General features: G+C 40.4%; 5 protein-coding genes across 12 annotated transcripts in view; 2 read left to right on the forward strand and 3 right to left on the reverse strand.

Moving 5' to 3' along the window:
- Window positions 1-4,145: 4,145 nt before the first annotated feature.
- LOC108441954 (lens epithelial protein) lies at window positions 4,146-6,440 on the reverse strand. 2 transcript variants are annotated; one of them, XR_001858997.2, is made up of 2 exons: window positions 5,744-6,440; window positions 4,146-4,366 (listed from the first exon to the last, which is right to left on the reverse strand). XR_001858997.2 is itself a non-coding variant. In XM_017721750.2 (2 exons), the coding sequence occupies exon 1, from the start codon at window positions 6,155-6,157 to the stop codon at window positions 5,966-5,968; it is 192 nt and encodes a 63-aa protein (XP_017577239.1). In that variant the 5' UTR covers window positions 6,158-6,440; the 3' UTR covers window positions 4,146-4,366; window positions 5,943-5,965. The 2 variants fall into 2 exon arrangements, 1 of the variants encoding a protein (XP_017577239.1); XM_017721750.2 differs by having other exon boundaries at window positions 5,943-6,440.
- A 4,298-nt stretch (window positions 6,441-10,738) lies between these two features.
- shc1 (SHC (Src homology 2 domain containing) transforming protein 1) lies at window positions 10,739-78,127 on the reverse strand. Of its 4 annotated transcripts, XM_037536931.1 has the most exons (14): window positions 77,904-78,127; window positions 47,646-47,690; window positions 33,567-33,731; window positions 30,298-30,368; window positions 26,925-26,988; window positions 23,130-23,249; window positions 19,559-19,612; window positions 19,183-19,234; window positions 17,926-18,052; window positions 16,672-16,831; window positions 16,520-16,577; window positions 16,229-16,342; window positions 15,897-16,132; window positions 10,739-12,474 (listed from the first exon to the last, which is right to left on the reverse strand). In XM_037536931.1, exons 2-14 carry the CDS (start codon window positions 47,655-47,657, stop codon window positions 12,346-12,348), a joined length of 1,362 nt encoding a protein of 453 aa, XP_037392828.1. In that variant the 5' UTR covers window positions 47,658-47,690; window positions 77,904-78,127; the 3' UTR covers window positions 10,739-12,345. The 4 variants fall into 4 exon arrangements, with proteins under 4 accessions (XP_037392828.1, XP_037392829.1, XP_017577231.1 ...); XM_037536932.1 differs by lacking the exon at window positions 47,646-47,690; XM_017721742.2 differs by lacking the exons at window positions 47,646-47,690; window positions 77,904-78,127 and having other exon boundaries at window positions 33,567-39,120.
- A 3,229-nt stretch (window positions 78,128-81,356) lies between these two features.
- On the forward strand, window positions 81,357-101,229 carry flad1 (flavin adenine dinucleotide synthetase 1). 3 transcript variants are annotated; one of them, XM_017724477.2, is made up of 9 exons: window positions 81,357-81,524; window positions 81,605-81,686; window positions 82,861-83,071; window positions 83,877-84,636; window positions 86,233-86,380; window positions 91,006-91,104; window positions 91,484-91,673; window positions 99,249-99,322; window positions 100,820-101,229. In XM_017724477.2, the coding sequence occupies exons 3-9, from the start codon at window positions 82,913-82,915 to the stop codon at window positions 100,953-100,955; spliced, it is 1,566 nt and encodes a 521-aa protein (XP_017579966.1). In that variant the 5' UTR covers window positions 81,357-81,524; window positions 81,605-81,686; window positions 82,861-82,912; the 3' UTR covers window positions 100,956-101,229. The 3 variants fall into 3 exon arrangements, with proteins under 3 accessions (XP_017579966.1, XP_017579967.1, XP_017579968.1); XM_017724478.2 differs by having other exon boundaries at window positions 81,614-81,686; XM_017724479.2 differs by lacking the exon at window positions 81,605-81,686 and having other exon boundaries at window positions 81,357-81,549.
- A 17,232-nt stretch (window positions 101,230-118,461) lies between these two features.
- LOC108429913 lies at window positions 118,462-122,348 on the forward strand. Its single transcript, XM_017701988.1, has 2 exons — window positions 118,462-118,528; window positions 120,105-122,348. Exons 1-2 carry the CDS (start codon window positions 118,516-118,518, stop codon window positions 122,042-122,044), a joined length of 1,953 nt encoding a protein of 650 aa, XP_017557477.1. The 5' UTR covers window positions 118,462-118,515; the 3' UTR covers window positions 122,045-122,348.
- A 12,092-nt stretch (window positions 122,349-134,440) lies between these two features.
- Window positions 134,441-144,179, reverse strand: part of si:dkey-246i14.3 (ephrin-A4) — a 108,813-nt gene continuing 99,074 nt past the window's right edge. For both annotated transcript variants that reach the window (XM_017702009.2, XM_017702008.2), the window contains 2 exons: window positions 139,979-140,011; window positions 134,441-137,387 (listed from right to left, as the gene is read on the reverse strand). In XM_017702009.2, the coding sequence (XP_017557498.1) occupies window positions 137,293-137,387; window positions 139,979-140,011 (128 nt within the window). In that variant the 3' untranslated portion in view covers window positions 134,441-137,292. The remainder of the gene's footprint in view (window positions 137,388-139,978; window positions 140,012-144,179) is intronic.

Genomic DNA, 144,179 nt, shown 5'->3' on the forward strand with positions numbered 1-144,179 from the left:
GTCTAGGGCAGACCTGATTAGAGCACAGGTGCAGGAAGTTGCAGAAAAAGCTATAGCCAATCAGATTGCAGGATCCAGCTCAACAAAGTAGAGTGCAAGAAACCGGCAGCCAATAAGAGAGCAGGATACTCGCAGCCAATCAGATCAAAGATTATTTACATATATCAAGACTGGTGCGAAATTGGAAAAAGATTATTTAGAAATTAATTATGATTTTCTTTTGGAACATAAAACCATACAAACTTCATACGTGAACTACGAGGAAAAAGTGAATGTTTAGTAGTTAGTGAACTTTATTGTCAGTGCAATATAAAAGGCTACACTGTCAAAAACCAGCATGTATATAATAATGTGCAGCAAGTTATTATACATTATGTTTACCATCATAGCAGGTGACAAAGAACCTAGCAAGTCAAGTGTGAGAGTGAGCAGACGAGTAACCCACCTCACAGCGAATGGCAAGTCCATACACAGATGAATGCAAATAAACCATGTTGGTGGTTAAAGTCAATGTATCATCCAAGTGATCTTCAATTTCATCGACCTAAATCCACATTCTCATTCTCCATATGCAGAAAAATCATTTTAATGAATTACATGAAGTGAGTACATCGCTGCTGTTGGAAGAAAACCTCAGATCAGTTATTGACATAATATGAAAATGCCTGTTGGCCTTTATATTGTATGTAAATTTCATGATGAATGGACCAAAAGAAATGACCCAAAATCACCTGGAAAATATTCTGGTTCCAATGACTTACATTAATAGTAAAGTAGGTTTTTGTCTGACAGCAGTGATGCATTAAAACGCCTCCTGAAGCATCACTGCATGTACAATCAGAGAAGACAGACAAGCAGGGAACTATATTTTACATTCTGTGTTATGTTTGTGTTTATATGTTCTCACTGTTTTGCATTTTGTACTTGAAATAAAGGAAATCATGGAGTAGAAAACTGCACAAATGTAAATCAGCTGTCACTGGATACGGGAGTATTAGGTCTTCTTTGTGATTGGCTTAGTTCATCAATAGGCGACATCAGATGTAACAACCTTATAAGTAATCAACTGTCTCATTTCCCCAAACTCATGTTCTCTCCATTCCTTCTGTGCCTCTTCTCTCCACAGTTCCTCCACTTTCTTCTGGGGTTGGAGAGGAGCAGTAGGAAGGGAGGAGGAGGACCGAAGCAGTACAGAAGTTTCTGGATGCAGCCCTGCCCTGGCACTGCTGGAAAAGACTGCCCGGCCCTGTTGCCAAGATGGCTGCTGAGTGGACAGACTTTGCTATAAGCACAGCTCGAGGGCTCTGCTATCCAATCAGAATGCAGGACGCTGGCCACAAATCGGAGAGCAGGATTCAGCAAGCCAGTCAGAATGCAGGATACTGGAATCCAATCAGAGATCAGAATATTTGCAGCCAATAAGAAAGCAGGGCTCAGATATTCAGACCGTAATCATTCCTTATAACTTCAATGTGAACAGACAGGCTGAACTGCTGTAAAGTGAACAAGAAAGAGTTCTACTCATAATTTCATGTACCCCGGCTGAATTAGTAACTTTTTTTATATGACTGATCATACAAAACTCATAGTGCTCAAATAAACTTACACTATATTTCCAAAGGTATTCACTCACCCATCCAAATCAATGAATTCAGGTGTTCCAATCACTTCTATGACCACAGGTGTATAAAACCAAGCACTTAGGCCTGCAGACTGCTTCTACAGACATTTGTGAAAGAATGGATCCCTCTCAGGAGTTCAGTGAATTCCTGCATGGTACTGTGATAGGATGCCACCTGTGCAACAAGTCTAGTAATGAATTTCCTCAGTACTAAATATTCCACTGTCAACTGTCAGTGGTGTTATAACAAAGTGGCTGCATTGTGCCACGTGTAAAGTTTGGTGGAGGGGGGATTATGGTGTGGGGTTGTTTTTCAGGAGTTGGGTTAGTTCCAGTGAAAGGAACTCTTAATGCTTCAGCAGACCAAGAGATTTTGGACAATTTCATGCTCCCAAATTTGTGGGAAGAGTTTGGGGATGGCCCCTTCCTGTTCCAACATGACTGTGCACCAGTGCGTAAAGCAAGCTCCATAAAGACGTGGGTGAGTTTGGTGTGGAAGAACTTGACTGGCCTGCAACCCGATAAAATACCTTTGGGATGAATTAGAGCAGAGACTGTGAGTCAGGCCTTCTCGTCCAACATCAGAGTCTGACCTCACAAATGCGCTTTTGGAAGAATGGTCACCTTGTGGAACGCCTTCCCAGAAGAGGTGAAGCTGTTATAGCTGCAAAGGGTGGGTCGACACCATATTAAACCCTGTGGATTAAGAATGGGATCTCAACCAAGTTCGTGTGTGTGTGAAGGCAGACGAGAGAATACTTTTGGCAATATAGTGCATTTAGCATCACTGGTAGACATGGTGAGCCCTGGTTCCATTCACCACCATTATGAATAAATCAGTTTTTCTAGTGAAACGTTTCACATCAGAACATTCTGAGTGACTTTGCTTACATCTCAATAACTGCATTGGGCATACATTGAGAAAATCAGTGGAGTGCCCCTTCAGGTCATCTTTAACTGACTCGCTTATTTGGTTTCGGACACTGTGTGACCCACTGTTCTCTATAACTCTATTCAAACGTACAGACCAAGATCGAGCCTAAAGAGAGCTGCTGCTACTGGTTATTTCAAGGTTTGGCAACATGCTGCTGTTTTACTGCCCTGTTGCGGCTCCACAGCAGAATCAGATGTTTAAGTATAAATAATATAAGCAAAATAAAGCTCTGCTGATCGTTCTAACACAGTTTTAACAATAAGTTGTCTTAGCTGGAGTTAACACATAACTGCTAATTCACCCTGAGTCCTGATCACCATAGCAACAACAAGTCTTGCCAGGCTAGTAGGTACGAAAAGGCAAAGAGAAAGGTTTAAGACAAACATCGATAATTTGAAGACGGACTTATTTAGTTTTATAATCCGTCCACCTGGTTTCCTGATCTGTTTTATCTGCAACCAGAAACTGTCAAACACTAAAAAGTCGTGAAGCTGAAGTCCACCCTGAAAGGCATAGCAGTTACATGCTGGAGCCTCAGGCAACATTTGAGGTGGACCGGAAATATTTGAACAAGACGCTGGAGAATGAGAAGCGACTTCAGCCTCACAAACAGTCAAATGTTGAGAGACATTTTACAAGAAACTATTCTACGTTTGAGGAAAAGTTTCCTGCCCGAGATGCGAGAAAAGCGGCTTTAGCTGAGCTGAAGCTTAAAGCAGAGCAAAGAAAGTCCGCTTTCATTTATATTTTTTAGCCTGTATTAATACATTAACACATACTGAGTCTTATGTACAGCCTCGATGGTAAAATGGACATAAAATGCGGTTTATATCTAGTGTTTTTTCATTTTTATATTAAACAAAATATTCAGTCATTTTTAAAGAATAAATCTGAATTGTACTAAAATCAGTGGTTTATACTCGGTTAATATAAACACAAATAGGGACATTTAAGAATTTACATGGAGTCAGTTCCTGAAGAATCAATTGAATCAAATGAAGTTCAGAGATTTGACTCCCAATATTTCTCTCCTGTATTCTTTCTCCAGATCTCTCCTCTCGTCCATTTTGAAAAATCAGTGGCATTCCTGTAAGTGGACATGGAGATGGTTGGTGTAAAAGTGGAGGAGGCAGTGGATAGGGAAAGATGGAGGCAGATGATCCGCTGTGGCGACCCCTAAAGGGAGCAGCCGAAAGAAGATTAAGAGTGACATTCCTGTAAGTGGAACTAGTTACTTGGTACTCAAAATCTGCTGTGAAGCAAACAGAAAACTGGACAAAAGGACAGAAATTCGGAGTGTGAGGATGAAATATTTGAACAGTCTTAGTGAAAACTGATCAGTAAGCAGTCTTGAGTATTATTCTTTTTTTGTGTGCATATTAGACACTGCGACTGTCTGTGTCTGTCTGTCTGTCTGCCCTGCGATGGACTGGTGACCTGTCCAGGGTGTATCCTGCCTTCCGCCCGATGACTGCTGGGATAGGCTCCCCATGACCCTGACGGAGAAGCGGCTTAGAAAATGGATGGATGGATATTAGACACTGCGTAAAGCACAATGTGAAGCCATGCCAGTTTTAAAGTGTTGCCTTTATTATTTGAACCCAAGCATCAGGTTGAGCTACATTACGTATGTGCATTGTTTTGATGCACTACGCTGAATTTCAGTTTCACTGCAGGTCGTTTGGCTTTTCGCCCTCAGGGACCAGTGCTCTGTGTCTTGGCTCAGGGCCCTTTGGAATCATGGACATGCCGAGGCCTTTATCCTTACTGCATCTGCTGTCCAGCTCTTCTACTTCAAAACGTCATGGACACTGAAAAGTAGAAGCAGAAGCCAAATTTCTACACACAGGTCAGAATTTACAACTCTCAGCGCTCATTTTCAGATGAGTGTTTTTTGGCTCATCAGTCAAACTGTCTCACCTGTACTTGTGCGCCATCTAGTGGAACAGACACTAACAGGCACTTATTTTGTTTAAAAGGCAATTGCACCCAAATCCTAGGATGACCAGAACACCCTGATAGCACAAGCTATTCTGCCTAGAAGCCAAAATAAAGCCACAATATGGGATTCCAGAACAAAAGAAAATAACTTAATGTAAAAGTGTTATTTTGAATGTAAATATATTTTATGCAAACATTGGTATCATTCAGTATTATTGTATGTACTGATATATATGAAACAATACACATACACATTGTTTGCTGTCTGAAGAAAAACAGCTCCAAAACAGTAACTTTACAGGAGAGGACAAAACGTCCTTAACCTTTAATGAAAGGCAATGTAAACAGATTTTATTGAAAGTGTCATCATATTTGAAGAGGAATTCCACTGATCTACCAAAAGTCATTCAGACTATTTTAATGGTACACTGTAGAGTAACTTGGTGACTCTGGTGAGATTTCTATAGTCATGAATGGAACCTGGAGTCACAATGTCTACAACACAAATATAGCCATTTTATTTACTGTCCAAAACCACCAGTGAACCTACACGTGTCTCTGGGCTTTATACGCAACATAAAATAGTGGTAATTTTTTTTTCTACAGGGGCTATTTAGCCTTTTAATGCCCTGCATGCCTCTTTTCACCATGTATAGATTTTTTTTTTAAAGTGTGCTTCAGGCCAAACGTTTCTCTGAAAACTAGCGCAATTGTTCAGGCATCAGGCTGCGTGTTTGTAACTGTTCCACTGTTTCTGGAATGAAAGACATTAAGTGCTACTAACGTGGACAATTCTGATTCCAGTTTCTCTAGAACAGAGCATTTCACATCAAACTACTCTGAAGTGCTTCATTTCTGATTAAATGCATTGTAAGAAATCAGTGGAATTCCTGTTTTAAGGCTAGTGCGCCACGACTGGCATCTACATTCCTATGTACTTCTAGGGAGCACGACTAGGTTCATTCATTTCTAGCTCACTTTCTAGCAACAGTGCTTGGTGAATTATGATTATACTCCTCCACGCTGTCCTGATTGAATAGTAAATAAAGAAATGTGGCTGTTCCTGATTGTAGCGTTAAAGCTTTCCATTGCATGTTAAAGATCTCACATTTCAGATGGTTCATTTGCAACTGAAGCTACTCGGCTTGATTGGGATTCCACTTTGTCTTAATTGTGGTTCATTATTTGAGTAGATTTTTTTGTTTGAGTGGATTTGAGTGGGATGCTCATTTTGGTGCTTTACTTACCTCCAACAGCAGGCTCCTCAGCGCACCATCAGGCTCCAAAGCCAAAAGGCAAACAGCATACAAAGTGAGACATCCCTCCATTTCTCATATCTCCAATCATAGGTACCCCAGGGTGGGGAAACCCTGAACGATTCAGAGGGCCCAGGGATTACAGATGCCATTTTCAACTAATACTACTGTAATAACTTCTCCAGCTTACCCCGCCCTGCTGCCTCTCGTGCCTCAGTCCAGGATCTCCTTGATGCACCAGCAGCAAAGCAAAAAGTAGAGGCACTCTTTCAGAGACTGGATGACCCCGTAGGCGATGTTCCCTCCCAGCAGGTTCTTGCCCCGTCCAAAGCCGAGAGCGGCGTCCCTCAGGTTCTGCCCCAGTGAGGAGGGCATGGCCTGGGGCAGGGGCCGCTGCGGGTGCATTTCAAAGAAGCGGGAGAAGAAAGGCCAGAGGAAGTGGGAGTGGGGAGCACGGGAACCCGCGTGTTGCTGCGTGGTGAAGTTCTCCAGCGTTTCTCCAAGTATTCAAACCTCACTTCCTTTTGAGGTAAAGGGGCTTATGGAGCCCAGAACAGTTGATCCCAACCCTCTACAGCGGCTGTGGTGATCTGTGTGCGCAGTCCCCTTGCCCCTCTGGCCCTCTTGCTCTCTCTCTCTGCTTGTATAGGTTATTTTAGGCTCTGGAACATACCAGCTTGGCAACCCACTTCCGACCATCATGCGTCCATTCTACTGTACAAACCTCAACACCTTTAATCTCCTCTTTGTCCGCATCAAATTCCTGCTTTGTTTCAGGAAAGATCCTGAACGCTTCTGTCAAAACATTGCCCTCCAAATGCATACCCAACTGTTCATTCTGTCCCCTCTGGAACTAGCACCTTTTGTTCTAACGTGGGTTAGGAAGCCACATGTAGGGTCAGTGGATCTTCTGTTGCGTCAATGTGAAAGCAAAGGCCTGCTTGTAAACTGATTTAAAAGCAAAGAATGTGTGCTGTATACATACGAAAACAGCATGCCTATGGACGCAGTTATGAGTGGTAGGCTAACAGATGTACTTTTCATCAAAATCAAGGGTCACCCAAGGCCTCTCAACTGACCGTCTCAGATATGCTTAATACTTTTTTTTGTCGGCTAAGATCATTTTTTTGCCTAAAATGAAGCAGAAAAAGGTGAACTACGCTGGTTTGTTAATAGGTTTGTTCTCTGGTTGTACCAAAAGGGAAACGGAGATCAGCAGGTCACTCATATCACAATGCTTTTGCCATTTAAGGGTTATTATTAAAGAGATATATTTTTGATTAATTTTCTGTTATGTCATGTTAAATAGTGCTCACTTCATCCGTCACACCAGTGTGACGATTTTTGCACATACAAAATCCACATTACATTTTTTTTTTCAAAAGCCCTTTCTGCATTTTCTCTCACAACCTTGTCTCACTACAATATCCAGCATGCATTGCTCAAAAGCATCATAAAAACCTTGGAGAGTCCACAAACCTGTAGAGGCTAAAAATATAAACAAGTATTCAACCGAATGCACTTCTTTTTTCAAAAGCTCCTCCCACCTTCAAGATGCACCATCACAGATTTAGTCTTTCAACCGAAAAATCTCCCTCTCTTTATTATTGGGGTGTTACTGTCGGACAAAAGTAGCCACAGTTACAAAGGATGTAGTGGTGGTTACGTTTTTTATTTTGGCCAAAGTGCCTCTACACCTCTAAACCTGCAGATTAGGGTTCAAACCCTGCTCAGGCAAGAGCATCACACTCTAACCAATAAGGGTCCCTGGGATAGACTCCTAACGCTACTTTCTCCTACCTCTGCACCACCATTAAACTGTTAGACACTCTGGATAAGACCTACTGGCCACAATGACATCATTACCTGAAAGTATTACACAAATACAAGAAATCAGAGGAAGCGCTTTTCCTGAAATACGGTGATTTGAAGTGGATTTACTCTAAAAGAAGCACCGGCACATCTGACAGGGTAAACGTTGTCCACTCGTTATGGTCTGATCAGTAAGAGGAAAGCACAGATCAAACCCACAGCTGGCAGTCAAACCAATAAAATGCTCAACATCTGAAACAGATGATAATACGTATTTATATATATGCAATCTATAGTTCCAGATACATATGTAAACATATATTTTTTTTTTCTCCCCAAAGAACATTAAAAGGAATATTAAAACAAATCTAAAGTAAAAATGCAACATAAAAATCAACACTTGTGCAGGTAAAGAGAATTAAACCTTTGGTTTAGAAAATGCATACAACTACAGCCATAACACCAAAAAACCCCAAAACAACCTTCCCTTAAAAAAAAAAAAAAAAACCCAAAAACAAACAAAAAAAAAACCACAATCACGAGAACACAAAGAGTTTAGAGGATCCCATGCAACAGAGGGCTGTTGTGAAGTATGAAAATGATCAAAATTTGCTAATGAGCCAGTAAAGCTGAGCAGGCCGGATCATTCCAGGCTTTTCAAGCACGCACACACACGCACACGCACACGCACACACACACACACACACACACACACACACACACAACCATGCAAAGGTCAGAGACCACCTTTCATTGATTTAATTTACAACCAAAACGGCCATCATGCGACTCCCTTTTCCAGATGACGTGTCTGAGAGGACTAAACAAATCGAGGAAAGAAACTGCTGATGTTCTCAGAACAAGGGACTGAACACTTCAGAGTCCAGATGTCAGCAACACTGATTTTAGATTGCACGCATCCTGAGAATCCAAAAATGCTAAACCAACTTCTAAGACTGAACTTTTGAGGTGTGGAAAAAATATCCCTGCAGATTTGTATAAAATACTGAAAAAGGTTCGGTTTACTTGCTGAGACTTTTCTGTTCAATATATATTTTCTTTCTTCCTGAATAAAAGGGAATAAAATGAAGTGCTCTCTGTCTTTTGCACACTACTGTGTGTGTTTATATATATATATATATATATATATATATATATATATATATATATAAATAAACACACACACACACACACACACACACACACACACACACACACACACACACACACACACACACACACACACATATATACACACACACACACATGCCCACTTGTGTAAAATACAAAACCACTGGAGTAAAGAAAATCATCATTTTGAAGATCTAAAAACGTACACAGCTAATTACGTACGTCACACTGAGCCACAGATAGAGCCGGCCTGCTCTCCACATCACTGCTGATGGTCTGATACTGTACAAACTTACAAACTGAATACAATTCAGTTAGACCATTTAGGCGAGTGTAATCCAGACTATCTACAACTCTCACATTTGTACACCGTCTTTTAGCCGCTCAGGGAGAAAATCATGATGGAGCCACGACCATTAAGTTTACTGTTCGTCAATGTCGTAACAAAACCGTGTAAAATCATAACCTCCAATATGGTAAATTTATAGGAGAAGGAGAAAATAAACTGGCATGGGCTTTCAATTGATAACACTTTACTGAAGAGCAGCGTTTATAAGGCGACAGGACTCCTCCATAAGCGTTTCATGACAGATGACAAACCTACAGACACTTATGAAGTCTTATTCCAGCATATGTCAGCTGTCATACTTGCCGTTAACAAAGGCAGGCAATTGCTGGAGGCAAAATGAGAGAACATGCATGTTTTGTCCCCAAGCCCATTATTTTCCTATTAAGCAGTTCATTGAATGCATGATGTAACATTATTCTACAATACCTCCTGTTGTGAACCCTGAAATAATTTTACTGCTTTAAGATATTGAAAAGTATATAACTCTTCTGTGAATTCTGATCTCCTCAAAACGACGACAGGACTTTTAATTGTGGCATGCTTTTAAGAAAGAGCAGGTGGAGTATTTTACCAAAGAAGACCCCAAGTGACCATCATGGTGCAATGCCATGGCCAATAGCCCTTTTCCAAATATTGGAAAAATTGAGTTTTTGAGTTACGGCTGGTTCAGAAAGCCGTGGGCTTCATTATATAATCTATAATCATGTTTATTTATTTGAAAATACTTATATGGGTGTCCATCTAGACTTTTCAGTAGTGCTAGTAACTTTAAAATATGATAAATATTAACAAATGTGTGGCTGCGCTACCTGACATTTTCTGGGTTATAAAACGGATTATCCTGACTTGAAAGAAAAAAGTGAAACATATCAATAAATTATGTTTAAAAGATAAATGAGCAATAAGTCTTATCTGTCACTGACCCTTAACATGTTTGATTTTTTTAAGTAAGCCAAAATAGTCGTGACAGATGGTTTATTTGTGATGTAGCTTCATGAATGTTGCCTGTCAGCAAAGTGTTCTTACTGTATGTTAATGTAAGGTCATTGGATGATTTTTATTAAACAACTCACTGCTAAACGTTCATGCAATATTCATGCAAAGGGCAGCTGGTGTTTTCAAATGGAGCCAAAACGATCATAATAACAAAAACAAAAATAATGGCGTTACAGGGTCGTCTATTGGAGTGGTAGACTTAGGTGAAGCTTTTAAGGAATTAAGTTTGTAAAAGATAAAAAAAACCCACCACTAACATCTGAAATTCATCCATGATTTCCTTCCAAAAGTCTGGACACCAAGAAAGACTGTACTCAATCACAGCAACATTCATAACCAAACTGTCTGACCGCATCCAAACATACAGGCCACGATGGGCCTTCCACGTAGATACGGTCGCAGACTAGATGAACATCTTGATACGTGCACATTTGCGCCATATGTACATATTCTTAGAAATCGGTTGGCCGTTTCTATACAAATAGAAACAGTATCACAAGTGAGCATCTTGATTCATAGCAATCTGAATGGTAAAAAAAAAATAGCTTCATTAAGTCACAGATCAGCACTAAAACAGGAGCACGACTGAACAGCAGGCTTAAGAGAATGTGCAAGAAGACTAGGAATTGCCATCACCTAAAACCTGGACTAAGCATGACTAAGCTTGTGTTGTATTTTTGCAGTGGCATTTTTGGCAATTTTTTATTTCCCCCCCCCCGTTTCTTTTTTTTTTTCCTTCTTCTTCAAAACACAAGACTACTGAGATCTACCAGTGTGGCTGTGTTGAGTAAAAAGGCACAATTCATACAGGAACAGAAAACCGTGAAAAAAAGCAAAGGAAGGAGAAACTCTGTGTCCTTTCACCACTCTTGTGTGGCGTTCGTAAAAACTGCATATTGTAGGCGACCTCGCCCGAAATGACCACAATCCCCGGAATTCACTTGGAGTGTCTGTTCCTTTCCCAGACGAGTATACTATAGTGTGAAGGCGCTCGACGTTTTATAGACTCTTAATGCTACTCTGCTTCAGATGTGTGCATTATATTCGAACATAACGTCATTTGTATGAGCATCATTGCACGCTTCCATCTTCTTAAGCAGTCCAGACTCCAGCACACATGGAGACAAGATTGTCGATGCAAACTGAAAAATAAAACGATCCACAGAAAAAAAGAAAACAAATTTACAGAAATATACAGTAAGAGAACATATGCGACAAGAATAAAGCCGGTTGATGACGTCAGGTCGCTCTAAAAGATGACATCACGATAGAATGCGAATTCCCCTTTTAGGTGACATTATAGAGAAGCCGGATTTAGTTTTTTTTCCCCCTTTTTGAGTCATAATGCTTGGCGCAACTGCATATACAGTCGTTTTCCCTCTGGTCTCCTGAGATCAGCCGAGCTGTGAGGTGATGGACGTCCGTTGTGTTTCTTTTAGTCATGTTCCTCCTCCAGGGCCGGGGAAACTGTTATGAGTCTATGAAGAGGCTACTTCAGCTTCTGTTTATTCCATCTGCAACATCACCTGACATTAACTTCCTTTTCACATCAAGGGCTGCGAAGTTCAGGGAGTGTTTCTAATATTCCCAAAAGGGAGTTTGGAAAAGGGACCACTAGAGGAACTGATAGAACAGATGAATGGTATGCCAGTAGGAATTCTGTAGGCTGCGCAGAGTGATCTGTTGAATAAGGAGGCTGAAGGAGTTTCAATTACCCATCCAAAATCCCAAGAATGAGTATGCCTGTCTAACTGGGATCTAGCCTTGGTTGAACAAGATCAGAGAAAAATTCACCAAGTCACTGGATGCGAAGTCTCAATCTTTGGAGTGCTACACAGGGACAGTTCTGTTCACCTGAGTCATATAACATGACTCCAAGAATGCCCAGGCTTGCTGCTGTGCTAACAGCTGCACTTCAGTCCTAACTCAGGACAATGTTGACGACACATTAAATTCTACACCAGTTTTGTTGGCTTTTTTTTTTTTTTTTTGGCTTTTTTTTCTCCATTGGAATCTTGCATTTTCTTAAAGCCTGATTCAATTGGTGTGAACCTCTGTTGGTCCTTGAGTACAATGACTGCATCACTTTAAAGTCTCATTATAGATTGAGGACAAAGTACAAAGCTCAGTGTTCCATTTTTTTCCTTTGAGGCAATTATTTGCTCACCCTCCCTGTAAGAAAGCCATTCTCTGGAAGAGTTTGCGTTAAAAGTGTCAGAGAAGGAAAAGGAAGGAGTCATCTCTGCAGACAGAATGCCAGAAGAATGGGGCGTGTCGGACACTTGAAGGGGCATGACTCTCCCCTTTAGGCTCTGCGCTCCACCGGCTGCTGTAGACACACCTCGCTTCCTGCAGAGACAATTGGCAGGCGGTTGTCCATGTGGTAACTGATCAGGTGACTGACGCTCTCGAAGCGGTGGTCTTTGGTACGCACCTACAGACAGAGACAAGAAGGAAAGCGAGACAGAAAGAGAAAAGAACAAGATTAAATGTCAGTGCACATACAGGGTGGTAACCAACATCAATGAAGTCAATGAGTGGTCAGCAGTGTCAATTAAGGAAAAACACAAAGCGCCATTTACCAAAAAAAAAAAAAAAAAAAAAAAAAAAAGAGAAGTGCGCTATAATCAGGGATGCACATAACTGGTACGCAGGTACGCATGCGCGACAAAAATTAGCAACGCGTACTGCCACTTGGGTCACTACCGCGCTCTTGCGTACTGACGATCCCTCCTGAAATATTTCACATGACTGCTCAAGTCGCCAGTGTACATCGGTAAATGTTGGTAATTATAGTCAAACATGTCTAAGAAGAAACAGACAACAGTAAGCAGCTTCTTTGGAGTTTCGCCCCCAACTAAGAAACAGCAACTGGAGCCAGAGCCGAAGAAAAGACTTTTTTCGGAGAAGTGGCTGCAAGAAGTGCCGTGGCTTGAGGCTAATGATGAGCGAACAGAAATGTGGTGCAAGATTTGCCGTGCCCATCCACAGCTAGCAGACAAAACAGGTGCATTTTATAAAGGGTCGAAGAATTTCAATCATCCGTTATTTAACAAACACGAAAAGAGCAAGGAACATGCCACTGTGGCGCAAGCCATTGCTAATAAACAAGCTAGCCGAGAAGACATAGCAAGTCGTCCACTTAGCAGATGGCGAGACAAGCTTACTGATCAACAAAGGCAAGCCCTTTTTAACGTTTTTCTCCTTGCTTTCCATAAAGCGAAACACACCCGTCCCATGTCGTCATTTGCGGAGGATATTCCGTTGCTGAAGCGGCTAGGAGTTAATGTTGGGACTGCTTATCATTCACGTGAAGGGGGCACAAGGATTATGCAGAGCATAGCGCATACCATCAGCAGGGAGCTACGAGCAAAGTTGCAGGCTGCTCAGTTTTGGGGACTGCTTTTTGACGGGTCCGAAGACATCACAAAAACTGAGCAGGAAATCGTGTACATTGTGTCAGTATCCACCAATGGAGAGTTTTCGTCAGACTTTCTCGGATTGGTCGAATTGGGTGCCGACCGCACCGCACAGGCAATAACAGACGGGCTTGTAAAACTTTTTCAGGACGCATGCTTGGACGACTGGAGAACAAAGTTGGTCGCTGTGTGCACAGACGGCGCAGCTGTTAACGTCGGGGTGTACAACGGCGTTGTGCCAAAACTAAAGGGACTAGTTGCGATTGGAGACAATCTTGTGCACATTCTGTGCACTGCACACACGCTGGAGAATTGCGCAAAATCAGCTGACCGCAAGGTTCCGTACTGCAACACCTTCAATCAGTCTGTGGTCAGGCTGCTGCAGTTTTATTTACAGAAAGGTGGTGCGAAAAAAACGGCTGCATTGCAGAAGCTATGTGAAGAAAATGGGATCTCCTTTGTGAAATTGGGAAAGTTTCATAATATTAGGTGGTCTGCATGGCGGCACGAAGTACTGTTAAAAATATCAAGACTATTGCCAGCCATTAAAATGCAATTGGCTACAAGTGATAACCCTGACTTGCAGCATATCTGCACAGAGCGTTTTCAATGCTTTCTAACACACATGGTTGACATTGGCAACATTTTGAAGACCACATCAATCAGATTTCAGAAAGAAAAGCTGACCATAGGGGAATGTAAGGACGAACTCATGGTGGCCATTGGGCAATTCAAACTTATGCTTGATGCTGGAGACCATAGTGCACAGACTGTTTCTAATGCTGAGGCTGACATAGACAAGACAGACTTACTCAGTGCGTTAATTGAAGAGTTTGAAACTAGATATGACTCCCTTAAGTCATGTGATCACTTCTTAGTATTTGACCCTTCAACCTGGCCTCAGGAAATGCAAGGCCTCCACAGTTTTGGAAACACAACAATTTGCAACATTCTCCAAAAATACGAGGCCATCTTGCAGCTCAATAAAGACATCACTCTGACAGAATGGATGCGCTTAAAGCAGGCAGCAAAACGGCTGGGAGCATCTTCTGTGTATGACCTAGTCCAAATAGTAAATAATCCAAGTAACCCGGATGCTTACTCCAACATCAAAGAGCTGGTTAAGCTGTCTCTTGCACTGCCTTTGAGCAGTGCAGCTTGTGAGAGAGGTTTTTCACATCTTAACATAATCAAAAACAAATACAGATCCCGCCTGTCACATGCTCGTCTCTCAGCCCATATGCACATCCACCTGTCAAAGGAGACCACAGAGACATTTAACCCAAAGCCAGCTGTTGACCTGTGGATGGAGACAGCCAACCGGAGGCTCAACCAAGGGCAAGGAAGTACATCTATAGCAGCAGCATCATCTGAGGAGGACAATGGGGGCGACAGTGCGGTGGATAGTGAGGAGGACTTTTAAGACTTATCACGGATGAGGTGAGTACCAAACACTATTTGCTGGTACTCACATGAGTAACTCACTAAAAAAGTTATGTGCACCCCTGGCTATAATGTTCTATGACAAGAGGTTCTCAACCTTGTTCACCCCAAGGCCCACCTGTTTATAAATGTAAAGCATAGTGACCCAAAGAAAAACTAAAATCAGCTTTTTTTTTAGAAAATAGTTTTAAACAAAACAAAACAAAAATAAAGAGTGCTTCATGGCCCACTGGTGGTCTGTAGCCCACAGGTTGAGAAACCCTGCTCTATGATAAAAAAAATAAATAAATAAAAAAAAATATATATATATATTTTTTTTTTCCCCCACCAACTTGCAATGCACCAAGGAAGCACCAGGGCAATATTGCTTGTTTTGTTGAGCTACATAAGGCAAAATTACTTGTCTGCAGAACTAGGGACACTCAAGTGGCATGTTGACTGACTGGACACTCAAATTGGAATCACCCATAACTGACTTGCAACTCGACTCAAACTCTACAACGAGGACCAAAATAAAAGACAAAACTAATTCAATTAGGACCACCAACTTGCACTCGCTCAAAAGGCTCTAGACTTGACCCAGGCTTGCATGAAGTAACTTCTGAATGTCTCTGCTTGAATTCCGAAAGGTGATAATAAAAATAAAAAGAAATGGTTGAAGATGGTTGTTCAATTTGTCAATTAATGGAATAACATAACAGAATCACTAATTCCCAATGATTAGTTGCTGACGTTAATTATTAAAAAACTTGCTTTTTGTTGTTGTTGATTATGAGCCAAAAGAAGGAAGACCCAGAATGTCCAGCTTGTCAGAGACATGTGATTTAACATGAAAGCAATAGTCTAACACGTCTTTTGTGAGGTGATGAGCTGAAACTAATGCTCGTTTCTACAGTTGGTCAACCAAACTTCAAATTGTGGAACAGTTCATTCTACCGTTAAACCAACCACCATCTCAGCAATAACCCCTTGCCCCTATCCTCCCCTTTCTTACCACTCCTTCTGGATCCACCAACAACAGGTGCTTGGGCTGGCCACCTTGCTGCCCCGTGAGCACGTACTGCCCCGGCGTCGTGCCAGACTCCCGAACCAAGAAGTCTCCGTCTTTGCTCAGCAACCTCTCTGCATGCTTGCGGCTCAGGGGGCCATGGAACCAGGGCTCATTCTGCAGCTGCTCCGCCAGAGGGGGTGCCACTGTTGCCGGTACCCCAAGAGCATCATCAAATGGCTCTGCAGAGACAGGAAATATTTACCGTTCATACTGACCACTGAACTCAATGCTCCTATACATTTAAGAGAAAATGGAACGGGAAATGTTACACTCACTCATGTCAAAAGCATCTCTGTGAGCATTGCCATTGGCTGAAGCCACTGAGGGGCGGGGTTTATCGACATTAACGTAGGAGGGATCGTCAAACAGGCCACCTTCCTTTACCCCGACTGAGAAAGGAAGGAGTACAAGAAAAAGAGAAAGGTAGAGTTCTTCAACAAGTACCATTGACAGTGATATTCAGAGCATTTAGAAGCCACTGGTCAGTAATAGTGGCATAAAAACGCTGAATCGCTATGAAAAATGACCAAGAGCATAAAGAGAGAAATATTACACATGAGACTGACCTGGTAGTGGAGGCAGAGGCTGCTTATGGATATCATTCATTCCAGGCTGTCCATAAGGCTGAAAACACACACAAACAACATGAGCTCACACTTACACACATGAACACACATACAGACACACAGAGAGCATGGGTCAAGTCAAAGGGTCTCACCAGCGTGGCTCCTGTGCTGTGTCCAGGACGTGTCCTCATGTCCACCAGGCCTCCCGGGGGAGGCTGTTTCCCGGGGAAGTTATTATAGTACGGAACATCTGGGGGTTGGGCCAAGTCCTCTTCCTCTTCCTCCCATGCTGACCCGTCAAACGGGGCCATCCTGAGAGAGACAGAGAGGCTGTTTGTGAACCCATCAGATCAAAATCACCAACACCCCCTTAAAAACAAAAACTTGAAGGGCACTAATACTGTTACCACTACTAATACGTCTAAGGCTTTTTTAACAGTAAGAGCTATTACTCATAAATATGAAAATTATTTTATAATACCATCAACAGAATTATGCTATTACCCAGTGAATCTTATTTATTAAACCATATAATTTATAATTCTTCAAAATGTATTCCTTTTCTATTTATGTAATTCAATTATATCAACCATTTATTAATAACAACAGTAATGCTAGAATTATTATTGCATAAGTTAAACAATTCTATATAAATAATATTTTTTCTAAGTAAAATGAACCAATAATAATGAAGCACTGTTATTTTTTAAATAATAATGACAATGATTAGCTAATAAAAAATATATTTATAATGATATGATCATGTAATTACATAATTAAATTGCAATACACATTTTAATTTGCCAAACATTAATTACCAACAATAATATAATTATGAAACAATATAATATAAATAAAAACATTTAACATTATATTAATCATTTGAAACCAACAATGCTACTACATTTACATTTCTACTACTACTACTGCTACTAACGATAATGACAAGCAATAATATTTATGATAATACTCATGCTATTACACAATAATTAGTTATTGTAGTATATAATGTTCATTTTTTAATAATATCTCATTTAATTATGACAACCATTTAACAATAAATATAAGAATAATAAAAATAATAATACTAATATGAATATGAATAATATGCCATAATTATAGCTATTACTTAAAATACATATAATATTTAAATATAATAATAATAATAATAATGTTTTATTATTTATATTCTTGTGTTTTATTGTTTAATGATAATAATAGGTGTAATTATATATGTATTATGTATAAATATATATAACACTTCAATGATAATAATAATAATAATAATAATAAGCAAATAGATGCCCTGTAGATATTTAAGTATTCTCACCATTCATTATTTTCATAAAGAGACAACAACATGCAAAGCTGAGAGCACAATGATCCCTCACTCTCAGACTCCTCACCTGTCATGGGGGGTGACGAGTTTAGGTGGGTTCTTCAGATACTGTTTAAAGCGCAGCTCGAAAGCCTGGCCGATGGTACTGATCACCTCCTGAGCCAAACCCTCTGAACACTCCAGGATGTGACACGCTGACACAAAGGAAGTTAATGCAGGTCACAGCAGGAGCAAACATCTACGGCATTATTACAGAAGCCTTTTCTTCAAATCCAGGTTATTTAGAAGCAATAAAGTAAATAAAGCAGTATGAATGGGAATAAATCTACTTGGCATTTAATTGCATTGCATTAAGTTCACACTATGATCCATATGCATGGAGTGCAGTGAGCAAATTAATGAAGTATCTTGAGTTTTAGTGCAAATATATGGCACTAAAAGGGCCTGTAATTCCAATACAGGAATAATAATAATAATAATAATAATAATAATAATAAAACTTTAGCATTTATCAGTAAAGATTAGACTGGCTGCTGATAGAACGCAGGTTTTTTTTATATCGCACCTTTTTGTACACAGAGGTAACAAAGTGCTTTACATACAAATGGACACACAATACATTAAAAACTACATTTAACCCTTTAAATGGCCAGGCCCTGCCAACAAGCCCATGTTTTATTATACACTTCTAAAATCAAGGAATAGCTCAGCCAGTTTGCACCGAAGTCCCTGTATTTACTCAATAAAACGGCTTAGAATGTAATAAGCATAAATCAAATCAATTTGGCTATAATGATTAAAAAAAAGGAAAGCAGAAAAAAATGCAAGGCTCCCTATAAAACAGAATCAGTGGGTTTTGAATCGTGATTTAAACAACGCTAGAGAAGGCAAATCTAAGACCTTCTGGGAGCTGGTTTCAGCTGTGAGAGGCAAAATAGATGAAAGCTGTCTCCTTGTGTTTAGCGCAAACTCTCAGTACCACGGCCAGCTGACCAGTTCCTGAGGATCTAAGGTTGGCAACTTTGAAATGAATACTTGGCTCAACACTTTAGAAGTAGATATGACAAGCTATCTTGCTGTAATCCTGGTTAAAATTCCAGCAGAAACATTCTGACTAAGCTTTAACTAATTCATAATCCTAGTAAAAAAAGTGAAATATTTCAGTTTGCTGGAGATGAAAACATGGATAAGCTCCTCTTGGTCTGGTTTTGATATGAAACTCTCCTAATAAAATGTAAAACCTGTACTATGACAGTAGGCAGAACTCCTGTAGTCAAGTATTAAAGAACTACACTTCACTGCTAGAGCAGTTCAGAGACCTTACCTCTCTGGTTGACAGGGTCTTTGGCTACGTAGGCTACATATTCCGCTGTATCCTAAAGAGGAGGGGGAGAGAGAGAGAGGGAGAAAAAGGAGTAAGAGGGGAGAGGCATCCGTGCATGGGGAGATCAAAGGAAATCGAAGGAAACTGTAGCTAAAATGGTAGAAGGCCAGAGTTAAAAGAAAGGAAAGTAGAGTCTTCTAGTCACGACAGGCAATCTAATCACTAGGAGAGACAAACTACAGGTGAAAGGGAAGATATGAAGAGATGAGGTCAGAGCGCTGAACAGGAGAGAAGCAAAGATGGAAGAACCGAGAGAAAAAGTACAAAAAAAAAAAAAAAAAAAAAAAAGGACAAGAACGAGGGATGTGGGACTCACTGGATCTCCTCCTGACGCAAAAGAGATGGACTGCATGTGATGGTTGGCAATAATCTGTAGGGACAGAAAAAGATGGAGACAAATGGAGAAGACGAACATGTGGCGAGTTGAGCAATGCAAGATGAACAAACAAAAAACACAACAGAGAGTGTACACAGGAAGTATGTGGTCAAAAAGTACAGAACAGGGCAGCGGTCAGATCAGCTCTGACACTTCTGTTTACAGTTAACGCAGTAGTCCGGCCAAAAATGACATTTCCACGTGGTTGATTGGTCAAGGCGTGTTCAGTGTCTATAGTTGAGTTGAGAGGCAAAAGGTGCCTCTCTCACCACTTGCATTAAGTGACTCGCCTCAGACATTAAAAAGAGGAGACATTTCACAGTTTGAAAAAAAACGAATGGGAGAGCATGTAATGCTCAACATGGCATCTGCTTACAGGGAACGTCCTGCCCCTACTAATGAAAAGAGCCATCTGGCTTGCAGTTGAAGCTGCACACGAGAAAAGCCCTCCTTCATTGTGGAGACGCATGTGGCCAGAATTTTTCAGTTGTAAATATACTTCTGAAATGCTAATGAGGCTTTCAGATCAGGCTTATATGTCCCTTCCCTTTCAAAGGGACAGAAGCCAGAGAGGCCATACTGAAGAAACCGCCTATTGTTTGTCTTTAGTTACGATCCGAGGTCAAGATAAGACTTTTCAAAAATTTGTGTTATGCTATCTCATGTTAAGAAATCTACTTGATCAAGGTCAATTATCAGCTCTGATGTTGGTTGTTTTGTTAGTAGACTATAATCATGCAGCTGAAACATAAATACTTAATCAAAATAACACTAAAATGTAAGTTAGCTAAATGACCATTACAGATGGAAAAAAAAAGAAGGTTGAAATAAAACTACAAGTGCGATAAACTGGAAGTTATGAAAACTGTAACAGTGCCCCCTGATGTTTATCAGAGCAGGAGTGCTCCTCGGTTTCAGTTTCCATTTCCCAAATGCTTTAACACACATTCAACTGTGCTCCTCATTATATTATTCACCACCACTGCTGCCATATTTTATCTGATGAGTTTTAAAGAGCATCATTAGATGAAGGTAATGAGAGGGAACAGTTGAGTTATATATGTGTGTGTGTGTATGTGTGTGTGTGTGTATGTATGTATGTATGTACAAAAATTGGGAAACTGCTGTTTGGCAATAAAAATAAATGTCAAGTCATTATGGAAGTTATAGTGAACTTCTTATGCCACCTGTCACAGTTGCAGCATTCAGCCTTGCTGGTGTACAGTTAGAGACTGTAGCCCACCTGTTGATGCATAGTTTGTTAGCTGTCCTCTACCACATTATGAATCAACGGTCAGTTTCTGACCACAGAGCTGCACTTGGCTGGATATTTGGGACCACTCTCAGTGATTCCACATGTAAAAAAAGCCAGCAATCACCCACTGGTCAAGAGTAGGACTGCAACTACCAAATATTTATTCATCTATGAATAATCTAACATTAAGCTGAATATTTGAATATTTGGTAAGAATAAGAAACCCTTAAAACGTTGTACTTCAGTAACTGATCATAAAATATGTTCTTATTGTGGCTGTCATTTTATTTATTTAGTTTAATCCTAATCTAATTTAAAATTTTTAATTCGATTTTTTCAACCATCCTAATTTAATATAATGTTTTTTTTCTCTTTTAAATCCATTGTTTTAATCATATTTTAACAATCTTTAGTAATTTCTATTCTTGTTTTTAAACAATTTTCTCATTTGTGAAGCACTTTAAATGACAACAGTGTATAAGTGTGCTCATACATACACTTATAAGGTGCTTATAAATAAACTGGTCTTGCCCTGTCTTGTTAATATTATTTTATTATCATTATTATTAAAAATGTAGAAATTATTTATCAATTATTTTTCCTATTATTATTTTACACTATTGTAAAATTTCATTTTTTATTCAGCTCTTTAATAAACCTTAACATAAATACGGCATAAAAGGTCATAAAAAGATTATTTCCAGGAAATTCATGTATTTATTACTATTTTAACAGCATACTGCATTAAAATGCTTAGCTAGAAATCCTGTCCAATCTAGCAACCTTAACTCCGCAGCCGCGAAGGAAAGCAGAGGAAACAGTGTCTTTTTATCCATCTCAAAAGTTTTTGTGAACTCTTGGCAGTGAATGGATGATTGATGAAGGGTTTTCAAAGCTCACTGTTGAACGTTGGCTTCATTGCCTGATGTAGGGTAAATAATATTCCTACACCTCTGGACAGCTGTTTTATTTATTCTCAGTAATAGCCAGCAATACAGAGCGGTGGAAACTTATTTGGACTGAATCTAGACTTTAAACTGATTTGTGAGTCTCTCACAAGTTGTGTCAAACCGTAATCTCCATGTGCAGTGCTGGCAACTGTGTGCTACACAGTGACAAGCCAGCATTTGTTTAGATAAACGCGTTTCGGCGCAGATTCATAAAAGTCTAAAATGTCTTTTCCATTATCTAATATTTTATCACATTTATCAAATATTACTGAAAATTTCTTGCAACCTTAGTCAACAGTGGACCTGCAGTCCAAAACTGACCAATTATATGAGGTAAAAAGGTGGTTCTTCCAGGGTTCTTTAGTAAAAAAAAAGTTCTATAAAGAACAATAAACTCTCAATAAACCCTTTGTATGATTAAAGAGTTCACTGCATCATGAAAGGCTTCTTTAGATTGATGGAGAAGGATTATTCAGGGTTCTATATCATACCAAAAAGGGTTCTTCTGTTATGACAAACTTGACATCGTAACAATAGAAGAACCCTTTTTGGTGCTATATGGTAACCTTTTAAAAAAAGTTCTATATAGAACCATCACCAACACATTCTCCATCAATCTGAAGAATCACTTCACAATGCAAAAAACACAAAGCAAGCAAAGTGTTCCTTGAGTGTTCATGGTTCTATATAGTACCTTTTTTTTCCACTAAAGGGCCCCTTAGGGAATCTTTTTTTTTTTTGCTAATAAATTGTGCATGAAAACAGATGGGCTTCCGCAGGGGTCACTGATCTTACCTGTGAAGGGCTGCTGTGGCTGCATTTTTTTCTTCTGCTTGCCTGAAATGACTGCAGTGCCCCTTTGGGGGTAAGACAGGTGACCGCTGGGGCACAGCCTGCGATTGTACACCCATATAGTGGAGCCATAAGGTAAATGGAGCTCAGGAAGTGGACAGTGAGTGGAAGTACAAGGCAAATGTTTCTCACAGTAAGTGGCAAGTGCATGACTAGAATGTAATCATTTTAATTTTTGAAGCTCCACAAACAGAAGCTCACCAGCCCAGTGTTGTGTGACTGGTTGACCAAAAGCGTAGGGGTCACAGCTATGGGAAATACAAGCTTCTCAGTGGAAAGAAAATTCAAGTCATGTGCACTTGAATGTTTAAATTCCATACTGGAAGCTTGTAATTCTGCTACTTGGGTGTTACACAGAACCAGACTAGTTGTTAGTAGGACTTGACCCTGGACATTTGGGCCCAACTCTGGTATGAGCAGGTGCTGTGATACATCTGTATGAGTGTTGCCTGACCTGTTTGCAATCGGTTGCCAGTAGGTTTAGGCTGCTAGTCGACACAGTGAGGCTGATTGTCATTCCAGCAAACTGAAGGTTACTCTTTCCTAAGATAGAGGAGAGACAACGAGAAGAGGGCTGGGGGGGGTTGGATAGAGAGATAGATAGAGAGAGGGAGAGAGAGAGATTTAATTAGATACAGCAATTCATCATGTTGCAGTTGGAACAGCAACTTTTTTGCAGGGTTCAACATTTAGCAGTTCCCGACTGCCGAGAGCAAACCAATAAATACTTTGTGAAGACAACAGGTTTTAAAATCTGGTTTTTCAGCCATAGAGTACTTTCAGCAGTGAAACACATACTTGAAGCTGCCTTATTTTGCTTTATATGCAAACAGTCATGTCCTTTGATTGCAAAAAATGGCATAATCCAGTTGTGCACTGTTTGTTGGTAATAGTTTATTGCACGAGGCACGATTAAAAATGTCAACATAGTTCCTACACCTTATTGCACCGTTTGCAACATCAGTTCTGTCGGCACTTTTCTGCATATTGCTGTTGTCGGAAGAAACCCTCATCTCTCCATTTTGGACGTTTTTCGTTTTTAGACATAATTTGAAAATGCCTGTTACCCTTTACATTGTATGTAAATTTCATGATGAATGGATTAAAAGTAATAACCCAAAATAACTTGGAAACTAAGTCTTCTCCTGTAATTAAAAGAGTGAGACTATATATTGTCAGTGTCGGATATGCTTGAAATTCCTTTAAAAAAAAACTCCATGTCTCTGTTCATTAAGTGTTGGTAGTCTCTTCACCTTCACATTAACTCAAAAATGATTCATCTTTGCTGGTCTAAAGAGACTATCCGTCCGAATATGTGGATATCGCAACAATGGTTACTATGATATGGTCTCCCTTGAACAGAATGACTAAGATGAACCAGCTACAATATTTGCCTGAGAGGCAATTAAATCGAGCCCATTAGATGAAGGCCAACAAAACTCCGCCTATTCTTGCGTTTCACGTGATATCACACTGTATAGCTGCTGCCATTCTGAGGACCGAAATCGTGGGGGGGGGGGACGTCTGCTCTGCACGATGCCTTTAATTTACTGTGCTTTTTCCCTGAAAGATGTGACAGAAGCCGTGAACGACAAGAGACTACACAGACCTTTAATTCAGTGTTTTCAAACCCCAGGCTTGGAGCCCCTGCACTGTATACTGTAGTGTTTCTCTCTGCTGTTCACACCTCGTTCAGCTCAAGAAGGGATTAATTAGCTAATAATATCAGGTATTTTAACCAGGGAAACCACAGTTATGCAGTGCAGTGGTTGCAGGGCTGGAGCTGAACTCTGCACTAACTGCACTAGCAAACTTACAAAATCACGTCTGTCCGACGCACAACATTCAGTCTTATATTTAACGTTTATGTTCCTAATTCAAATGTCATTTATATCTCCAGAAACAGAGAAGTTATACCGGCTGTTTGCAGCTCCATTAGGGGGATGGCTGTTTATCTCTCGGCTGTTAACATTAGCGAAAGTTAATCTGAGTTAATTAGCTGATGTTGCCTTACCTACGATGACAAAGAGGTTTTTCTGCTCTTTATGCAGCACCACAGGATCCTCTACCCACCCTAACGTGAAGAGTAAACGGGCTTCTGTGCTTTTAAATGCCTTGAGAGACTCTCCAGAGTAGTGAGAAGGAAAGAGTCAGCAAACACAAATTTTGTAGCTTTGCACCAGTTTAAGTGGGACCAGGAGTTTGGGGGGAAACTGTATAAGGATCAGACTATTTTATCCATGAGCAGGATTACCGTAATGGTATAGAAGTAAAACAATTTCTTTCCTTTCACATCCAACACACTAGGCTTTGATGTTCAGACATCCCGGATAACCTCCATTACCTGTGTCAGGTGTGTTAGATTAGGGTCGGAGCTAAACTCCAGGGAGGTCGATCTCAGGGACCAGGATTGAGCGCCCCTGATATGCACTGTTTGGACTACACTAATATATGCTTTTGAGCCACTTGCCTGAAAGGACAAGTTGGGAGTAAAAGTTCATGTTGAACCCCCAAATAAACTGATGTTTCTACGATCAAAGGGAATTGTCCTAAACACATCCAAACAAACAAACATGTATACAAAGAAAAAAGAAGAACAAGAACAAGAAAAAGAAAAAACAGAACTGCTGCCTAGATCACAATCACTCTCCTGCTCTCACATTCTTGGTCAAACTGACCTTATCTGCACCCGAACCTTACAAAAATGTAGAGGGGCGAGTGCCATAAATGTACAACCACAAATACACACCCCAAGAACAAACTCCAAACACAGAGAAGGAAACGAGTACTATAATCAGACTGTTGGCCTCTTGCGGCAAAACTGCCACACCTACCAACAAAAGGCCAAACACCCGTCTGACCACACCAACCATTACGGAATACCATAGAGCTTGTTTGTCTGTGTGTGTGCGCGTGTGTGCGCGCGTGTGTGAGCGAGTGAGTGAGAGTGAGGGGGAGAGAGAGAGAGAGAGAGAGAGAGAGAGAGAGAGAGAGAGAGAGAGAGAGAGAGAGAGAGAGAGAGAGAGAGAGAGAGAGAGGGAGAGAGAGAGCGAGGGAGAGAGGGAGAGAGAGAGAAGAGAGAGAGAAGAGAGAGAGAAGAGAGAGAGAGAAGAGAGAGAGAGAGAGAGACAGAAGAGAGAGAGAAGAGAGAGAAGAGAGAGAGAGAGAGAGAGAAGAGAGAGAAGAGAGAGAAGAGAGAGAGAGAGAGAGAGAGAGAGAGAGAGAGAGAGAGAGAGAGAAAGAGAGAGAGAGAAAGAAAGAGAGAGAGAGAGAGAGAGAGAGAGAGAGAGAGAGAGAGAGAGAGAGAGAGAGAGAGAATTAACTGGGATGAAATACTGATAAGGTTGGGTGATACAGCCGAAATCTAATTTGTTCACACACCAATTATTTTATGTATTGCCTAATGCTCAATTTCATGTCTGAACAGTACTTAGAATACTGAATTAAATAACTAATTTTGGTGTAATATACAAAAACGCAAGATTGTATGCAAAAGTTTGAACACCCCATTTTTTTTTTTTGCTTTCCTAATAATAATTTAAGTTTAGTTTTTCTTCATTTCAGTTTAAAATAGCGGGAAAAAAATCAAACATATATAAAATATAAAATGTTCGTCTAGTCCGAGCTCCCTCACGACAAAAAGACAAGAAATTCTGTGATAAACTGATGTTCCCTTTGTGATGCTCTCCGTTTTAGAAATCTCTTAAGATTTTAAACGTCGTGTAGTGTTTGTCCAGCCTAACAGACGACCAGCAAGAGCCGGTTTTGCTCATTTCTTCCTACTTGTGCTGTTTTTAGTTCTGCTTCAGTGGTGTAGCAAACTAAGGGCATTGGACTGAGGGCTGTCAATCATGTATACTCATTAGAATACAAGGGTATGCCCAGGCAGTTCTCAGATAGGTCTGATAAATGATTTTTAAGCCCTGTTTTGTTCAAATGTATTTATTTATTCTCTTCCATTCAAACTCTCCTGAATGTTTTATAAAACACTTCATTTTAGTATCACATTTTTACTATTTTACATTCTGATCTTCAGAATTTTAAGTGACGATACTGTGGAGCAGCACTGTGTGTAAGAGCGTCTCTGTGAGCATGTGGGTGGTTCTGAACTGAATGTGCTGTGGGATTCCAGCGTGCACTGCTGTAGTCCCACACGCAGATGATGCACACTTTGGCTGCTGGATCAGCACAGGGGAGAGAAGTGAATGGTGATTAAATGCTGAGTGAATATCAGTTTAGTGTTAAATACCTTCCTCCTGCGTTGAGCTCCTTTGGCACCTGGTACTGCCTCACACACCACTGATATGGCCTCCCTGTAACATTCAGAATGAAGCGTTAACACACATACTGTCAGGAAAGTGATACGTGTGTTTGTACACGTGTCTGTGCTAATCAGACCGCTAGATATGGATTTCAATCATGCTGCGTATTCTGTATTCCCAGATTTCACACTCCTGCAAGACATTACATTAGATTACACACACACACACACACACACACACACACACACACACACACACACACACACACACACACACACACAGTATGATCTCCCAATTGTAAAATCTCTCTCTCAACATGGGACCATAAATGTACACAGCTCAAAAAAAAAATAAAGGGAACACTCAAAAACCACATCCTAGATCTGAATGAATGAAATATTCTCATTGAATACTTTGTTCTGTACAAAGTTGAATGTGCTGACAACAAAATCACACAAAAATCATCAATGGAAATCAAATTTATTAACCAATGGAGGCCTGGATTTGGAGTCCCACACAAAATTAAAGTGGAAAAACACACTACAGGCTGATCCAACTTTGATGTAATGTCCTTAAAACAAGTCAAAATGAGGCTCGGTATTGTGTGTGGCCTCCACGTGCCTGTATGACCTCCCTACAACGCCTGTGCATGCTCCTGATGAGGTGGCGGATGGTCTCCTGAGGCATCTCCTCCCAGACCTGGACTAAAGCATCCGCCAACTCCTGGACAGTCTGTGGTGCAACGTGGTGTTGGTGGATGGAGCGAGACATGATGTCCCAGATGTGCTCAATCGGATTCAGGTCTGGGGAACGGGCGGCCCAGTCCATAGCTTCAATGCCTTCATCTTGCAGGAACTGCTGACACACTCCAGCCACATGAGGTCTAGCATTGTCCTGCATTAGGAGGAACCCAGGGCCAACCGCACCAGCATATAGTCTCACAAGTTGTCTGAGGATCTCATCTCGGGACCTAATGGCAGTCAGGCTACCTCTGGCGAGCACATGGAGGGCTGTGCGGCCCTCCAAAGAAATGCCACCCCACACCATTACTGACCCACTGCCAAACCAGTCATGCTGAAGGATGTTGCAGGCAGCAGATCGCTCTCCACGGCGTCTCCAGACTCTGTCACGTCTGTCACATGTGCTCAGTGTGAACCTGCTTTCATCTGTGAAGAGCACAGGGTGCCAGTGGAGAATTTGCCAATCCTGGTGTTCTCTGGCAAATGCCAAGCGTCCTGCACGGTGTTGGGCTGTGAGCACAACCCCATTCTGTGGACGTCAGGCCCTCATACCATCCTCATGGAGTCGGTTTCTCATGCTACCACGAGTGTGAAAGCACCACCAACATTCAAAAGTGACCAAAACATCAGCCAGAAAGCAGAAAGGTACTGAGAAGTGTTCTGTGGTCCCCACCTGCAGAACCACTCCTTTATTAAGTGTGTCTTGCTAATTCCCAATAATTTCCACCTGTTGTCTGTTCCATTTGCACAACAGCTGTGAAATTGATTGTCAATCAGTGCTGCTTCCTAAGTGGACAGTTTGATTTCACAGAAGTTTGATTTACTTGGAGTTATATAGTGTTGTTTAAGTGTTCCCTTTATTTTTTTGAGCTGTGTATTTGAAAATAGGTTTACTCAGAAGGTACACAGTGCTTTGCCAAACAGAGACCACCCTTCATTCAGCCTTAACAACTAAATACAATACTACATTTAGCAGTATTTATTCTGTCCACTTTTACCTTTATTACCACTCTATGCTTTCAGTTCCTCAAAAAAATCAGAAGGGATATTAAATTTCCATCTTAGAAGTTGGTTTAGCATTTTCTGCTTCTCACAATCTAAATAGTCCCAAATACATTCAGTAATGTTGGGGTCTGAACTCTGGGGTGGTCAGTCCATTGTTCTGAGAACACCAGTAGCCTTTTCTTTTGCAGGTTTCCTTTTCTCATTGAGGTCTTCTTGACAGCCACACACCCTTTCAAACCCATAGTGCTGAGTTGCATTATCACAGGTGAGGTTTTTGCAGAGCTGAAATGAAAGTGGAGCTTGATTTTTATCTCAAATGTAAAAGCTTTCAGTGCTGTTTACCTGATGGGGCAGTTTTGGTGCCTGCCAAGCCTTACAGGGTTCAAGATATTTTGAACTGCTTTTTCACTTATTTGAATTTGACTTTCCACTTCCTTATTGATTATCCTGTATCTAATATCCTCAGATGTTCCAAAAATGGAAAAACTTGTACTTAGTGATCGTTTTGACTGGATATTAAATAAACAAAATGCAGGCTCTGACCACTGCACAGTACTGTGTGTATATATACACAGTACTGTGTAAAAGTCTTAATCTATGTAAATCACTACTGTGTAATAGTCTTAGTCTATGGGAAATCACTACTTATTCTATTAATGTTATTTGTATTTATTACAATATTAGTATTTTCTGAGCAAATAAAGCCTTACTGCCCAGATAAATAATATCCTGAGGTGCCTGAAATGTATACACAACGTTGTAGATCATTCTAAAAAATTAGATTTTGCTTGTGACGAATTGAACCTTATTTAAATAAAATGAAAACAATTAAGGCATGGAGTCACTTAACTCAAAGAGACTGTAGTCCAAATCCAAGTTAGCTAAAAGCTGACTTTGAACCAATTTGAACCAATGATCCATATATATTTAAACTTACTATGATATTACACACTATAAAGACATACAATTAGCACTCTAACACAGTGCTAAACAAAAAGGAGAAGCCACAGAGATTCCAAAGGCTTCCAGGGGCTTCTATAATAAGAGTATGTGGTGTGTGTGGCAGCAAGGCAGGCTGATGGCATTAAAGCGCCTCTTCTCTCGCCTCTCCCTTTCTCACACACACACACACACACACTATAACACTTCCGTCCCGTGGAGAAAATGGCCATTACACAAATGCCTAACTTGCAGTTGCTCCAGATCATTGGCATCACAACCCACACATGCACACACACACTCGCATGCACATAACGGGGGATGGACAGAAAGAGAGAAGATTCTCCCGCCCTCTCTCTCTTGCTCTTTTAGGCACGCTCCCTCCCCCCCCACAATCACTGACCACAACATGAGAGGAGGGGCATATGACAGAAGAGAGCGAGAGATAGAGAGATTAATAATTAATCATAGCAGAGTCTTTTAACCCACCACTGAGAGAGAGAGAGAGAGAGAGAGAGAGAGAGAGAGAGAGAGAGAGAGAGAGAGAGAGAGAGAGAGAGAGAGAGAGAGAGAGAGAGAGAGAAAGTGCCTGTGTGGTGATACACATGTAATGAATGCAAAGCTTTTGGCAGGAACATAAATGGGCATGAATGTGTGAATGAGTGCTGGGCTTTACCTGGTAACCTGAGTTCTGGTGTTGAAGTCCAGTGCTCTCATTGACTGCAGGACCTCCACACAGCCCATGTACTGCAGAGAGAGAACAAACGAGGAAATGTGTTAGCCCAAGCCACTTCCTGCATTACACACCAACCACCAACCCAAGAGAAACAGAATTTCCTGTCAAACTCTTTGTTATGCAAAATGAGTCTTTCTGTGGAACCACCTGGACACGACACTGAAAGAATGCAAAGAAAGGCTGAAATACAATATCACCATTCAGCAGCCTGGTGCTGGTCGTGAACCTATAACATAACTATAGCAAGTGATTTTACAGTGAGATTACATTCGCACAACGTTGCATTTTCCCATTTAGGTCCACTAACAATGACACCTAAGACTAAAGACGAACATAAGACGTGGTTTTCTAAACTTAAGGAAAATCAAATGTTGACCCTGTTTGAAGCAGAAGTCTGATACCCAACCTCAGCCTGATGGGGCCCAATAAAACATTGGGTTATGGGCCGAGTTCAGACCATTTTTCGTGTGCACCAATGGATATTTTTGTGCAGCCCATTTTGCGAAACTCTCATGCACGTCCTCTCTTTTCCTCTCTCATAGTATTCAAAATAGTTTGAGTCGTCAGAAACTTGTAAATGCGAGTCAGGTTCAAGCTTCAATCTCATACCCATGCAGACCTCTAGTTGGAATGGGTCACTGGAAGTACAATTCGTGTAAAATTCACATGGAAAACTCAGGCACCAATTCCCTAGGCTGATTTCCTGTACATGGATTCAGCCCAGCTGGTTTCCTGGACATGAATTCAGCCCAGTCTTAAATGAAAGTGTAAGGTCAACGGTGATTCACCACTGAAAATCATTTGTGGTGTAGTCATCTTCTGGCTCTGAGAGACCAGCCTTGTGTCTAACCAGGCAGGCATGTAAGGCTACATTACCACTGCAGGAAAAAGTGGTTCAAATCTGATCTTTTTCCTTCATGTGTGTCCAGGATTTGGCTTTTATGTGGCTGAACATGATCTACCGTTCTTCTTCTAGTTCATTTTCCACCTTGGGAGACAGCTGGAACTCTCAAAATAACCGCGATTAGCAATTAAATAGTCTTTTTGGCCATTTTATGCCACTTGTAGGCGTATAATCGGGTTATTAAGATACCTTGTTTTTCTAGTTAGCTTATCGTAATAGTTAATGTGAAATGATAGACCACATTGTTCTGTGAGCACAAACTTGCAAACATGTCTAAACACGCATACGCCTATGAGTATGAATGGATGCATCAGCTATCTTAATGTAGCTTAATGCTAGTTGTGCTGACATGAAAGTATGCAGTGCACCCGTTGTTGTTTACATTCTAGTCTACTGCTTGGTCATGTGTTTGGTGATTATATCTGTACCTGGACAGGTAAAGAAAGCAGGTACCATTAGGTCCTGTTGGCACCAGTCTCGAAGAGGATCCAAAATCTATAAAATTGGAACAGTTCCAGTTGTCTAGTACCGAACATTCTGGCACTTTCTGCAGCTGAAAAACTAAACTAAATGCCATCAGAAACCAAACATCACAGAAAATGCTGGTAATAAGGTGCTCTGTGGTAAAGTTGACTGATATCAACAGGTTCCATGGCTGTTGAAACATCTTCCAGAAGCACCATTTTCAAAAGTCTAAGCAGCCAGAATGGTTAAACCTTAGGTTTTAAACCTTTCTCAGCAGGTACTGTTGGGACTGGGCATGAGGTTGAGATGGAGCATCACATAGCAAATGTCCACTATATCTCCAGACGGAGCTCAGGAACTCCAATCCAAAGGCTTGCGCTAAAGCTGGAGTCAAGGTTTAGAGGTCAAACTTCCTTGTCTACATAAAATTAGGAGACATGCCTGGACTCAATCAAATGCCGCAGGCACTGCAGAACTGTGGTGCAAAGAGGTTCTGGTATAATGTTGTGTTTCCTGAATTATCAGGAACACTTTTATGTTGTATGGGAATTTGGAGACGCATTAAATCCCAAATGCATTTCAGGATATTGACCAATGTTCAGATGCAAGGCGTGCATTCATGCTGAAAACATTATCCTTTTCCAGAATAATGAAACAAGTCTTATTTGCTTCACAACAGCTGCCTGTACATGATGAATCAGAGATACAGTCACAGTGGCTTTGCAGAAAACACAGTACAGGGAATTATACCACATTATGATATCATATGTGGAATGTGGTAAGACAGCAGAGACAGAGAGTGTTGATACAGATTTGGAGAGTGACTGCTAGGCTTCATCATCATTGAGAAGTTTACTACACTGCTTATTATATAAGCCAATTATTTTGATTAATCCAGCACTAGTTGCCTCACCTCAATTACCTTCCATCTGCTTCCTGTGATACAGTCATACTTTATGGCCCACTATGGCTCGTCTACATTATGGTTAAATTATTAACAACATTATGAAAATTAGTTGATTATCAACAGTGTGAGGACCAGAACAGAGGTTAGTATTATAAACAGGGTTAAGGCCATCTCATACCAGACACGGGTAGTGGGCAATATAGACAAATTGATATCACAGGAAAATTAAAATTTCTGGCCGTTTTGAAATATATTATGGTATAAACATGGGAAGGGAGAAAAGAAGCACAGACATTACTCATGATCTCCTACAGTGGGAGGTGATTGAGAGAGCACTGCTTTAGAAACATCTGTGGCTTAGCCACTAATGTTAGCACGGATGCTGAAAGTTTATTCCTCCCAATTTATATATGGTCAAGTGTAGAAAAGACTTTGACCTTTAGGTTAAGGGATGTGGTTAAGGTTTGGTTTAGAGCACATATTTCACACTCCAGCTCTTCTGGGTGACAGCAATGCACTCTTCAATGTTCTCTCTTATTAAACACACCTAATTTAACTAATCAGATAATTAGCATGGCTTTCATAAACTGAATTCAGAGCGGTAGGGAAAACGGCAATCCTTAGCAGAGCTGTAGCCGGGAAGGAACCCAGTTTGACACACCTGTTTTAGAAAAGCTGTGAGTTAAAGACAGCATTAATTTAAGGGTTTACTGCTCCACTCCAGACCCACTGTTGCACACAGTATTCCCTGCTGGTCAGCTACATGTTGGACCAGGAAATGCAAGAAATAGTGCAGGGAAGTGGGTCCCCATCACTGGAGTACACTGCAAGGGTACTCCAGGACCAGGACTGGGAACCACTGACACAATCCCAATGCTAATCTTCACATTCTCACAGACAGAAAACAACTCTGGCTTAAAAGTTATGCCTTACCCTGACGGTGTAGGAGACCCCAGTCGTGCTGACCACGCTGTCTGAGTGCAGCCATCCTCGGGTGGGCTTGTTGACGAAGGAGCCGTGGCGCGTCCACTCATCTCCACCCAGCTGGCCCCCTTCCACCCGGGCCCTGCGCGATGCCCCACCCAGCCGGTTCATATCCTGTGGGGGGCGAGGAGGGGGAGAGGGAGCAGTTAGAGAGGGAAGAGGAGGATCAGAAGAGGTGGCAAAGGCATCCTGCATCTCACGGTCCCCGGTGTCCTGCTCAGACCGGTTGGCGGCCTTCAGACCGGGCAGCAGAGTGGCTGACATTCCCAGCCGCAGGGACCCCATCCTGGGGAAAAAAGAGCACAGCGTGGTGGGGCTGTTCTCCACCGCCCGCGGAGAAGAGGCGGGCGGGAGGATGGGGGCGAGGGAAGAGGAGGAGAGAGAAGAAGAGATGCCCGGAGGAGTGAGGGGGGTGAGAGGAGCAGAGGAAGGGAGAGACTGATTGGAGACCGTCTCGTCCGTTGAGCTAAAAGAGTCGCTCCTGAATGGAGCGTATTTCGTTTTGGGGACGAGCTCCATTTTGATGTGTCCATCAAGCTGAAATGAATATGCTTTATATACTCTTATGGTCTCTCCAAGTGTCTCTTTCAAAAAAGTCACAAACCGGTCTTCTTTTTTCTGTTCCACTCCTCTGGCTCTCTCCGTCTACTGATCCCTTCATCGTTAGACCGGAGAGATGATAGTGCAGTGACAGCTCGGTTCATGAGCATCAGAGGAAAGCAAAAAAGTTGAGACAGCGGAGAGAGAGAGGAAGAGAGAGAGAGCAAGAGTGAGAGTGTAAAAGAAAATGGAATCTCTTGTTAAATTCCAGATCATACAGACTTTGACATTAGCGTGTTGTCACACAGTGTACTTTAATGGCTGTGTGAGGTTGCTTGCATCAGATCTTAACCTGCATAGAGATAACTGTGGTTAACACCTTATGTTAGCATCATTAAAGAGCACCATATGCTCTACTCAAATATCTCAGAATGATTGTCGTCTAAGTACCTGTTTGTCGGTATGTATTATTTGCCTTAAAAAGTTCATGTCACCGAGAGACAAAGCACAATGAAATCTTTGATATTTAGAGCTTGTATGTGTGTTTCCGTTTGCGTGTGCTGGACTCCACTCTAGTAGTTCTTGTCCGACAGCGTCCCATAAAAAGCCTATTAGCTGCAGCTGAGACTAAGAGAAGAGGCTTCCAGCGGACAGACAGATCAATATAGAAAGGAGAGGGAAAGAGAGAGAAAATGGATGGAGAGCACTGAACCAGTGGACGCTGATCACTTAACGAAAAACAGAGCTGCTCTACTGAGGGAGGATTAGATGAAACATCAGCCTCCACACGACAAGAACATGGATCAGTAGGACCTGATCACAAAACTACACAGATGACTAAATACTAAATTGTCTTGATGCAACCTTAAGAGCTTAAGTCCAAGCTGTCCTAGTCATGAGCAGATACAGTCGGAAAGGAAAAACAGGCCCAGATCAAGACCGCAGAAAGCACCAAGTCTGATCTGGACCAAACTCACTCAGCCGACTTTTTCCCTTTTCTTGCACTGTAATCATGCCTTCTCCCTTCTCTTTCACTCCCTTTCTTTCTTCCTCCAAATGATTCTGGGTCCCCTGTCCTCCAGCTGTATCCTCTCCCTCTCTTTCTCCTCCTCCTCCTCCCTCCTCTTCCAAATCACCTCCGGCTGAGCTTCCCTCCCTCCTTCGGCGCTCTGTCCCTTGCCTCGATCGCCCTCTCTATCCCGCCTCTCCTGGAATCCGTCCCTAAGCCTCCAGACAGTGTACTGGGCCCTGTTCCTTCTCTCCTCCTCCTCCCGCTCCCGCTCCCTCTCCCTCTCCCGTTCTCTCTCGATCACGCTCGCTCTCTTCTTCCAGATGATCTCTCTCTCCCCCGCTCCCCCTCCCACGTCTTCTCTCCCGTTCTCCAGGCTGCCTCTTTGTCCGTTCTTCCTCTCAGTTCACTTTCCTGATCGCTCCTTGGCGTTCTTTCAGATAAGGAACTCAGAATCAACAGCTAGGGAATAACCAAATACTAACTGCTAACTGTCCAACTGTAACAAACCTTAAGAGTACATCAGTAGGTTGTTAACACAAATACACATGCATATAGAAATGTGGTAAATCTAGAAAAAAGGTGAACTGAGCCCTGAAAAGGTTCTGTTAACGGTCTAGAAATAAGGTGAAAATGTGCCTATAGAAAAGATGTAACTTTGAGCACCATTAGAGGAACTTCTTGCCTAGTTGGTTTTAAGTTGAATAAGTGAGGCCCAGAGATAATCTTGCACAATGAGAACTAGGCCAAATAGTGTCATGCGCTGTAATAACATTTTAGAGTGATAAACAGACCAACTCTATAACGACTGTGTTCCCACGGGAATGACAAACATTGGCTTGTCAGCCTAACGATAATGAGACCTGATTGGCCCCATCTGAAGTTCCACCCTCAGAGATCTCAAACGAGAGAGACTCATTAGAGGCTGACTGGAAAATCAATCACTCCCTCATTACTCTAAATGACACCTTGAACCCGAGGAACAGTCCCATCAGATGAAGCAGGTCTTAATAAATCAGTTTCCTGAGAGAAAAGCTACCCCCAAAAGCAGCTTGACTTGTCCATTACTTGAGCATTGACAAAGCTTTATCCAGAGAAGAAACAGTCTTTAACTGCAAACGGTTCTGAACAGTCTAGAACGGCGCTCCCAGAGAACAGTCTTAGCAGTATGATCAAATCCAACCACATATATTACCATAATCTCGAAAGCACTTTCAGTCACTGTAACAGTATCCACACTTCGGAACTCTGTTGGCAGGAGGACAGACTCACTCGTTCGACCCTCGTCCTCAGAGGCTTCCGCTGCATATTTGTTTTTTCCGTCAGCACAGAGAAGTGTTGAGCAGCTGCTTTAATCATCAGATAAATCAACGAGATGTTAATCAGACTGCTCTCACACAGCACCGATGGCTATACTCGGAAAACTCAGAGCAAAGCCAATTAGCAAAGTAATAAACGTGACAGGCAGTCATAGCAGAGACCCATCACGTCCACTGCTGTACAGACATAAGATGTACACCCTTTTACACTAGGGCAGATCTCAAAAGCTGCTATGAAGCGTAATAAAGTTTAACAGCTCCTTGATAAGTAGTGTCTTTTCAGTGCAGCTCCGACGAGGTCTGGTAAGTGCAATAGATAAAATACACCAGTGAGTATAAGGACATGGCACAGAATATGAACCAGTGAAGTAGTTCTGGAGTGTGAGCTGTACCTGCATGCCGTCCACTTAAGAAATGACAAGTGCAATCAAAAGGCATTCAAACATCAGCGACAAACAGTTCTCAGAGTTGCGACTAATGCATCATGGCACACATAGAGCACAGTGTTCGGGAAATAACAGTGCAAAAGGGGTAGAAAACCCAACGAGAACATTACAAAACACTTAGTAACAGTACGGCGAACCAAGCCTTGAGCACAGTCAAACCGTGACAGCTCAGATGTAGCACCTGTTCATCAAGAATATGGCAGAATCCCTGTTTGGATAGGATGGTTCGTTCCAGGATGTCGTGCGAGTTAATTAGCTCACTGTGGCTGCCGTTTGACTATGAACATGGAGTTCCAGTATACATGCTGTCAAACCAAAGGCAAGTAAGAGGTAACAAGTATCTGTATAAAATGTTACTCAAAGAATGCAAGTGAAATGTTCCAGAATTATGGATGGAATAACATCTGTTGGACGGGATCACTGGCAAACAAGCAGTTTACAGGTCTGTTTCAGGCCTGTGGACGTTCAGTTAATAAGCAGCCAAGTTTGTTAATCTACACAAACCTCTGCTAGAATGTTTGCTGTGACATGAAAAATAGCACGGTATGGCTGGCACTCCACAGAGGAGGCAAACCCTGAGTTTAACTACACATCCTGAACCTATCAAGCATACACATCACAGAATCTGTATGTGATGATCTCAGACAAAAAGACATTTCTCTATGACGATTGATGATCCAGTGGGACAGATGATGTGAAAGTAAATCCTGACAGTGAATAAGCTGTGCTCATTTGGTCAGTATAGTCCTTTTAATTGCCAGAGATGACAGACGTGAACTGGTAAACTGTACAAAGCATATAAAGATTGTAGACAGAAAAAAAGAGAAGAAAAAGAGCACCTTGAAACCTGGCTTGGCTTGAAGGCTCTTACCTAAGTTGCGTGAAGGGAGAGCGACCTCGAAAGTTAAATTTATGACAAGTTACGAAACGTAGAAAAAAGTAGAACTTCGTGGTAGCCGGGTTGTTGCCATGGCGATAGACTGCGGAGCAGAATCCTGCCAGACGGAATCTTGAAGGAACCCAAACAAAAGGCAATGAGTTCCACCAACACAAAACCTGTTGGCTCTACTCTTGGCCAATCAGAATGAGCTTAGAGACTTTGACTTGTTAATGGAACAAAGGCTCAGTGAGAGTCTTGCTGAGAATCAATAGTCTGCTGATCCTGCCGCCACGAGACAGCAAAGTTCTGCTATCGCCTCCACTGCCATAAAGCTAATCAATGTTGACATCTCAACGAGGACAGCGTCACTGTATAGAAGCAAAGATACAAAGATTCACTCCTATACAAAGCATTGTTATCGCACCAGGCCAATGAGGAAATAAAATATTGCTCAAGACCTTGCAGATACACATGCACGCTTCCGGATAAAAACAAATCATTTGAAAAAAGGACTTCTGCCAAGAGCACCCGTCCTATTCGCAACGCCAAAGAAAGTCTCTGAGAACAGATTTCATTAATTAACCCACAAAGTTTGCATATGAGGAACCTGATTGTTTTCTGCATATACAACTATTAAATGACACCTATAAAAACTCAGTGTGATTCCTGGTCAGACAACAGAACATTTGACATCTGTGTTTCCTCACTTTAGTTCTAATCACTTCTGACGGTTGAGAAAAAAGTAAAGGCAAAATGTCAGTCCATCAGTCTGTCAATCAAAACAAAGACAAATACAAAAAGACTGCATGATTATCTTCAGCAACGTGGTAAAAAGGTCTCCCTTGCTCATATTAGTATTAAATTTGAATAGAGCCATTAAGCTCCTCGTCTCGCTCCATCTCTCTCTCTCTTCCTCGATCTCTCGCTCAGTCCCCTCCCTTGGAGAGGAAAAACGTGGTCTCGCTTTTATCCATTGACTGGATAAAATTACAAAGTCATGGTCAGGTTCTGCTTCCTCTCTCGTTCACGTGCGGATCCCTGCTCTTCCCTCTCTGTCCTCTGGAACACTGGGACGAACGGCCCGGGCGAACTGCCTTTGTTCTGCTCTCCTACCCCCGCGCGCTCTCTCATCCTCCTCTTCTCTCCACCTCCGTCTGCATTTGAGGAGCGAGCAGTGCAGCCAACTGTCCTCTATACTCTACGCCTCCCTGTCTAGCGCCGTCTCTCTCTCTCTCTCTCTACCCCTCTCCCTGTGCACGTTCACACGCTGATGCTGCTGCCGATTCCTGTTTCCACCTCCCTGCCTCTCTCTCCTCCCCCCTTTTCCCTCTCTCAATGTCTCCTTGCAGCGGCAGTCATTTATGCATTTCTAATAAGGCTGCACAACACAGGCAAACTGTCCTCACATCTTGTGATTTTATTTCGAAACAATGACTGCGATATACCTTGCAATATATTGAAATACACTGGCGAACCCCTGATACGAGTTGAAGATGTACTTTATCATGTAGCACAGCATCATATGCCTTACACTCATCGATTTGTCAGTATTAATGTTTTTCGGTTTTTAATTCGTCAACGTAGAATAGCTTGCAAACTCTTCATACAACCATTTGGAATCTGTGGTGCCAACCAATCATGACTGCTAGTGTGGCCACTGATCTAGGCTAACAAATACCACCAAGCTAGCATTAGCATAAGCATCAGTGTCCATTATTTGGCGCAGTCGCCGAAGAAAATCGGAAACAATAAAGCAGCTTCTACTCACCACAGAACGAACATCAGGTACAAATGTACTCTTTCAAGAGAGTCAAACTGGGGTAAGGTGTTTAGACAGTGAGCTACCTTGCTTCAGCTTCAGCTTTAAGCTTGTCATCCTCCTATCTGACTAACTGCTTCTGTCGTTTGAGTATACAATTCAGTCCATAGTGATTAGATTTGCAGTTACTACAGATATTTAGCTTTCTATCAGTCATGTTAACTGAACCCCAAAGTAGTGATACTTCTTCAAAAGCCCCACCCCCCAAGACATGTCAACAGAAATGGGTTAAACCAGAAAATCTCACTGAGAGACTTTTGTGCCACTGCAGTAGGTGATTTATCATGGTTTGTACAAGTTGAACTTTTTCTTCAAGAAGCACTTCTCAAATTGGTCTCCAGGGTCCCCAATGGTCCATATATTTCTCAACTCCTGTGTGATGCAAGTTAGATTGGAGCTACGTTGAGAAGTACTGTCTTTTCACGCGATAAAACTACATAAATGCAGTAATAACAAAAGGATACCAGTAGCTCTGATTTACAGATGTGCTCAAGCAGCCCACTCTCTCTTTCCCTCTCTCTAATGCACATACTCATAAGGGGGGGGCAGGAGAAAGTGGAGTAGATGGATGTTGCTGTTGAAGGCTTGATGGAACAAATTGACGGATAGAAAGGAAGAATGTGAACCTTCCTCCCTTGGTAGCCTTAGAGCTGGAAGGACAAAGGAAGGTAGAGAATGAGTTCATTCCTGTTTCCTTCCTCTCATTTTTACATTTCCTGCTCTCTGGTTTTTCCCTGTCCTCTAAACTCCTCTTCCGGCACCTTGACATCACATGCCGGCAACTTAACAAAAACATGATGGTCATTTCCTTGACCTGAGGCAAAAAGTATCATTTGGTGCATTATGAAACAATTCCAAGGTTAAGTGAAGGACCTCAATCTGGGAGACTATCCACACACACATAGTCCTTGGAAAATACCATGGATGCTCCATATCAGATTAGCCAGATGCCAACGTCAGTCGGTTTAAATAAGTGACCTAAATATTGGATGTGCTGACAACAAAGCTGCACCGAACTACAACTCCCAGAGTGCACCAAGTGGAAGTCTTTTCACAGAGGACAGGGGAACGCGCTCATGGCGGCCAGTTTGGAGCAGCGGGATGTCATGTCAGGTTTCATTCGGCTCTCTTACCCAGTCATTCAGGCGTGCTGAAATGTCAGTCAAGAGTGCCAAGAGGGAAACAAAACAGTGAGACTAAATGCAGTTGCATCATGGTCCCTTGCTTCAGGGCATGAACCCAGCAGAGAGAGAATGAAAGGAGAGGGGGAGACAGAGAGAGAGGGAAAGAAAACACAGGCTATGATCAGACAGAACAATCTTAGTCACCAAATTAAAGACAGAACATAAACATTAACCTCACATATAATACAGAACACACACTATGGCCTAGGAAACCAACAGGAAGAAGGTGCCATAGAAGAACCACTTTTGGTTTCCTGAAGAACCACGTTTAAAAAAGGACCGGCTAGAGTGGTCACGATTGGTAGACACCACAGGGACTCCCAACTGTCGTATGAAGTATTTGCATAACGCATACTAGCTACTGAGAAACATATTGTAAACATGCCTGTTAAAAGGTTTAAAAGAACCTTTAAGGTTCTACGTCAATTTGAGAGCTCTTTCTAGAACATAAACTATGTGGAGGTTTTATGCTTTAAAAAAAATAATTCACTATATTTAGAGCTGGGCGACTTGGCCAAAAATGTTATCACGATAAACAAAATTCATATTGTTCCATATCGATATATAATTGCGATAAATGTCAAATCATGATTTCTTTCAAGTCTAACAGCTGGTTTTTTGCTCCTGGGTGATTAATTGCTGTTTTAAACCATCCTTTGTGGTCAGAACATGACAAACACTGATCAAACAGTGGAGCTGTTCTTATCAGCTGGAAAAGCACGGCCGCAGTTTTTGTGTCATAATTTAAGAAATAAAATAGATTATTTTTAGCTGTCTGATGACGAGCGCTCAGCTATCCCGTTACAAATGCTAAACAAGTGGCCAACAACGGTGCTAAACTGTTTAGTTTCTCAACATCAACAACTTAGTACGAACAGCGAACATTAGCTGGCTCAGTACGTCAGTGATGGATCACACCGCGTTACTGGCATCAGTCCTACCACATCCATGTCAGAGCATATCACAGTATTCAAATACCAGCTAGCAGACGACTGGATTTCTCCAGTCGAGTTTGAGGGGCGCACCACAATATATCAACACCAGACAAACAGAGTCCTCCTTTTAGGTATGTTGACACTGAAATCAGCGCTTTTGTGACCTGTTTGATCTGCAGTATCTTCAATTTGCCATGTTGTGCGAGTGACAGAGCGCTGTTTCAAGTTAGCCAGCTGCTAAAAACAGCTAGCCTGTAAAGATCGCTTTCTCCCACTCTCCAATGCCTCACAGCTTCCTCAGTTTACCTTCGTTTAAATCAGGGCTGTAACTGACAAGAACCCACTTCTTTTTTTTCACTTTCGTGGCTTGGGAATGCACTAATACTAAAATATGACTTTTTGACGGCGCAGCAGTTATGAGGATTGTGATCCTGATTTAATGCTGCTAAAGCTTCTTAGGACATACGGAAAGAGGAGAGTTCACTGTAGGACAGCACAGTTACGCCACTTATCTCGTTACTCACGCTTGGTCACAGAAGAACAGATCGCTGTTCGCTCTACTCAAAAGGGAACATATAACTCCACATTTAGACGTTGCTAAAGTATATTTAGTGACCCTTTTTGACATATCGCCCCCTGCCTCTCTAATCATATTGCCTCGGAAGTGTGCCCTCTCCTGGTGACAGCAGAGTAGTGTCGCTTTCCTTGCAGAAGAGAACGCCACCAGGGCTTTCACGGAGCGTGCAATTGTGAGAATGGTGTATTATATTGAACATTTATCAAACCTTTCTGATCACTCTATAATTATATTCTGATAATTATCATTATTGTTTTATCACCCAGCCCTAACTATACTATATTATATATTGAGAACTTTGAACAAACGAAAGATAACCAGTAGTGCCATAATTAAAAAGTACTAGAGTTTAGAATACTAGGGTGTTGGCATATACTGACAAACCGATTCAATTTATGATACTGGGTTCATGATTCCACATTCTCGCCATATTTTGAACAAAATGTGAATGAAGAAACATGATGACTGTAATAGGCCCAGAGCTGGTGGGGCAGGAGCAGTGCAACTCTGGTCCTGGAAGATCGCCTGTCCTGCACTTTTTAGTGTTTTGCCTGCAAGTGGGTGGGTGAAGTGGGTGGTTGAGATCAACTGGTTTAGGGATCCAAAAGAGGTTCCTCTATGGTTCTTCTACCCTTTCTGGCACCTTTATTTTAAGAGTGTAGAAAAGGAAGATGCCTTAGAAGAAGAACAACATACAACAACATACAACAACAACAACAACAAACAACATAACATACAGAAGACAATATTATATTCAACACTGACCTCTAAAGAATCTCCAAAAACCTAAAAGAGCTTCTATGTTAAACAATGTAATCACAAACAACCCACAGATTTGCAGGCCTTTAAGCACTGGGAATTGAGTTCTACTGCCTCTATTCATGCTAAAAAAAAAAATCAGTCCCATAAATCGTTGGTGGCTAAGGAACTCTGAGGATTCTCAGATTCTCACATGGAAAGACAGGAAAGTCTTGATTAGCACCAGGCAGTCGAGCATTTGCATAGTTCCTCTGCCTTGACCACGCCGCATGGTTGGTAGCCCACATAAAGACTGGAGTAAGAGGCCTTCTGATCCTTGGAAAAGGCAGATCCAATCACTGGCCATGCTGGTTGATGTGCCATAGGCAAGAAATTTGGCTAGGACTGAGAAGAAGAAAGGAAAAGGAACTGGGGAAAAGATTCTCTGAACCCACACCAAATTGGAAAAGCACCCCATCAAAACCACAGCCAGACAGTGTAGGACCAAGAACTAGATATTAGACTGATGAGCCAAGGGCTAATAAAAGAACACATCCATGTATCAAAGGGAGAAGATAAGAAAAAGACAGATAGGGAATGAGGACGCACACGCATGCATCCACGTGCTGACGCTTCAGACGGCTTCCCTCCACCTGGTGCATGCAGGAGTGTGTGTCTGGGCATTGAGGCTGATGGTTGCTGTGGTGTAATCTAATAGGGCGCAGGCCGTGGTGTGCATGAGATGGCTTATGAAGCCCAACTCTAACAGGAACTGATTCAAAGGAGCCAAGAGCCGCACTTTATGATAAATTGTAGTCCACGATGACCTACATTCTCAACTCCCCACAGAAACTTAGCATGTGCAATGTGCAGATGTATGTGTGGTGTTTCAGAGAAGAGTCCAAATGTGCTGACGTGCAGAAAAAGGTATTTGCTCTCTGGCGGCACGGGAGGCCGTTGCTGGCTCTCCCCTGGTGACCTATTTTTGGCTAATTCTACGAGACTTGCTGATGCTCTTTTGCACAATGAAATTTGTTCGCTTAAATTATGAATAGTGAGCAAACAGAAAAAGCACTCCTTCGTTTAGAGCGAAGACACTGATTTCGCTCTGAATCGAAAGGGTCAGAAGCATTTTTGCATTTATTTTCCCCCTTAAATCAACTGACCCGTTATACCGTTATGTGAAGAAGCACGTATCAGCAGTCCAATTTCTCGGTCTACTTCTCGTCTGCAAACAATGAAAAATAAGGGAGATTTATATGCAGAATTTGGATCCTTTGGTCCAGACCAAAGCAGGAAATTATGTTCTTGTTCGCAGAATTTATGACTTACATTAGCAACAATAACTGGTAAAACTGGTATATCCAACCAACTTTTTGTATCATATTCTGACTTGACTGAGCTTGTGATCTCCTACACTATCAGAAATAAAGGTGAAAAACTGTCACTGGGGCAGTTCGCCTCTTGTCACTGGGGGTGGTACACTCAAGGGTACACCTCAGTACCTTCAGCCAGGGAACATAATTCCACAAACCCCGTCTCATCTCCAGGGTTATTTTATTGTTCTGTTTTAAAATATTAAGCTATGAAAAAGGTATAAATATGTACTTTTCAACTGGGAAAAACATAATTAAAGGTACACAACTAGATCTTAAAACCACGGTTGTATCTTTGAGGGAACATTTACACTGTTGATGAACGAAAAATTTACCTGCACAGCACCTTTATTTCTAACAGTGTATTGCAGGAAGCCATAATATTCTACAGTAATAAGCCACAAGAGCATTATTAGGGGTTTCTTACAAGACCAAGAGGACTAAAAATCAATATCTTTGGTCTGTTGTACATCAAACTGAGCCAGGGTTTGCTGAGAAGTGGACTCTTACCAGCTGCTTCTTAATAGGCTACAACACCATGGCAATTAATGCTGCACACTAAAACTGATCCATAGCTGCTTAATTGCAGGATTTTTAATCATAAACATCTCTCTGACCGATTAGAACGAGCTTCTGATCAATCACGGATGGAGGTGGAACTCTCTGGTCACTTTTTCTTTCTTTCTGATGTTTGTGTGTCAATCATGTTGCTATTTTAGCAGAGGAAGCCATAAATACTGCGGATGAAAAGCAATCTGTGCGCTAATGAGCACCAACATGGTGGCAGTTGAGACAGCGTTGCATTTTTACTAGGTTTATTTTATTTAGGCAAATGTCTTCTGTGCTTGGGACGTAAGCTGCTCGACTCCTTATGATTCATGTGAATGGCTGGTCATCATAAACGTTACGCTTTCATGTAATGTTTAATGCTTAAGGATTAAGCGTAGCTTGAGTATCTAAACCTGGATTAATTTTGCCTTCATGAAATCAGTTTCTCGCAATTCCGTTTTTTAGGTTTTAATATGATGAAATTTTAACGGAATGGCTGCACTTTTCCCAGCAAATCACACTAGCAAGGGACTCATTTTAACTGAATTAAACCTGCCAAATTTGAGCACAACCTAAAAGTCTATAGAACATCACACACCAAATGTGACGTGAGTAACGATCCATAATTGTGGAATATATTCAAACGCTAATTTTGTGGGTTGGGGTGTGGTTTCAAAAGAAGCGTACAAGTGGGCAGAATGCCTCCAACTGCACAAAGATATATTTGCTGATCACTAAATGGGGAAACCGTGATACTCGGCGAGCTACTTTGCATTGTGAAACAGTGAATTGAGCATGAAGAGGTTCCTCCCTCATTCAGGAGCTGAAACCGAAGTGCTTTCACACACGGGTCAGATGGTTGTAAACCAGCATAAGCTGCTTTTTGCAATGCAATATCCAGAGACAACACAGGCCGGTCTAGTGAGTTTATCTCGCCTGCAGAACAGAACATGAATAAATTACTGTTGCATTTTTGCTGATTTTGCTGATTTTTGCTGTTTGAAAATATCAAACCAACATTCACATAAATCATAGCTAGTGGTTACGATCTTAGACTAAAGTCATTATGTTATACAGTTTCTTTATCATTACAAAAATAACGACTTACATCTTAGTTACATAATTACTTATTTACATTTACGTTGAATTAAAATTCTATACTGAGTTTTTCCGTGTTTAGTCAATGTCAACAAAACGTAACTGACATTTTTTTCCTAGTGCGGGCACAAAAGAACTACTTTATAAGTGATTCAAATCACAATAAAACATCTGTTCCGCGTAAACACAGCTAAGCTACGGATTAAACACGGAATCCACACTTCTGGCATGTTTCAATGAGGTGCGTCACATTTCATGTGAAAAGCACATTAAGTAACCTGTTACAATTATTACATGGCGGCAATTATTTGAACTGACTGCAATTACCTTAGCTTTCACAATCACACGTTTACCTAAACAAACTGAACGTAGTGCTTGTTTACTCTAAGGGTTGAGGAAAGTAAAAGAAAGAAGAAAATCTATTTATTAAGACAGATCATTGGTTGGAGTTGGTGCTATAACACCTTTAGATGGCAGCTGCCAGTAAGGTTTATTTGAACTCGCGCTGTTTCTGTCACAGGTCAGCAGCCCCTAATACTGCATTCAAGCGGTGTTGGAAATTGGGCAATACCTGTTTTTCTACTTGTAAACTTGAACAGTCTACCACGTCCTATTTACACATGGGAAACTTGGGGATTCTAGGAATGATGCACGACTTCAACCTTTCACTTCTACTGTTAAAATGATGACCTTGGTGGTGAATGGAGAAAGAAATACACCTGATACACACCTCTACATGATCTATGTGTTGGAACCACCGGTGGTTCCAAAACGCACTTCATCATATTCTTTACTTCATAACTCATATTTCATAAGCTTCATTTTAAAAGGTGGGTTTCATACTAGAACTGTAACTGTCTTCCTTCCAGCCAAACAGATGGGTGATGTAAGCTTAGAAAGTTTTAACTTTTGTTCAAAATTTTTTTGTCTACTGAAAGCTGACCCATTTTTCCCATAAATCTGAGCTATAGACTGGATCTCAGATGGCGTCTCTTCAGGGATCTACTCTGTAAAAATTTATTTAAAAAAATAACACAAAGAGCATCTAATATTTTTGGCTCTCAGCAGTAAGTTGTAAGCATAAAGCGATGCGTGATCATAAAACACATTTTCTTTTAATTTGAAGGGAACTTTTAAATATATAAATGAATAAATAAATAAAATACAAATCTGCATTTGTTTCATGCAGTTACTGTCTGCTTTTCCGATCTCCAGCCATAACTGTGACTAAGCGTTATCATGTATTAAGCTCACAATAAATATGTCTTGATTAGCTTCAAAAAGTTGGGTTAGATAAACATGATAGACTGAGCTGGTGCACATATAAAACAAAACGGGCGCATACCAGCACGAGGCAGCAATGTTCTCCCCGGCTGGCTGGCTGCGTGGTTGGGTGAAGTCAGCCGTTGGGCTGCTCCGCTCGAGGAAACCGAGCATAAGAGTGCAGCGTAACAGTAAACCAGGTCCAGGAGTTAGTAAGACAGGATCAGCCTCTATGCCTCAGGAGATGTGTGTGTGGGTGTCTGTGTGGGTCTGTGTGCATGCGTCAAAAGCTTACCACATACTCCATTGGACAACACTCTGCTTGTGTGTACCTGTTTCCCTAGAAACACCACAAAGTGCACACAAACTTGAATTAGCATTTACACAGACAATCACACATGTAGAAAACCGTCCAAACAAATGCTTCTGACCAACAGCAGCCAGACTGAGGTTGATATTTCATTAACATGCACCTATGAAGACACTTCATTACTGCAATAGCTTACCCACGTTACCCTAGTCTGTTTTACACATGGACGCTTTTCACGTAGTAAACAAAGCATCGCCGTCTCCGCCCACTACAGTCCAGCCTGCTATCAGTCAGAAATCAAGGTACAAAGTAACAACTCGGGTTGTAACCACGCCAAGAGTGAACCTCACCTAGGGCAACTTAACCTGGGAACTGCAAAAGGTATCTTGGTTGAGATGATGATCACCTCAAGACTTCATTAATAAAGACCTGAACGGTTAATTCAAGTCATTTTAGATTAAGTCCCCAAAAGAAAACAAGTGCAGTTTCAGCCAAATTCGAGTCCTCAGCTGCTGTGTAAGCAGAACTGTGTCAGTTTGTTGAGCCATTCCTCGCTCCAGCACCTGTGTGAAAAACAGCCTCACATGACAAAAGGCTTGGACTCACGTGTTTCTAACCAGCTACGGAGCACATGAAAAACCCACTGTTGTATCTGTTAGAAATACGTCTACTGGCCTCCTATAACGAGTCCACAATAATCTTTACAACAGTGGTGGCAAAGTCCAGTCCTGGAGCGTCGGAGTCCTGCACGGTTTGGTGGTTTTCCTACTCAACACCCAAAGGGGGGGGGGGGGGGGGGGGGGGGGGGGGTCAAAACTGACCCGATAGGCTTTGATTTCTGAAACCTTAATAAAAACAATTAATTTTTTCCACATTCCACATATTTCTCAAAACTCTTGTTTGTGAGCCTCACATAATTTTCATATTTTCAAACACAAAACACAAAAACAAAACAAAAAAATTTGTATTGCTACCCCAAGTCACACCTGCAGCGGCACACTGCATCAAAATGTTGGTGACGCGAAGTGGGCGGAGTCAGCGACACAAAGTTTAGCAGAGTTTAAATTAATGCTCAGTTCCTATTGCCAATTACCAATAAGAACTAAGCATTGAGCAGCGAAGTAAGTGCTTCATCTCCGCCGCTGTGAAACAGTACGCTCCATTTTTGGTTCCTAGATAACTGTTCCTACTCAAGATGGATTAATGGTGCTAACGGTGCTTTTGCCACAAACAGACAGTAACCACCAAAGACCAAGTACTGTTTTCCTAACAGACTGACTGCACAGACACAGGGATTAAATGAAAATAAGCACACAAGTGATTTCTCACCAGGATTATTATTTGTAGTGGTTTCTGCTTAGTGTTTGGCACCAGTGGTCAGGTGGAGTTCAGAAATTCCCACAGGCAAAATGCCCACATCGGCATCAAAAATGGTTGTGAGTGTCAAAAATGTATTTTTATACAACTTCTAATCTTTACAAAAGGGTCAATTCTATTATAAAGTATTGAATCCTAGATTGATTTTTTTAATCATGATTTTAATCATGATTTTTGATCTAAAACAGTTCATAATCACTTGATGGGCCTCTTCCATCCATCTCATTACACGTATCTACATTTCAGAACTTCACACATCAGATGTCACGGCCAATGCTCAACTGTCAACTTATAGTAACTGATAAACTACTGTTTATGCAACGGTGCAGGAAAAGTTTTCTTCACAAAGACTATTTTTTAACGTTTAAGATAAACGAATAGATTTTGAAATGAAGACATTAAGATATTCTAAATCAGCCAGGTAGCAGACAACTAGAACTAATACTCAGTTAACTAGCCAATTCTGACAGTTGTTTCTACTGTATGTCTGTCAGATCTGTTACTGAGAGTGCAATTAATGGACAGAGAGAACAATCAAACAAACAAATAAATAAATAAATACATTAAAAAATCTGGACTAAAAGAATCCCACTTCTGATAAGTTGGGAGGAAGTTTTGAAAAACTACAGGCATCGTTTTTAAGTGCCATGGTAAAGCTGGCCTAATATTATGATTATGCCACCCAACCCTATCAGTTAACTAATCGACTGTATCAACTCATCGCTGCAGCCCGAAGGTACGCGTGAGAGACAGATTGACGGAGAAGTGGTCGTGCTCAGGCACACCATGGAATGAGAGGAATGGCCAGACAGGAGGGGGGGGTTGGGGAATTTGTGCCCCGGCTTGCCTGCATTTCTGTATCACATGTGTAGAAAGAGCAAGGAACTCATGTTCCAGCCTGCGAGCCTCATCAGAACGTTAATACAAGCGGCCCAAAATAGGGCAATTTCAACAGTCCGTTACCAACAGCAACACTTCTGGAACACTTTGTGCCCCTCAGGCAAGAGAGTATTCTTTCAGACAGCCTAGCGCACCATCAGACGCAGGCCACAGATCCAGACGTAAAGGGATGCAGCTTTTCTGTGAGTCTGCTCACACCAGACCATACATGTGGGTGCAGAAGTGGTTAATATATCATGATTTGATCAAAATTCTGACCCTAGCTTTGAACAGCAACATGAAAACTCGCACGGGTTCCTTCTTCTTTTAAATCTGATGCAGGTCTGACATATCACAGCGTGATAAGCTGGGGATGCACAGTTTATGAGAGAGAGATCTGCCTGCAACTTTTCTCTACTTTGTGCTATAATGCCAGCTTAACCACACGCCTCTTCCTCTTCTGCTTCTTTAAGTTTAGCTTAAATACCTGGAACTGAAAATTAATGTTATAGTTTGAAACCTCACCTTGCCTCAATGTGACTGGCTGCAGTAAAACAAAACCCAGCTTAAGTGACCGTATTACTGTAGAGCAGCTTAAACCTGGAACCTTTAGAGAGAAAAACTGATCTACAATCGATAAACCGGATCAGAAAAGAGTCACAAATAATATTAAATAATATGTCCTTTAACTGTTAAAACAGTTACAATATGGCCTTTAAAAGTTTATATTAGAGTAAATTTCCTCCTGTCTCTGCTGTGAGTGACTTACTGCAGTACTATCTATACAGCTATATGATAAGTTGAATTATGTTATATTATATTTTCCAATGGCATCTAAATCTCACCTCAAATACATATATTTCTTTGTACATCACCTGCAGTCTGAAGATTTACCATGCAAATTGCTGCGAACCTGCCCCAGATGACGATTGTGAATGCAGCTTGCAAGAACATCTATTAAAATGGTTAAAGTGCCAAAGATTAAGTGGTTTTTCATTAAAACAGTCTATATAAACAAAAACGGGATAGAAAGAGGATAAAAGCTGCAGAGGACTGTGCGAATTGGTTTGAAGAGGTGGTAAAATCACTAACTGCAATATTTCAAGTAGCAAAACTTCTGCCAGTTATTTTATCACCAGGCCTACTGCACACTACAGACAAAACACTGGTATTGTGATTAAATTACTACGTATCTCAATTGCAATATGCAATTTATAGGGGCCAAAGCACCATTTAACCTGCGTTCACATCAGCAGGTGACAGTGCACCTTTATAACACAACTTTGGTGAAGTAAATGTGAGGTTGGACAATATGGCAAAAATCTAATATGGCATTTTTATTGTAATATTTACAGTATGCTCATTATTATTGTTATTATTATTTTTTTTTTACATTGGAACTGACAAAAAGTCCCAGCAGTGCCACATTTAAATTGAAACTGATTTTGTTCTGTTGTATGTCAGTTAACTGGTGATACTGTAATAGTTTTCATATATTAGCATTTCAATTTTGACTATGTGTGTGGATTACATGAATTCCTTGATTCACCAGTCACCCACACAAACACTCATCTGGAATGGTGACCGGTCACAATGCTGTGATTAGTTGGAGGCCTACTGCAGCCTTCTGTGAGATCAATAACAATCAACAATGACAGTGTTCAGCCCTAGTTTGAGCCCACTGTTACATTTTCAGTGCCTTGCAAAGTAACAGGACAAATCAGAGGACTAGTCCTACATGATAAACCACAAAGTCTGTTATATTCTGTGTGTAATTATATATATACACACACACACACACACACACACACACACACACACACACACACACACAAGCGCAGTGGGTCACCAATAGCAAGAAGAGCCAGGTTCGATTCCCCGGTTCCTTTCTGTGAGGTGTTTGCATGCTCTGCTTTCCAAAGGCTGTCAGGTATATTAGAGATGCTAAGTTGTGCCATGATGTGAACATGTATGTCTGAGCATCTACCCTGTCATGGACTGGCAGTCTGTCCAGGTTGTTTCCTGCTTTCTACCCAATGACCGCTGGGATAGGCTAAAGCACCGAGGAGAAGCAGCTTAGACATTGTGTGGACGTGATGCCAATTTTCAGATACATATTGTCATCATTGTTTGTTTCCTTTAAAATGGTCTCATGCTTCAACATCAAACTGCCACTTATTCATCAAAGTTGAGCAAAACAAACAAACAAACAAACAAACAAACAAAAAAGACCCAACAGATTTGACCACCTGTTTAAAACATGAAAGTGGAGATTAGCTTCAGTGCATGAAATCAAGTGCCAGCCTACCGCCTCTCGGTAGGGAGCCAATAAAACAAGAGCACTCGGTGGCTCGTGAGCCAATGGCTGTGCTTGTAGGTGGAGTTTGAAGTTGAGTAGTGAGCGCAATGCTCCTCCTAGTGACCAAAATTTGTAACAGCATAAAAATTATGACAGGAAAAAATAAAATGTGACAAACAAAACTTGATTAAGCAGTAGAATGATGATAGCCATTCCTGCATTAGCTGTTTTGTGTTTTTATTTTTTCGGTCAGCCGTATAAAACAAAAGCACACTGGAATATGTCTTTAAAAAGAACATGGAAAAGTTGCAGCATTTGTTTATAGTAATGCCCATGTAAAGTAACCTAGACTGACGTGCACAATTTTTCAGTATTACTGTTATTTTCTGTTTTAGCTCTTACTATTGTACAACAGCTCTAGTTAGTAAAGCATTTTTTTCAGGTCTAAACTATTACTCTCAAATTTATACGCATTCCTACCAGACGTGAATTTGACTGTTCAGATAAGCCAGAGATTAAACTGATCAATAACTGATGAATAACAAATCTGTGTGCACTTATTATCCTTAACCATACGCAACTTTGATTAATAAGGGCCAATATATGTACTGTAAGATTACCAACGTACACAGTGCACGGATCCCATGTTGAAACTCAAACTTTTAAAAATAGCCCTGTGTGGTTCCACACTCCAGGCTCCCTGGCAGCCTGAGGTGCCCTGTGTGTCTCAGCCCTGCTTTGACTGGGAGTGGAAGGACATCCAGCATAGCCTTCATTCTTTTGTGCAGTCTATAATAACAGGGTTTAGGCCGAGGTGGTCTGCACTACGCACCATCTGTGTGGATGGAATTCAAGACGTCACATTCATCACGCATTCACCCGAGAGTAGGCATCTGAGCCAGTGAAGGGGAGCTAAATGCAAATCTGCAGAATCCACGAAGGTGGGAGGTGAGCTTTCGTGCTTTGGCAACTGTTCTCTGAACAGGCCTACACTGTGTCCCACAGTTTTGGAACGGAAAGTTTCTTCTAGTTCAATAAACCTTCAGCCCTAAGCTGTCACACTTGGTGAGTGATGAGGCTGGATGTAGTTGCGAGTAGGTTTTATGAAGAAAAAAGAAAAAAAAAACCTAGAACAGAGAATGATAGCAAATAATACACTACAACACTTTTGACCAGGAAGCACAGATAGCAAAGCAACCGCACCCAGCAACAAACTTGGACTATATTCTTAAAAATGATGGTGCTTCAAGAGTTCTTTAGTAAAGAAAATGGTATTATATTATTATATTATGCTGAAGTGCAAACCCGAGCATCAGAATGGGGAAGAAAGATGATTTAAGTGACTTTGAACATGGCGCGGTTGTTGGTGCCAGATTTTCTTTACTAAACCTTAAAGAACAATCTTTTTTTGCATGTAGACGCCCAAGGACTAAAACAAAGGGGTAGATATAATCAGACACAACGGGGAACACTTAGAGGAAAGAGGCAGAATGGAAGACACACAGGTGGGAATCCTAACAGGGAAGGTGGGGAAAAGGGCGGGGCAACATGAGCAAAGGTGTAAACAATATTAAAACTAGGCAACTGAGCTCACCTATCAGAGTACAGTGGGTGGGTGGGTGTACATCTATCAGAGTACAGTGGGTGGGTGGGTGTACATCTATCAGAGTACAGTGGGTGGGTGTACACCTATCAGAGTACAGTGGGTGGGTGGGTGTACACCTATCAGAGTACAGTGGGTGGGTGGGTGTACACCTATCAGAGTACAGTGGGTGGGTGGGTGTACACCTATCAGTACAGTGGGTGGGTGGGTGGGTGTATACCTATCAAGAGTACAGTGGGTAGGTGGGTGTACACCTATCAGAGTACAGTGGGTGGGAGGGTGTTCACCTATCAGAGTACAGTGGGTGGGTGTATACCCATCAGAGTACAATGGGTGGGTGGGTGGGTGTATACCCATCAGAGTACAATGGGTGGGTGGGTGGGTGGGTGTACACCCATCAGAGTACAATGGGTGGGTGGGTGGGTGGGTGTACACCTATCAGAGTACAGTGGGTGGGTGTACACCTATCAGAGTACAGTGGGTGGGTGTATACCTATCAGAGTACAATGGGTGGGTGGCTGTACACCTATCAGAGTACAATGGGTGGGTGGGTGTACATCAATCAGAGTACAGTGGGTGGGTGTATACCTATCAGAGTACAGTGGGTGGGTGGGTGTACACCTATCAGGGTACAGTGGGCAGGAACATGTGTCAGGCTCCAGTCCTCTTGGGCCAAAACACTGCAGACTTCAGCACACTGCCTCATTAAGCACACCTTATTCAGCTCTTCAGCTAATAAGCAAGGCCTTCACGAACTGAATTCAGAGAGTTAAAAGAAGGTAACTGCTAATCTCCACAGCACTTTAGTCCAGGAGGTTCCCAGTTTGACATGTCTGTTCTAGGGGGCTGTGATGATTTGTGGGATTTATTTCAGCAAACTCTATCAACTGGACAAACTACTGCCTAATTAAACGGTTAAGACGTCAGAGTTTGATGTGAAATGCTCTGCTCTAGAAAAACTTACACATACAGTAATGGTGATGGGAACCAGACATCTGAAGACTTCTAAAACCTGCCTTATACAAAGCTACTGCATGGTTATGAATACGCTGATACCGGAGACATTTGTTCCATTTTTTTTCCAGACAGACCACAAATTTGAATAGTGAATAACATGGCTTTGTTTGCATTGTAGACATCATGAGCCCTGGTTCCATTCACCACCACTGCAAAGAAACCTGAGCCAGTACGTTTCTGTCCAAAGCACCATTTCACATCCAAGCTCACCGACTTTGTTTACATCTCAACAACTGAGTTATGTAGAAACAGGGCTGGGCTACATGACAAAATTGATCATTATCTTCATCAATAACATCATAATATGTCCCAATTCTCTTTTCTGAGCACATTGTGGATCTTCAGTACTTAAAAACTACTTACCTACTGCATGTTAGATTACTAATACACCATCATTAGTCCTGCTCAACTGGATTTAAATCCAATACAAACAAGTGAATTCACGGTTTTTGGTGACAGCTTTTTGAGACAGCAGTAAAAATAAATATTATATTTATGGAAAAACAAACAAACAATTGTTTATTGGAGGGCTAAATAAATCTGAGCAGTTTACAATTGGAGAGCGACTTCTAGCACAGAAAATACTGAAAATCTAATTAACTCTTGACCACAGAATCACAAGCCATAAGAATCTTGAAAATACATGTATTGAAACACCCCTAGCTGTAAGATATGGCATAGCCATCAACATTAAAAGTACAGTTTAGTCAGGAATTTTTCTGCATTTATACATTTTTCCTGAACTTGGATGCAGGGGATTGGCCAAAAGAACTGCTTATTTAATTATTCCAAAAAAACTGCTTACTTCTGTCCGTTTTCATAGACAACATGTTTATAGATACAGCAAAAATGTATCGATATTTTTCATGCTGTGCTTAATGATATTTTTGTTTTTTGAGATTTATTAAGATGGAACAAAAAATCGAGACTGTATTGTCATTAATAAAAAAATATATAATAGTAGCAATAGTAGAAATAATAATAATAATACACCTATAATTAAAGCCAATTAAACAGGCCTCTCTTTGTAAAGAATTGGTCTATAAGTACTGATAATACCCACAGTGTGTTCAGAGAAGTGTGTTGTAACATAATTTATCACAATAACTATACACGTTTCGTCATACTGTCCACCCCTAAGCAAGCCTATTTGAGATTACCGACAACTCGACACAGTTTGAGGCAGGTGTGCAGTCTCCATGATGCTACTTAGCAAAGTATAAGCTTCCATTACTGAACAGCATCATTTGCCTCATAGCTCCAGTGCAAAGCTAAATAAGGAAACCTCAGACAGCACATCTTGGCTGACTGACTACATTCTGGGCAACGGGTGGCTGTAAATTTGATTTTCCATTTTCGGGCATCCACTCATAACAATGGAGGCAATCTCCTCAGTACCTGCAGTCGGCTCTGCAGCTGAATGTTATCACAGACTCCTGCCACTCCTGTGGAAAATAGTGACGCCCTTATTGAGCGCTGACAGACCACGGAACTGTAAATGATTAACGTGTTCTAACTGCTGCGTCTTTTCTCATGACAATGCAGGCATTTCCACCCGTACGTGAGAAGCTACTAGAACAGCATCGTCAAGCTGTTGCACTTCAAACAGTCTGGGGTTTTAAAATGTGGCTACAGGTTTCTCTTTTGCCTTTGTGGTTTCTCGCTGCAATGAAGCTTCTATCAGGAAAGAAAAACCTCTATTGTTCACAGGGGAAGGTGCTGGGTGTTCTGGTCCAAACTCGACATTTCTGACTGAATTGAACTCACGCTAACGCAACCAATGTTTCTAAGCACTTCAGCATGTTTACTGTGCAGAGCAACACTGATCAGGCATGACATTATGACCAACTCCTTCTTTCTACACCCATTGTCCATTTTATCAGCTCCACTTACTCTATAGCTGCACTTTGTAGTTCTACAGTTACAGACTGTAGTCCATCTGTTTCTCTGATACTTTGTTAGCCCCCTTTTACCCTGTTCTTCAGTGGTCAGGACCCCCATGGACCCTCACAGAGCAGGTATTATTTAGGTGATGGACCATTCTCAGCACTGCAGTAACACTGATGCGGTGGTGGTGGTGGTGTGTTAGTGTGTTAAGCTGGTATGAGTGGACAAACACAGCAGTGCTGCTCTGTGAGGGTCCATGGGGGTCCTGACCACTGAAGAACAGGGTAAAAGGGGGCTACAAAGATGTCCACCACCTGATTTAACCTTCGGTATTGATTAGCCAAACCAGCTGCTGGTTGGTAACTCAATACTGACCTGCTTCCAAAAAAAATTTCCCATGATCTACAGTGGCCTGTGGAGGTCCCTCTCTGAAGCTAGCTAACCTTACGTTGTGATGGCTCTCCAACCAGACCTCATTTGAACTCCAGCACCAAGAGCTGATCACACAAACTACAACACCAGGGTGCCACCTTATGTTGTTAGCTAAGTAGCCAATTATGTACCACTGAGTTAACAGGTGGAGGTTTAACAGGTGAGTCTAACTAGCTCAATTCCTCAAGCGAGTTGTTTCTTAAACCAAGATCTCAAATAATGTGTGGAAACTACTACCCCGCTATGGTGAGTTAGGAGCCAGTCAACGCTGATGTAGCCAGCCAATATGGGACCCTCCTAATCCCCCCCCAATTTCACACACTGCGTACAACACTATGTTCACAAAGCAAAGCACGAATGAACTTCCCAAGCAATTCAACTCTTTCATTAATACGTAACCTATTTCCATAATAGCTGGAAAACATGGTCAGGCTTAACAATTGTGAATGGGCTTTCTGAGTACTGTTAACTTCAGGCAGCTGGAGTCAGCAGGAGATGGCAAACTAGCTTTCAGGCATCATTATCTGCAGTAACGTAACACTACATAGGTTAGAATGTAGCACTGCTTTACCCGACTAGCGCAGTGTAAAAAAGTTTATGCATCTGTGAAAGCGGTTTAATTCTGATGTTCACAGCTTATCCTAACCAACCAGCGTTCGCTCAGCAGCCTCACTCATCCGAAATGACGAGTCATGCAATATTATGGCTTTATTAGTACCGTTTCACATTAAGGCCCAATCCCATTTCACCCCAGCCCCTACCACTTGGCCCTTAGCCCTCTCTTTTGTGCTTTGACATCTAGGGTAGGGTGTCCCGATTTTTGTTGAGGTAGGGGGTCAGGGCGAAGTGTTAGGGCTACATGGCCTCCAAACAGAGGTTTTTCAGAGACTCACTCCAAACAGTCTTATGAGGAAAAAAGAAAAAACGGCTGCCTGAGCGTCCAAAGAAACTCACAAATGTGAGGATTTTCTCCGTAAAAAAATATAATCACTGTATGATCTTGGTTTAATGTCGTTTTAATGTATTATGGTCATTTTCTTCATAACAAGCATAAAACAATCGCTAGTATTATGTTAATGCCTCGGTAGCTAGCTAGCTAACTTTTCCGTTCCACCTTAAGTAGTCCAGCAGTTCTGACACCTGAAGCGCCAGAATGTAACTGCTGCACCAATTAAGGTGTAACAGAAAAATTCAAACAAGAAGCTGGTGAATAGCTCACTTCAGCTTCACATCAACAAAGAATTAGTGGTGGGTGATAATGAATAATTGCCCTCCCCGAAAGCATATGATGCCCTTAATGTAACTAAAGCCCAGCGGTCGAGGAGCTGAACTTTACCCATCTCTGCTATCACTGAAATCGGGCTGAGTCACCTATAGTGCAGCACTAGTAGCCGTCAATAAAGCAGTGTTTCTATTTTTTTAATGTTTCGTAGAGCAAAATTTCAACCAACAAGGATTCGGGGTAAAAAGAAGAAATGGGATTTGGCCCATACTACTTTTACAAAAGTTAGACACTTAGACTCGGATTATTAATAAAGTCATAAACATCTTAAAACCATTAATAAACAGTAACACGTATATAAAAAGGACGACCTGTTATATCTGATGAATTTCTGATGTAGCAGATTTCAACTTTATGCAAATGAGCACAGCCGCTGCACTGCATTTACCCAATGAGGCAACGGTAGAGAAAGAGCAACTGGACGCGTGCCGTAAAACTGACCGACAGGCAACACAAAACAAGATATAAATGTGGGCTCACTATTTGGCAAGCATCAGGTCATCACTACCCTTTTTTGTTTGTGTTAGTACTGCTTATTAATGACTTTTAATACGTTCATGATCTAATTAATGATTAATAAACCATCTTTAACCTTTTTAAACCATTCAAAAGTCTTTATTCAGATAACCAGATGGGAATTTAATTCTGATGCTTACTTACTTTAGCCAACTTAAAACAGGACGTGACGTACTGAGTAGGAAATGCCAGCAGCCCCTTCACTTCTGAATCCTGTACAAAACATTGACTCCCGGGAAGTTTTTGTGAGCTGTAAAGACAAATGTTCCGCTTTGCTGGCCACGCTGGGTCACTGTGAACATCAGTTACTTCGCAGGAACTGTACTAGATCTTGTGCAGATAAACTGCAGCGACAATTTTATTTCAACTCTGACTTCATACTCAACAGTTCATTACAACTAAATTCCCACGTTAAACGTCATGAGCGAAATGTGTTTTTGTTTCGTTGGCGTCATCAACGAGTCAACAAATCAGCCACAGCTTATTTAGGAAACCATATCTTGCCATCTTGCTAGCAATAGTTACCCATGTCACATTTCTTGCTCCGTTTCTTGGCATCAGTATTTTTGAAGAACAACATGCTTTCTGGCCCATAGCGGCAGTATCCTGTCCCTGAGGGCTAGACGGCAGGGCAGTGAAGGGGCGTAGGGGAGTGTCCACACCAGACTGACAGGAGGTCCATGTGAACACAAACAAAGATTCTGTCCCAGAACTTCAAATGGTGAGGTATTTGGTAAAATTATGTAGGGCTGACCAATTTGGGGAACATACACAATTTTCAAAGGTCCAGGCCTGTTTGTTTTTGGCCAAAAAGACCAGCATATCCACCTTTTCGGCTTCAGGCTTTAACAGTGAACTGCCAGACAGCTGGACTGAACAATCTGCTAATTGTGTTTTTGCTGACCAACATTGTGAGAGCAAATTAACCCTGCGATTATTTTCTACAATTTAAGGTCCAGGCTTGTTTTTTTTGGTCAAGAAGATCAGCATATCCACCTTTTCTGGCTTGAGACTTGAACGCTGAACTACCAGACAGTAGAGCTGAATAATCTAGCAGAAATATATAAATGTGATTTTTTTTTCCCGACCAATCTTGCATCTACGGTTTTCACAGAGATTACTTTCTATACTACAGGCCTGTTTGACTGGCCAGGAAGACCAGCATATCCACTTTTTTCTGCTCCAGGTGGAACACTGAACTGGCATATGGTAGGGCTGTATGATTTGGGGAAAACATCCAATTGTGATTTTTCAGACCATTACTGCAACTGCCATTTAAACTGCGACTGTTCTCTATAAATAAAGGTCCAGGCCTGGTTTTCTGGCCAATAAGAACAGCAGACAAATTTTTTTGACTTCATATTTGAACACTGAACTGCAAGAAGATTAGGGAAAATATTTAATTGCAAATTTTCTGACCAATATTTTAATTTTACTTTCTACACAACAGGCTACACTGGACATAGTGTTCCAGGCTGCCATGTAGCTGTAGCTGTGTTGTCATATATACGAAGCAAATTGGTGTTTGGTTGCTTCTGATTGGTCGGACTCATCTACAGGCAGATCTTGAGCTCTGGGGTATTGAATTCAGTTTTCCATCTTAAAACTTCTACCTCAAAAACTGTTCTACATATACAACCAGCAAAAAGTTTGTCTGTTTTTACTCATTATTTAGTGTTTTTCTGCACACATTTACTCTTATTACAACTTTCCCACATTACTGTATATTCCAACATTCATCTTTCCAGCTCTAACACACAGACACTGACTCAGTTATTTCACATCATGGCAACTCAGCATGATGTGATAAACGAATGGGAAAATACTTGAGTGCATGTGTTTATCCTTTTTGTAAGTGGACAGTAGATTAACATTCAGTCTCTTAGAGCACAAACATGTGAGCTTTCTATTTTAGGCCCCCCCTCCTCCTTCCTAGCACAGCCACATTATGTCCCACTAAAATACAGTCTTGTTCCCTCCGTTAGACTCTCACACACTCACACGCTCCCTCTCGAGCAGAGAACGAACCTCAGAGCTCAGTAACCCTGTTTCCTGCCTGTTTTTAAGCCAAAAATGTCTTCTCGGAATGATTTAGCTGAATGTTTGGCCTTCGACTGAGCTGTGAAACGTCCGGAACATTCGGTCAGTGTAATAAAATATTGTACTGCTGAAATAGTAAATCCTTAAAAGGGAATTCTGTCCCAAAACTAGCACTTAATATTATTTGCCATGTTGCGTAACACTCTGTAGCCTCGTCTGTTTGACAGAATTCACAATTATGTATGCTTTGTTTGTTTTCTCACTGCAATACCCAGCATTCATTACACAAAGTACGACAATTTGGAAATCCTGATGATTAGCGTAGCCTCTGATGTAGTAGGTAACCCTAACCCTCTACTATCCACCCCAAAGCAGCTCCCACCTTCAAAATACATCATCAAAACGGGGTTTTCCTTTTCTTTTAAATGGAAAATCTCACTCTGAAGACCGCTGAAGCACCGCTACGGGAGGTGAACAGGAACTCTAAGTTAAATTCTGTTAATGAAATAAAAAATGTAATCCAAGGGTTTGCATTTCTAAGTTTCTACAAAGCATGGGTTTTAAACGGTGCAAAAAAATGAAACGACGAAAATGAAAAGGTTGGATTATTCTGCTTCAACAGTACAATCACTTTCGCGAATCTGAAATAATGGCACCTTTAGGAATGTGATGACTAAACGTCCAGCTAAGTGTTGGTTTCGACTGGCTCTGATGATGTTATGTGGCACAAATGTCACCAGTAAGTAATTCATGTTCCCAGCAGACTCACAGTTTACCAGCCTTAGATGTCGCAAGACTGAACCTCTGTAGTGTAATGATTGGCAAGGGTTTGAATAAAAAAGAACACACTAAAGTAATTCTTCAACGGCTCTAACTGCAGCCTTTTAAAACATGCAGTCTTTCGAGGTTTCAGGAAACAGGCTTGAAACGTCAAGTTCGTTTTGTTATCTTTCCATCTCCCTTTCCCCATTCTGAGATACTCACTGTGCTAAGTGATGATGATAAACATAACGATTGAGGTACACACATGGCCGACAACTGAGGTGAATGTGGTTATTGTAACTGGAATAATACTGATTTTTTTAAATGAATTTGGCTTCACAAAGGCAATTGAGGGTGGGCTGCAGGACTTTAAGGATGGGCTGCTAAATCCTTGTCCAAGGATTAAGCTTAAACTTGAAATACATCAAGTTTTTTTTTTTTTAAGAAATCTTGATACACTAAACTTTAAACCAAGTATTTAAAAAAATAATATGTAAAACAGTCATCCCAGTTACTCCCATTACTTTAAACTCCGATTTAAACTCAGATGGTTAAATTTACAGATAGGGTTAAAATAATCTCTCGCTCCGTCTCGCTTTCACAGTAGAACTGTTTATTTAAAGCACGTCAGACAGCCTGCCTGTATCTCACAGGCTCACTCGCTGATGGTTAACCATTCTCCCCACGAGGGTTAGCTAGCAGCACTCAAGCAGTTCTTGTGCGCATCACTCAAACAGATCAAGATAAACACACCAGCAGAATCTCACTAATGTGTGTACATTTTGCTAACAGGCTAAAAGGCTACTCTACTAATATTTAGTGTTAGGCTTTAGATTTGAGTAATTATTGAGCTTTTGCTGTAAAATGTACAGAATAACATAAAGAACACTTGTATGTAAGATTAACAACAGGTGTTGTATATATTTTAAGCAGTCTTTTCAGGCTTTGGCTTAAAAGGCCCCCGTGATGCAGAGTCTCTGGGTCTAAAAGCGGTAGACGTCTGGATTCCCCTTTTGCTTGTGAGAGCTGTTTTTGATGTAGCCCTATGCTAAAGCTTATGCTATCAATAAAAATGAAAAGTAGATTATAGATCATGATAAATGTGATGTTTTTGAACACAGCCAAATCCCTTGTGGCACAATCAAAATTTCTGGCAGTTTTTAATTACAGATTAAGGCTTTAATGGCAGATTTGTTAATCCACATTTAAAAGTGGTGCCACACAACTCAATCTAAAATAAAACTGAGCTCCAAACTCTTGAATTCTAACTGAATTCTTGTTGATGAACCGACCTTTTCTTTTTGAACGTTTTCACGATTCACAGGTTTTGAGCTAGAACCACAAAACTTTACAGGATCGTCAAGCCTACAAGTAAATAGTGTGCTTGTGGTTTAAAAAAAAAAAAAAAATGACAGAAACTTAGGAAATTTCACATTTAATTGCCACAAATCATGTCAAAAAGAACACCTCGTACACTAGCACACATAGATACACACACTAGCAACCACCTGGGATACCATATCAATGTTTTAGCAACAACCTGCCACGCCAAAGCAAAGGCCTAGCAACACCTCACCAATCATCTGGGATAACTGTGCAGGCCTAGCAAAACCTTAGCAACCACCTGGGATGCCATAATAATAGCTTAGCAACACCTTAGCAACCACCTGTGATAACAGTGTAGGCCTAGCAACACCTACCCAATCATCTGAGACAACAGTTCAGGTCTAGCTACACCTTAGCAACCACCTGGGATACCATAATAATAGCCTGGCAACACCTTATCAATCACCTAAGATAACATGCTTACAGAATGGAGTAGACAGCCAATCAGCAGCCTAGGTTTAGGAACACGCTTGTGTGTTGGCTCACTGATACTAAGCCTGCCTAGTGAAATTTCATATGAATGTCAGACATGTTTTTTGATACTTGGTAGTATTGAAGTAACACCACAAAGTTACTGATTTTCAATACCCAGTGCCCAACAAACCCAAGGTCAGCACCTAAACTAAGTTCACCATTTTGCTTTTCCATCACTTTTGTTGCTCCTTTTCTTTTCTCCAAGTTGAAGTTCGCCTCTCACAGATCACGTGCCCATCGTTTATCATTTTTCTAATCAGGCTTGCCTGCAGTTGGTGACTTGGATCTCAAGCGTGAGACGAAGTGCGAGATATGGTGCAAAACCTACTAACAGTCATGCCTTCAGCGTCGCGCAAGACTGCCTCAGTCTCACTTACTCTTCAGACGTGTGGGAACACACCCACGGCAGAAAACATCAGAACTCATGACCCGGTCCTGCGCAAGGACCGCAAATCAGCCATGATTAGGCCAAAAACTGAATTTACACACCGCAGTAAACCAGCCACGGCATGCCTGGCGTCTGAAGTTTGCTTCTTTAGTTTTGCAGTGGTGCTCCAAAACGAACGTAGCTAACAAGTAGTAGAAGCCGATTAGCATGTCTTGCCTCAAACCACAACAAGCTGTTAATAAATCTCAAATAGATATTAATTATGTGGTTTCTATATGCAAATGAACAAGAGTATAAACAAGGTTCATGGTTCAGTATAGCGGCTACTACTGGGTTTAGCTTTTAGCCTTTTTTGGCAGCTTCTTTTGTTGGACACTTGCTTTCAATTTTTTAGAAATCTGCAGGGATGCTGTTCCAAACTCAGTCTCAGAAGTTGGTTGCATTTTCTGCTTCTTACAATCCAAGTAACCTCAGACACATTCAATGACGTCTGGAGTCTGGGGTGGTCTGTCCATTGTTCTGAGAACACCAACTTCTTTGTTTGATTTCTTCTTTTTTTGTCTACTTCCTTTCTCAGTAAGGGCGTCTTGACAGCTACACAACCTTTCAGACCCATAATGCCGAGTTCTTGTCAAAGTGGAAGGATGGACAGAAAGGCCTGTGCGTTTTTTCAGATCTAAAGCAACAGTTGAGCTCAATTTTCTCCTCTGTGTCAAACATGAAAGCTGTATATGCTGTTGGTATATCGCTGTTTATATGCGTTTCGGTGGTCTACCAGGTCTTGCATCTTTGTTACGAGACCGGTCTCTCTCATACTATCAAGACTCTATATTTTAATATTTTTCCAAAGCTCCAGTTTTTTTTTAACCGTCTACGGCACACATTGAGAGCAATTAAAATACATATTCAATTCACTTTTCTGCATGACAACGCTCTTTGATTTATTTTATTAACTCAAAAACAAAGAAATAGGAATAATGTGTGCAGGGGTCCTTTTGGAGCATGTTGCCTAGAGGTCACGTTCTGTAACAATGGGAAGAAATGGTATATATCCATGTTCCTTGAAATGTTGAGACCTGGCTTGCGACTGGCTAAATTCATTCTATTGTCACACAACGTTGCTTCTAGTAAACAAAAATATTTCTAATAATTCTCATTAAAAAAAATTATACTGAATGGTTAAAAAAAAGAAGTTTAAATGTTTACAATATGTATGACCAAATACATGCTTTTTACTGACTTATTCAAGCTCTTCTCTTTACAGTTAACCCTATGACTGTCTTCAAATATGTATAATATTATATTATTACAATTAGTTTGTTGCCCTGTAGCACCATCACGCAATAGAGGGTTAACTCCCATTAACAGTTTGGCCAAACCACTGCTGTGAAAAAGGTCCTCACATCCTCAGAGAGGAAAGGAGGTCATCTTGCACTCCTGGCCCTGGACTGACCTCTAGGAGAGGTCATTTTAAGAGCCTTTGTGCATACGTAGCTCAGCTTGGACATCGTCTATCTGGAGTGATGTGACTGAACTCGATGTGTTGCTGTATATTTTAACCGTATAGATTTATGTCAGGTTAAACGAAAGTTAAATAAAGGCCCAAACCTTCTCAACCCAAGGCTGACACAGGAAGAACCGATAAAGCCGCATTACCCAGCATATCGAAAGGTTAGACAGGAACAGCGCTTTGATCTGTTTTCGCGTGTACCGCTCACAAAAGCCAGACAAGCCATTGCCAAAGAATGGGTTTGCACCTTTCTATGCGTGGGGGCCAAAATTCAAGCACAATGCAGCTATAGGGGAAGACTTAACAGGAAATGCCTCACCACCACCTATTCTGCAGTACAACAGGACTAATCAAGGCGTTCGAAAGACAGGAAGAGCAAAGAAAAAAAAGAACAAGAGAGCCTGTATGTGTTTGACGTAGTTGCACCGCACGGTATGCAACTAATTGCATAGCCAGTGTTTTTAATGGCCAGTGTTTCTTTACTTGTATCTGACCACATTATCAGCTTATGAGCTTTGCGTTGTTGCAGGATAAATTAAGCCCCCGTCCTGTGGGCCAGAAGTTAATGACTCACACAAATAAACAGTCCCTCATTGCTCTCAACTTAATTAAAGATATAATTAAGTTTTACTTTGAAAAATCTACTGATATTCCTGATATTAGCTAACTTCATGTGCATATTTGTTGAGTACACTTTTTATCCCAACGAGATCACTTGTGATTAAAGGTGAGTGACATTTCTAACTTGCTGCATCTGTAGGCGTAACTGTAGCCCACACACGTCTACAGCTCTAGACAGCGGACAACACTGTTTGTAAATGCAGAGACAGGATTTTGCGGCAATGACCCATCTTAATACTTGTGCCCACATGCAGCAGATGTACAGGCAAAAATTTAAAGGAATAAATGGTGCGGAAACATAACGGATGCAGACGCCTCCAGGAGAACCGCATGATAATCTGTCACACCACGAGGCCTCAAATTTGGATCAGGATGACAGGAGGAAAAAAATCTGTGATTTTAGGCTTGCGCTTACACTTGTAGCTTGGATCCCTCAGAACAAGTGATACACCGAGTGTGTTTACATGCACTCAATAATCGAATCATATCTGGATTTCTGCAGTTGTCTGTCATGCAAACAGCATACTCCCCATTCCTTAGACACGGCAAAACACAGCGCTAAATCCAAATGCACGCTTGACGAAATAAAGGATTTAAATATTCTTCGTCTTCTAGATGATGTACGTTCATATTTTCAGGTAAACTGGTGCAATGTTTTTTTTAAAAAAGGCCGCAGCACAAAGTCTGAGGTTTGCATTACGTCTACATCACATCTTCTTCTGCGGGTTTATTGGCTGGTTGCAAAGCAGAAATCCAATTATTGCCTGACCTGGTCTGGATGTAGACCTGGAGTTTCCCCATTATCTGCCTACCCAAGTGCATGTAAATGTGTTGACTGGATTGCTGATAAAAGCTGATTTTCTGCAGTTATCAGATTATTAAGTGCATGTAAACACACTCACTGTTGCATTTTAGTTCTAAATACTTAACAAAGAACCAAAAATGAGTAAAGGGCCCGATTTTAAGGCGTACAATACTGGGATACTGTCCACCAAACTTACTGTTCTAAATTCTGCCTGTTCCACTGTTTTTATTTATGTTTTGTGATATTAGAGCATTAAGCCAGCCTTGTGTTACCACAGTTTGGCCTCAAGTGGCTTACTGCTTTTACAAAACCTTGGCACCATAATACATGATTCACGTGTGCAATCAAATATATATTGAGCACTTTGCCATAACTTCAAATGTGCCTGAGAAATAGTGAAACTGTCACCCTTCACCATATTCGCCACAAGTGGGTGAGGCCGTGTGTCGTGCACAGCAAAACAGGCCTGAATGCTTGTCCCCTACAGTAAAGGGGGCGTCGAGTGGCTCTGCTAGGCTGCAAGGGGCATTTTGCTGGCATGGTTTGGGTGCACTTGATGCCTTAGAGCATCAAACCTGGTGAATGTCCAGTTATACCAAAGTTCTTGCCTAAAAAAGGTCCAGACAAACAAACAAATGAATATTTAAACATATTTAAATATTTAAAGATGTTTAACCATTGATGGTTAGTCTAAGCAACTACTTTTATAATCTAAAGAGTGCTTTAAAACGGTATGGCCACTGGCTACTATTGTTAAAACAGCTAGAAAATATATAAATACAATAAACAATAAAGGCTGCACTAAATAAGCATTTCATGCTCTTGTGCTGTCAGGGAACGGCCGAGCACCCTGTGGAGCTTTCATGGTGAGCTCTGTGTTTTGTTGGTAGGTTAATCTGAAGTGGCTATTTCACAGTGGAGCTTAATATTTCCACGTTTGACCAGTGCCACAAACTCTGAACTTGGGCTCGGGATCTCTCTTCTCTTATTTTTTAGAAAAAGCTGTTTCAACAAGTCGCTTTACCACTCAGACCAGAAATAGAAATAGGAGGAAATGGCAAATCATCCATGTGACTGATGACCTGACGATGCCACCACGCAAAGGGCACGAGGTCACTGAATGCTACATCACTCGCATATGGCCTTCGCGGTCACATCTCGAAGTAGCTGAACGTCTACGGGAAATTTTATTCAGCGCTCTCCAACAACAATCATCAAAAACACCAACTAAAGGAATATCTTTACTGAGAACGGTGCTGCAGTACGGTTCTGGATGCCAAGTTGTACTGAAGCTGGGATGGCGGCCCATGGTGGTTTCTGTAAGCCACGGTCTACCTGAGTTACAAGCTTTTTAAATATAATTAATAGATCTAATGGACTTTTAATCTTGTAAGCATCTGTGAAAGTCTGATTTTATGACTACAACATTTCAGTAATCCAGACTATTAATAGAGAGAAATGATAGTTTCACAGTTAAATTAAACTTTACACAGTATTTTAACAGAGTTCTTCACAATCATGTCCTATGCAGACAGCTGAAAGTGCATTGGCCTGTGATCTTTAACCTACAGTATATTAACTTAGGCTTAATGCACTACTTACAAGTATTTTTCTTAAATTATTTAAGTCCTACACTTATCATTTTCTTTCGATTTTATGTACTAAAATGCAGATCTAGATAAGAAGGATCAAAAAGCTTCATACTTAAAAACTGTTTCATCAGCAAAGAAAATGGTTCTATACAGAACCAGAAGGGTTCTTTTGTTTCCCCATGCTATGTGAAACGGAATGGGTTTGTGAAAGGTGCTATATAAATGTAACATTATTATTATTATTATTATTATTCTTTGCATCATAAAAGTGCTCTTCAAATGAATGGCCACTGTGCTGTAGATGGTTCCATATAGAGCCTCTCTGTAAAGGATTATATACAGCACCAAAAAGGGTTCTTTTATCTAATATAACAAGCCAGACATCATAACAACAGAAGCATGCAAAGAACCCTACAATCATGGAAAGAGTTCTTTGACCATTCATGGCTCTATATGGAACCATTTTCCTTAATAAAGAAGCCATTCGGTCATTTTTAGGTGTGTACATAAAAAAATACTCCCAAAACTACGCCTGAGACACACCACTGCAGGATTGTTGATTCCCATTTCCAGTTACCTCTTCCTCTCCTAAGGTTTGTGGTGAGGCCATAATCTAAACAACGCGCAGTATGCCTACACTATATGACGTTAGATGAGCTCCCTCCATGGCCAAAGTTTCAGGACCTGACCGGAGACCCATCCTGCTTTGGAGAAAGTTCCCATTTTACACAAATACAGATATAAACGCTCAAGTTAATGTTCATCCAAAGTAATCTCTGCAGTCCTCAACATGTCGAAATGGGATCCCTGAGGTTTTCGAACTGTGGAGACATAAGCATAGGCTCACCACCTACAGTTTACAGCCAAATAAGAAATAAGCTGGTGTTTATTTCTGCTGTGGAAGGGCTGCAGGCTGCCAGACCTCACTGTAGGCTTTACTTCTAGTCCACAGTGACAACCTGCGATTGCTCAGACACATTAATGGCTGTGTACAGCCTTAAGATTGGCCAAGCTCTTGAATGAACCGTCATGGTGGGGGTGATTATTGTAGGGGCGATAGTATAGTGTGCATGACACGTCTGTGCTAAAATACATTCCTACTAACCCTTTCAACTGCTTGAGACCACTGGTGGTTCCAAAATGCACCTCATATTCTTCATAACTCTCATATTTCATAAGCTACATTCAAAAGCTGGGGGTCATATGAGGCTGTAACTGTCTTCTTCCCAGTCAAGTAGATGGGTGATGTAATTTTTAAACTTTATAATAAAAGAAGCTGAAAATTCACCCATTTTTCCACATATCTGGGCTATAAGCTATAAACAGATGGCCTCTCTTCAGTGATCTGCTTATTTGTTCTAAATTAATACAAAGAGCATCTAAGATTTTTGGCATTTTTAGCAAATTGCAATGTGTAGATCATAAAACACATTTTCTGTTCATTTGAGGGGAGATTTTACAAAAAAATAAATAAAATAAAAAATTACATTTATTTCACACAGTTATCGAATAATTTGCCTTACGACTTGGTCAAGAAAACTCGGATGGAAAAAACAAAATATACCCTGATGAATAAGATTAAGTAAGACTGAAGATTAAGTATTAAGCATTGCTTAATACAACTTTAGGACTGATATGCTTAATATAAAGTGTGTTTTAATCTCTGCCCAGTGCAGGTTATAAGCCCACTGTACACCAAATACTGGATTCATAATAGTGTTTTAGGAATGACTAAATGCAACTGATCTGTAGGCTTTTTAAATCTGGCACCTATTAATGGAGTAATGGAATAACAAGCTGTGATTGCAAAGAACAGTCATTTATTATACCTTAAGTCTGGGTCGGTAACGGAGCCCTTCTAAGCTACTTTACCATTGCATGGTACCAGACTGACTTGACTACTCGCCTTTTTTGGCAAGTCTGGTATCGGGTACTATTTTTGGTAACTCCGAAAATCGAGGTTCCAAGCAAGCTGAGCAGATATCCAAAAAGAGGCATCGGCCTCTTCTGAACAAAATTTGCCCCTTCACATCACAGTGGTTTCATCTGGCATCGCTATGATGACCAGCTATATTGACAGAGTACTATATCCTATATACTACAGTGGACAGTGGAGAACAGAGGAGCTTGTACCAAAAGCGAGTCGAGCCGGTACCACGCAGTGGAAAAGCGGCTTTATTCGGGTAACCATGTTAATTCGGGAAATGGTAAAACCTTTCACGCTGGACATTTTGAGAGGGTTCCTAATACTGAAGGAGACACTGTGATAAGATGCAAGCTGAAGCTTAGTCTTTGTCAAAAAATAGAAAATTATCCTTCAGGGCGGTGGGGGGGGGGGGGGTTCTGATAGCATCTCAGCACAAAGATGATTCTTAAACAGCAGAGTCAGCTTCACACTCAAAACTCTCTCTCCAGTTACAATGACCTTAGCCTCTTTTGGAAAACCCAGCCTTCTAGATTATATAGTTATATGGTTCATTTGGCTATGAAATTGTCATTAAAATGAGTTTTATTGTCAGCCGGTGCTTTTACCACAGTAAGAGGCCTCAGGCAGAGTAACTGAACTTACATTAAGAAGAATTTTAGCACTAACTAATTGTTACCACTTGCAAAAACTGGGATCAAAGTTTAACTGGAATTGAAGGTGCAATTTTTAGTTTTTTGGACTTTCACAAGGCCGGGGCAAATGAATTATAGGGGAAGGACCAAAGCTCAAAAATAAACTCATCAGCTAATTATTAAATGGGCCTACTCTACCTTTCCTGGCTGAATTGGACGTATTGCAGAAAGGTAAACGCCACAGTAAACTTCCGGGGGCTGAAAGCGGAGACCCCCTGCACTGTGGAGATGACCAGAAGCTGGGGGCAAACTTTAAGGGGCCGTGTGAGTGAATAATGCTTTAGTCATGCTACAGCTGAAACAGACCCCCGTGAAAAAAGATTCGGTGACATTCCAGCGTAAGTGGACGGAATGTGTTAGAGGTCGACGCAGGACTTCTGAGGCACTTTAACGACAGCTAGAAAAACATTCAAGTTGGAGTGGAGAGGACAGATGAGTTGCCAGATAGTGCTGTAGTCATGTTCTCATAAAATGCACTTAAATACGTTTATGGTGGTCATTATTACTCAAGTAAGCAGGACTACTTTGTTAAAACAACAAATGATTAAAATGGACTTTTAATGAATTGGCTGTCATTGATATGTAATAATATAATGTAATATATAATGGATATTTTAAATTAAGTAGAGCATTTTGGAAACTGTAATGGCTCTTTGTTATTGTTCAGTTAAGTTTTATTGTTTAAAACTGTTTGATCACCAGTAATTTAGCAGTAGATGTAGCACCCGTAACGCTTTATATGACTGATGTTATTTAGATTTTTGTTTCTTCTATTTTTCCTCATTCGCCACACTTCACTGTTTCAAGTCATTAAACAAAATTACATATAAAACAACAACAGAAAGTTTTTGAATCATTAAATGTATTGAAGAAGAAAAAAAACATTACCAGCATCAACCGGCCCCTCTGTGAAACAACAATTACCCCTTAAGTTACTTAATTAACCAACTGACCAAAAATAGCTGCTAAATGGAATCAATTAAACTAGACACAGCCAGGCTTGATTAATGCCAACACTGCTGAGGCTACAGAATCACTCAAGTAGAACCTAGCAGTATTGTAGGCTAAAAGAAGTCAACAGGCAGTATGCTATGCCACCAGCAAAAGAGATGACAGTTTGCCACAGACACCGTTATCTCCAGAGATGTTGTCTCCACATGGAAAAAACTTAGAACAGGGACGTATCTTCCCAGCAGTGGCCAGCCTACCAAAAATCCTCCAGGAGCACAGTGATGACACATTCAGGAAGCCAGTAAACAACCCAGAGGAACATCTAAGGAACTGCATTCTGCGTTCACCTCAGATGGTCAGCGCTTATGATTCCACCATTGGGCAAAAACGGTATTCATGGGACAGCTGCAACATAAACACGGCTATCCAAGAGGAACATAAAGGCTACAGCTGAAACAGACACCTGTGAAAAAAGGCCTCTGACAACCCCCAAAAGCCATTTGGAATAATGTTCTATGGGCTGCTGAGTCAAGAAGACAGGGGTCCATTAACATCTGCCGTAAAGCAAACAGCATTCCACACTTAGGACATCACACCATCAGTCAGACGTGGGCTGATAAGGTGATGCTTTGCTGCCACATAAGCTGGGTGACTTGCCACAAGTAACAGAACCATGACTTCTGCTCTCTATAAGAAAATCACGCAGGAGGGTGTTTGGTCGTCAGCCCGTGATCTGAAGCACCACCGGGTCAGAGAGCAAGCCGAAGCACAAGAGCAAGAGAGAAAGGTTCAAGACTTCGGCATAATCAAAGTCTTGAACCCTACTGAGATGCCACAACTCAACAAAGAGGAGCGGACCAAAATTCCTCTGTAGTGATGTGAAAAACTGATTTTCACTTATAGGAAACGTTTGGTTGCAGCTTTTGCTGGTAAAATAACTAGTCGTTAGGTTTAAGGGGGCAGTTACTTTTTCACATTGGGGACAGACGTGTGGCAAAGCTCTTTTTCTTCCATACAATGAAAATTATTGCTTTTGTGTTTCCCAGCGTCCTCCATGCCTCTCATTACATTTTTGTTCTATGAAGATCTGAAACCAATGAATGTGACAAACATGCAACATGGGGGCAGGGGTTGGAATCAGAGTGGGCAAATACTTTTTCACAGCACAGTAACCCACAACGTGTGAGCTTTGGGCATAAATATTGAATAACTAAATAAATAAATAGTAATTAAAAAATGTTTTAAGTCAACCATACGTTTCACGATTGTTGTTAATTACAGTCAATCAGAATTTCGTTTCTGCTGAACGCAGCATTTTTTGGTTTTGTTTTTAGTGCTGCTATTTAAGGAAACTCTCTAACTTCCTGAGAAGCATAAAAGATGTTCCCCAAGAAGAGAACGAGGCTGAAAGTACAAGTGTGATTGATGTGGAGCAGCTCGTTCTCTTTACTGTGCTTTGACAGTTATGATACAGAGGTGCCTCTAAGGCCAGTCGTGGATCGATACGCCTCAAAGACGAGGGAAAGCGCCTGCGCCGGCTTCACCGTCTTGAGACTGAGAGGGTGCACGTGTGTCTGCGTCGCTGCCGTATCGCTCCGTCTCAGGCGGTCAGTTTAGTGGCAAAAATAATTCCGACTGTCAGCCCTATCCAGACTCCACTCTGGCTGGGAGGGACCTGGAGCTCCACTTGTCTGTTCCAGTTGTGTGCAAGTCAACTGATAACATATCCACTCGGAGAAAAGGGAATAAGAGCGAGATAAACACGCACAAACAGAGACGGGATACCAGCACAAACATAATCCAGCACTAGCCTTGTGCCGTGTAGTGGCCAAAACTTCTTGGTATAGTGAAAAATTTCTGCGAATGAGACCTTCAGCCAATCTACAGTCTACAGTGTGGTGTGAGCATCCTAACCAGTCACACTTCCAGACGAGTTTCCCTTTCAAGGGCTTCGTGTAATCCGACAAAGGTGAAACACAGTACACTTCTGCTTATTTGATCTCCAATCAAAAGGCCATTTCTTTTTCAGGATACATTTCAGAGGAGATTAGAGACTCCTAACAACTAACAAACCACCAAATCTGTCCCCACCAGATAAACAGCACTTTCATGCTTGAGAGAGAGGAGAAAGTCGAGCTCAACTCTTGCTTAAAATCTGAAACTGTCCACAGCCATCCTTCCACTGCGAGTAGACAACTCAGCGCTATGGGTCTGAAAAGATATGTCGCTGTGAAGAAGCCATTACGGAGAAAACGAAAGAACATTTGCAAGCCAAACAAAAAATGCTGCTGGTGTTCTCCAAACAATGGACTGACACCCCACAGTCCAGACCTCAACATCACCGAACGTGTTTGGGATTATTTGGGATCATGAGAAGCAGAAAATACAACCAACTTTTAAGACTGAACCTTGGTGGGAAAATATGCCTGCAGGTTTCTTTAAGAAACTGAAAGCAAGTCTCTTGAAAACAGTAGCAGCTGCAACGCAAGTAAGAAGTGGACACACTGAATGCTGAAAAAACGGATATGTTTGTTGTTGAGACTTCTGGGTAATTATTTGTTAAATGCATGTTTTCTGCTTTCACTGCTGAAACAAAAAAAAGGGCTTGAAAGATAATTACTTGAATAAACGGCGGTCTCTGACTTTTGAACAGTACCGTAGGTGGTCAAATTAATGCACGGTATACAGAAATACGGTAGAGCAATATTATATCACGTGACTCAACATCTTATATATGTCGTCTGAACAATCATATCTCCATTCTTGCTTCAGTATGCATATATATGTACACCCACACATTAATTATAATAACAAATTGATGACAATAACCACTTATTGTTATTGATAAATCCTGCCCATTAACACTTCTCTAACTTAAGATAGCCAGTTTCCACTGTAGCCCATGTAATTACTGAATAATAATCCTTGGAGAATATTAACCACAGTTAGGCTTGATGTTGCAGCCTTTAATACACACTCCGTTCCAGAAATTGGTATTTTGTACTGTTAGCATGTTGCACTACACTGTGTTCCAGCTTGCACTGCTGTGTTCATGTGATGACCGGGAACGTTCTGGCTGTTCTGACTTGTAAACACAGGTAACACTGAAGCGTATTCACCGTTTGTGTGAGTTTACTACAAGGAAGTTGGCTGATAAAGAAATATCCTACATTCATTTGTTTACAAGATGTGGCTGAACGCACTACTAGGTTTCCCACTGTAATTGTTGACAGTCTGCAGCGTCTACTCGAATTCAGCCATTTCAGACAAAGACTAAACATCTAATTCAACACGCTGTGCTCTAGGACGTTCTGAAGACCAGCTGTACTGGATTTCCAGCTTAGAACAAATAGTTGTGGCCAATATCAGAAAAACAGATTATAGATTAGTGTATGCACCAGTACACACACACACACACACACACACACGCCATTCACTCCAAATGCCACATAGTCAACATATTAAACTAAGCCATACATTCTCTGAAGCCGGGCAAAACGCAGCCCCGGGCAGACTTTAATAGGGCCGTGGCTTCTGTTTAAGTGTGTTATGAGTGGCTCGCCAGCCAATTCACTGCAGTTCTAGACCTGCAGCTTTAGAACGCCATTTAATCAAAACTACAGCCATGACACACAAACTTAACGCTCTAAAAACGGCTTTTCAGCCTAAAAATGCACTTTATGTGATAACAATTAAGTGAGCAAGTTTAACTCAACATAAATAGTTTGAATGCATGATTTTTTTCAATCAAGGTAATTTTCTGGGTTGAATAAAACTAGTTCAGCTGCTCGTTACCATATGAAGTCATTTTCAAGGCTGACGAGACATTTTCCTTTTTTTTTTGGTTGGGTTCAACTTTTTATTGATTTGTTCATTACGTTTTGCAACAGGGGTGGAGTAAGTAAGGTAAGAGGTTAGGTAAGGGAGGTAGAAGGCAGGATCAACAACGGAGTCATATAAACTCTCGGCGTTTCTTATTGTTGACCGTTTCGCCTTGGTAAGCTGCGCTGCGAGAGTTTTCTTATTAACTGTAAAACCTGCCAGCAGCATCCTTCGCTGCAGCAAAGACTACTGAAGAGCTGAGTCAGACAAATGTTGCGACAGTGGATCACCGAGATCACGTACTTTAGATTATACATCTACTGTGGAGGCTTATATATCTGCTACGGTACAACATTCCCAGAACATTTGCGTAAATGTTCCCGGTGCAGAGGTACAAATATTACAGGTATAACTATAAATCCGTTTCATCTCATATCTCCTGTAAGGTGCTGCACCAGCTCTGCTGAGGAGCCGTTTCTATAGTGCACTGGCGAGGTGGAAATTTAGGTACTTTTCTATTGAGCGCCACAGCAAATGCGCACGCCTGAAATGTCAAAAGACTGCAATGAGTTTAATATCAACACAAATACAGCAAATGTTAATCCTTAAAAGTGGGCCATTTATGCCGTTTAATCTGCTCTTATTTAATAAAGTGATTTCCCAATGTGGCTGCTTCATTTTTCTGACATGTAAAAAAATCTCACAAATGCAAAACAAGTAAACACTTGAACAGGAATACAATTAATATATGAGGCATTTATATCTACTCTTAAACAGTTTTATTAGTTAAGCGCATAGCAATCCAATTCAATAATACAAGAAGCCTCATGCATCTTTAATGCAGTGATAGGAAACGCACCAGCTCACAAAAAGCGCCGATTCCATGCGCTGATATTTTGAAAACTTTGGTGAATAATATTTCAGCGCTGAGATATTTCAATGCGGGACTACCTGGCCCTCTGAAAAGATCTGGACATCTTAGAGAATAAAAAAAAAAATAAGTAAAGAAACTCCAAGGTGTGGGTCCTTTGAAGGAACTGAGGTGGACACAGGCCAAATTTTCCATCTAATAAGAACTCAAAGCCACCTAATACTTCATCCACTGCCGGCTAGGCACTGTTCTTTGACACTTTGGGGAGAAAATAAACAGCCCAGATCTACTTTAGGCCCCAATACACTGCATTACATGGCATAAAGAACTCAAACGTCCACAACAGTGAGCTTACAAGGCTGAAAGAGTTGGAGGGCTGACAGGGGGGTTTGAAACATGTATTAGGGACTTTTCAAAATGTCCGAGAACAGATGCTCAACACAACAGCTGGTGGTGGTGGTGGTGGTGAGCTCATGTTGGCGAACGGTTCCTTTTCCTCGGAGCTCCGAGATGAAACTGATTTACCGAGAAATTGCTCTTCAAATGACAAGGACACGGTTCAAAACCAGCAGACAAGCAGAAAGCTACGTTACAAGAAAAGGCTTTTCCGGCCACAGGAAAGGCTATAAACACTTTTCACCGGGTTTAATCTCTGCTTCTGCACTAAAAACCTTCCTAGCTTAGCCAAGTTGTGAATTAGTAAACACGCGGAATGAACAGCTGAGGTAAATTAACCAATACGTCAGCAAGCAGCTTCATGGTTTTACTACTAAAGTGAGAAGCAACAGGTCAAAACAAAACACGAGGCTGAAGTTGGGGGCTTGTTCGAATTTTTCCGTTCCACCTTAAACGCTGCCCGAGTTCCATTCTAGCGCTTAGTGCGGTGCTTCAGGCGCCACAGCGTAACTGCTGCACCTCTTAAGGTGGAACGGAAAAATTCGAACAAGACGCCTAGTTGAGCTTCGCAGGTTGCGAAACGTGACATCTGGCATACTCGAAATAGCCGGAAAGTTCCTCCAAAGTCTCGTTTCCAACACATTTCAAGCACTCGGTGGTCAGAAATGCCCACAGGGAACAAAGTTAGCCCAACTTTAGCCACCACAAACTCACCTCTTCCTCTCGGCCCCTCTGGCTCCTGTGTCCTTCTACCTCTCTCTCTCACTCTCACTCTCTCTCTCTAAAAACGAGCTTAAACCCGCCTCAGAATCACATTGAAAAACTCGAGCTCGCCACAGAGACGACTCTGCCTTTTCTGTCGTAAGGAAAGCAGCGACGAAACTTTCCTCTCTTTTTCTTTTCACTCTTCTTTTTTCTCTCTCTCTCTCCTACTCACTCTTCCCTCCTCCCCTAACTTTGCTTCTCCTCCTCCTTTCCACTGTCTTCCGCCATCGTCACGTGGATTGGCGATATTTCTCGAATATCGAATATCGGCGAGACTTAAAGGGGAATTCCAGCGATTTTTCAAAATGTTGCCATAATTTACTCATTGAGATATGAACACGTTCGAGCGATCTGGTCTGATATTTTTTTGGATGTTATTTGTTCTAGAGGAACTTAAATTTAGAACTGTTCACAGTGCTTGTGATGGGAACCAAACGTCCATTTACCTTTACAACTAAAACAAACTATTTTACTATTGTTTTGCAAATATAATTTTTAAATATATTCATGGCGGAGAGGTACATGCAGGCAATCGTTAGCCAAAATAGTCCCCATGTTCTTACAGTATTAGCACTGTTTTGCCATCGTCATCATTACACATAGAAACTCAGAAGAAATGTGTCGGTTCAGTTTCAGATAGTAAATAAAATGGTTTGTGTTGTTGCGCTGTGTGGTTGACATTGCAGTTCTCTGCAATGCGCCGTTCCACATCAAACCCACTCTGAATGACTTTGTTTACATGTCAACCATCAAATTATCTGCAAAATTTGAACATTTGATGGATTTCCCCTTTCACCTTTCTTTGTAAGCTGTAAATGAAAAAAAAATAAATAAATAAAAATTTTCTGTGAAAAATCATATTCATTTAAAGTTGTAATAATGGTGCATAGCTTAAAATATTTTAGGAAGTTGGTGTGAGGTGAGAGTAGTTCATGCGGTTCTACTATACACAGAACTAAAGGGGAAGTCTGGGTAAACATTTAAATTTAACCATTGCTTCTTCTGTTGTAAGCAAGCTTATGGCACAGCAGTAGCCTTTAGAATGAGATTTTCAGGTTTAAAGATCAGGAAAACCATCCGCTGATGTGCCTTGAAGGTGGGAGGACCTAAACACACCTACTACACTGTTTAGGGTGGACTGTTCTGTAGTGTTTTTTAAGCTTAGATGAGCATGAATTTAATGCTGGACTCTGCTGGTCTGGTGCTGCTTTAGCTCATCACCCAGCGTAGTCATGCTGGTTGGCCAGCATACCAGCATCTAAAGCACAGCAGATTGCTGCTTTCTTGCAAAAACCTTGTAAGGGCGGGCGATTTTGTAATGTTTTAGTGTTTTATTTTAATTGTAGTTTGTGAACACAGAAGGAAACACTTAGCTAATGTTATTACTCTCTCCAAATCATCATTACAGAGCAGAGAGTTACTCAAATAACAGAAATGACTCCTCAGGTGAGGAGGCCAAAAAGCTGAGTGCTACAGTTAGCAAGCTGGCTACACCCCTCACTTCAGGTTAGCTTCGTTTCACTTGCTGAAACAGTGAAATACTTGTCTCTGGTGTCCATTTCGCAATGAATAAATATAGAATCGCTGTTTTATTTACAATTTTGTCTGACAACTTGAGGTAAAAGTGGCTAGCCTGGTTGTATTTATTAGCCTATAGATCAGTGGCTAGGCTAACAGTCAGACACAGGGATTCCCAATGTCTGTAGGACAGATTTATGGGGCGTATGCTGGGTTTTGTAGTGAGAGAACACTGAAGAATGAAAACGTGAAAAGAATATGAAATTGTGAATTCTGGCTGAGGAGTATAATACTGCACTATCATACTGCAGACACCACAAGTAGCAAATTAGAGTCTGGCCTTAAGGTGGAACGCCCTGTTAATAATGCTGTAAGCTTTTTACACTTTAACGTTATACATAGTTTAAAAAGATTCAGATGTTTTGCAAATTATTACCCAAGTCAGGTCATGCTATGGCAGTTGTGATGCTGATAAGCTACACAAGAACCACAATACAGATTTAATGGAGTTGAAGGCTACTGACAGCAACAGGAATTTGCATGCATATGCACACCACATATTTGACTACCAGTGACATTTATTCACCCCTGCAGGCCTGAAACAAACTGATCTGAGATCAGTGTGAAACGCAGTGAAGAATTAGTTAGAATTTTTTTTTTAACCCCAAAAGCATAACGTAACTATATTTTTGCAGACAATGCATGAGAAGTGTTCTGGCTGCAGTAGCAAGGCCTTGCCACTAGGGGTCAAAACAAGGCAGGCTAATTACCCATATCTCCAATTTGACTTGTTCGTATGTAACCTAATATATTTGAATGTGTCCACATTGAATCATCAGTGTTCATCCAAAAGATAAAGCCATCCCAGAAGAGCACCCTGCTGAAATAATACTGCTTAGATCAGCATGAATTTAATGCTGGATTGTGCTGGTCTGGCGCTGCTTTAGCTGGTCACCCAGCATAGTCATGCTGGTTGGCCAGCACACCAGCATCCAAAACATAACATATTGCTGCTGTCTTGCAAAAACCTTGCATCTCCATCATGTTTTATTGTTATTATTTTTCGCATCATTTGAAAAGTTCAGTTGTATTTCATGAACAATTTATGATAAACAGACCAATAGAAATGCTCTAAAATGACTTGGAAATTAATTTCTTCCTTCTCCTGGACAGCTAGCACTCTGAACGTATGAGGTTTTGTGTCTACAACAGCAGTAAGCTGGTTTTGCCCTTTACCAGACTGCAATTTCACAAAGCAGGATTTCTAAGCCACATCGCCATATAAGCCAAAAGTCAAGCCTGTCCAATACGATAAATTCCTACTAGACAAGCCTCAACTTTGAGCTGAGGTTGTTAGGTTATGTAGCTAATTGTTTGACACCCCCCAGCTATGCTAGTCTATGCTGGTTTTTCTCGGTTACTGCAGCCAAAACTTTAAAAATAGCCTAGATTTAAGAAGAAACCCTTGTGTCCTTGATAATACTGAGCGTACAAGTGGACAAGTCGGCCTACTGTTTACCTGATCCGACTAACCAGCTCATTAACAGCCCGTTATAGATCTAAAGTGGCTGTGTTAAAGTAGGAAAAGCGCTAAAAAGCTCAGGGCAGAGGGCCTTCAGGACTGGGTTTGAGAACCACTGCACTATTTGGAGTACTAACACTAAGAAGTGCGCAACTACGCCAATTGGAACTCAGCCCAAGAAAAAAACACGTGAAGAAAGCATGGCTGCATTTGGGACAGGGGCAGCAGCGCTTCCGTCTTGGTGCTTGTTGTCCCGCCCTCCTTCGAGCTCATTGGTTCGTTTAGTGTTACGTAACGCCACGTCCGGCCGTGTCTCTGTTTGATTGGACTGCAGAGTCCGTCTGGACGACAGTCAAGTTTTCTCCTTCGCTCCTCACCCGGTCGTTTGTTTTGCCGAGCGGTTCTGCAGAGGCGGGCAAAATATTAAGTTGTTCTCACAGTTTAAATCCGCCACTTAATGCTGTAGTGAGATTTGAACGTTATAGATCTTCTCAGCGACCGGGAGAGCCTCCACGATCCCTGCTAGATGTGTAAGCAAGTCAACTTACCATAGTAGTAAGTTAACTGAGCTGTTTTTTTAAAATTTCATATTATTTATTTGTTGTCATAGGAATAATAGCTGCTTCCTAAGAAGTTAAGTTCTTAAGTTCTTGGACTGAATTACACCAAGTGACCATTCATTCACCAAGAAGGTAAGAAGGGACTATGCTGTAATGAAGCTGTGCTTGACCATGTTTAAAGGGGATATTCCATAAATGATTCAAATGTTCTAGATAATTCAGGCCTTGAGATGTAAACAGTCATTCGGAGTGGTTTGGTCGGCAATGGTTAATTTTAGAGAAACTTAACAACCTTAGATGTCTTTACAGTGGTGGTGAATGGAACCAGACGCCAGACTGTCTACAACACGAGTAGCTACAGTCATTTTATATGCTATCCAGAACGTTTTTGGCAGAAAAACACTTTGAGGAAAGCACTGTGCATGTATCTCTCTGCCATGAGTGGCTTTGGAAAACACATTTTAGGCTAAAATGTCACAAAACTAGCATAAACAACTATGCATGCAAGCAGCAAATGTAACCGTTTCATACAATAATTTTCTGTGAGAGTTTTTTAGAGGCATTTCAGCTTTTTTGGCTTGGTGTGTCTGGTTCCTATCACTACCACCGGTGTTAACAGTTCTTGATCTGTAAGTTTCTCTAGAACGAAGAACTTCACATCAAACCACTTGGAATCACTTTGTTTACGTCGTAGTCATTTAATTATGCAGGCATTTTTAACACATCACCTTTAAGTCACAGTGCTAACTCTGAACGTCTTGAGTCATTAGTGACTCCCTGAAGCATAGGCAGAAACATGGAATGACAGCTCAATGCAACTGAAGAGTCACAGGTTTAATACGAGGAAGTTGCAACAGGAACAGCTGGAATGAAGGGCTGTGAAAAAGTATTTGCCCCCTCCCTGATTTTCTCATTTGTCCCAGTGAATGTTTTCCTTCAATAAATAGTGATTTAAAAAGTGGGTTTTGTGCTTGATAAGCCTCTCTTTATGTAATATTACATTTTGTTCAACATATGCAGTAACAGAGAAAGCCAGGATAGGTTTGATCTTTGTTCTTGTCAAAACTGCGGGTTAAAGAATGAACATGGAAATGTGAGTTACTGATCGTCATGCAGAGGTCATCAGTTCCAGTCCTGGAAGGCCAGAGTCCAGCTGACTCAAAGCCTAAATCAGCTACTGAAGTAGGAACCAGGTTCAGTATGCATGCAGAGACACAGTAATTAACTGTGCTGACCCCTACTGTAGTGTGTTGTTATTACTGCATAATATCACAGCATCAGTAATTGTGTTTACTTGCTTCCCCAGAGCCTCTGCCCGTCTCTCTCTGCCCCTCCTGTGCTCCTCGTCTCTGGGCTGAATGCTCCAGGCTTTGCCTCGGCTGAACAGAGCGGTGGGGAGGATTCGCTGTGTGGGAGCTCACGTCACCAGCATGGCCCGAAACGGTAGCGGCTCTTCCGCGGAGGACGGAGGAGCCGTGACAGCTGCTATTCTCATCATCGGCGATGAGATCCTCAAGGTGAGGAGGCGGCAGATTCCATGTATTGTAAGTCAGACAGGATGTGTCATCAATGATCTGATATTCATATCACAGAGTATCATGACTGTGCAGTGTGATGAGAATACTGAGTTTTCCTTTGGGAAAAAAATGACAGCTATATGAATACATAGTGATAACTATGTCGCTTGAGTCTATAAGAATAGTCTGTAATTACTTTATTCAGTAGTAGCTCATGCATACAGTATAATCTGAACAAAGTAATGAACTAGACACCAGAAGACATTTTAGAGCTTTTATTCAAGATTTCAAGTATTCTAGGAGAGCAACAAGTTATTAAAAGAGGAGAAATGTATAACAATTATATGTTTAGTCATTTCTTGTGACGTTATCTGCCTTGAGACTTGATCACCACTTTTCAAATATGATGAACCACAGATGTATTTATTTCTACAGATGTTTTATTACTATAGATGTTACTATAGATATACTTAATAATACAGTTGTTAATATAGATGTATTTGCTTCTACAGTGTTTACTACTATAGATGTTAGTACAGATGTGTTTACTATTACAGATGTGACTACAGATGTTTACTACTACAAATTTTACTACTGAGATTTGCCACTACATACGTATATAGTACTACAGATGTTACTACTACATGTATTTACTAGTACAAATGTCAATACAGTAATACTACAGGTGTATTTAGTACTACAGATAAATGTGTACAGTTTCTCAGTCATTTTATACTCATCTACAGCTCTGTTCATTATATTGTACATGAGATATTCATGTTTGTGGTTGTTCTGTGTGAGTCAGGGTCACACGACGGACACCAACAGTGCCTTTTTGTGCCAAGGTCTGCGGAAGCTGGGCGTCGCCGTGCAGCGGATCACCGTGGTGCCGGACGTCCGGGAGGTCATCGCCGAGGAAGTGGCCCGGCTGTCCCCCTCCGTCACCCACCTCATCACGTCTGGAGGGATCGGCCCCACACACGATGACGTCACCTTTGAGAGTGTTGCCATGGCGTTTGGCGAGGGCCTGCGAGCCCACCCAGAGCTGACCAGGCTGCTGGAGGTGTACTTTGGTGAAGTCGATCCAAAGAGTGCCACCATAAAACTGGCTATGGTGCCTGAGTCAGCGAAGCTGAACCACGGCACTGACCCAAAGACAGGCCAACAGCTCCGCTACCCGCTGGTTAGCGTTCGCAACGTGTACATCTTCCCTGGCATCCCGTCTCTGCTGGAGCGTGCCTTCGACAGCCTTGCGCATCTGTTTGCTGGCTCCGGAACAACATTCCACACACGGGAGGTGTTCGTGAACGCTGATGAGGCAGACATAGCGCCCGTCCTGAGCCGGCTACAGGCAGACTGGGGAAAGCGGGTGGCCCTGGGCTCATACCCAGACTGGCTGAGCAACTACCACCGGGTCAGGCTGGTGCTAGACTCGGACAGCGTGGAGGAGGTAGAGAGAGCTCGGGCTCAGGTTGAGGAGAAACTGCCAAAAGGGAGCATTGTCCGGCTTATTACTGACCCTGTGTCCATTGTCACTGAGGAGGTTTACTCACTTTCCAACAGCGGTAAGTGGCCAGGAGGCACACATGGAGAAGAATTTGCAGATTTCAAAAAAGTACATGAAAGGCTGTCAGTTGTGCTACCGTTGATGCTAGATGCTCAAAAGTTTAGGGATACTTTGTTTTCTGTTCTGTAATGTAGAATAAAAATTTTCGAACATTAATATTAAATACTCCTAGCAGATTTTTGGCAACTAGGATTTTGCCTTACAGTAACAAAGGTTTCCATTAAAAAGCCATTAAAAAGGGAAAAATCAACATCACATCTACTGTGATACGCATACTACTGAAAAGACAACAGGCCTTTTACCATATGTACCAAATATGCAGTCAGAACTATATTAATTGATGTGATGTGAAAATTCATTGTAAATATGATAAAATTTATATAATGAATATCATACATATAGCATCAAAATGTCAACAATAATGGCTTATGGAAGTTTTTAAAGTGGAAATGAAAGCCACACCCACCTTTTAAGAGCTCCTGTATCTCCACAACTAATTACAATACACACCTAAAAGTTTTGCGTCGTTTGGACACAGTGGCATTATCTCATGAAAGTAAGTAAATCTGAGATGGTCAGTTAGAATGCTTTCAGTCATTTCACAGGGTTTGACCCAGAGAGAAATAATAGAATAGAGTAATAGATTAAGTTGTTTTGAGGATAGAACAAAGACCCTTTAGTTTTGCCTTTTCTGATGGGATGTTGAGTCATTTTGTATTTTTTTTGGATCAGGGTTACAGTAACACTGACTAATGCCTTTTAACTGGAAATATCTGTTTGATTTCTAGGAAATCAAATCGCTTGCTGTTTTAGATTACGGTTTGCAACGATTCCTGTGAAATTCTAATTTGGAACATTCTGTTGGGGAATGTACATTAGAACTAAAGCCCTTAAAGTACATTTTATTTTCTCACACCTGCAAAAAAACAGAGAATATACTGAAATTCTGTTTGGACTCAATAATACAATAATACAGGTCAACATTATCACTAAATAAGCCATTAGATTATGGTAAATTCCCCACTTTTTCTGGGGGTTTCCTGAGAAAAATGAAAAATGAATTTAAAGCAAAAGTGAAATTGGGAAAATGTAATACTTTATGGTTTCTTATAGACATCCATATCTGAATTTCAGAGAACCTCTATAATAAAGGAAAAAATTCATGTAAAATGTGGATTTGTAGCTCATTTACTCACTTGTTCAGCAGTCTGACGTTTCTCCACAAGGGGGCGCTATAAGCATGCAAGTCACTGTTGTGCGCATCATTTAATGAACTTGGAATCTCAGAAATTCACAGGTGTGCCGTGAGAAATTTCAGAATGGGAGGTGAACTCATTTATTAACCAAAGATGTTGATTTTTAGATATAGTTTTGGCTTCGTGTCTGTTAAGGAAAACCAGGTATAGAGTTGTGGAGAATGTTTTGGTGTGCAGAACACTTACGCATGCAAATGGAAGAAAAAAAAATTTGAAGTGGTCACACTGCTAGAAAAGTGAAAATAGTGCACTTTTTTCAAAAAGGAGAATGTACCTTTGTCCAAACTGTCACACACCTACTGCCATTAAGATGAAGCTTCCTTTCTAATGTCCCGTAGGATCGCCACTGGGGGAGAAAGTGGCAGCAGCTCTGAGGACGATAGAGACAGCGCTGGATCAGTATTCAGCTAATGAGATCTGTGTCGGCTTCAACGGGGGAAAAGACTGCACAGCCTTGCTGCATCTGTATTACGCTGCTCTGAAACGGTGAGAGATATAAGTGAGGAAAGTTTTGGGTTGGTGCCGCTTGATATTGTGACCATCTCATGGATGTTGTTGGTAATTACGGGGGAATTCCATCCTATTTTTAACATCTCTAGGTAATTAAATAAAGCCTTTTGTTGAAAAATGATTTATTATATCAGAATTATTTAGTGGTGGTGGTAGGAACCAGACATCCACCTCTAAAAGCGCTGTCACAAAGTTATTAAATTGTTATGAATACACTACCTGATGCCTGAGTTTTGAAGCTTTTGGCTCGAAACATATTTTTGAAATCCATTCATGGTGGAGAGATACTTGCAGGGCGCTGTGAGGCAAAATAGTCCCTAAAGAAAAAGTGTTTTCAGATTTGACCATCATCAGCGATGATGTCACATGGATCATGTATCGTGAAAATGTCCAAGTATCATGATATACCATTTTTTCCCACATTGCCCACCTCTAGCACTGCTTGCATCCTCAGGCAGCATCAGTTGCGAACACTTCGTCGTTTGTTAGCGAATAATGGCAGTAAGAAAAGTCCAGGGAAGGGTCAGATATATGTTGTGAACTCATTTGACATTGAAAGACAATCTCTGAAGTTTACTTCCTACGGCACATTCACCACATAATAGCCACGTTTACATGCAGCCTAATAATCCGTTAATAATCCGACTAATAGCTCAACTGGAATTTAACACATCCATGTAAACACCTCAATCGGACTAGACTAGTCCAATTGCGGCCATTTGGAATACAATTTCTATCCGATTGAAGAAGGTTGCGTAATCCTGTAAAAGATCTGTTAAATAGAATAATGCCTGTATCCGATTACATTCCCATTCGGAAAGTTTAATTACGTTCTGCGCATGTGCGCCACATCATAGCGAAAGTTTGTAATGTTCAGCATGGCGGGAGCAGAAACTGGTCTGCAGAGGAGACGAAGTTTATGTTCTGATCTTTAAAAGATGGCGGTGTGACCAGCGTCCAGTTTATGCGTCTCAGAACACGACGTCTTCCTCTCGGCCTTCTTTCTTAAGTACGTGTGAAGGACGTCTGACATCATTTTAGACATTAAGTCACTAAAAACACACACAATGCTCGTCTCAATCGGACTGGACTCACACGGTGCTCGTTGTCATGGTAACGGCTACACCGAGTGTTTCTCTACACATTCCTGCAATTTTGGTTCGGATTACCTTTAGCGTGTAAACGGATCATCAGATTGTTGAGTGAGCATAAACACCTCCGCCTTAATCTATAACCTAAATGTATTCAGTCAGATTAGCAGACGTTTTTGCATGTAAACGCAGTCAGTGGATAGATACGTTTTAAATGGCTTTGGAACTTAAAAAACAAACATTTTGCTTCAGATCGTCCTCATTTTTGCCCAGTGAACAGGCTCTGGGTTTGAAAAAAGACTGCAGGAATGACGTCACTGACCAGTAATGACATTATTAAGTTGTATCCAAGGTTCATTTAGCTCCATCACAAAGCATGCAGCGGAGAATATGAAAGTCATTATGAGTAATAAACCATAAAGCATAAAGAACACAGCAACTGTTTGTTTCTCAGATTATAAAGGAATGCATATGGGTTAAAGTGTGGGCTGATGATTCTGCAGTTCAGTAAAAATGCAGTCAGTTTGCTGACAGAATCATCCTGATCTTTTTGGTCACCATGACGACTCCAGTTCTGTCACTGTAGCTGTTCCAGAATAACAGCTCATATCTTCATAATCTTGTCCAAACTCCAGATAAGGAAAGGGGTATTTGGGCTACATCCACCTTACAACCCTCATTGCTCAATTCTGATTATCTCAGATCCAGTCTTTCTAACTGGATGGTTCATATTAGTGTAGGTAAGTGACTCGAATCTAAAGTGACCCACCTGGGGGTCTTTCCCAAAGCAGGATTTCTCAGTTTAGCCAGATAACATAAGCCCAAAGTCAAGCTCATCCAATAGGAAAAGAGTTGAAGTACTGTACATAACTATTAGACAGTCCTCATCTTTGGGCTTAAGTTATCTGGCTAACTGAGATCCATCTTTGTGAAAAACCCTCCTTGGGCACTTCACTTAACTAGTATCTGGATTGTGTCCTGATAAGATTTTAACACCTGTAGTCAAATGTGTCTCCGGTTCGTTGGATTGAAATCCGATGGCTGTGTGGGATGGAATATGCTTAATTAATAGGAAGGCATTCTCAGAGCAGTTTGGATATTTGTTTGAATATAGCATGTGTGTTGTAAACATTGTGACCCCTGGTTCCTGTAAGTCCTCTGTAGTTTGTTTAGCGCAGTATTGTCTGTCCACATTGCTGTCCGTAATTGTCTTCCTCGCAGACACAGATCACGTGACTAGTGGCATACTGCATGGGGAGTGGGTTTGATTGTACTGGGAGGGCTTTTGGCTGGTCAGTGTTTCTTGGAGAGACGGATGCGTTAACACTGCTGTAATGTGGCTCAAATGCATCCCAGACCAGCTCCTGAAGTGGTTCGATTGGATTTGAATCCGTTTTAAATTATTCTTGTGTGAGGTTACACTTGTATTTTTGTGTGGCTTCATTTTTTTGGCTGGCTTCCTCCACATATAATCCTGGTACTAAAGATGCATAAAGTGACCAGGTGTAAAATCAGATCTGTGCCACTTTAGTCTGGTAACATGAACAGCCTACCAGAAGCATCCTAACTAGACTAAAGCTGCCTTTCCACTGCACAGTATGGCTCGACTGGCTTTTAGCACCAGCTACTTTGTTTTGCACTGCAGATATACAGTCGTACCCTCTCAGTGGAGCTGGTCAGACACTGTAAGAAATAAAGGTACCGTGCAAGTCAATTTTTTGCTCATTAAGATTAAGATCAAGTGACCCTTATTAGTCCCACAATGGGTAAATTTCAACTCCGCGTTTTACCCATCCGTGCAGTGAAACACCACATACACATTAGTGAGCACGCACACTAAGGGGCAGTAAGCGTACTTGCCCGGAACGGTGGGCAGCCCTATTTACGGTGCCTTGGGAGCAGTTGGGGGTTAGGTGCCTTGCTCAAGGGCACTTCAGTTATGTACTGTTGGCTTAGAGGATCGAACTGGTCACAGGGCTGGTCCCCTAACCTCCAGCCCACAACTGCCCCCAGTCAAATTTACAAACAAAGTAAATTTACCCTCAAAAGAACAAGGTTTTAAGGTCCAAGTGTGCATGTTAAATTCCTTTTTCCAGGTAAAAAGTACATATTTGTACCTTTTCATAACTTAATGTTTTAAAAATAAAAAGCCTGGAGATGAGATGGGGAGTGTGGAGTCAACTTAGAGAATGTAATTTCATTGGATATTAAATGTACAGTTATGTTGAATGTACAGTTATGTTCCCTGACCAAAGGTACTGATATGTACCCTTGAGGGTTCCATCCCAGTGAGAAGCAGGGTATTGCACCAGTAACAGTTTCATCCCTTTATTTCTGAGAGTAGCGACACCGCATGAAACTGCCATGACATGAGGGAGCCATATTTGTTGTTGAAATAGCAAAACAGGAGAGTTTGGGAAAAATTACATCAGAGTTCACACAACGTGGCGATTCTGGTTGCTCAAAAAAGGCGACGCAAGAGGACACGCTAACCTGGTGGCCCACGTTAGCATATGTGCTTAGTGGTTCTCTCTGACAAATTCGTAATCTGTAGCGTTTTTACATCACATTTTGGTATCGGCTCAGCTCACTTGGAACCTCGACAGAGGTGGTATCACAAGTAGTACCCAGTACCAGGTGGCAGATTTGCCTAGTGGAAAGCCAAAAAAAGGTGAGTAGACTCAAGTCAAGTCGAGTCAAGCCCGTATCGTGCAGTAGAAAAGCAGCTTTAATTTCCTGACACTGTTCCTAACTTGCCCTGTGATGGATTGGCGACCTGTCCAGGGTGTATCCTGCTTTCCGCCCAGTGACCACAGGGATAGGCTCCAGTACCCCCCCCGCGACCCTGAGGGATAAGCTTAGAAAGTGTGTGTGTGTTTGTTCCTAACTTTAGGACAATGTCAGTGGTGTTCCAACTTTTATTTCTAGTTTGGCTTCTACTATTAGCTGCTCTGAAAAGAGATGCCTCCGTTAAACTGCAGGGGGCGCAGTCACAATATTCTTTTTTGATTTTTTACAAAAGTAGCTGTCTGTATTATGACTTACATTTGTGTTTACATTATTTTGATTGTTGTGTCTACCAAGCTTGGTAAAGGATAACAATTAATTAACAATTAACAATCAATTATTGGTCTAGATTGAGTAATTTAGGTTTTCCTACCTTGAGATAAGATGCTGTAGAATAAGATATACCTCTTAAATAAATATAATTAGAAATATACATCCTAAAATGGTCATATTTGGATGGCAAATGATCCTAGTGGTACTGTTTAAAATATGCCTGTTGTAGATTTTTGTTAAAGTTGAAACTCATTGTAAAAGCCATTAACAGTCATGTTTGTAGACTAAGCACAAACCTCTATTGGTTTACCTGCTTCGTATATGCTCTGCTCTAATGCATGGAACGTCCTGTATGTACAGTGTTTCTGCTCGCACTGTGTTACTGAGTGTATCGCCCAAGCATGATATTAATTAAAGGAGAGGATGTTTCAATGTCGCCGTCTCTTTCAGGCACCATCCCGACAGTAAAGACAGAGTGAAAGCTCTCTACATCCGAATCATGTCCCCCTTCCCTGAAATGGAAAGGTTCCTACAGGACACTATAAAAAGGTAAGAGAGTTATACACCCATTTAAATGAAAATAATAGTAAAATTTCTTTACAAATTTTCAGTCATGTTAAATCTTTAAATCGCCTTTTAACGCGGTTCTCAATTAAATAATTGTTATTTTACGTAATAATTTTAATTGATTGCTCAAAAACGTTGTGTTTACTTATTTATTTATTTTAGTTATTTCATTTTGCACAAATTTATCAACCTATTTAGTTTTTAGTCACTGTATGCCCTGTATCGTCTTGCTCGGCCACACTGCAAGTGAGAATGGAGTTGTAATAACCCTTGATTAACTGGTTGATAGCTTTTGGTTAGTGGGTCTTAACTCAGACCACATTAGGCTCACAGTTTGGCGTGTTTTGGTTGATGTTTACAGATATGACCTGGACCTGGTCTCAGTGGAGGGCAGTATTCGGCAGGCTCTGAGCGAGGTCCAGGAGAAAAGGCCGGAGCTTAGAGCTGTTTTGATGGGGACCAGGCGCACAGACCCTTACTCTCGCACACTCGCTCCATTCTCTCCTACAGACCCAGGCTGGCCGGACTATATGAGGGTCAACCCATTACTGGTAAACACACACAAACTCAGTGGCCAGTTTTTTCCTTATAATATGTCCAGTTGTGATAAGGTGCTGGTCCAGTTGTTTTACTCAGTTAGTTGACTGACTATAGCATGAATTATACATATTTTAATGGACTGCCGGCTTTGCATGGCACAGTCACTAAAAGAGGCACTAATTGCTGAGAGTCTGCTGACCCTTTCGCTGGGTGCAGGCCAGTGTAGTGGCTTATCTGCTAAGAATCTCCATGCAGATGTACACAGGTGCAACTCTGTTATTAACAGATGACCAGCACAATAAAACCGCATATTTGGCTGATTATACTTTTTTATGTAAGCCCGTTTATCATTCTGTTAGCTTCAAGATTTTGAGAGAGTCAAAATAATGATGAATGAACATTCATCGAAAACGTACATCATTGCGACAAAAAAGACATTGTTTCAACATATTTTCTCAATTTTCTGACATATTAAGTGATTATTTTGACTTGCTGTACATTTTTGGCTGGTGGTTTGTGCTGAACTTGAGTGCCAAGTGCATTTGGAAACAAAATATTGTAAAACCCCAAATTTTTAATGCACGCATTCAAGTCATTTGGGAACTGCAACATTTTAAGTGTAAAATCTTTTTGTAATTTTTGGATTTTCCCCCAATTTTCTCCCCAGATTAGTTGTTTACAATTCCACCCACTAGTTAGGACTCCCCAATCACACGATACCACCAACACTTGGAGAGTAAAGGCTAACACAGGCTTCCTCCGAGACCTGTGAAGCACCACTGCATCAACATTTAGCATCGGCAGGGATCAAAGCATAAAACAGCCAGACTTTCAGTACGTGCTGTTAAGAGTCGTTTGGAAACTAAAAAAAAATTTGGCAAAACTTTTGATAATGTTATTAAAAATGAACTCAAATAGCAAAAATGAGGAAATACCAGTTTAAAACATCTGCTTGGTTTTAGATTTTTTATTTCCTTGATCAGGTTAAGAATAATGGGACATGGATAATTGGTGCTTTATTTTCCTCAAAAACAAAATAAAAGTGTTTGAAAATCATTCTATTTTCATTAAAGGCACAAATAATTGCAGCCAAAAATGAAACAGGTTTTTCACTGGCATTAAAGAGTGCGCAGTCAGTTTTTACTAGGTAGTTAATTATAATAACCTCCTCCCAGTATTTTGTGCTTATTGTTGCCATCAGGAGGAAACCTTGTATCTCAAACTGGTAACATAGCAGGTAAAGGAAAAATGTGTTTAACTTTGAATGGCAGTTCATTTTGGAGCATTTTTCTTGCTCCATTCATCATGAAATTTAACACAATGTAAATGGCAACTGACATTTTCAAATTATGTTATTTTGTCCCAACAGTTTTGATATCCAATGAACAAAAAAGTGCAAAATAGCAGCATCCACCACTATGGCCTTAGTATGGGTGCTAAAGGGCTGTCGCACCTCTTTAGTAAATCATGATGGTTACTTTTTAAAAAAACATCATCCACACCAGCAGCATCTCTGTATCCACACGAGAACACAAAAACATGGAAAAATTGCTTGTATGAGCATGCCGGCTCTGTAGGTGGAGATAATACCCCATAAAGTGTGATGCACCCCATGAAAAGCCTTTTGAGGCAGTGTACAAACTTTAGAGCAAGCCGCAAAGCAGAGATTTTCTCACAACGTGATGGTGGACTTTGTACCTGCAGGCCTTCAGATCTCTGTAATTTGAGGTTTCACACAGAATCAAAGTTAGATTTTTGCTTGAAAAATAAAAGCTTTGAAAAGCAAAAGAACATGTACTGCTCGCTGGCATGGGGGTTGTTTACACTGCTGTCCGCCCAGTCCTGATCAGGCAGAGAGGGTGTTTTTTGCAGCTTTCCACCCCATTTGATTATGAGGTTAGGATTTATTTTGAATCTGACTTTGTTTAATAATCGCAAAGACACAGATCTTTAGACTCATTGAGGCAACTTTTAATATGTGCTGTCAAGATGATCCACATTTAAAAGAACTGAGTGCAGTGCATTGTGTGGTTTAATGAAAAGGTAAAGCCAAATTCAATTATGAGCAGGATTATGACTCCCAAATTACCCTTAAACCACTCCCAGCTCAGAGAAACAGCCTAGTTGGCAGTCATATTTCAGACATAGCTCTGCATACTTAACTCTCCTATTATCTTTGACAATTGACACCTTTCAGGGTTTTAACAGCTCTAAATAAATTATCTGTAGACCCATTTTTCATTGGGGTCTAATTGACCCCAGGCTCTGTTAGCTGTAAAAACATAGGGAATTTCAACAGTTTACACACACTTGTTTTGGTTGTTGTGGATAATATTGAACTTTATAATCGTCAAACTTTGCTCTGCTTTAGGGCACCAACCTAACATGACTACACCTGTAGTAGTGCGAGAACCACTGATAATTCACACAATGTCTGGGGAGTGGGACATAATTTTCATGAAAACAGGAATGTTCATAAGTGAGAAGAGCTACAGACATGCGCAAGTTTATGGAGTGATGTCAGTGTTTCCAAAAATCTGTGATTTGCCTGTCTACACGAAAAAACTCAATTTTCAAAAATATCCATATACAGGGCCGAAATCTACCCTGTAGGTTAGCCAATTTAACCAGACCTCTTTTTTCCTAAGCAGATTCGTTTTCGGCGAGATAATTTGGCTACAAGTCAACTGAACACAGGTTTCCTCCTTACACCGAACAGTCGCATGTCCAGTATCTGAAGTTTGCTTCTTTAGTTTTTCACTGGAGGCTAATGTAGCTAATGGAAGTAATGGACGTTTATGGTCACCAGTTAGCTCTGTGCACACTGCAAACCAAAATCATCACATTTTCCTCAAACTGTGTAGCTCTTTCTCAAACACACGTGCTTATGTGGCACTGAATGATATACTTCTATCTAGGAAAATAATGATGGTGGTTATAAGCCTCCAGCTTGTTAGCTGTTCGTTGGTACTACCTCATTCACCAATTCTTAGGAAGAAACTTCTTTATAAAACCCACTTGTATAGTTTTAACAAAACTGAGATTTTCGTTGGGAGTGACAAGGCTGGACAAGATTAGAAATGAGCAGATCAGAGGGACAGTGAAGGTGGAGCAGTTAGGAGATAAAGCCAGAGAGGCCAGGTTGAGATGGTTTGGACATGTGTTGAGGAGGAATAGTGGATATATTGGGCAAAGAATGTTGGAGATGGAGCTGCCAGGTAGAAGGAGAAGAGGTAGACCTCAGAGAAGGTTTATGGATGTAGTGAAGGTGGACATGGAGATGGTTGGTGTGAAAGTAGAGGAGGCAGTGGATAGGGCAAGATGGAGGCAGATGATCCGCTGTGGCGACCCCTAAAGGGAACAGCCGAAAGAAGAAGTATAGTTTTAACAAACGTTCTTACGTTCATCAATGTTTTCTTATTTGGGATTATTTTGGAATCCACATGCACTCGAGCACAAAGGTGTGAAAAGTTCTGCGTGTTTTTTTTTTTTTTCTTCCCAGACTTTTTTTTATTGTTAGAAATAAAGGTTCTGGGCAGGCAGATTTTTTGTTCATCAAGGTACAAACAATGTACTCTCAAAGGTACAACAGTGGTTTTAAGGTCCAACTGTGAACCTTAAGTTTTTCCAGATGAAAAGTTCATATTTGTACCTTTTCATATTCTAATGTTTTAAAGCAGAACAATAAAATAAAAAGTCTGGAAATGGGACGGGGTGTGTGGAGTCAGTACAACTTAGAAAATATAATTTCAGTGGATTATTATTATGGAACAGTTATGTTCCCTGATTAAAAGTACTGAGATGTGCCCTTGATGGTGCCACCCCAGTGGTACCTCCCTTGTTTTTTTAACTTAACACTTAAGGTGTGAAATTAAGTGTGCAGACTTGCAGTTTGGGTAAAACTAAAGTTGAAAGGCTGTTTTTAATTGTGGTTCATGCATGTTCGCATGTCTTAAAATCACATTTAGGTAGAGAAACTGTGAATCTAATCCCAATAACACTACATGTTCGAGACGTCCTTATATGCAAAAGCTCTGAAAGCACATTGTCTGATCAGGTCTTCATGTTTAGTGTGCTGGAGTTTGTTGAGAAGATTGTGAAATGTAGTAAATTGCAGAATAACATTTATATTGATGTCAACAAGACTAATAACAATGAAATAATAATAATGAAAATAATAATAATGAAAGTAATTAGCACTTCCCCAGGGGTTGCACAGTGCTAGTCAACTGATTAGGTTAATGAGCAGCAGATGCTGTTTTGTATGGCAAAATGTTTTTGCCTCTGTTTTGCCCCAGGGCCACAGTCCAGGTCACAGTCGAGGTCAGCTGGGTGAAGCGGTTCATGATATGAATTTGTGTGATTTCTAAAAGAAAAAGGGGAAGACTGGCTACGGTTTTACTTCTTCTTTTATATGTTGTTTTTTTTTCCTTCACAAAACTGAAGGCCCTATTTTGGGAATAACACCAAAGGCCACTTACCTAAACCTTTCAGGTGGCGTGTGCTTTTAACAATAGTCTGGAAAAAGAAAACTGTCAGATCTTTGTTTATAATGAACTCTTCATACCAAGGAAAACACTTTGCTGAAAAATGAATGAGTGTTAAGTTTTAAATTTACCCAAATGATTAGCACATAGCAGGGGTGGTGGTGTATTAGTGTGTGTTGCACTGGTACGGGTAGATCAGACACAGCAGAGCTGCTGGACTGAGAACCAAAAATATCCGGCCAACAGTGTCCTGTGACCACTGATGAAGGACTAGAGGATGACCAACACAAACTGTGCAGCAGCTGATGAGCTATCGTCTCTGACTTTACATCTACAAGGTGGACCACTGAGGTAGGAGTGTCTAATAGAATGAACAGGAGGTGGATAACAGTGTTTAACAGTAACAGTGTTCACTTTAGCAGTACTACTGTGATCCACTCTGATCCACTCGTACCAGCACAACATACCACCACCACGTCAGTGTTATTGCAGTGCTGAGAATGATTCACCTCCCAAATATTTACATTGTTAACAGACGAAAAATGTACCTGCACAGAACCTTTATTTCTAACAGTGTAGCTGTCAAGAAGCTGCAAATAAAACAAAGAAGCTGTTGGTCTTCTCAGAAGATTGGACTGGCCACCCCAGAGTCCAGCCCCCAACATCACTGAATTTGTTTTGCTTAACTTGGATTGTGAGAGGCTGAAAATGCAACCAACTTCTAATACTGAACTTTGGAGGTGTAGAAAAATATCCCCAGTGAGTTTCCTGAAACGAATGGAAGTTTAATGGGTGGACACACTAAATACTGAATAATTTACTATTAGATTTATTTGTTGAGGCTGTCGCTTCAAGATAGAAATGATTAAAAAAAAGAAAAAGAAGGGTGGTCTCTGACTTCTGCACAGTATTGCATATGACTCAGTTAAATGATATACGACAGTGTACACACACATTCTCAATACAACTACTCAATACAAGACGATCAACAAAACCTTGCGACAAAACAGAGACCAACTCTTCAGTCAATTATCTCACACACACACACACACACACCCACATGTGATGAAGTGAAGGCAATAAACGGTGAATAATGATGAATGGGCTTTCAGAGTCTGTTGTGCAGCAACTCAATCATTTTAATCAATGCTGCTTATGTAACTGAAACAGCAGACAAAAATGCGTGTCAAAATTACAAATGATCCTTACTTTACTTCTCAAACTTTCTGCTGTTAATGGCTGTGTCTGTTAGCCTGGTAAAAAGCTCCCATCTCATGAGATTTTCTTTCGATTTCTTCCATTGATTTGAACGCGGGATCATGTAATTGCTCGAGGAGGCCGTGGAAAATGGAAGTAGAAACCATGACGGTGGCTGGTGCTGTTGAGATTAGCATTAATGCTCCTGTGTTAACAGTCAGAACTGGTCGGCACACCTCAGTGTCATAAACACATGTGCTTTAAAGGTTTTTGCCCTTTTACTTTGTAAATACGATGCCATACAAATGCCGTTTGGAGGCCTCTTATGTTTCTGTCAAAGTGAAATGGATTTCCAGTTTTTTCCCCCCTTAAAAAAGGTATTTTGTGTTTAAATGGCATTTTATTTTGGCAGTTATACTCTTTTTCCTACATTGTTTTTATGTGCTATCTATTTAATTTCAACATGCCCATTTTCTCAGAGAGAAGTTAGACTGGTAACTTGGTAAACAAACCAGACGCTCCATAAGGAACAGATCTATATGTGGGTTTTGTTGGGTAATTGAGGTTTTGAAGAACAAGGTAACAAAGTATACAGAGAAACAGTTGGACTACAGTCTGTAGACTAGAACTACTATATGGTCATTGGAGCTGATAAAATGGACAGTGACTGTAGCTACAAGGAGGTGGACTTAATGAAGTGGTCATTATTATGAGGTTATATAAAAATGGGTTTTTGCAACTTTGCAACTCATACTTGTGAGATACCATCTCATAATAATGATCCTGTCTCATAATAGAGGGATCTTGCAAAATGGAGAGATTCTCATAATTATGATCTGCTATAACTGCTTTATATCAACAAAACATGTTTCTTCCGTAGTTGAAATGTAATAGCGAAAACCAAACATTACTTAGACAACACAAGAATGATACAAGGCCAGGTGTTCAGGCTTTTGAGAGGCAGCATTTTCAGCTGTATAGTAAAGCTACTACATATACAGTACTGTGCAAACTCAGAGAGCACCCTTCAATGATCTAATATCCAGACATCCATATTTTTATGGACGACCATCTAGTAGGCTTAGAAATTCTGTAGCATGGCTGAAGATGAAGGCTTCATACTTGTAGTTTGGTTTTCTTTGACTAGACCGAAGCAGAAAAATATACACTGCGGCATTTTAGTTCTGGTTTGCTCAGCATTCACAATGACTTATTTAACAGTGAACCAAAGGATGTAAGCAAAAATGATACAAGTAAAAGGTTGGACAGCAACTGATTGGGAAAGTTTTCTGGCATGCATTAACTGTGATAATGTCCAGTGAACTTTCTGAATCATGCTGTTGTCTGTGGCTTTGTTTATGTCTGGTTTTAACTAGACATAATAAACAATGAGCCACAAAACTACCTGCCTTACTTGATCAAAGAACCAAATGGGTTCTCCAAGCAGTCTTGACTGTTCTAATGAACAAAGTGTGAAAACAGAGCTATTGCACCAGGGTTTGTTTTAAACCAACCAGACCTGCCAAGTCTGCAACCCCAAGTGATTTACCGACAGTATTTTCCTCATAGTGCTCGGCAATATGTACCAACTTTACAGCAAAAGCAGCATGAGCTGTTCCCTTGAGCTCTAGTAGTAAAGCTGAGCTACTCAGACAGTGATGGATAGATGGACAAATAGAGAAGGAAACAGTGAGGAGATGATGCAGTTGCAGATGGACGTATGATCATTTTTCATGTTTGAGGAGTCAGTGACTCATATAATTTCATGTTTGAATACTCGACCACAAAAACTCAAAATGCCTATCATTTAATGTTCACAAGCCTTTGTGTTGGACCAAATCTGTGGAGCACAATGCAAGTTAATGCTCATTTGAGGTTGTGTTTCTGTCTGTTTCTGTTCAGGACTGGACATATCATGACATCTGGTCATTCCTGAGGACCCTGTATGTGCCCTACTGTATTCTGTACGACAAAGGGTGAGGCTCCTTTCAACTTCTCCTCATAAAGCATCCCAGGGCTCGACCTGCTGGGCTGAACATCGGTGAAAAATGACTAATAATGTCTGTTTCCTTATCACATTTAAAATACAGGAACGTTATGCTGCTGTATAGCGTTACGCGTCCACTAACACTATCACTCATTTCACTGCGCCAGATCTCTCTGCTCGCCGCTGGTGTCCAGTTCTTGTATGATAAACAGGGGAAAAGAACAGGAACCATGTCAACATCTCACTTTATAACCATGCTGTTTGCTGTTTCTTATATTTATTAGATGTTGCAGCTTACAGTGAAAATAAAATGTAGACATATCTGTTAGTTTCTACACTCACTGTCCATTTCATCAGCTCCACTTACGATATAGACGCCCTTTTAGTTCTACAATTACAGACTGTAGTCCATCTGTTTCTCTGCATAGTGTTAGCCCCCTTTTACCTTGTTCTTCAGTGGTCAGGACCTCCATGGACCCTCACAGAGCAGGTGGTGGATCATTCTCAGCACTGCAGTAACACTGATGTGTTAGTGTGAGTGGCTCAGACACAGCAGGAATGTTTAAACACCTCAGTGTCACAGCTGGACTGAGAATATTCCACCAACCAAAAATATCCAGCCAACAGTGTCCTAGCCTTTTAGGCTTTCTTAATGTGAAGGAGTCGTTCACATTGCCAGTCAGTTAGCTCACTCAGCTTCACTAGCAAGCCAGCTATCTTGGTCCACAAGCTTCGTACGATTACTGTACTGACCATTTTCCTTCCAAACCTTTACTGAGAGAAGTTATAGGCATATGGGAAGGTTTGGGCACCCCTGGTCAATTTATGCCTTTTGTTGATTTTTCTAGTAAATATGAATTTAACATATTGGGAAATATTTTAATGACTTTAACATATTGGAAAAAGTAATCAGGCACATTTTATAACACACAAACTTAATTTCACCTGGGGCATTCCAAGTTTTGCATACGACTGTATGTAAAAAGATATCTTCATTATTACGTTAAACTGTCGTGGATTCAAGACCTACTGGGGAAAACGTTACATTTACCATTCATGATGAAAGCCAGGCTGCTCTTACCTGATGGGCTAAATTCAAGGTGGTGGCCACGCTCATTTGCATAAAGTTGAAATCCACTGAACTGGTTTGCCAGATGGCGATGCAGGTTTTGCGGCAGAAGTTGCAAGTGGACATGTAGAGTCATGGGACTCAACATGGAGCATTTCCTTAGTCCAACACAGTCATTTACTGCTGTAAGGTTAAAGTTGAAGGTTATGCTACATTATTAGTAAGTGGCTTATTTTATATTTAAATTATTTGAGAGTTTGTTCTGTTTATATGAGTTTATAACTACTGAAAATTGACTATTCATGTCAGCCACTAAACCCCTTAAATTATATTGAAATTTCTTGCTGCTTAAAATGAATGATAATTTCGTTTAGGCCTTATTTGTATAGTCAGTCTGTACCTTTGTCTCTCCTGTAGCTACACGTCACTGGGCAGTATGGACAACACCTTCAGGAACCCTTCACTAAAAGTGGTGGATGGCAGGGGCGTGACCCGCTATAGACCCGCCTACCAGCTGGAGAAAGAAGAAGAAGAGCGCAACTCAAGAGCATGAAGATATGAAACATGGCAAACAGCAAGACAAACTGAAAGGACCGTTGCCTTTTTTTAACTCCGCAGTCATGAAGAGTGTATGCGTGTCTGTGAGAGGGAGATACAGATGTGGTTGCCTCATCAAATGTGATTCGTTTTAAATGACTTTATTCTTTCTGTTTGAATCATTTGAAGTTGTTTACCTGTGTATGTGTATGTATATGGGCACGAAAGCGAGATGTACGTGTATAAATGTACAAATAGAGTTATAACAATACATCTTCACTATGACCAGCCATTGCGCCATCACTGTGGATTTCCTTGAACGCTGACAGACTGAACAGGAGAACGAGATCCTGTATTGAAATTACACTTAAATGAATGAAAGATGCTTTTTCCCCTCAGTTGCTTAAGCAAGATACACAAACATAGAAACTGCCAGGAAGAGAGCTATAAATGCACATACAGCATAGTTTAAAGAGAATAAATTAAATGAAGCATTTCTAGCAGAGTACAGTGATATTTACATTCATTACATACACTGATCAGGCATGACATTATGAGCACCTCCTTGTTTCTACGCTCATTGTCCATTTTATCAGCTCCACTTACTGTATAGCTGCACTTTGTAGTTCTACAGTTACAGACTGTAGTCCATCTGTTTCTCTGATACTTTATTAGCCCGCTTTACCCTGGTCTTCAGTGGTCAGGACCCCCATGGACCCTCACAGCGCAGGTATTATTTGTGTGGTGGACCATTCTCAGCACTGCAGTAACACTGACATGGTGGTTTGTTAGTGTGTGTTGTGCTGGTACGAGTGGATCAGACACATTTTCCATTCACTGTCCACTCTGTTAGACACTCCTACCTTGTCAGTCCACCTTCTAGATGTAAAGTCAGAGACAGTAGCTCATCTGCTGCTGCCCAGTTTGTGTTGGGCATCCTCTAGTCCTTCATCAGTGGTCACAGGACGGTGTTGGCTGGATGTTTTTGGTTGGTGGACTATTCTCAGTCCAGCAGTGACACTGAGGTGTTTAAAAACTCCAGCAGTGCTGCTGTCTCTGATCCACTCAGACCAACACAACATCTGTGTTGGTGCAGTGCTGAGAATGATCCACCACCCAAATAGTACCTGCTCTTTGAGGGTCCATGGGGGTCCTGACCACTGAAGAACAGGGTAAAGGGGGCTAATAAAGTATCAGAGAAACAGATGGACTACAGTCTGTAACTGTAGAACTACAAAGTGCAACTAAATAGGAAGTGGAGCTGATAAAATGACAATAAGCGCAGAAACAAGGAGGTGGTCGTAATGTCAGGCCTGATCGGTGTATATTAATGAGTAACGAGTGTATATTGTGATGAGTGGTAAACACACTGTGATGCTTGGTGTATACTTCATATCATTATTCATTAAATTACAAACCCCTTCTTTAGTACATATTTTAAAAATCTCATTTAATATATTTGTTCCGTTGATGTTTGAAAACCATTCCTAATCAATACGAGAGAATTAAACATAAACCTGCCCATGAGTTTCATTATAATTCCCTAATATTTCATACGTCGATCATTTAGAATCTGCATTGTACTGTAAAGCATGTGAGCAATTATACATATTCACTCACCTATTTACGTGAAAAGGTTTCAAGTTTATCCAAATGGTCTGAATTCTCTTGAACTACAAGAGAAGACGCAGTTATAGACACTGTTAAGCAATGCTGGTGATACGCTTTGGTGAGTTATGGTTTATTAAAAAAAATGATATATATGTACAAGTTTTATATATTTTATATTTTTAACCCTGTACCAAGCCATCGGGCTGCTGGCAGGCCCAAAGATTTATTACACACACTTCTATAAGCTAGGAAAAGCTCCATTAGTTTGCAGTGGAGTCCCTGCAGTTACTGAATAATAATCCTTCGTTTCATTGCCGCCTGCAATGTTAAGGGGTTTCTTATATTTGATGTAAAGTCATTATTGTTGACAATACAAAATGCAACTATTAGGCCTTATTTTTAGTACATCTTCAATATATATTAGTGCCATGAAGCAGTACTGATTGAGTTATTGAGTGTAAAGTCATGAACAAATGCCTGGCTTTTTAACTCCTCAGTCTAACGAGTCAGTAAGTGTGTTTCGGGGACACTTTGTTGTTGACATAAACGTGTCATTATGCCTTTGAGTTGTCAGCACTGTAATACCAGTATGTGTCATGACGGATGATGTAGTGTTTGATGTCATGACAGCTTATAGCACACAGTAATGTCTGCACGGTAATACCACACTGTCATAATCTGCCGTGACATTACTGGATGAGGAGCGTTCCACTGTTACCCTCATTCTTAAGTGTGTGGAAGTTTCTTGAATAGGCTTGCCATGTGCTTAGGAACGTTATCCGCATCCATATACATCGATCAGGCATGACATTATGAGCATCCCCTTGTTTCTATGGTCATTGTCGGCTCCACTTACTCTATAGCTGCACTTTGTAGTTCTACAGTTACAGACTGTAGTCCATCTGTTTCTCTGATACTTTGTTACCCCCTTTTACCCTGTTCTTCAGTGGTCAGGACCCCCATGGACCCTCACAGAGCAGGTACTATTTGGGTGGTGGATCATTCTAAGCACTGCAGTAACACTGATGTGGTGGTAGTGTGTTAGTATGTGTTGCACTGGTACAAGTGGATCAGGCCCAGCTGTGCTGTTGGGGTTTTTAAACACCTCAGTGTCGCTGCTGGAGCTGATAAAAGGGACAATGAGTGTAGAAACAAGGAGGTGGTCACAATGTTAGGCCTGATCGGTGAATGTATTGTGAAGCATGCGCTAAGCATCACTGAGTCTTAACTGAGTGTAACTGTACTGTCCATGAAATTACAATGAATATTTCATGAGAAACATTAGCAGGTATATATAGTGCAGTCGCCTCCATCCTATAACTATTTTACTTTTTTGCATATATTGACAAAAAGTTGTTGAATTTACATGTTTCCAGTGTCTACACTCGTTCCACACAATGAAATATGTTACATCAACTTAAGGTCTTTAACATAGTAATTATGCTGACGTGACATATTTCATTGATGTTTTACCAATGCACATCTTTGAATCCTGTCAATTTAAGGCAACCTGTAGGAAACCTTTTATGTCATTTAAAAAATTCCAGTTACTCTTTGCATTGTTTCAGAATTCCACAATGAATGGACCCACAAAAATGGCCTAAAATTAAAAGCTATTACATTAACTTCCAATACAAGTTATGAATGTTTTTTTTCTCCTGGCTTCTCTCCTGTGTGTGCAAATTGACCAGATATAGTAGAACATATGATACTTTTTGTCTACTATGTGATGAATACTATTCTTTCATCCACATTAATCTTTCTGGAGTTCTGTTTTAGTGGTATTTAGAGTGGAAGTTTGCAATAGCCTAGATCAGAGGTCACTAATAGGCAGACCACGGTGATAAATACTATGGAGAATTATTTAACTTTGATGGGGTGGTCCTATTTTAATCAGCGTAACTTTTCTATCCTTTACGGGAGCTTTAGACCAATCGCATTCGTTGTTAATATCACACGTAACACGCATAAAGGGGAGAGGCGAGGAGAGAGACAGCAGTCGGAGAAGAAAGTGAGCCAGATTATTTTGCGTGTCGTGCTCTAAAAAGAGAAAACTGATGTGATTATTTGATGTGATCTTCAGTTGTTGAGTGTATAAGATGTTGATATACCTACTAGGCTACTTCAATTTACAGTATATGGCGCTGATTCATGATGCAAGTCAGACATTATGATCTTCCGGACCTTCGCTTGAGGATGTTTTCTCTAACTGGACCTTATTGAACTTTAATTGAATTAAAGACCCCTGGACTAGATGTTAAAACGTTTTATTTGATGTTATTATTCAATGTTAAACAGTCCAGTATTCAGTCCTTGAGTCGGACACCACTACTGAATAACACTGTGCAGCGCAATGCAGTGTACAGCCACACGGGGGCGGCATTCTCACATTAGAAATATTTGCACTTCTGATTGCGATAAATTACAGTTTTTTTCTGTCCTGGCTGAATTGAATCAGTGCGTATCGACCCCCCATCCCCCCTTCTTCCCCGTGTGGAAATGAGTCAACGGTGTGGCAGCGAGGATCGATGCAGGGCAATCTAATAAAGCGGCTGGCTGAGGGTTACACCTCCAATTAGCAGCGCTCACAGCTCAGCATCGCTCCGAAGCGCTGATGGAGCCAGACACTGATCAGGACAATAATAACTGCTTTAAGCACTGATCACATAATCAAAGCGCTGATTTAAAGCAAGGAAATCAATCAAACTTTCATCTGTGCCAGGAATGAGCAGCTTTCAGATGTTCAGGTGTGTTAGAGGAGACACGTGCCCTGCAGCCTTAACCGGGGTGGATTACTGACTGGGCCAGTGGGTTCAGTGGGGTCAGTGCACAGGGGCGCTGCCCTGTTGGTTGCCACGAGCAAAAAAGAGGAACTAAACATATTTAGGTGTATATTTTTGATATACAGGATTGGGCAAAAGTTTTAGACACCTGAGAGAATTACATTTAAAAAGCTGCTTATCCAGTCAGTATGTGTTTGTTTATTGCTTTTAAACCATATTACAATAAATACAAATAACACAAGGCATAAACGATCTTGGCAAGTGAAAAGATCTCAAGTCTACCTGATATACACTGCTCAAAAAAATAAAGGGAACACTCAAATAACACATCCTAGATCTGAACAAATGAAATATTCTCATTGAATACTTTGTTCTGTACAAAGTTGAATGTGCTGACAACAAAATCACACAAAAATCATCAATGGAAATCAAATTTATTAACCAATGGAGGCCTGGATTTGGAGTCCCACACAAAATTAAAGTGGAAAAACACACTACAGGCTGATCCAACTTTGATGTGATGTCCTTAAAACAAGTCAAAATGAGGCTCAGTGTTGTGTGTGGCCTCCACGTGCCTGTATGACCTCCCTACAACGCCTGGGCATGCTCCTGATGAAGTGGTGGATGGTCTCCTGAGGGATCTCCTCCCAGACCTGGACTAAAGCATCCGCCAACTCATCTCGGTACCTAATGGCAGTCAGGCTACCTCTGGCGAGCACATGGAGGGCTGTGCGGCCCTCCAAAGAAATGCCACCCCACACCATTACTGACCCACTGCCAAACCGGTCATGCTGAAGGATGCTGCAGGCAGCAGATCGCTCTCCACGGCGTCTCCAGACTCTGTCACGTCTGTCACATGTGCTCAGTGTGAACCTGCTTTCATCTGTGAAGACCACAGGGCGCCAGTGGCGAATTTGCCAATCCTGGTGTTCTCTGGCAAATGCCAAGCGTCCTGCACGGTGTTGGGCTGTGAGCACAACCCCCATCTGTGGACGTCGGGCCCTCATACCATCCTCATGGAGCCGGTTTCTAACCGTTTGTGCAGACACATGCACATTTGTGGCCTGCTGGAGGTCATTCTGCAGGGCTCTGGCAGTGCTCCTCCTGTTCCTCCTTGCACAAAGGCGGAGGTAGCGGTCCTGCTGCTGGGTTGTTGCCCTCCTACTGCCTCCTCCACGTCTCCTGGAGTACTGGCCTGTCACCTGGTAGCGCCTCCAGCCTCTGGACACTACGCTGACAGACACAACCTTCTTGCCACAGCTCGCATTGATGTGCCATCCTGGATGAGCTGCACTACCTGAGCCACTTGTGTGGGTTGTAGAGTCCGTCTCCTGCTACCACGAGTGTGAAAACACCACCAACATTCAAAAGTGACCAAAACATCAGCCAGAAAGCAGAAAGGTACTGAGAAGTGGTCTGTGGTCCCCACCTGCAGAACCACTCCTTTACTGAGTGTGTCTTGCTAATTGCCAATAATTTCCACCTGTTGTCTGTTCCATTTGCACAACAGCTGTGAAATTGATTGTCAATCAGTGTTGCTTCCTAAGTGGACAGTTTGATTTCACAGAAGTTTGATTTACTTGGAGTTATATTGTGTTGTTTAAGTGTTTTTTTGAGCAGTGTATATATCGTGTTGTAAGCTTTTTATAAAACGTTTAAGTAATTATATCAAGTTATAATATCTCACTGTTTTGGCATAATTCTTAAAACAAGCTAAACTATCTGCCAATACAGTGAGATAATTTGACTTATATATGAAAATGTCTAAAAAAATTCATCTTTACAAATCACAATCAATCACAGCATGAGAATTATTAGACACGTCAAACAGATTTCAGACAGTTTCACTTGCAGTGCATTAATAAAGCAGTGTTTTTGTAGGGGGAGGGGCTTAGTCATGTCCAGTTCCACATGCAAAACCCAACAGGTGTTACAAAAACACACTCACTGCCAAGAGAAACTTTTAAACAGTGTTCTTATGTGCTTACAATTTTTGCACAGTGTGTTTGAAACTAGTTGGGGGTTGAAACAGTAACATTCTAGGTTATAAGTCATATTCACGACAGTTCTACTCACAAAAATCACTACTGCCATCCAAACAGCTGTGTGAAATAATACTGGCTTTGGGTGCTGGAGAAAGTGTCTCAGACCAGTCAAGACACATTTAATCTAAAAGGCCTCGTTTTCAGGTGCCAGGTTTAGGTGGGCCAATGTAAAGCAGCCTGCTTATAGCTAAGGTGCTATAGTTAAATGTGAAGTGGACATTTGAATAGGAAAAAGATTAGTTTTGGTGATCATCCCAAAGACCCAGAGCTGTCTTATCTTGTGTTTTAACCGCCTGTTTCTATTGTTTTCTTTTGCAGTGACAGAGCACAGTTCACTATAACTGGCATAACAACGGTACATTTATCTACACTGAAAATGTGCTGTGACTTATGAGGGTTTGTTTTCTAATGGCACTTTAGTTTTGTTTGACATGAGTGGGACATGAGGTGGGAGAGGAGCACACTCTCCACAGCCAAGAGAGCTCCCGGAAAAATTTCCCGGAATCCAAGCATTTTAATGTTCGCTTATGAATTTTAAAACAGCTTCTTTGTACCCTGTCAAACCATTTGTATACAACAAGGTTAACTGGTTCAGATCACCTGTAATGTAAAGACAGTTGTTTAAGAAAGTTGACATGATAGGCGGTAGGCCACTCTGCCAGACTTGGCTCTGTAGCTTTAGCTTTGCTCCGTGGTGAAGACCTCGAAGGATCAAGGATCATTTATAAGGTTCTACTCAGGATAAAGTCTGTCTGTGATCTGAGTTCGTTTGACATATTAAAGCAACTCAATTTTAAGCTTTCACACTGAACGCTGAATGACTGAAGATTCACCTCTGACGTGGAGTTTCTCCGGGTGGAGCTCAGTGAGGAGCACAGCCAGAAACGGAGCCCACTGCGGCAGACCCCCAGGGTCATTTTTCCAATTCTGCACGATGCACTTCAGCCAATTGTTTCAGCGCAGCCAATAGGAGAGCAGCGGGCAGGTCTGGTGATTCCTCTTGCCTCCTGATAGGTCAGGATTCATCAGAAAACGCTGCCCACTTTGCGAGCATTGTGTTCTAATGGCGTACTAATGTAGTTGTGGTCTGAACAAGAAGTGGTCTGAGAGTCTCAAAGGTCCAGAAAGAAACTTGAGTCCTCCATTGTGAACACAAAATGAACTGAGGTCATTTGCAGTTGGTTCCCTTTCAGCTTCACTTTAACAGAACTCACTTTGGTTCTTTTAAAACAAACTATGTGAAGACACTGTAAATCAAATTGCATCATGGACAGTTACCCATCAACTGAATTAGCAAAAAATCAAGTCACTGAGCATCCAGGAATTTCCCAGGAATGAAGTGACAACTCAAACGTGTGTGTATACCTACCGTATATGGCCAAAAGTATGTGGACACGTAACCATCACACCTCTACAAGCTTTTTGGACATCCCATTCCAAAACCATGGAGTTTCCCATGGGAATTTGTGCCCTCTGGGTCAAGAAAGCATTTGTGAGGTCAGGCACAGATGTTGGATGAGAAGGCCTCGCTTGCGATTAACATTCCCATTCATCCCAAAGGTGCTCAGTGGTGTTAAGGTTAGGGCTCTGTGCAGGTCACTAGAGTTTCTCGACACCAAACTTGTCAAACCATGTCATTATGTGTCTCGCTTTGTGTACTGGGTCTCAGTCATGCTGGAACAGGAAAGGGCCTTCTCCAAACTGCTGCCACAAAGTAGGAAGAATTTAAGTTCTCTGAGCTCTTCGGTACAACGTGTTCGACTGCCAGTGTTTGTCCATGGAGATAATTTAACATACTTAAATAAACACCTGAACTCAATCATTAGGGGGGTGTCTACAAACTTTTGGCTGTTAAGACCAAGCCTGGTGGCGACCTCTACTCCGCCAGATGGAACGCTACAGCAGGGCTTGGAAATGCCAGAGTGGCTGGGGAAAGAGAAGGTTTTCACCAGTTCCTCCCCAGTAACCGGTTCGAAGCCCTCAGCTTGCCGCCTGCTTCAGTGCCTTGGAGAGAGTCAGGAGAGTGTTATTATAATTGGAGATTCAATAGTGAGACATCTTAAAGTAGCTTGCTCTGGAAGTAATTCGGCTGTCTGTTGTTTTCCAGGTGCCTGGGTCTTGGATATTTCCAAGCAGTTTCCCGCGGCTCTGAGCAAGCAGGGGTGAATGACATCTCATCCCGTCAGAGCGAAGCCCTCAAATGCGCATTTCAGATTACTTCTAGACACCATTAAGAAGAGAACCCAGGCCAGGGTCGCCATCTCGGGACCACTGCCCACCTATCAGAGAGGAAGGGAGGCGTTCAGTTGGCTCTACGTGCTGTACTGCTGGCTCCAAGGCTGGTGTAAGAACGTCGGCTACCAATGGTATTGCTACCATTCCTCTTTGTTTCTGCTGTCTTAACACTAAAACTAGTTGTGTAGGGAGATTTTGCTCCAAAAACGCCATTAGTCATCAAACCCCCGTGTAATTAAAAAAGCAAAGAAAAACGCACGTAGTCGAAACCCTGATAATGTAATTTGCGCATTCAGCCACCCCCCGCCACCCCAAACACACAAAAAAATGAACCATGCTCTGCTCAATGTAAGGTCACTAAATAACAAAACCCTAACTTGAAGCTTCTCCTGAAAAGTAGATTTATGCATACAGTAAGACAGGGCAGACAAGGAGGAGTGGCCTGCATTTATAATAGTGACTTTATTCACAAAAGTACCTCTATTGGTGAATTCATGTCTTTTGAGTATGTTGCAATCAAACTTTTTAATTATACGTCTGTGTTAATAATTGCAATATACAGACCTCCGAAGCAAAATAGGAAATTTCTGTCAGAAATTGCAGAATTATTATCAGTTATGTCCACAAATTATGATAAGACCCTTCTGTCTGGGCACTTCAACTTACATATCGATAGTCCTTCAGATAGTAATTCACTAGACTTCTAGAGACATTAGATTTGAAGCAGCACGTGGGCAGCTCTACCCACAAGCTAGGTCACATCCTGGATCTGGTCATCACTAAAGGTGACTTAAATCTCTGATGTTTTCATATCAGATCACTTCTGTATTTTCTGTCAAATCGATTTAGAAGTAAAGAAGAAGGTACCTGAAAGTTACTTTAAAAAACGTTACCTTGACTCAGAAACAGTTGACAAGTTTAAAACGGTTTGCAATAGTTCAGCGAATACAGATACGTCTCCAGCCTACAGTGATCTAGTCTCTGATCTAAGTGCTAGATTACAGGAAATCCTTGACCTTCTCGCTCCAGTAAAAAGGAAGGAAAGCTTACACACTCACACACAAAAAATAAAAAATTCATGGATGAATGCGGAACTACACCAGCTTAAGAGAAACTCTCATAAATCAGAGCGCTAATGGAGAAACTAAACTGCAGTTACATTATGATATTCTTAAAGAGCAGATCTCAGTCTATAATAATGCTATGAAAATATCCAGACAGTCATATCTCTCCAGTATAATCAATAGACACAAAAATAATACCAAAGTCCTTTTTTCCACCATAGGCCGACTAATTAACCCTAACTTGTCTGCTAGTGTGTTTAATGATGATTTACCTTCTAAAGTCTGTTAAGAGTTCGCAATTCATTTCCAAAATAAAATAGACTTGAAACGACAGAGTGTAGCTCAGCTGACTCAAAAAAACCTACAATGTTCCTTATAAGCCACCTACATCAGTAATGACATCTTTTTCTGTTATCAACTATGAGGAGCTCACAACTATTTGAATCAAACTAAGTTCATCCACATGTGATCTAGACCCTGTTCCTACTTCATCCCTTAAGATGGTTTTTGACTGTGTGGACAGTGATGTTTTAACTATTGTAAATTGTTCCCTGTCAACAGCTGCTTTTCCAGATGCTTTAAAAACCGCTCTGATGAAGCCTTTGCTAAAAAGGAGTGGCATGGATCTTTTCATACTAAGTCATTTTAGACCAATTTCAGACTCTTTTCTAATTAAAGTCTTAGAAAAAGTTGTTTTCAAATAACTAAATGCGCATCTAACATCAAACAATTTTCAGTCAGAGTTTTCGTTCCAACCATAGTACAGAGACAGCATTGATTCGCTTTATGAATGACCTCAGGCTCAGTGCTGAGGCACAAAATCCTTCTGTTTCGGTTTTATTAGATCTTAGCGCAGCCTTTGATACCGTTGACCACAAGATTTTACTCCAGCGTCTTGAATGCTGGGTCAGACGCTCAGGCATAGTTTTAGAATTTAAATCATATTTAAGTAATAGGCAGTTCATGGTTTCACTTGGAAATCATTCATCAAAAAGATGTGCCATTTCTTGTGGAGTCCCTCAAGGTACAGTCTTAGGGCTTTTGCTTTTCTCTTTGTACATGCTACCTCTAGATGATGTCATTAGGAAGCATAGTATAAATTTTCATAGCTATGCTGATGACACCCGGCTATACATTTCTATTCCTTCTGAAGATCAAGACTCTGTAGACAGACTAACCAGCTGTGTGTCAGATATTTCTCAGTGGAAGTCGCAAAAAAGTAAAAAAAAAAAACTGAATTGAGTGGTTGGGATAGTGTAGTGGTTAACACCTCTGCCTTCTACACTGTAGACTGCGGTTCAATCCCCCACCTGGGCAAGCACCCTACACTATACCAATAAGAGTCCTTGGGCAAGACTCCTAACACCGCCTTGGCCTAACTGTGTAAAATGACCAAATTGTAATGACCAAATTATCGTTCTGGATAAGAGCGTCAGCCAAATGCCATAAATGTAAATTAATTACTGATCGTTGGTACAGATAATTGAGAAACTTTGTTCTTTAACTTCATATACCAAGCCTGAAGTATGAAACCTGGGTGTGATCTTGGACTCTTAGCTCTGTTTTAACCTGCATATAAACTCGGTCGAAAAAAGCTAAAATAGCTTTTTATCATTTGAGAAATATCACTAAAGTTTGTCCTTTTCTCTCTCAGAGCAACGCAGAGAAACTTGTTCATGCATTTGTTACAAGCAGGCTTGACTACTGTAATGTTCTTACTGACTTCCTAAGAAAACTTTACATCCCTTACAACTCATACAAAATGCAGCAGCGTGCATCCTAACAAAAACAAAAAAGAGAGATCACATCACTCCCGTTCTGAAGGAACTGCACCGGCTGCCTGTATCGTTCAGGATAGATTTCAAGGTTCTCCTACTAGTCTTTAAAGCTCAAAACAACCTAGCACTTGCTAACATCACAGATCTGCAGATAGTGGCCTTCTATAGATACCCTCTATAAAACACAGAAAACGTGACGAGGCCTCTTTCAGTTATTCTGCTTCTAAACTGTGTCTATATTGAGAAAACTTTAGACACCAAATATGTCGCAATAACTCTCTGAAACTGACTTGTGGCAAGGTGGCATCCTATGACAGTGCCATGTTTAAAGCCACTGAGCTCTTCAGTATGACTCATTCTTCTGCCAGCATTTGTGTATAGAGACTGCATGACTTTACACACCTGTTAGCAATGGGTGCGGCAGACACATCTGAACTGAAGTAATTAGGAGGGATGACCACATAGTTTTATAGTGTATCACTCTGCGAAAAAGGAAAAGAGCAAAAAACTGATTTTTGGGGTGCAGGTGCACTGTTTACTTAGTGTTCCATACAGGACTTCGCGGGGAAAAGACTGACCTCTGTAAGTAAGTAAAATTTTATTTATTTAGCACATTTAAAACCAAACAACAAACAGCTTCACAACAAAAAAAAAACCAAAAAGGACTCTCACCTTCCGAACACCACTACCATAGAATGTACAGACCTGTTCACACAACAATGTTCACACAACAATGTACAGACACCTGGAAAACCGTTCCAAATTCTCGGTGCAGCAACAGCAAAAGCACGATCCCCTTTCTGTTTAAAACGAGACCGAGGAACAGTTAAAAGTGATTGAGACGCAGACCTCAAAGATCTTGAAGGCGCATACATACAAAGCATGTCCTCAACATATGCAGGTGCCTGACCATTCAAAGCTTTAAAAACCATCAATGCCTTTTTATATTGGATTCTGTAACGCACTGGGAGCCAGTGTAAAAACGCTAAAATTGGAGTAATGTGCTCTCTTTGCTTAGTACCAGTTAACATTCTGGCCGCAGCATTTTGAACTTGTTGTAAACGAGCCAGAGATGCTTCGTTAATTCCAAAATACAGTGCATTACTGTGATCCAGTCTAGACGTCTGTCTCTCTGTCTTTGTCTTGGAAAGCATAAATAATGAAACATGTAACATTACAGGGGATGTTTGGACATCAAATGGGTCACATGATCCATGACATTTAAATTTAACATTAACAAAATAGTAAAAAACTGCAACCTGTTAAATAAATTTAATAATAATAACCTGGGTAGAGTTTTTTCCCCGTGTCTTTCATTCACTCACTACACCTGTGACTCACAACACGCCCCAGACTGTGGCAGAAATTATGACTATGAAAATTGAGGCATGAATTAGTGGTATATAAGCTTCCATTTGCTTGTTAAGGTCATTAGTTTTGTATAATAAGTAGTAGGAAACTAATTTGTAAGGTACGTTGCTCCAGTGAGGAATTAAGAAAGTGGACTCTGTGATTGATGTTACTGTTAAACTATTTTTTAAGGGCCATCAATTCAAAGTCTTGGTGACTGTATGGATAGTGTTTGTCCAGATGATCCTGTGTTCTGTTCGAGTCTTTAGGCTTCTGAATGAGTCATTAAACTAAGCAAAAAAAACCAAAAAAAAACAGATGTAATAATTTTCTTGAGAGAAGCTGAGAATCCTTTGCGCTCCAGAGAGTTCTTGATGTGCTCCAATCCATTCGGAGCACTTTCCAAATGAAATGGATGAGAAATCAAGCAGGTTTTTAAAGCCTGGACAACTGGTAAAGGACCAAAACATGAGTCATGATCAAAGTAGATGAAAAGCAAACACTTGGGTTTCTCCTGGTATGTTCTGATACAAAGCTGCTCTAAAGTGGACTTCAAGAAGAGCAATCCGTGTCTCGACAGGGAGCGTCTCTCACCAGGATCAAACTGGATATACGGGAGAGCAAAGTGTGAGGCAGTAATGCCATGAGATTCCACCTTCTACCATACGCTGACAGGACAAATCGAACCTTAGCAAGAGGCTCTTTTCTCGTATTTCAAATGCGAAGGCATGTAAAGAGAAATCTGATCTGATTGTATGCAAATCCTGCATAAATGTGCGTGTCTGTTCCCACAAAGCGGAACATGAAGGATGCGCTCGTCTCTATGGAAACCCAGAACACAAAACTAGTCTCTTTCACTGGGTGTTGAAGTCAATCAGCAGCTGGCACGTTACTTCAGAGCATCACATTTTAGGTTTCAAAAGTTTTATGCAGGTGGAACTACAGCACTTTAAATAACAGTAGTTTTGAACATGGATACCTTGAAGTGAAAAGTACAGACCTATTGATGCAAATCTCTCTCCCTCCCATCACAGATGGTAATCACCCAGTTTATTCGGTTGCGTGTCTGTGCTGTTTCTTTCTGAACCACATTATTTCCCCATCAGTAAACAAACTTACAGCTAAAGATAGTCACATAAGATACCAAAAACAGCTGGTAAATATTTCCAGCATCAATTGTACAATATCAGCCCCTAAAAACCCTCCCAGGTTTTTTTCTTCTGGTCTGCCAGATGGGTAATGTATGAACAAAAAGCTTTGGCCTTGGACTACAAGGGTCCATTATGAGCGCTGCCCCCACCTTGAGCAAAGAAGTGGAAATAACCATATCGAAATATATATTTTCTAGTGTGTTAGCATTCCTTGTGTAGGGCTGCTACTGTCATGGCTTATGGCTATTGTTATGGTTTGGCTCGAAAGAAAATAAGAAGAAACCGAGAAACGGACGAGGATTCAACTAGACACACAAATCTTATTCTGCTGATTAATCTCACTTTTCAGGCACCAGCATTACAGGCCTCCAGAGACACTTCTACACTCGTAAAAGACGAGTTATCCATCAGTGGCGATGAGAACTGTTTGGAGCATTAAAACTCTCTTTCCAATGTGTGTACTTAAGAGAGAAGCAAAGTGAGTTGACCAAACAAACAAAGTTGCCTGTTCAGGAAAAAATTATTCCATTCCTGAACACAAAACGTCCCGGAATCCAACTGTTTTAATGTTTGCTTATGATGTTTAAATGGCTTCTTTGTACCCTATCAAACCATTTGTATACAAAAAATGTTCGTTGGTGAAGATTACCTTTAATGCAAAGACAGTTCAAGAAAGGTGACAACTGGCCACTCTGCCAGACTTGGTCCTGTTGCTGAAAACTGAAACTGACTTGTGGTCTAGACAGTGCCACATTTAAAGTCACTCAGTTCTTCAGTACAACTCATTCTTCTATTATTGTTCGTCTATGGAGACTGCATGACTTTATACTCCTGTTAGCAAAGGGTGCAGTTTACATATTTGAACTGAAGTTATTAGGAGGAATGTCCACATACTTTTGTCCATATATAATAGATAAAACATTTGTTTTCTGCAAAAAAGTAAAAAATTTAATTAAGAAGTTTATGGTTGGGTTAAGTGTAGAAAGTGGTATGTAGCTATAGCAGCGCAGACATGAACAGAAATACCCTACAAAGACAGGAAAATGTGTGTGACTACAATACCGATGTGCTTGTTACCCTTTTCCACTGCAGGGCCGATTGGTTTTGAACATGGATGGTAACTGTTCCCATGGCTTTTCCACATGGACAGGGTTCAATGTGGAATGCTTAAAAACCAGGCTAAGCGCGGAAGTATGCTTTTAACCCTAACCCTAACCCTAACCCTAACAGTCCCCAGGGCCACAGAACCGTGAGGTGGGAGGGCATAACAATGTAACTATTTGCTAATGGATTCTACCTTTATGTCGGTATTGTGCCACCAGATCCTGCTTCAATATTTCAAAATTATAAACAGTGAAGTAGTTCAGTATGAATAGTAAGAAAAATAAATGAAAGCAGTGCACGATTTTAAAGCCACTGTTCAATATATGTCAAAACTTCGACTTCTAAATGTTATACAGTGCTGCTAACCAGGAGAGAGTAGCTGGTGAGTGTTAGCTTTGCTATCATGCTGCCAGCTCTGCTCACCACAGAACAAGTTTGATTCTGAATAACAAAAGCTTCACTGACACACATTCAGATAATCATGACTCGGCTCAGAGGAAACAAAGTCAAGCGGCTGATCTTGGAGGGACAGAAAGCTGAAATTAAACGCCTTCTCTGGTGTCTGGACCTGGACCGTCCTGGCTAAGCTAATGCTAGCCAGCTCCTCTCTCCTAGCTAGTTAAATTAGCATAGCTGAAGACATCCAAACAGCAGAGGCTGGAGTCAAATCTGTTTTTGTGGTCTGTGTGTAGCTATTAGCTTGTTAGCAGTTAGCCACTCATCTGTGTAGTTTTCTCTTAAGTATGTTCTGGGTCTGATTTAGCGGTACAACAGATGGAAAAAGAAACTAAGAAAGAAAAAAAGAAAGAAAGTAACTGGTTTCATCAGTTCTGACCTGCACAACACAGCCCAGTTTAGCCCTGAGAACCATTTGGCTCGATGACGGAAAAGAGGCAAAGAGGAAAGGGTGCGTGATGCTGGAACGACAGCTTATCCTCCACGATGTCCTGGTGCACTGTTGGCTTAATATTCAGTACAGGACTTTACAGGGAAAAGACAGAACTCTGTCTCTTTCTGTGTCTTGGAACGCATTAACAATAAAGATAACTTGGTAGCATGAATAATTTAATACATAATAATCAAATCTCACATAATCCATGACATTTACATTTAACATCAACAACATAGTCACAAAACAGGTCGTGTTCCCTATTATCTAACACATGAAACAGCCTGTATGTTTACTTCATGCATGAGTCACACTGTACCATGAATATGAACCTAGAAAAACAGCAGTGATCAAAATAGCAACCTGTTATACTGGTTGACTCAGTAGTGTAGTATTTACTCAATACACATGAGGTCTTTAGGAGCGGTAAACATGCCTCACGCTCCGTTAAGGTACTAAGTAGTCTCACCTAGACTTACTCATGTGGACTTAGTCATAGTTTCAGCCACTGAAGGACATACTGTTCTAAAAGAAATGTAACGTAAAAAACATCAAGTTGGCACATTGCTAATTAGTAAGATATAAGCTTCCACTGCTTGTTAGCTACATTACCTTTGTAGTTTAATATGTTATTACTACCAAACTAAAGTGTATATTATGCAGATTTAAATTTGAGAAATAAATGTGGACTCAACAAACTGATCTTTAAATACTGTGAAAGTGTTGAAATGTTATTCTATTATTATTATAAAGTTATTAAAAATGGGGGGGATCACGAGATTTTTTTATTGAAAATGTGCTCCAGAGTTACAGTTACACTTGTGTTACATATGAAAAACAGCTGGAAAAGTATTTCCAGCATCAATTGCACAATATCAGCCCTTAAAAATTTCCCCTCCCATTTTTTTTCTACAGTTGTGCCAGATGGGTAATATATGAATACAAGTTTGGCCTCTGACCTCGATGGTCCATTATGGGTGCTGCCCTTCTGGTTAATTTAAAGAAAAATGTATAAGAAAGATGCACCTTCAGTGGCATGTTTTGTGCTAGGCCACTCGATCAGACTTGGTTCTGTTGCTAAACCAATGTCTATCTAAATCAAACTGCATCATGGACAAAGCTACCCATCTACTGAATTACAAAAAAAAAAAAATTCCTGATCGAGTGTCCAAGAATTTTCTAGAGACAAGGTGGCAACTCAAATGTATGTGTGAGAGTAGCTACACTATCGGAACAAAAGTATGTGGATGCCTGACCATCACACATCAAAATGGTTTTGGAGGTGTGTAACTATTTTGAAAGTTTTGAAAATGCTACTTTTTTCCACCTATTTTTGCTATGTTACACAAGCAGAAAAAATAAAGGTTTAAAAACTTTGTCTACTCTGGACAACACTCATTTTTACTTTAGCCTTCAAGGCTTCCTTACTATCTGACGCACCTGTACACATTCCTTTCACTTTTGTCACTGTTCATATAAATTGGCCACCACAATATTTGCTTGTTCATTTCTGCCACGACACCACAGCCAGCTGACTACCAAGCACAGCTAGGACATTAAACAACAATGCAACAATTAGGTAAGTTTCCACTGTTATTTAAGGGGAAATCTGATTAATTTGTGACATTCTTTTCTACAAATAGAAAATTGCAATTTTATAGTACTTATATACATAGTACACATATACCAAAAAACCTTTAAACCTAAAATTATAACTACAGAAAAAGGTAAGAAGGGGAATTTTAATGCATGCAATGTTACATTAATGTTAACATATACATTGATGAATGCCAAAATATTTTTAAAAATATATTAAAAATGAATGAATAACAAAAATGAGTAAATATACTACATTCTGCAATAACATTTTTGTTGTCATTTTTTTCTGTGTGTATGCATACTTTTACCTGTCAGTATTCCCAACTCCACTAATTCACGCCATACCTCGGCAGGTCTGTTTTTATGTTGGAAATATAAAAAATTAAAAGTTATATATCTGGTCAGGTCCACAATTATTGCCACTCTTAGTTTAAAAAAAGGTTGTGTGGTTAAATAGATTTTTTAAAAAACCTTTTGTAACTGCATTTCTGAGGTGCTACTAACACTTTTTCTGTGTTGGGTGAAACACTTGCTGTGTAGAAAAGATGGCAAATGAATTAATTAGCTTCATCAGCTCAATCTCACACTAAAAATGACAACATATTTGACAAATGACAATTTTTTTAAAAACAAAATCTTGTGCCAGTTATGGCCACCCCTGAATTTTAGTACCTCCCTTTGCCAACAAAAATGATGTTTGATGAGTAAACACAACAAAAAATCTTTCCTGAATTTCTAAGATCCTTGGTTGCCTCTTTTGCACTCTTTTTGGATCATTTTCCTAGGACCAACCTTGATCTAGATTTAGATTTTTGCTGGAGACAGATTTCAATTTAAAATCTAGTATTTCATGGATTCCATGATGCTCAGAGGTTCCCAGTGTCTCTGGAGGACAAAACTGACCACAGAATCCAGGTCCAGTGAAAGTTTCAGTAGCACCCTTGGTAAGGATGCGGTTAATGGTCAAAAAATGTTGTTATAGTCAATTAGCTAAATCTCTGAATATCTAAAATATGTGAGAACCTTAAAATGATTGCCTAACAGTGGATATTTCAGGATTGGAGCTATTTTTTTTTAGTCAATGTTGAAGGTCAGCAGTGTTTTGTCTCATTTCATTAGCGCATTTTGTCATCTTCCCCATGTTGATAATTAACTAAGGGCATCTGCTCACCGTCATATGTTTATACCTCAGTGAACCAGGGAAGTATTCATGAATTTTGCTTGAATTCTTAGGGATGCCAATAATTGTGACCTATGTTAAAATATTTTTGACTAAATTTACTTATGTGTATGCATACTTTTTTCTTGTCAGTATTCCCAACAGAATGTATTCTGTGTACTGTGCGCCATGTTTTCATGAAAAGGCTTAAAATGGACTGAAAAAAAACATCTAAGAAAAAAATTACTGTAGCTGTAGACATTACTGGGATTTAATCAATGCTTCAAATTGTACCATAAAATATAACCATTTTATTATATGTCAATACATACCACACAATATAATGAACAGCAATTGTGTAATTTTGAAATGATGACTTTGAACTGTGTATTTGCAGAGGGTCTACCACCAGTAATGACCTCTCAACCTGAAAGAGAACTCTGTTTTGTCACCTGGAACACTCAGGGTATTAAGGAAACAAACAATTTTCAGCACAAGTGTTTACAGTGGGAGCGCACACTAAACACTCTTAAAGCTGATATTGCCTTCTTACAAGAGACACACGTTGGGCTAAAGGATTGCGACATCTACAAGTGGATTACTAAAAGCTGGAAAGTCTACTTCACTGTGTACAGCTCTCGAAGCAAAGGAGTTGCAATACTAATAAGAGATGATAAGGATTTTGAGTACATATGCCATGATGAAGATCACAGTGGACGTTACATTGTGCTCTTCTGTCGTCTATATGGTGAACTGTACACTCTTGTTAATGTGTACAATCATAAAGCAGACAAAAATGTACTGTATACTTTGAAAGACTATTTACAGGAAACAGCTGAGGGTGTGCTGGTGGTTGGAGGGGATTTCAACACAGTTTTGGAGCCTGGCATTGATCGGAGCCCCTCTGTTGGTCGTGAAGACCCATTAAGAGGCATTTTAGAAGACTTCTCTGAGTCTCTAAATCTCAGAGACACTTGGGCACATTTACACCCCACAGACAGAGACTTTACACGATGTCAGAATGACAGTTACTCCAGGTTAGACATGTTTTTCGTGCCAGAGGACATAATGAGACGAGTGCATAGGTGTGAGATTGAAGGCAAGAAAATCTCTGATCATGACCCTGTTGTCCTCACGCTAAGAGTTCAGGAGAGATCTGAAACTAAAAAGCCAAAAGTCGCACAGAATTTGAAGGAATGTGGTGAAAGAAAAATCAGGCTAGGCAAAATCAGTGGTGCAGAAATACTGAGTGCAATCAAGTCGTTGACTGACTCAGGAGAAGAAAAGCCTGATAAGTTTACAATACGTTACTACAAAGAGAATCGCTGTCAGCTGACAGAGGTGTTAAAGATAGAGTACAACAACATTTTAAAGGACAAACAGATAGCTTCAGATTTCAGGGAATGTCGTTACGTAGAGGGCCGATGCATCTTCAATGTGAAATATCTGACATTTGTGCTAATTTTGGCCAGGCGCCTCAATGTGTTCCTTACCCCACCATTTGAGCAAAAGAAAAAGAAAATCAAAAAAAAATCTGAGCTTAATATTTGTGTTATGGTGACCTTTGCACAAGTCCCAAAGAAAATCAAGAAGACTTTCCTAGAGCAAAGCCTTAAGGGCCTAAAAACAACCCTTAAGAGCCTCAAGAAGAGGTTTCCTCCAGCCACAAGTCTTACACTTTTCCAATCTGCCCCTCCTCCTGACTTCAGCATTCTGGCGAACCTTCTGCCTGAAGACAAGGAATTCACATGTTTGCAAGAAGGTTGTCCACTCACCAGGCCCATTCTCAATCTGGCACTGAAACAGCTGCAGTATGATCTCATCAGAACTGGCTGCATGACCAGTTTTTGCCAGATCAGACAGATTATTGTTGTATATGCAGAAACACCAGATACGTCTCAGAAAGCAGACAATTCAGACACATCAATGGAAACATCACAAGAGGCAGATATACTTGAGGAAGCAGAACCAGATGCCTTCCAGAAAGTGGACACATCAGAGTCAGACATGTCTGAGGAAACATTTGAGGAGGCAGATTCATCTGCGGAAACAGACACATCCATGAAAGACCAGGAATTCCTGGATGAATTTGAGGAACTATTTGAGGAAGAAGGTTTTTCTGAAGATGATGCCGAAACCGACATAACTGAGGAAGCACACACATTCATGCAATCATCCCAGGAGTCGGATGCATTTGAGGAAGCAGAATCAGATACCTCTCAGAAAGCAGACACATCGGAGAAGGAAAACATGCTTCAGAAAGTTTGGAAACTCGTGGAGCAATTTCAGGAAGACTCTGGGATTAAACTGAACGTATACCCTCCCTACAGGGAATAAATAAGGCTATAGATTTTTATGAATAAGCTCAATTTTATTTATGCACGTTTTTGAATCAAATCATGAGTACAATATAAAATAGTTATCTAATGTCTTATATATTTCTCTTCTTGCACAGCTTTATTTCACTTCTGAAAATGTTCCAGAAAGCATTAACAACAATATAGGCAATAGCTGTTGCTATTAGTGTCATTATAATAAAGTCATTATTGTCTGTAATCTGTATCTGTAATACATGAATGTTCACTGTGTAAAACTGAAATAAAATCAATGTAATGCATCATTGAAATGCTTATGATAAACAGCTATTTTGGCATGTGTTTTCGTCAAAGGCATATCATGGATCTGGCTTGTAAGTCACATTTAGGTGTAGCAGATTCTCCAAAATGATAACCTATTAGCGCTTAAGTAGCTTTTGTGCATCATTAGAATGGACAGGGATAGGAGAGTTTCTTTAAAAAATATATTTAGTTACTGATTATCTGTTTAAAAATGTGCCTGTAACCTAATCCAAAGGATTACTACATTGATGTAATATAGTCTAATTATCTAACATTACTTCTGTATTACGTCCTTTTAAAGTCATGCATTTAATTAAATCCAAGAAAAATACATTTACTTTTTCATCAAGTTTCACTTAACACAAGGCAAACATTAAAAATGCTGTTTTATGAAACAAAATTAGAGATTACAGGTGACGTAATTGTGCTTTATGTGCGTTACATGCATTTCCATTTGCAAATCAGGTATTCAAATAAGGCGTGATGTAAGACTACAGGGAAGGCAGGACACCAACAGCTGCTACTGAGTTCCACACAAACCGTCACTGATATCATGTTTAGAAAAATGGCCAAATCTAATAGAAGCAATATGTGCAAATCTTTCATACGTAAATATGACACATTTTTACAGTATAATTTGTTTGTATTTAGATATGTGTACTGGTGAGCAGTGAAAAGGGTGACAAGCCCAGAAAATGAAAGCTGCAGGAGAAGGATTTTAAGAGGAAAGCAAAAATGGTGCTCATCTGTAGAGCGATCAGGTTCATTGAGTTTAACAACTATACTGCTCTTCTAGGATTCTGCCTTATTTGTTAAAAAAATAGTTATGCTAAAAGGTCAGTCTGGTAGACAACTTTTTAGAACAGCCACCATCAATACTTAATAAATTGTGTCCGACCAACATTTGTATTACATCTGCTAAAAGGCCTGTACTGGATCAAGCATATAGATGCTCCCTAATCATCTCTCTACCAGTCCACACAAATCAACGTAGTTCTAAAAATATTCTGAGAGCATTCCACATTATATTAATGTTTTCAGTGTGAATGTTCTTCTGGGAATGTTCATGTAATTCCTGGCATCAGAACCCTTCTTCACAAAATGAAAAGCATTTCAAATGTGTGCAATTCATGTAACATATTTATGAATTAAAGAGGCCAATTTTGACAAAAGATGGGTTTGCATGCATGTGGTTTGAGTGTAATTCTAATGGTAATCACCCCATTTTTATGTTCTTGTAATCTGATTACTGTCTTTTTTACTGTAACTGTAACAAAATACAGCCACATCTTTTGTGTCCTGATTATGTAACGCTGTATTCTGTTACTACCCCACCCTGAGAATGAATTAACGTCCATAAACAGCAGACACAAAGAGGAGCTGAGGACAGTTTGACAAAAATTGCTTTCATATTTCCAAAGCAAGTTTTTTTCAATATATGGAGCAGCAGATGTTAAGTGTCTTCTGTCACCCTGGTGGAAAGGGCAATGTAACAGAGCATGTGCAGTATGACTAATCACTCTTGCATGTTTCTGATTGGAGGAATAAGGCTTGGTGTAACCATCCCCAGTGTCCCTTATACTATTTCATTAGTATCAAGACAGGAAGGGAAGAAACGTCAGTTAACTCACTGTATAAACGTGTATTTCATGTCCGGATCATATCTGAATAACTTCTGGCCAGGTTCCACTTACACTTTTTACTAAAAATTGTCCCCACCATGACCAGACGAAACCTGAATTTTTGCATATCACCACTCTCGGCTTGTGTATCCTCTATCTTTTGTTCATTTGTTTATCATCTCACACGCTAGTCAGCGTTTGGCAAACACACTGCTGCTCACAATCTGCAGAACTTTACTCGAGTGTTGAATGTGACCATCTCTGAACGTGGTTTGAGGGATCTGATTGTACACTGATCGCTATGTGACCTGGGAGTGTTTACACCTGGCTCTTCACGCGGTCAAGTGAAATCTGAATAGACCCTTCGAGTATAACAAAATGTGGCAACATCAGATGGTTCACATGATCCATGACATTTACATTTAACCACCACCAAGTTACCAAAGTTAGGATATATCCTATGTTCCAGCACAAAGTGGCCAGTCTATTTCAACATTAAGACTGAAACCTGTTATACTGGTTTTCACATCTTTATAGGGTATTTTCTGTGTCTTCCAAACACTCACTACTGTGAACACGCCTGAGACTGTCAAGGGGTTAAGTTATCTCACATGGACGTCATGTGGACTTATAGTCAATTATAGTGGTCATAGTTTCAGCCACTGCAGAACACAGGTTTGTAAAAAAAATGTTTTAAAAAAATTAAAAAAGGACCGATGAAAACTTGGACATTGCTAAATAGATGGATATAAGCTTCCACTGCTTGGTAGCTACATCGGCCTTGTAGATAAATTAATAAGTGACTACTATGAAACTAATGTGCTAGTAGTATGTAGCTTAAAACTTTCACCAACGGATCCTTAAGTACTGTGAAAAAGTACTTCTGAATGGGTTATCAAAATGGGCAAAAACACATGCAAGATCATTCTCTGAAGATTCTTCATGTGCACAAACACACTTACATCGAATTTCATTTGCAAACCTCTGCCTGCATCTCAGAACAAGAGTGAGGTGCTACAGAGAGTTCTCAACTCCCAAGCAAGGACTTAAGTGTTCCAATCCATTTGGAGCGCTTTCCAAACGAAATGGATGAAGAATCAAGGAGGCTTTTAAAGCCTGGACGACTGGCAAATGACCAAAACATGAGCCATGGTCAAAGCAGATGAAAGGCAAATACAAGCGCTTGTCCTTGTATGTTCTGATACAAAGCTGTTGTAAAGTGGCCCGTCTGCACTTCAAGGAGAACAAACTGTCTCGACAAGGAGCGTCACTCACCAGGATCAAACAATGTACGGGAGAGCAAAGTGTGAGGCAGTAATGCCATGAGATTCCACCTTCTACCATACGCTGACAGGACAAATCAAGCTTTAGCAAGAGGCTCTTTTCTCGTATTTCAAATGCAAAGGCATGTAAAGAGAAATCTGATCTGATTGTATGCAAATCCTGCATAAATGTGCGTGTCTGTTCCCACAAAGCAGAACATGAAGGATGTGCTCGTCTCTATGGAGCTGATACAAAAGTAAACCCAGAACACAAAACTAGTCTATCACTGGGTGTTGAAGTCAATCAGCCTTCAGCATATTTCTTCAGAACATCACGTTTTAGGTTTCAAAAGTTTTATGCAGGTGGAACTACAGCACTTCCAACTGAGATGGTGGCTTTGAAGATGGAAATGTGAACACACCCATCAATGCAACTCTTTCTGGTTTGCATTGGTGGCTCCTTTATATTACATTTACGGCATTTGGCTGACGCTCTTATCCAGAGCGACTTACAATTTGATCATTTGTACACAGGTAGGCCAAGGTGGTGTTAGGAGTCTTGCCCAAGGACCCTTATTGGTATAGTGTAGGGTGCTTGCCCTGGTCGGGGATTGAACCCCAGTCTACATTCTTTCTGATGAATGTTTTATACACTGTGCATTTGTTCAAAGCCAACTTAAGCTTTCTCTTTTTCTTGTTTGCATAAATTGCCTGTCAAGACACACATTTTTTTCCTACTACTATACCACAGCCAGCTGACTGCTAAGCACAACAGGGAGGTGGATAATATTTAAAAAAACAAACAAAAAAAAACAATAACAAACTGACTTATGAGATAAGTTTCTACTGTTACCGTACAAGAATTTAAGGTAAAAATACAATAAAACAAAGTCTTGAGAAATTTATGTAGAAAAAAGGCCTAAAACAATTGTTGATCAATCTTGGCAGTAAGTTTACTTTCATGTGAATAAAAACTACAGGACATATAAAATAAATACAAACACGTACAGTTTTTTCAATATTGTGGTTAGAAATTTTGGCAAATAAATGCTACTGCCCTGACAAACAGCTTTATATATAACTTTGTAAGAAGACTACAGTTGAACAGTACAGTGTGTTTGCTAAATGATTAAATGCATTATATGTAAGTAATTAAGTCAGAAGTCACAATTCACCACACTTGTAATGTACAAATTAAGGGCTAAAATAGTCTGATTCGTATAATATGCTGCAACATTTGTCTAGTTTAATGTGTGCTATGTTACAAGTCCGGATGCCCAACGCTGCTAATGAAATCATTATGTTTCATGAAACATCACTATTTGACCTTGCTTTTGAAATTCAGACCTACAATCTTATAGTCCGTATATTATTTTATTATATTATTATTATTATTATTATTATTTGGATATTACAATTGCATTTCCAAAAAAGTTGTGACACTGTAAAAAATTTAAATAGAAACAAATAGCAAAGATCTGCAAATCACATTTAAACCCTATTTAAAAAAAAAAAAAATAGTACAAAGACAAAATATATGTTTAAACTGAGAAATTCTACTGTTTTTTTGAAAAATATATATCCATTTTGAATTTGATGCCAGCAACACGCTCCAAAAAAAGTTGGGACAGGGGCAAAAAAGGTAAAGTTGTGTAATGCTACAGAACACCTGGTATCTTTTTTTGATTGGCAACAGGTCAGCAACATGACTGGGTATAAAAAGCATCCCAGAGAGTCTTTCAGAAATAAAGATGAGGAGGAGTTCACTACTCAGGTGGCGCTGCATTAAAACCAGACATGATTCTGTAGTGGAAATCACCGCATGGGCTCAGAAAGATGTCTGAAAAACAATCAAAGAAGAAACAGGACATATAAGCAGGATCCAGAAACTGGACTTTCTCTGGGCCTGAGCGCATTTAAAATGGACTGAGGGGAAGTGTAAAAAAGTGTCCTGTAGTCTGATGAATCAACATTTGAATTTCTTTTTGGAAATCATGGACACTGTGTCCTCCGGGCTAAAGACCATTCAGCTTGTTATCAGTGCACAGTTTAAAAGCCAGTGTTCATGATGGTATAGGGGTGCATTAGTGCACATTGCATGGGTGACTGGCACATCTGTGAAGGCACCATTAATGCCGAACGACATAAACAGGTTCTGGAGCAACATATGCTGCCATCCAGACAACGTCTTTTTCAGAGAAGGCCTTGATTATTTCAGCAAGACAATGTAAAACCACATTCTATGTGTATTACAACAGCATGGCTCCCTATTAAAAGAGTCTGGGTGCTAAACTCACCTGCCTGCATTCCAGAACAGTCACCCACTGATAAAATTTGGCACATTATAAAATTAAAAATACAACAACTGAACTGTTGAGCAGCTGAAATCCTATACCAAACAAGAATTAGAAAACATTTCACTTTCAAAACCACAGCAATTGCTCTCCTCAGTTCCCAAATGCTTACAGAGTGTTGTTAAAAGAAAAGGTGATGAAACACAGTGGTAAACATGCCCCTGTCCCAACTTTTTTGGAATGAGTTGTTGGCATCCAATTTAAAATGGGCATATATATAGAAAAAAATTCTCAGTTTCAACATTTGATTTTTTAAATTATATTTGCAATGAAATTTAGGGTTTTAATGATTTACACATCAATGAATTTTGTTTTACTATTTTACAACTGAAAATTTTACAAAGTGAAAATTATAATGTAAACATTACGGACAGAAATCATGTCATCAGCAAATGCTTATGACTAAATTATGTATTTGCAGAGGTTCTACTGCCAATAATGACTTTACAGCAAGAAAGAAAACTCTGTTTTGTCAGCTGGAACACTCTGGGTATTAAGAACACAAACGATTTACCCCAGAAGTCTACCCAGTGGTTGGACGCACTCAACAAACTTGAAGCAGATATTGTCTTTATACAAGAGACACATGTTGGACCAGAGGATTACAACAAGTTGGAGAATGTTGAAGGCTGGAGAGTCTATTTCACTGTGTACAACCCCCGAAGCAAAGGAGTTGCGATACTAATAAGAGACCATATAGGTTTAAATAGTACCAAATTACCATTTAAGCCCATATGCCACGATGAAGACAATAATGGGAGTTACATTGTGCTCTTCTGTCATCTATATGGTGAACTGTACACTCTTGTTAATGTGTACAATCATAAAGAAGATAGACTCATCTTGTACAGATTGAAAGAATACTTGCAGGTAACGGCTGCTGGTGGTTGGGGGGGATTTCAACACAGTTTTGGATCTGGACTTGGATCGGAGATCCAAGTCGGCTAGTCAAACAGAGCCTTCATCATTAAGAGGCATTTTAGAAGAGTTTACTGAGTCTCTAAATCTCAGAGACACTTGGGCACATTTACACACTTACACTCGTGACTTCACACGAAGTGAGCAGAGTGAGCAAAGTGAGAGAAACAGTGCTTTCAGGTTAGACATGTTTTTCACACCAGAGCATGCAATGAGGCGAGTGAGTAGCTGCGAGATCAACAAATCAAGCAACAGAGTTGAACAAAAGAAAATCTCTGATCATGATCTTGTTGTCCTAACACTAAGAGTTCAGGAAGACACAGTTAATAAAATTCCAAATGTTGCCTTGTGGTTGGTGGAATCTGAAAATGATGGCGAACCAGACAGGAGATCAGGGAAGAGTAATGGTGCAGAAATACTGAGTGCCATCAAGTCCATGACCAATTCAGCAGAAAAAAGACTTGACAGGTTGACTGTGGAAAGAAAAACGCTGTCAGCTGACAGAGACCTTAAAGATAAAGTACAACAATATTTTAAAGAACAAACGGATACCTCCAATGTTCGATAACTGTTATTGTCTAGAAAGCCAGTACATCTTCAACATTGATTATTTGATATTTGCACTAATTTTGGCCAGGCGCATCAGGTTCCTTACCCATCCCTTCAATCAAGCGGAGAAAGCAGGGCTTACTATTTGTTTCATGGTGCCCCTTGCAGAGGCCCCAAAGAAAATCAAGTGGTGCTTCCTAGAGACATGCCTGATGAAACTAAAAGATACCCATCCTGCCCCTCAACTTGACTTTAGCATTCTGAATAGTCTTCTACCTAAAGACACAGACTGTGAGAAGTTCAGATGTTTGCGGCAAGGCTGTCCACTCACCATGCCCATCCTCACTTTGGCACTGCAACAGTTAGATAAGCAGCTGATTGAAATTGGTTGTTTGACCAGTTTTTGCCAGTTCAGACAGACTCTTTCAATAAATATTGACACTGACAGATACAGACAGGCTTTGAGCTTTTTAGAACAATTCTTACAGGACAACAAAGACTGTGACCGACGGGTGCAGAAGTACAGAGACGGGTGCACTTGATGACAGTGATCTATATGGACGTCACTTTTGATGACTGAACTTAAGCCATGACATTGTGCCCAGTTACAAGAGTTAATGTTTATGTCAGTGAACCAATCCAAGACACCCTCATGATACCTTTGGCTCTGCAACATTGAACCAGAAGGAGAAGTTGGCTTGACAAACCATTGCTATGCTACCTCAAGTGGTTACTAAGATATTCCAACATGGTTGCTATGGTGTTGCTAGGCCAATGCTATGGCATCCTCTGGTGATTGCTAAGATAGGGCTATGCCGTTAATAAGATATCCTAGGTGGTTCATAAGGACTTGCTAGACAGTTGCTAGTGGAGAAACCAGGTGGTTGTTAAGGTGGTGTTAGGTGTTTGCTACGTTATCCCAGGTGGTTGCTATGCCTTTCCCATGGTATCCCAGAATGTTTCTGAGGTGTTGCTAGGCAGCTTCTATGGCGTCCCAGGCAGTTACTAAGGTGTGGCTGAGTATCCTAGGTGGCTGCTAAGGTGTTTCAAGGCCAATGAAAAAAGTACAGAAAACTGCACCCTGTGAAAATGGTACCAAAAAAAGCACTGAATAATATAATTGGAAGAAGACGATAACAAAGAACAGTATGTAGGCTTTTGTTGTTGAGCCAACTTAATGAGTACATGAAAGACACAGTTTAATAAATAGATATTAAAGAGAAACTGAAAGGGAGAGAAAGAGGTCTATGTTACCGTTTGACATCACTTGTCGTAATCTTTATTTTATATATTAAATAATGACTCAGATAGGTTTAGATGTTTTACTCAACATTTCAAGTATTTTGAGAGCATAAAGCCATTACTGGTAAATACTATCCTGTAATTATCTATTTACAAACATTTTTTGTCAAGATATCTGCCACGAGATTTGATCAACACTTTGAAATATGAGACATGCTGGATATTAATTGTATTCTAACATTTTTACTGATGATATACAGCTCTTTAAAACAGCTTTGTGAAAACAATTTGAAATGATTTGAAAGCTGTGACGTTGTTCAAGACCTGCATGTTAATCATCACTTCATATCACTGCTGTCGAAACAAAATCTTGTCTCCAAAAAGGACAAGGAAAGACATTCTTAACTTTTAATGGAACTAAGTGGAAAAATATTTCTTCCAAGTCGTTTTGTATCATTTTTGTGGGTCTGCTTATCATGAAATTGACAACATAAAAGGCAAATGCCTTTTTCAAATTATGTTAAAGAAAAATGGAGACTCAAGGTCTTGTCCTGACAGCAACGATGTGTTTATCTGTAATCAATGTTTTTAAATAACTGAAAACACAGATTCATGACTTTTGAATGGTAGTATAATTATTTATTCATCTTCATCTCTCAGTATTTCTCTTTTTATGTTCTGGCAATGCTGAAAATTCCTTTTATATTTGAAAACATCTGTTTTTACTTTTTGTAGTATATGACCATAACATAAAATTTAGCTTTTTCATTAAAATATGAAATTATGAATGGGTGTTATTCATATATTCCTAACTCTAGTATTGGAACAAATCTCACATCTCCAAAATGTTAACTTTACAGCAGAATGAAAAACTGCTGTTAACAGAAGTCAGTGTACCAAGTTTTTCCAAGCTGTTTTGAACCTTTCTTATGGGTCCGTTCATTATAAAACTGTAACACAAGACAAAGGGTAGCTAGAGTTAATATCTGGGAAATATTTGGTAACTGTCAGTATCATGCTATAGATAGTAGGTGTAGATAAAATGCCCAGCGGATTTATATTCGATATACACTCACCAAGCACTTTATTAGGCACACCTACTTTGTATTTGTACTCTGTCCATTTTACCAGCTCCACTTACCACATAAGATCATATTGTAGTTCTAGAACTATAAACTATAGTCCCTCTGTTTCTTTGTATAACTGTTATCCCATCTTTCCTCCATTCATCAATGATCATGAATTCACAGGACCACCACAGAGCAGGTATTATTTGGATGCTGTTGTTGTTCTCAGCACTGCAGTGACACTGATGCTATGGTGACGTGTTAGTGTGTGTTGCACTGGTATGAGTGGATCAGAGCCAGCAGTGCTGCTGGACTGAGAATAGTCCACCAACCAAAAATATCCAGCTAACAGTATCCCTGTGACAACTGATGAAGGACTAGAGGATGACCAACACAAACTGATGAGCTACTGACCACATTTACGTGCAAGGTGGACCAGCAAGGTAGGTCTAAGGCCTAATAGGTGTAAAGTCAAGGTCTAACAGCATGGACAGTGAGCTGATAAAATGGACAACGACAGTGAAATGAAATGCTCAGTGAGCATTTAGAAATTCGCTCAGCAGCAGATAATCAATTTATATGAAAGTTTTAATACTCAAATACACTAATCTAGCAATTATTCTAAATACTGCTGTGATATGTATATTGACTCTATACATGTAATGTATGTAACAAAACTGAATGTGATCAAATGAATAGGCATAATTAACAAATAAGAAGGGGCTTTGAAAAGCAAACTTTTGCCACTGTGTGGCTGATGTACGAGAAGATGCAAAAGGCACAATCATGGCATTACTCACCACATCTACCATAGCTCTGTGCAGGTTCCTTTGGTGAAGAGAGACACATCTGCCCTCTACAGGACACAAGAGAACATTACAAAATCCTCACGAAAGGCCAACAAACATCTAGATGGCATTTGTGCAGTCATTACTGACAACACTACGACAAGAACTTAACAGATGAGTATCATTTCTGAAATAACAATAACAAGCAATTCCAAAATCACAAGGGTGAACTTACCATGTTTGTATGTGTGAGGCTGCAGAAAACACAATTACACATGACATGCTACTACATACAGTGGTGCTTGAAATTTGTGAACCCTTTCTGCATAAATATGACCTAAGACATAATTATCATCAGCATTAGCATCATCAAGTCCTAAAACTAAACTGCAACTAAACATTTCCGGTAACTGTCAATCAGTCCTTAGCAGTTAATTTGAAGGTGAAATTAGAGTCAGGTGTTTTCAATCAATGGGATGACAGTCAGGTGTGAGTGGGCACCCTGTTTTATTTAAAGAGCAGGGATTTATCAAAGTCTCCTCTTCACAACATGTTTATGGAAGTGTATCATGGCCTGAACAAAGGAGATTTCTGAGGACCTCAGAAAAAGAGTTGTTGATACTCATCAGGCTGGAAAAAGTTACAAAACCATCTCTAAAGTGTTTGGGCTCCACCAATCCACAGTCAGACAGACTGTGTACAAATGGAGGAAATTCAAGACAAAGATCACTCCAAGAGCAAGGCGTGTAATTGTTGGCGAGGTCATAAAGGACCCCAGGGTAACTTCTAAGCAACTGAAGGCCTCTCACACATTGGCTAATGTTAATGTTCATGAGTCCACCATCAGGAGAACACTGAACAACAATGGTGTGCATGGCAGGGTTGCAAGGAGAAAGCCACTGCTCTACAAAAATAACATTGCTGCTCGCCTACAGCTAAAGATCATGTAGACAAGCCATTGGAAGAATGTTTCGTGGATGGATGAGACCAAAATAGAACTTTTTGGTTTAAAAGAAATGTGTTATGTTTGGAGAAAGGAAAACACCGCATTCCTGTATAAGAACCTCATCCCATCTGCGAAACATGGTGGTGGTAGTATCATGATTCGGGCCCGTTTTGCTGCGTCTGGGCCAGTACAGCTTGCCATCATTGACGGAACAATGAATCCTGAATTATATCCGAGAATTCTAAAGGAAAATGTCAGGACATCTGTCCATGAACTGAATCTCAAGAGGATGTTCATGCAGCAAGACAATGACCCTAAAGCACACAAGTCATTCTACCAAAGAATGGTTAAAGAAGAGTAAAGTTAATGTTTTGGAATGGTCAAGTCAAAGTCCTGACCTTAATCCCATCGAAATGTTGTGGAAGGACCTGAAGCGAGCAGTTAACGTGAGGAAACCCACCAACTTCCAAGAGTTGAAGCTGTTCTGTACAGAGGAGTGGGCTAAAATTCCTCCAAATCGGTGTGCAGGACTGATCAACAGTTACCAGAAACGTTTAGTTGCAGTTACTGCTGCACAGGGGGGGGGTCACACCAGATACTGAAAGCAAAGGTGCACATACTTTCGCCACTCACAAATATGAAATATTGGATCATTTTCCTCAATAAACAAATGACCAAGTATAATATTTTTGTGTCATTTGTTTAACTGGGTTCTCTTTATCTACTTTCAGGACTTGTGTGAAAATCTGATGTTTTAGGTCATATTTACACAGAAATATAGAAAAACTTTCACAAACTTTCAAGCACCACTGTACATGCAATTCAAGAGACAAGCAAAACATGCAAACAAATCACACACAGTTTGTTGCTTTTGGAACAAAACATTGTGTCCTCAGTTTTTTTTTTGTTTATGCAGTTTAAAAATAGCAGCTTCCCTTTACTCAAAACTTCATGATGAAAACTACATATACAGAAAACACCCAAAATTACCTAGTTTGAAATCTTTTTATATTAACTGACAAAGATAAGAAGGTTTTTGCCTTCTCCTGTAAAGTTACCTTTAAGACATATTACTAAGAAAAGTGTACTGCAGTGTTTATAAACCCACTGAGCTTGAACCTCACAACTTTCTTTAAAATAGCACTACCAGATGATTATAATTCACATATCCGTTAATTCTTGTACAGTTTCCCTAAATTTTGCAGAGAAAAAAAAGAAAGAAATAATGTGTAACATACATTGAAATAGCAAACAAACTCTAAAGAAGTTACACCCAGTTATAGTTGTGACTGATTCAGGTGTGTTGATCGAGTGCTGTGCAGATTTTAATAAGGGTAAAATTGTAAAAATGAATTCAAACAACCAAATCAATTCTTGCCGTTTTTATTCAGCGTAGCTCATTTCACAGTAAACAAAACGATTAAGCTTGTAGCTCTTCACAGAAGATGCCAAACTCTTCACTAAAATGTGAAAAACACATCGTACACAGCAAACAAAATTCCTAAAAAGAAGAAGAAACACAATCCAGTACAAAACCCTTTTATCTGTAAAATGACTGTTTGAATCTGGGAAACCCTCATTTTTTAAAGTAATGTACTGGCATCCCCACTGACACGATTCAAAATAGAATTTGTAATTATTCCATACAAATGGAGGAAACCTTCACATCCAATATACTTCCCAAAATAAAAATACAGAAATTACTGCATAGAAGTTTGCAGTACAATTGTAGCCACAGTTAATCTACGGAACATAAACATGTGTTTAACGATTTCATTAAATTATTTTTCAATGGAAGTACATTACCATTCTAGGTTGAAACCACTTGGAAAATTAACAATTTTTGCTATTTTGTATACAATAACAACTCCTATGGGGTGGATTTATATATTATAAACTATTAAGCAAAAGGTATTTTCAGATGTTTGATGCAATATTTCCTGAAGTTAGATAAATATTAGGTTTGATCAAATTTGATCTCCACTTCCGAAATATGACTAGTTCCAAATATTGATTAACTTTATTATACCTCAATTCTAGATGTGCTACAGCTTTCTCGGTCCATTTAGAATCTGCTATGCCTCCGTTCTTCATTCTGGACACAATCATTTACAGCTTTCTAGGGCCCTATTATTTGAAAGCTGTAAAGATTAGCTTTGAAGAATTGTTTTTTTACACATGTCATTTTCTATTGCGGAAAATTCCAAACTTTTGAATGTAAAGTAAATAATTTTAGGACTTGAATACGTTAGACGTTTTCTTCATCATAACATGAAGCAATAAAAAGTAGCAAAAAAAATGGGTTCCTTGATTTCATAAACTACAGATTTAAAAAATCTAATCCTAACCTAAAAATATTCCTTATTCAGAGAAATAACCAGGCAGAATCATGTCTGCTAGAGGGTGCCAGTACTTATACAAATAATTCTACAAACGTAGACAGAACAGGAAAAACCTCTAGAAAAATATTTTACACTTGTTTTCCTCAAAAAAATCTGACTTAGAACTTAAAAAAACAACAGCAAAGACTAAGAAATCATCCGAACCTGATTAAGTGCTCAGTGAACTGTCCAATTACCTTCAGACTTGACCGACAGTGGTCAGACAAATCGACCAATCAGGTGAGGCTTTACTGAGAAAAGAACAGTGAGGCGTCTTCTGTGATTTGTTTTTTTGCTGACTGGTGCGGAGGCTGAGCAGGAAGTGGTGCGTTCTTCTTCCGATTTGGTCCGCGTGTAGCCCTATTCAGTCCAGAGCGTTCCACCATTTTCCTGAGAGATCTTCTCAGGTATGTTTCATTACTCAAATCCTCAACGAGAAATTCTGTACAAGCTCGCGAATACAGTTTTGCCACTTATTAAACATTTGAGGGTAATGTGGTCTTGCTTTGGCGGCATGGAGGAAAATGACAGAAAAAAGACAAGCAGTTCAAATCCAGCTTACTCCTTGGAAGCTGACACATGGACAGCAAGCCTTTATTGGGCTTCTTTCTCAGCAGTGCAGGTGCTGTAGGGGCGTCCACTGCTGTCCTGTCCCCTTTGGCTCAGTTCAGTAGTAACGTACAGTAAGAGAAGAGAGAGAGAGAGCGATGGAGTGTGGAGGGGGGGCAGTTAAGGAATGTCTGATTTTTAAGGATGGAAGGATGAAGAGAAAGGAAACAGTAGGACCAGCTCTTTGAAGGTAGATTAGTGTCGGCCTGTTACAGACTGAAGCTCTATCGGAGCGGATAGCGGAGAGTGGGGGGGTGGGGGGTAGTGTAGGCAGCCGGTGAACAGAGCGAGAGAGGAAATGGAGGGAGAGAGATTAGTGCCACTCCAAAAATGACAGAGTGAGTGGGGTGTGTGAAGAGGTGGGTATATGTGTGTGCAAAGGCACTGGATATCGGAAGAGATTCCACATGCACGAGCTCTAATTTGTCTAGAGGCTGAATACGGTCACTGTCGAGTCCAAACCTTGTACCTCTTTTTGATAAGACCACATTCCTTTTACGTTATGTTAATATTTCATGATGAGTGGACCAATAGAAATGGTCCAAATTTACGCCTCTGACATTAAAGTCGAAGCAGATTTTTCAAAATTCAACTGTTTTAATGTAAACAGTCATTTAAAGTGGTTTGATGTCAAATGCTCCATTCATGGAGTCAGAACTGTTCACAGTGGTGACGATGGGAACCAGACGTCATTAGTGTTTAATGCTTCTAAAAGCTCCCTCACACAAATGTATTAATATGGTTATGAAACGGTTATGAAAACTATTACATAAAAAGGTTATGAATACAGATTAAGTCCATTCACAAACTACATGCATGGTGTTGCAAAACAATCCCCCCCCCAAAAAACCTTATCACTATTTTACCATCAACTCAGAAGACACGTGTCAGTTGACTGGTGCTTTTGGACAGTAAATAAAATGGCTATATTTGTATTGTAGACATGATGACCCCTGGCTCCATTCACCACCACAGTAACAAAATTAGTGGGTAAGCTTTACTGCTATATACCATTTCACCTTGAACCGCTCGGTATGACTTTGTATACATCTCAACAAGTGAATTATTCAGAATGTTTTCAATCAGTGGATTTTTCTACTAGAACATCATTGTTTCCCTTCTTATATAAAGTTACCATGCAAGGTTTTATGTCATGTCAGCGTTGATGTGTCGATGCTCTGTTTGTATCTGTTGGTTCTTAGCTTCATTAGGGATGAGTCTTCCAATGATTATGCAAAGAGAACAAGAAACAGAGGGACAAGAGAAAGGAGTGGGAGTGAACTGGGTCTTCCAGGATGGGCACCATTGTAGGGAGCTTGAGTTTCTGTGAAAGAATGTTATACGTGATTATGAATGTAATAATGTATAATAATAACAACAACATTATAGCTATGACACACACACACACACACACATACATATATACATACATAAAACCTCTGTCTAATGTGTAGCTTATGGCACCAACAGCACTCAGATGCCATTAGGTATCATGTGCTGATGTAAGCGAGTGAAATTTTCTCTAGTTTCTATGAAATGATGACTGTAGGTAATTGATGATTTTGATAAGCAGATTAGTTTCTCTCTAATGTTGTACTTTCTCATATTTAAGAACAACGAAACGTCTGATCTCTGTTCTCCACTGGAGGGCAGTGAAGAGCTGAACATATTGTTCAGATCTTCTAATCTGTTCAGTTCTCCAAAGAAACCACAGAAAGCTCACTAAAGGCTACCACACACAGGACTGAACATGCTGCGCCGTACATCAGAAATCCACATAGGCCAAGAGTTCCTGACCTGGGGGTGGGGATGTAGTCCCAGGGAGTTGTGAGAGTGATGCTACAAAGACATATACCTCATCTAAAATAAATAAATAAATTTGATGAGCACAAATAAGCTCTGCTGAATGCCTCCATCGACAAGCCATGAAAGACAGACTAATGTTGATTATGAATTTCTATTGGGTGAGATCGAAGGGTCTTGATTGGCTGCTAAACTTGAAGCATTTTTTTTTGTGACAACTAAAGGTTTATGGTTTGGTGAAGTGCTAGCTGAGGAATGCAGGCCCAGTAAGTGAGTAGGGTTACTTTTTGATTGTCTAGAATTTTTAAAAATGTAAATGTTGCATGTCTGGGCCACTGGAGGGGGAGCTGGAGGGGGGTAGGCTGACATTGTGGTTAAGTGGTTAAAACAATATTGACCTCAAAATAGGATCGCACTGTGAAAAAGGTTAAGAACTGCTGGCATAGACTTCTCCACATTGCTGCTTCGTGTGTCACGTAGCTAAGAAAAGCATTTGGTGAATTTCTGACGTTTGGCATCAGTTAATTAACAGTGCGCCAAGCTGCTCATGTCGCAGGACATTTGTCTCTTGGTGTGTTCAGGGCTGCTCTTGTTGCATGTGGAGTAAAGATTTAAGACATTTTCAGAAAACATCAACTTGTCCCTTGTCAACCTGCTGCGGCATTGACTGCTGCTAAAAACTGCAGCTACAAATTTCTTTTAAAGAAAATGACTGGTTGCTTGTCTCTTTGTCATCTGTTAATCTGAATGTACCTTGACCTAAAAACTATTCATTTTCTCATACTGTACATTTCTATTTACCCTCTGTCTGAAATGTTCTGTAAAAAATGTTCTCCTGTATCTTTAAGTCCAGCGTGCTCACTTGCCCACTCTGCTGATTGGTCAACCGCTGGAGCGGTTCTGCCTCCATATGTTCCGCCCCTGTCTTGCAGTCTGCAGAAAGACCCTTTTCTACTGAGCAGCTCTCAACACCGGTGTGGCTTTTTAACCAGTCAAGTTCAAAATCAATCAAGTCTGATCCTGAAAGTCAGGTCAGCGTCAAAAGAGGAGTTAAAGACAGCTGAGAAAAGTCCCTCTGACATGTACTTTGTAACTTTGCAGACGTTTACGCGCACAAAAAGCTATAAAAGGCATCATAATCGCCATTATCTTGTTTAATCTTTTTCTGGGATTAATTTAATACTGTAAGAGAGGTGTCAGAGACAGGCAGCATTGCTGGAAGTTAGAGGCTTTTCATTAAAAACAATGCTTTGAAGTTTCCAAACCTGCTGTCATCTTGATGTGCCTAGTGTGTGGTAGCCTTAAGGTCCTGTGCGTGTTGGTACAATGCCTTATAAATTCAAGTATCAAATTTGACAAATGCCGATCCCTACATATTTAGGGGTTTTACGTTGTTCAAAACATATGAGAACCACTGTTACATCATAAAAAAGCAATACAGAATATTTAGACTTTGATAAATGCACTAATGTCATTACAAAATTCTTTATATCAACTCCAGTCCTGGAGAGTTTACCTCCATGTAATATTGACATGGGCTTGTAATTCAGATTGAGAAGATTGAGATGGATCTCTAGGCCTCAATTAAGGGGATCAAGGCCTGAATCTCAAAGTAAGAGCGCTGATCTAGGATCGGATTCCTCTTATACTTCTAAAAAGGTACGGTGCTTGACTATTCAAAATGGTACTCAAGGAACTTAAAGATAAATTAGTGCCTCTAAGAACCTCCCCATATAATAGAGTTCCTGGAAGAACCCTTGAAAGTCTACAAGCTCTTGCAGGAACTTCTAACTATGTCACTGGGTTCCAGCAAGCATCAAGCTCAAGCCTTCTTAAGTTCCTTAGAGAACTGCTCTGTTCTAAAGGGATCCGCTCATGTGGCAAGCTGAGGAATGTCAAAGAGGGCCTTGAGTTTCAGTTCATTTCAACAGTGTGACATTATTGACGGGACCAGATCCTTGATCAGCACCCCTCTTTCAAAAAGGATTTGTTAAGTGTGTTAACTTGATCAGGTTGATCAAGGTTGGAAGCAACCTCTGCAAGATCAAGCTGAGAATTCCTGCTTTAAATATTCCAACCCAGAATCACCATTAGTGTCAAATTCATACTGACCCTTACTGGGTTCCTGCTTTTGTCGAGTCGTTGCTGAAAGGAAGCACACACAGAAAGAGAGAGAATGTAAGTTGATTCACTTGGGCAGAAACAAATGTGGAGATCATCTATGTGGGGAGAGAAAATGCACATAGGAGGAGTAGACAAATGTACATGGGGAAAGATTTACCATTACTCAGGCAGAAGTGTCATGAAAAATTACTAACGGCTGTGCAACCCCAAAAATACATCCCCAATGCAAATTCTTTTAAAGGTCGCATCCAGAAAAAGAGAGCGAGAAAAGCGAAGTGAGGAGATTAAGCATTCTGCAGGACCATGGAGCGGACTGAGGAGGAGAAAATGAAAGAGAGACAACGAGAGTAAGTAAAAGGAGGAGAGTAGTATAGAAGAGTGGGCAGGGAGGAACAATGAGGATAGAGCGACAGAGCGAGAAAGAGGAGAGGACAGAGGAGAGAATAGGAGAGGGGGGGAGACGTGTGAGAAAAAGCAGGGGGGGACGGCGGTTGGGGACTGAGGGAGTGAAAGAAGGTCAGACGGAGAGAGGAAGGAGACGGACGAGAGCGGGAGTTTATGTTGGAGTGTCACGCTATCAGCAGGGGGGAGTCTGAGGGGCCATAAAGTGAGAGAGAAAGAAAGAAAGAAAGAAAGAAAGAAAGAAAGAAAGAAAGAGAGAGAGAGAGAGAGAGAGAGAGAGAGGGACAGAACACGAGAACAGATATTAAGGTGAAAGCGTGTTTATGGAAAAGAAGAACAGAAGAGTGAATGAAAGAATGAACTAATATCAACTCCATTTTATTAATTAACTCATTTATTTATTTATTTATGTATTTATTTGTTTATATTTAACACTGTGGTAACGCTTCAGGAACGGACCAGCTGAACTTGTTACATTAGAATACATTAAAGTTAAGAACATTTTTTTCCTGCTTCTTTAAAGCTATAATTTAAGAGATGAGAGGTTGTTACCACAGTGATGAATTGGCCCCTATAATAAGCATTAATCATGAGTATTTTGTTATGATTCTCAAATAAAAGCAGCATTTTCGAAAGGTTTTCTGACGACAGTGACAAAACATTTTACAATATTAATATCAAGTGTAATTTCAATATTCCAGGCCTACATTTCTGCCCTTTTGACTGTTTTGATGCATTTTGTAAACGTCCTCCTTATTCTAGATGATTGGATCTTAAATGTTAAGACAAAAAAAAAAAAGTAACATTATATATTTCTTAATATTACAGTATAACAGTGTTAGTGTTAATTATTAGCATTTATTCTAATTAGGATCATTCTAATTCATGAAAGCTTTCCAAAGAAATTAACTTATGAACCTTCTCAGTTTTTTTTAATAAGACTTTTTATCAGAAATGTTCTTAAAAGTAATTTGCAAACAATCAATATTTTCTTCCATAATTCTTAATCTTACTGTCTCCACAGAGTCTAATCCATTAAAGGCTACAGTTAAGACTTAAGTGTGAGGCTACTGTAAAATTAAGAAAATAAAACATCTTTATTTTAATTAAAAATGAAGGTTTCTGTTAAACGACACACTATGAACCACTTTCAAATGTATTTTTGTGGATGATGTATGCCGCTGAAGGTGGGCTTTATACATGAAAGAAATATCAATGCTACATTATAATTAATACCACTGGAATTGTATTGGTATAAATAACAATGGAAGTTTCAACATCAGAATGCTGTTTTTCTTTTTAAAAACTATGCCCAAAATTAATATCATATAATAGCATTATAGCAGTATTATAGTATTAATCATTAGTATGTTTTGTTTCTGTTGCTGAGTTAATCAAAGCTTTGCAAAAAAAGGTAGCTTATGAAGTGTTTTTAGGCCAAAAACTGAGAAGGTTTAAAAAGGTTCAAAACAGCAGTTTTTCTTTTTAAAAACTCTTTATACCCAGATTTACTACAAATATTTGCAATGGAAGACTCTATGAATGTATGAAGGGTTTATTTTATAGATCTAGGAGAAAAATCTATGTTGACACTGTTCAAACAGGTCTCTGGTTCACTGAATGGAAAATAACATGGCACCCACTATGACTGATATTGTATTAAGCTGAGGCCAAATAATCTGACTTGGGAATTGATCTGCATCACATCAGTAAGTTCTTAAAATTCTAGCTTTTTAACAGTGACGTTTTAGCGTTTTTTAAGGGCTACATCTTGTTGTTAAAAGTTGTACATACCTGAAACATTTAACGTCTTTAGAAGTTTCCTGGCAGAAAGTTGCTACAAAAAACGGTAATGGATCTGCCCTCGTGTCACTGCGGTGGAACCCTCAATGGTACCACCAGTACCTTTAATCAGGGAACATAACTGTACCATAATCCATTGAAATGATATTTTCTAAGCTGTTCTGACTGCACACACCCCGTCTCCAGGCTTTAATTTTACTGTTGTTTTAAAACATCTGGTTATGAAAAGATAAAGGCTCTGTGTTTGTAACAGTGTATTGAAAAATAAATAAAACGGTCATTATGAATTAAAATGTGCTTGCTGTTCCAAGCACATGGCAGTTGACCAGGGGGGCTCAAACTTTTGCACACAATTGTATATACAGTGCATTGTAAGGAAAACCAATACCCCAAAAAATGTTTCCCCTTTTTTTTTAAACCATCCTTAATATTACACTTAAAAATCCAGAAGACGTGTAGGTTCACTGGTCATTTTGGATAATAAACAAAATATTACTAATACATTTGTGTTATGGAATACAGATATAGATACTGAGAACCCTGGTTCCATTCACCACCACTGCAAAAAACAAAAAAACAAAAAACAAAAACAAAACCAACAACAAAAACAAAACCAAAAACCAGACGGTACGTTTCTCTTCCACTAACCATTTAACCAAACCCACCCTGAATGCCATCTCAAAGACTAAATTATGAAGAAGTTTGGAACAGTAGGTGGAAATCTTCAAGGCTTTTGCTCGGTGTTGGTTTTCTTTTTCTTTCTCTGTCAGTGTAGAACTTCAGTATATCCACTGTTTTGCTAAATCTTTGTCTCTTGTACATTTTGCAGCGAGTAAACTACTAAACGCATATTTCAAAAAATGTGAAAGTGACCGAACGACTGATGTAGACGTTTTCTAACTGGGCTGAACGCGGACGGATTCTTCCAGAGACTGACCTCGCAAAGTACCACGCGTTTGGAGAGCGCGTTGATAACGAGCTTTAGCTGCGTGTGTCTGCTATTGATCTGTACTGCACGTTCAGGACGATGCAGAGATCTTACAGAGAGAGAGAGAGAGAGAGAGAGAGAGAGAGAGAGAGAGAGACTCAGGAACATTCTACCAGTCAACGTAATTAAATCTGGTCATTTTATATTCACACAAAGGTCAAAGGTCTGCTGCTACTTTATTTAATACTGACCATCACATTGTAAGAATGCATTTTTCTTTCTTATCAAAATGTTAATTAGCCTTTTACCATAACATCCAGCTCATATGTAAATTGATGCATCAGTACAATTTGACCTTCAACAACCCACCCAAACCAACCCCACCCAAGCAGTGCTTATCGCTGCTGTCTCAACAAAACCTTGCATCTCCATTTTTAACATTTTTCAGTTTGTGACCATTTGAAAATGCCTGTAGTCCTTCATAATGTGCGGAATTTTCATGAGGAATGGACAAACTGAAACGGCCCAAAGTGACTTGCTAAAAATTCCGGTTCCATTGACTTACATTAAAAGTAAAGTATATTTTTTCCTCCTCCTTTAAAGTGACCATTTTGGAGATACGAGATTTTGTTCCAACCGCAGCGAGATGCAATAAAATAAAAAAACAAAAACAAAACCGAGTTAAAGGTTAGATCTCCAACTACGTAAATCACAGGACGCAGCTTTTAAAGTACATCACTGCTGTCAGAACAAAACCTTGTATCTCCAATTTTTTTCATTATTCAGTTTGTGACGTAATTTGAAAATGCCTGTTGTCCTGAATATTTAGTGTAAATTTCATGATGAAAAAAAAAAACTGAAAAGAAGAGAAGAAAAGAAAAGAAACAGCCCAAAATGACTTGGAAAAGCGTCTGGTTCCACTGACTTACATTAAAAGTAAAGCATGTTTTTTCCTTCTCCTGTAAAATCACCACTTTGGAGATATGAGTGTGTGTGTGTGTATATGTATGTATATATATATATATATATATATATATATATATATATATATATATA

This window comes from Pygocentrus nattereri, chromosome 3 (genome assembly GCF_015220715.1).
Source record: "Pygocentrus nattereri isolate fPygNat1 chromosome 3, fPygNat1.pri, whole genome shotgun sequence".
NCBI lineage: Eukaryota > Metazoa > Chordata > Actinopteri > Characiformes > Serrasalmidae > Pygocentrus > Pygocentrus nattereri.

Coding starts and splice junctions, on each gene's coding strand:
- LOC108441954 (XM_017721750.2), bottom strand. CDS start 6,157: ATGCACCCGCAGCGGCCCCTGCCCCAGGCCATGCCCTCCTCACTGGGG.
- shc1 (XM_017721742.2), bottom strand. CDS start 34,136: ATGGAGCTCGTCCCCAAAACGAAATACGCTCCATTCAGGAGCGACTCT. Junction 19,613..23,129: donor TGGCAACCGATTGCAAACAG/GTCAGGCAACAC, acceptor CTGTCCCTACAG/ATTATTGCCAACCATCACAT. Junction 16,832..17,925: donor CTCGTCACCCCCCATGACAG/GTGAGGAGTCTG, acceptor TGTCTCTCTCAG/GATGGCCCCGTTTGACGGGT.
- flad1 (XM_017724479.2), top strand. CDS start 82,913: ATGCTCCAGGCTTTGCCTCGGCTGAACAGAGCGGTGGGGAGGATTCGC. Junction 91,105..91,483: donor CTACAGGACACTATAAAAAG/GTAAGAGAGTTA, acceptor TGATGTTTACAG/ATATGACCTGGACCTGGTCT. Junction 91,674..99,248: donor TGAGGGTCAACCCATTACTG/GTAAACACACAC, acceptor GTTTCTGTTCAG/GACTGGACATATCATGACAT.